A 144,179-nucleotide genomic window follows, 5' to 3' on the forward strand; every position below is an offset into this window, starting at 1 on the left:
GCTGCGTGCAAATGGGCCACGCCTCTGCGACTCCAGCTGTCAGTGCTGCGCCGGGGGCGTGAGAGCTAGGTATTGACTCCATTCATCCAACCCCTACCTAAATCCCCACGCTGTTAGACAACCCCGACTTTGCTGGGGTTTCACGTGCAGCAAGGCTGCGCAGAGGAGTCACCTTTCTCCCATCCTCATCCCAACCCAAGCGCCCCCAGCTCAGACAACGCCTCCACACTCCAGAGTGAGTGCTAAGGCTCCCCAGAACTGGCAGCAGGTGTCGGGGCGGGCGTCCGGCGTTTTGGAAGCACTCAGGTTGACCTCTTGCCTTCCACAAAAACCCTGTCTCTTCTCGGAGCCAGCTGTCCCTCGCCGCTGGAAACCGTGCCTCTTCGCAGGTCAGTCTGTCCGTGGCATCACCTTCCCGCGGCCTCTTCTGTTGGGTTCTTGCAGATCGGGGGTGGCGTGGGGTGCAGACGCAGGGGTGATAAGCACCTAGAGGGAACTGAGCTCCACTGCCTCGATGCTTGCCTTGCCGAATTGCAGGAACCGTTACCCGGCTGCTGGGGCACGGGGAAGCTGAGCCACAGAGAAGCGGAAACACGCCCCTTCCCTTTGCCTTTGGGGAGTGGGTTTGGGATGGGAAAGGACGTCTCCAGCTGCTTCTCCATTGAGGCAGCCCTGACCTAACTTACCACGACCTCCCTACCCAGCAGCGTATGGTGGTAGCCCGAGCAGGTAGAGGCATGGGACGCCGGCTCCTTTCTCCGCACACCTGAGCGTGACGCTTTTGCCCTTCTCCCTTCAGCATGACCACCAGGCTCAGCCTCGAAGATCCTCTGCTGCCCATCACGCTGTCCGCCCAGCAGACCACGCTCCTGCTGCTCTTCTCTGTGCTAGCCGCCGTGCACGTGGCCCAGTGGCTACTGAGGCAGCGGCGGCAGCAGCCAGGGTCCTCACCCCCGGGTCCCTTTGCGTGGCCACTGATCGGAAACGCCGCAGCAATGGGCCCTGCGCCGCACCTCTCATTCGCGCGCCTGGCGAAGCGCTATGGCGATGTCTTCCAAATCCACCTGGGCGGCTGCCCCGTGGTGGTGCTGAACGGCGAGCGCGCCATCCGCCAGGCCTTGATACATCAGGGCGCTGCCTTCGCCAGCCGCCCGTCCTTCGCCTCTTTCCGCGTGGTGTCAGGCGGGCGCAGCTTGGCTTTCGGCCAGTACTCCGAGCGCTGGAAGGCGCAGCGGCGCGCGGCACACCGCACTTTGCGCACCTTCCTTTCGCACCAGCTCCGCAGCCGCCGAGTCCTTGAGGGCCACGTGCTAGGTGAGGCGCGCGAGTTGGTGCAGCTACTGGTGCGCGGCAGCGCAGGAGGCGCCTTCCTGGATCCCCGGCCGCTGACCCTGGTGGCAGTGGCCAACGTCATGTGCGCCGCGTGCTTCGGCTGTCGCTACAGCCACGAGGACGCAGAGTTCCTCGAGCTGCTCAGTCACAACGAGGAGTTCGGGCGCACGGTGGGCGCAGGCAGCCTCGTAGACGTGCTACCCTGGCTGCAGTGCTTCCCTAACCCGATACGCACGGCTTTCCGAGAATTCGAGAAGCTCAACAGAAACTTCAGCAATTTTATCATGGACAAGTTCCTGAGGCACCAAGAAAGCTTTCGTCCAGGAGCCCACCCTCGCGACATGATGGACGCCTGCATCCTCTCGGTAGGAAAGGAAGCTGCCGAGAAGTCCGGCGACAGCAGTGCGCGGCTGGACATGGACTACGTGCCATCTACTGTCACCGACATCTTCGGCGCCAGCCAGGACACTCTCTCCACCGCGCTGCAGTGGCTGTTCATTCTTTTCATCAGGTAAAGCCGCCGGGAGGCGTCAGTCGGGCCTTCCTCCCCCCCTGTAAAGGGTGGGGTGGGACTGTGAAAGGCTGAGTTCGCGAGCAGCGCGCAGGGAGCTGTGGAAGTTTCGCTCCAGGAACCCACCTTTCCATTATGTAGTACGCCCGCAAACCGCAATTCAGGAAGGCGAGGTGAGGGAAGAGACACGTGCGCCCGCACACCCCACCCAGCCAGAGCCGGACTTCTCGGCATCTCTGATCTTGTGGTTGTCTCTTCCAGTGGGGACACACTTGTGAGAAACCCCTGGGTGGGGATTAGGGGGGGGGGGATGATTTACGTGCCCGCAGATCAGTCCACATCTCTTTTTCCCTGGCACAGGAGGAGCATAATTGGAACGATTCCGAAAGAACGGGTAATGCAGTAAATATGTTAAATAAGCACGGCAGCCCAATCGGCTCTGCCGGTCATCCGCGCAGATGGAGGCCTCCTGGTCCTGGCGCGAAAAGCCAGCGGCCCCTCCGCGCTTTAATCCTGAGCAAAGAGCGAGCTCAGAAGCCGGCCCAGAGGCCCTCAGACTGGGCCCCGGGAATGGTTAGCGTGCGTGGAAGTTTCAGGAGGGCGGCCAGAAACCAGGGCATTGTGCTGGATATTGTAAAACCATCGCTCTAGGAGTAAGAGAAGTGTCTTACGGGTAAAGACCTGGAGAAACAGTCACTTTTATGGAGCCCAGAACAGATCCAGACGGCCTCTCTGGCCCCTGGGCCTGGCGCGGTTGGTTAGCCGGTCCCCAGTGCCCACCTCGATTAAGGTCACAGATCTTAATGAAGCCAAGTCAAACAAGTTCCCAGTATCTCTTGTTGACGGATTTAACAATTACATAAATTCCACATAGGAAATACTCGTACTAAAAAATTAGCCACAGTTTATCTTAACTTCACATTTCACTGGAGGCTTGTATTTTGTCCAGCAGCCCTACCCTCGGGGCAAATGTGTTGCTCGTGGCAAATCTTGATTGCCTGGAGAGACCAGAAATCCTGGTTGTGACATTTCTTGGCGCACAAGTTAGCAGTGGGAAATGCAGGATCTGCTGGTACCTCCGATATTGAAAGACAAAGACAGCTTCTTAGAATCCAGGGCAAGACTGCAACCCTTAGGTACTATTGTGTGGCCACTTTCACACATTGAATCTTTTGTATATTTGAAATCGCTTCTCAGTATTATCACCACAGAAACACCTGTGGGGGAGGCAGAGAAAGCCAATAAAGAGAAGTCAGTAATAGGTCAGAAAGAAGACGTCCCCAGTAGGTCCTTCGCATCCCCGGATAAACGCGCCATCTTTTGAAACAGACTTTCTTTTTCGTGAGAAACAGATTGGGCAGAGAAAGGAAATAAAACAGTTTTGGGGTCACTTTCAACTCAGTACAGCTGATGAGTACGTTTTTTCTTCTTTTTGGTGAAAAGACAGTATGATCAGTTGGTACGTTATACTAACCATTTCTGGACAAGCATGTAAGTTTTATCAAAACACGTAAATTGCGTTTATGTACTGTCTGTGGCTACTGTCACACGACAGCACAAGGCAGAGGTGAATAACTGGGACAGAGAGCATTGTTCCACAACCTAAATATTAACTATTTGGCTCTTTATGAAAAAGCATGCAGATCCCTGAAGTAGGGCCGTAGCAAAGCAGTTTTTCAAATCACCCGTGATTTCCTCACATACACGCTTAACTTGGTTTCAGGGTTGCAATAATTATTTACTTTTTCTTTTTTTACTTTTGACATTTCCACTTATTATAATGGACATTTTCCCCATCTTTAAACCCTATTTTAGTAATTTAAAAAAGTTTATTTCATTTTATTACTAGATTACTAACATGTCCACTTGAGTAATTGTTGATGGTTACATAATATTTTGCCATAATAAGATTTCATTATATATAGCCATTGCTTGAGTTTTAATGTTGCTCACATTTTAAAAATTTCAGCCATTGTTGTGGTTATATATTTTTTTACTTGTTATTTTCCGAAAATACATTGCTAGGTATGGGTTACCAGGTTTAAAAAGACTGGGGAGGGGTTACCCTCATGGATCTTTCTTGGTAGTAAGATTTTGTTGTCCAAAAGAATTCTGCTAGTTCATGTTCCTAACAGTGAATGAGTATTATAACTGGCATCATAATCTCATGAACATTGGGGATTTGCTTTCACATTTAGAAGATGTGTTGCTTCACCTATCAGCATACCAATTATCCTTGTATAAATGAGAACGGGAGGGAGATGAGGGGGAAAAGGATCTGCTTTCAGAGCTGCCTTTTAACCTCTGTGGGCCCTGGGTGCCTTTGTCTTGGTAGATGCCTGACTCCGTAAAAAAGAAAAAATTAAAATTATATTATATGAGCACATTGGTATAAAGATAAATATATTAATATACTTAAAGTATTTTCTGTGATCTGAAAGTTCATTGTTTTTCTTCTGACGTAAAAAAAACAAAACGAAGACATTTTCACAGGCCTCTGAAAAGTATTTCGGGTCCTAAGCATTGTGCCTGCTTTCTCCAGTGGAGAGGTTGGCCTTGCTCCTTATCATACTTCTCCGGCTGATGAAACTTTGACAGTTTTTGACTTGGGAAAGAGAGCATTAGCCATGAGAGGCTTATGAAAGGAAATGTAACTGTTAATTGACCGATCTTGTAATTGAGTGAGAAATTAAGAAATTGCTTTGGATTTTGGGGGCGATGTGGAAATGTTAATTCAGTCACTGATGCGGATAAAGAAAGCGGGATGAAAGTAAATTGTAATGTGCTTTCCAAATGAAAGAAGAAGGAATGTTCCTCACTCATTTCCTCCCTCTTCGTTAAAAACTAAACAGGTACCCTGACGTGCAGGCTCGGGTGCAGGCAGAACTGGATCAAGTTGTGGGCAGAGACCGTCTGCCCTGCCTGGAGGACCAGCCCAGGCTGCCCTACGTCATGGCCTTTCTTTACGAAGCCATGCGCTTCTCCAGCTTCGTGCCGGTCACCATTCCTCACGCCACCACTGCCAACACGTCTCTTTTGGGCTACCACATTCCCAAGGACACAGTGGTTTTCGTTAACCAGTGGTCCGTGAATCATGACCCAGCAAAATGGCCTAACCCAGAGGACTTCGATCCCGCCCGGTTCCTGGACAAGGACGGCGTCATCAACAAGGACCTGACCAGCAGCGTGATGATTTTTTCCATGGGCAAACGGCGTTGTATCGGGGAAGAGCTTTCCAAGGCGCAGCTGTTTCTCTTCACTTCCATCCTGGCTCACCAGTGCAATTTCAAGGCCAATCCAGACGAGCCCGCAGAAATGGATTTTAGTTACGGTCTGTCCATTAAACCGAAGCCATTTAAAATCAATGTCACTCTCAGAGAGTCCATGGAGCTCCTCGACAGGGCTGTCCAAACTTTACAGGCTGAGGAAGGCTGCCAGTGAGAAGCCAGAAGCAAGCTGTAATTTTAGAAGTACTCAAGTTTTGGGGGGTGGGGACCAAAATTTTCCAGCTTCTCTGGGCCACTTTTTCAGCCTCTAAAATGAGCACAAATCAACCAAGTATTCTCAGATCAGCCCTGGGCTGTGCAGGATCTTGGGGAAGATTTTTTTTTTTTGAGTCAAAGAGTTAAAAGGCCCAAAGAATTTTTATACATACGTCGAATGCTGGTAATAATTTCTCAAGGGAGCATTCTTTAGGGATAAAACACATACGAGCCCACATGCAGAGCTACCTGATGAAGAGGTACTTCCAATACCAGGCCGTTGTGGGTGGGACCTGAGATTGATGTTGTGAACATCAATAGAAAACCGCATTAAGCAAAGTTTCAGAATATTGTTGAATATGTGAAGGCAAATAATTTCAGGGTAAGAGATGTGATTGAGAGCAAGAAGGAAAAGATATGGACCAGAAATTTCCTTCTCACCTTGTCAATACAGCAGCTTAGTTAGGCTGTGGTATCTGTGGATGGGTTTATTTTTTTTGCCTACTGATGTGCTTTCTTTTACTTTTGTTTGGGTGACTCATAATGTCATTTGCTGGAAAAGAAATCAATAGTAGTTGGTTTAGTGATTATAGTGCATTTCAGTGATTTATCATGAATTTTAAAATGTAAGTTGTTAAATTGTAAGACATCCAAAGTTGTACTGGTTGACAAAGTACAGAATTTCAATCATGAGAAATGCTGCTTCCCCCCAAAAAACAAGATTTACCAGCCCAGCTTTAAATTATGTGACTGCAATGCACTAATTTCAATGCTTTGCATAGGTTTTAAAAAAAAATCACCAAATAGAATTCAATATATGTACATATATAATTATTCATAAGCAATATGTATTAGTTATTTTATTATTAAATAGTATTGTTTTGAGTAAGAAAAGGTTGAATAATTTATGTCTTTTATGTCATAGCAAATTGAAAAGTACAACTAATTGAACTAATTTTGGCTCAAATACATGAAATGAGTTAGATTAAATCAACTACCCATTTTTGACGTGGAGACCAAGTTGAAGCAAAGCCTTGTCTCTCATCCAAAACTCAAATGACAATGGGAGAATCTAAAAACTGGGTCTGTAGGATGTCTTCCTTATTACTTTACAATATATTTACTAAAATGATAAATATATAGTTGACCTAGTTCCTATGTCATAACTCCAAACTCTTGGCATGCTTAAGTTTTAATTTAATTTTAAAGACATTGTGACTACCAAGCTCCAGCTGAAGTTACTGGAAACCTGACCATTAGCCATTGAAAGGCAGAGAAATGTCACCTGTGTTTCCTATGAATCTTGAACAATGCAACAAATTACTTGGATGTTCTCTTTATTAGGAAAGAAGAGGGGAAATTCCCATTATAACAGACCTATTTTTTTTTAAGTGGTTAAAAAAAAACAGCATTGCTGTCAGTGTTTTTGGAAAGTCAGAATCAGAAGGGGATCAGGGGAGGCTGTCAGGGGTGGGGACCGCTCGGTGCGGCACTGGAGCTGATCAGAGCAGCCAGCTGTGTAAGACGGCGACCCAGTGAGCCGTCGCTTCGGTGACTGTGAAAACATGAAGCTTGAACAAAGTGTGTATGTTTAGTTTATGGAAATAATCCAGAAACCTTAAAGAAAATGATGGACGATTGCAAGAGTACCAAGTGAAGTTTAAAGGCTTAATGTTCATTGCTTGTAAACGTCCGAAGGAAGTTGTTCAGTGGCCTAAGAGCTTACAGCTTGTTTAATGAAGCTTTTGGAATCCTATCAGAATTATCAAGGAAGGAGTGTACTGTGGCTGTGTGTCTGTCTGTGGGGGGCAAGGGGGGTTGGTAAGAGAAAAGAGTGAAAAAGTGAAAAGGATGAAAGATGGTTAAACATTTCCCCACTTATTCCAGGTTAATTTAAAATATGAGTATTTAGAAAAAAAAGATGTTTTGTGTGCCAATATTAAATCCCAAATAGACTTTAAAAATCCGCAATATTTTAGATCTATTTTGTAATTTGAAATATTTTCTTAGCAAAAATTTCACATGATTACAAAGTCTCCTAGCTGTACCCCTTGAATATGAAAAACTGTTTGTGCTAGTATTTTTAAAGGCACTGTAAAGTCAACTATAGAAGTAAGGCTTACCAATACATTTAATTTTTTTGGCACTGGCAATTCCAAAATATTATTACCTACTCCCCTCGCCCCTCTAGCAAGGCTGAGACAGCAACTTGGGGCTGCTTTAGCCTATTTATTCTAGGAGACGCGTAGCAGCAAAGTACCGTATTTTGCTGTGTATACTGCGCACCCACGTTTTTGTGCCCATTATATATGGGATTATTACACCCATGGTATGTAATTATTATACTCATGTATAGTACACATCCTTAATTTTCCGTAAAAAATTTGGACAATAACTCTGCATGATATACGGCAAAATATGCAATCATTTACCAATCTGGATGTCTCATTAACTCCATCTGATCCAGATGTGCTATAATCTGTTTTTAATGTAGTTTTTATGTATGTGGGCTTAATCTGGTTAATCCGGTGCTTTTGGCAATGAGAAAGCTGTGCATATATAGAAAAAATTCAGGTGGGCACTTGGAGGTTAGCTGGCTTATTTAATATGTTTATAGCCTAGTTAAAGGAAAGAAAGCAAAACCAAAAACAAATAAAAATAACCAAATTTGGAGGCTACAGTAACCATATTACTGGCTTACTCAGAAAACCTTATTTCTGCAGAGAAAGAATGCATTTGCTGGTCACCATTCTAGTCAGACTATCTACTCTAGGTGATTGCAATAAAGTATATCACTAATTAAATTCTTCCTTTATATATTAAAGCTTTGACTGTGTAAGAAAATTGCTTTTTCTTTCCAAAACAGAAAGATATCTCAGGTTTGTTTTGTGGGTTATCTAAAAGCCTTCATGTCTCAGAACTTAGCCTTTACCTGTGAAATGTTATTATAGCCTTAATATTTTCATATTAGATCTATATTAGATCAGATAGTTGCATAGCATTATACAGGGTCCAGCAGAAGTAACGCCATTGAGTGTGGTTGGTAGGGCATGTGAACGTCTCACATGAGATGAACGGCAATTCGAACATTTCACCTAAAATGTCATATGGTGTGCTTGAGTGTGATATTGTTATGTTGCAGAATTACATGCTTATGATTTTGTAATAAAAGATTTTTATGGCATAACAAGGGGCATTATTTGTGCCAGACCCTGTATATTAATTTGTGTGTGTTTTAGTTAGGACACTGATGTGTGCTAAAAGGTATACTTTATTAGATGTTCATAACTCAAGGGTAACTTCTTATTTAACCCTTTCTAATTTTTGTATTTTATCATGTATACTTTTAATACGTACATAGTGACTATAATGCATAATTGTACCTGAAATGGATTTTGGGGACACAGCATTAATATGTAGCTTTTCCCATTTGATATACCAAATTAAAAATTCTGTATCAGTAATTACCTATAAGAGGACACCATTACCAAAATAATAAAAACCACTTTCACATTCTCGTTGTGAAGTTTTACTTTATGTTGTAGCAAATATAGTCTAATGCATCTATTCATTTCAACTATTATTTTTAAGTGCCTGAATTAAAATGTGGCATTTTAGACATTTTATTTAGCCATTTTACATTTTAGGCATTTTTGCTTTTTTCTTTCTTTCTTTTTAAACAGGCTTTCAGTATTCAGTTTTGTACCAAATTCCTGACCGTGTACAGAACCAACTCAGATGTTAAATTTGAATAGCAAAAAACAACCACCAATGTCAAAATTAATGGGAATTGATTTTTAATTTTGAAAGCTTGAATAGATTGAGACTTTAAGACTTAGGCCTTATATTTCTGCTTCATCTAAATAACATAGAACACATTATTTTCCCCCTCAACAGCACACAGCACATCAATCTTTCCCTGGAGTATTTCATTAATTCATTTTCTTTTTTTTCACAGGAAAGCCTTTGCTTTTAATTTGGTTGATACATTCATTCATCCATTCATTTTTTAAGGTACATATATCTTAAGTACAATTAATGTCCAATAAAATAGAACGGATGAGAGTCTTCTATAATACATTGTATGGAACTATTTTTCTGCTGACTTTTACTGGTGAAAGCACTGACTTCCCAGGGTTCCTGCTGTGAACCCTCAGGCCTTCACGGGTCCCCCTCACAGATGGCAGCTTTGTGCAGGTCCAAGGGCCTTTATTTCTTCGAGACTTTAGCTCCCATTACTGTGAAAACAAGAAAAGAAATTGTCAAGCAGGGTTGGATTCTGCCCAATCAACGTGCTATAATAACAGACTGGGGCACTGGGTGGGAAATGATGCAGCTTGGGACATAGACAGGTGTGTTGCTGCAACCTCATCAAGGTCATTTCTGTAAACCTCAGAGCCAGTCAATCTTCCTGCACAAGGATTATAGAAGTTTTGCTGCTAATTACTCTCCCTTATTTTGACTTAGTGACTCACATACTCTGCTGTCCAGTTTTGACCTATGAGCTACAATTCTTAGAAAAGGGAAGGAAATTAATACATTCAGAAGCATTTGTTTTTAATGCAAAATATCAGGAAAAGCTATAGGCAAACAGCAGCCTATGCCTGTAGCTCCTCTATTCACTCATACAGGCTGTGGGAGCTTCATGAGCACTTTCGAATATGTGCCAGGTAAGAGAGGAAGAAATGGAACTAAAATACATTGAGCACTTATTTTGCATGTATCACCATGCTAATCACTCGAATGCATTATGACGCAACAATCCTGTGAGGGAGTTAGTAATGTAACATGCCTAAAGTATGCATTTCGAAGAGGCAATGGCTGGGTTTTCCTTAGAGATGAACTGACTCCAGCGCTTGTTTTCCTGCTACAAAGCTGGTCACTCCCCAACTTGCCTATGTTTGGGGGCATGGTCTATCGGTCTGTTTCAGTCCCTATGATCCTTGGAGTTTCACAATGTACCTCCTTTGTTCAGGGCGCATTCCATACCACGGTCAGAGAGTAAGTGCCAGAAAGATTCACAACACTCCTCTGTCCTGAAGAAAACATCATCAATTTGTTTCCTATGCAAAAAAAAAAAAAAAAGTCATGCTTTATTTTACAATCCCCTAACCTTTATCCTATAATCCATCTGGGCCAGGGATCCAAAGGCCTTCCATAGGTTTAGTTGCTTGTACAGTAGCCTGATGGGAGAAATCTCTCAGAGAGGCTGCTTCACACTGGATGCAGGCTCATGAGCGACCAATCAGAACCTCTCCTGCTCTCAGAGACCTTGAGTAGGATGAAAGCTGGGAGCACCTGCCAGAGAGAGACAGAACCAGGGCATGAATGAAACAAAGATGTTGACGAGAAGCCTGCCTTGGAAAACAGCATAACCGGAGCACCTGGAACTGGTTTTGGACCACTTGCGATCCCTTGTGGTGATGAGAGGGCAAATAAACTAACTAAATATTATACTAAATATGTAACAACACAGTATTGCACAAATTACCCAGTATTACAGCACAAACCTAACAACCGCTGAGACCCCTTCAGGTTGGCTAAGAGTCTCTCCACAACCCCAAAAAACCTTCCAGCCTCTTTTTACATAATTTTTAATTGTGTTATTTTATTTCTAAAAAATTAAAACAAATTCTATTTTGTTTCTGTCCTCTCTCTCAATTGTTTCTATCCCTCTCAATAATGCTTAATGTGTACTTTTTGTTTTTATATGTGTTCCAGCAAAATTTGTACTACTGTTTTGTATACACTTGTTTTTAATGTGTGCAAATGCTGTACATATCTCTGCTGCTTTGTGGCCCATGGCATTCATTGATCACATTTTCCCCAAACGCTCTGTTGGGAACAGGCACCCAGATGGCCTCCAGCATTATGCATCCCCAAATCATGCCACCAGGAGCTTCCTTGTACGTGTTACTCATCATCACTCCAAAGTGGAAACAACCTAAATGTCCTTCAACAGGAGATTGGCTAAACCACTGTGGTATTGTACAAGAAAATGATACTCAGCAATAGAAATAAATAAATAAATAAACGATTGATCCGTGCAACAACTGGGACAAATCTCAAGGGAATAATGTTGAGTAAAAGAAGCCAGCCTCAGACCCATGGGCCCAGTTACATGGATGGCAGTCTCTAACGAACAGAGCTAAAGTGATGCAGAACAGATCACTGGTTGCCAAGGGTGACGAGTGGAGGGAAGGTGTGACTCCAAAGCATGATGGAGTTTTTTGAGGGGTAGGGGTGGTTTCTTATTGTAGTGGTGGTTACTTGGATCTAGATGTGTGTTAAAATCCATAACGCTGTATCTTAAAATAGGTTTAAAAAGTTCTTCCTAAAGGAGAGTAGGTGCAAATGAGCTTACCTGAAGCCAGACTGAGGTGGGCAGATAGCAGAGCAGCTGCTGGCAGACACAGAGACACTGCATAAAGGAGGTCCAGCCCAGGTGTGTGAACCAGGGCCACGGCCTGTGCTGAGTCAGTGCAGGCTGAGGGAGAGGGTGGTGCCAGGTCCTAGGGACAGAACACCAGCTTTGGGGATGAACAACAGTAACTGTAGCCATGGGCTGGCCCCTGCCACTCAGGGAAGTTAAAATTCAATGCCATAAGTATTTATTGAACTCCTAGGTAGTGGCAAACACTGTTCTGGACACTGAGGATACAACAATGAATAAGACGGTCAGGCCCTGAACTCATAGAGCTGATATTTTAGTGGGGTGGGTGGAAAGAGAGAGAAAATAAAGGAATAAGATTTTAGTTCATTGTAAGTGTGCTGTAAAGACAATAAAACAGAGTGAGGAGTGTGTGTGTGTGTGTGTGTGTGTGTGTATTGGGGGAACTCCTCAGAGTGAGTGGTCAGGGAAGACTGTCTGAAGAAGGCGACACAAAGGGGTGGGATTAAGGACAAGCTGGTCACTAATGAGTCACAGCCTAGAGTCTGAAATACAATAATCTCAGCACGCCCAATGACAAATATTCTAGGCAGGCCCTTAATCAGTCTTGGCTTTTGGTTTTACCAAATGGCATTGGTATGGTCCAGACCATTTCCTGCCTTAGACTCCCGAGTTTATTCTGAATCATGTGCCCCTGGGAGCACCCAAACCATTCCTGAAGAATTAGGAGGGGGCAAGTCCTCCCTGTCCGGAAGTATGTTGGAGCTAATATACTAGACAATGATGTTCTGAAAGATACAAGTTAAAAGGGCCTACTGATTCTTAATTTTAGGTGCACCAAAGGATTTCAAGTTGATTCTTTGAAACGTATAACGGACCTTCTTCTGGAACATTTCATAGACTCCGCCCCTGGCCCTTGAACGGTCCTTTCATTATGTCCAATTGTATATGTTCTCCCCTTTAACAGGAACCTAATCAACAGAACAAGTGGACAAGCAAAATATAACCAAAGACACTGGAACAGAGAGCCGGCTGACAGTGATCATAGGGGGGAGGGGAGGGAATTTCAGGGAAAAGGGGGAAGGGTTTGCAGGAACAAGTATGGGGGACACATGGATGGAAACTAGGGGGGTTGGAAATGAGAGGGAGGTGGGGAGGGCTGGGGGGTGGGCTGGGATGGGAGTAAAAGGCAGAAAATTGTACTTGAACAACAATTAAAATAAAAATAAAAATAGTAAAAAGAAGACATAAAGAAAATAAGTCATAATAGTAACACCTTTAAAAAAGAAAAAAGAAAAGAAAGAAAAGAAAAGAAAGGATTTTCACCCTAATCTCAGTGTGCTTACTGAGCGGCCTTGAGTTCCTGTTTCCAGGGTCTGACATCCCAGGTGCGGTACTGCCCATCCAGAAATGCTTTCCTCGTTGTGCCTCGTTTCACTGTTTCACTACATTAATGACAGCTCTTGCTGTCATCTAGGCCTTGGAACACCAGGGCTCATGTCACACCCAGCTTAGAGAGGGCCACACAGTTCCACCCCTGCACTTACAGGAAGCCGCCGCTGCTGCCTTTAGTCTGGCAGGCTCCATACTGGCCCATCCGACATGTCCTCTGGTCTCTATTCCCCCAGCTCGCATTTCATTGGTGCCCTGCTTCGGGCCAGAGAGCATCTCGGTTCCCTACTCACCCTTCACGGCAATCACCATTTTAATTTAAGACTCTGCTTCTGGAGTTTCCACAGCCCTCAGGCAAGTCCAGTTGGCACTCTGCTTTCCTAGCGTCTGGCATTGACCTTGAGGAAAGGAGTGGGAAACACAGTCTAGACAAAGAGAGGGAGGAATAAGGTTGATTTTTTCACTGTTGTGTTTTCCACTGTGGTTTCCAGAAACCTATGGCAGTAAAAAGTAGAGTGAGCCTGCCTACCACTTAGTTTTAATTTCTAACTTTAAGAGATGGTTCTGGAAGCATCTGTCATGGCTTTGTTAACAAAATCAACAAAAGTGTCCTTCCTCAGTGCCCCACCAGGCCCCTTCTCTTTGTGACAACGTGTCCGTGAGTTTGGTTCATGATACAGACCTGCCACTTGCTTCTGCAAGTTCAGCACCTTTCTCCCTTTCTTCGCCCCTCCTCTCCCACCCACCTTGAGTCTGTGCTCCGATCCCACCTTGTTAATGAAGCCTATCTTGACTACTCTGGTTAATATTCGTCTGCCCGGCCCTGCCAGGTGCTCTCAACCCACCGTGTCTGACGTTACTTTTTCTGTTTTTTTTTTCTCTTTTTCATAGCACAAGTCTCCTGTTAATCTCACATAGATTTAAGCTTTTAATCTTGTTTATGGTTTGTTGTCTGTCTCTATCAGACCTAGCTCCCCAGAATGTAAATGCTACAGGGGTGGATATATTTCTGTTGGTTGAAAAGCAGAATATCTAATCATCCTGCTGGGCTTTCTACACAATACCCAACAACTGGTTTGCATTATATTTTCAATTCACATGGTTTGAATTCACTGCCCAAATAAATAACCCACTCACAAAAGAAATGAATTATTGTCCTATAGACCTATGCTATCCAATAAGGTAGTCATTAGTCACATGTGGCTATTTAAACTTAAAGTAAGTAAGGTGAAATAGAATGAAAAGGGCAGTTCTGTAGTCACACCAGCCATATTCCAGTGGCCACTGCTGAAGACATCACAGACATACACCACTTCCATCACAGCAGAAAATTCTATTGGCCTGGACAGTCCTGCTGTAGATGTATCAATTTGTCACCTTATTGGATTTTTATCTTAGTCCTGTTGGTGACTACTCTTTGCTATCTACTTTGAGTAAGGCGCTGTGATAAGAAATATGAGCCGTAGGGGGAGGATTCGGAGACCTTGCCTCTTTCAACAGGTGGATCTGAAGATACATATAATATGAAGTTATAAATCAAGAGTCTTGAGGTAGATATAAACTGCTGGAGAAATTCAAAGGAAGGAGAAATTCGTATTTTCCAATTCAAGTTAGGAAATCAGGAAGACTTCTTGGGAGAGTTGGGTCTGAACCAGAAAACTGCCCATTACCTCAGTTCTGAAGCAGAGAACCTGCAACACTTGATCACTAAAGGAGAGAATATGTGTAAAATAATAATCTGGTGGGACGGTGAACTCCAAACAAGAAGATTCAGAGTTGTGGTTCCCAGGGCTTCGGAGTTCTGATTTGACTTCTCTGCCCCAGGCTCACTCACCTCTTCCCCAAGCCCGTACAAGCTGACTCACGTTGACCTGGCCTCCATTCACAGTTGACGAACCCAACACTCCCAGTAGGAAATAAATGCAGATCAAAGAAACAAGGCATGTGAGGAACACAATTATATTTAAAGAAAAAAAATCCAAGAGCTAGTGTGGTTTTCTAGGACCACTAATACAAGTTAAATATTTCCTGAATATTTATTCTAATACTGTTCAGACAGCCTCAGTGAGCTCCACTGGCCACCAGGCATCTCAAAAGATGAATCTTCAGAGGTCCATGGGCCGTGGGCCAAATCTGACCATCCACCTACTTCTGGACAACTTGTGAGCTATGAAGATTTCTACAATTTTTTAATCATTGGCAAAATCGAAAGAAGAATAGTATTTCATGACACACGAACATTTTATGAAATACAAGTTTTAGTATCCATAAACAAAGTTATGTCGGAACACAAACACACTCACTTATTGTCTCCGACTGCTTTCCTGCCACAGTGGCAGAGTTGAGTAATTGTGACAGAGGCCGCGCAGCCTGCAAAGCCTGAAATATTTACCAACTCATCCTTTACAGAAAAGTGTGCCAACCTGGTCCACACCATCAGCTCCTCATGGCACCAACTAATAATAATGGAAACCTCCTCATGAGAGCTCCTTTGAGAACTTTAGGGTTAACAAAGCACTTCTACACGCATCGTTTCTACCTTGGCCTTGAACTGTCCTGGAGAGGTCCAGGGCCTTGGCAGACTGATGTTGCTTCACAGACAGACATGAACTCACAAAGCCAACACCCCAATTGAGGTCACTAGGGATAAGAAGCTGGTCAAAGGCGTTCTTCATGAAGGAGTTGTTCCAGGTTGCTTGAAAATGTAGGTGTTTTATCACAGGTAGAGGACACAGCAGTTAAATTCTGGCAAAATTCAGACCCATGCAGTGTAATAGCAGCACTAAAACAAAATTGAAAAAGAGATTGTGGCTTTAGGATATGAAATCTTTGTTCAATTACTTTCTTTTTCCCAAACTATTTGGTCTCTGTAATTTTATTACACTTGAGAGTGTACCACAGTTTCACAATTAGCACACATACTCTAAGGTTATGTAACAATTAAATAAACTAAATTCTTCCTCTTATATAGTCACAGAGGTCACTCTGAAATGTGTTTTTGAAGAATTCTCATATGTCTTACATGCAGAGCACAGTAAAATAAAGTATAATCAAGTCTAATACATTCAGATCAGTCAAGCCAGAATTTATTCAGTATCTATTTTATTTCTAAGCATTAAGTACTATTAGAAGTTGTTAGAAAATAAACCTGTTATAAAAATAAACACATTCCCTGATTCAGAGGTGTTCATTTTCTATTCCAGGAGACACACTCAAACACCCCATCCAACACAGGGTGATGGGTGGTATAAGAGAGCTATGTATGAAGTGCTGTGGGAATAAAGATTAGTAAATACCTCATTCTTCTAGGGAACACGGGGAGATTAGGGTTAGTAAAGGCTCCACAGAGGAGGTGCTACGCGAGCTGGGCCAGGAAAGATGTTTAGGGGTTGACCAGAGAGATGCAATGCTAAGGAAGGGAGATGAAAAGATCCTGAACAAGTCCCTGAAGCATGGAAGGTCATGGTCACCTGCCCTGTTCCCTGTGAGTCCCCAGGGCGAGGTACAGACAGTGCTGGCATCTCATATGTGCTCAGTGACTATCTGTTGAATGCATGGATATGATGTGCTTGGGGGTGGCGATAACCCAGGTGGGGTGGGAGAGTGTGTGTATGTATGTGTGTACGCTTAGGGACATGTTATTTGGGAACATTTTAGGGACTGTATGAGACTGGATTTTAATTTAATATTTTATGTGTCCATAGACAAATAAATGGCACCTCTTGGAGCCCCCAGAAAGAGCTTGTACTCTTCAGCAGCACTCCTGACGCTCTCTCCTGCTCTGGCACATACAGTAGACAACGTGTATGAGTTTCAAATTCCCATGAAACCCCCAAACTTTCCAGCGCATTTAAGATAATAGTACTGAGATACTCAACTCTTGATATGTCAGTAATGGCCACTTGTCTGTCATTGAATGTTTGGTCTTAAGTAAAACAGGCTGTGGATCTTTGGCAATTATATTTGTTTTTTGTTGTTGTTTAAATTTTTTTAATTGATTGTAGAGAAAGAGAGAGAAACATTGATTTGTTGTTTCACTTAGTTTTGCATTCACTGGTAGATTCTTATGCACTGACTGAGGATTGAACTTGCAACTTTGGTATATAGGACAATGCTCTAACCAACTGAGCTATCCAGCCAGGGCTGGCAATTGTATTTGGATGGCACTATTTTTTCTCTCACTCAGAAAAGCTTATCACAACTCAAGGAAAAGAAGTTATGTTACCATAGAGATAAACTTAAATCAACCACAGTCACTCTTGCTTATTTTTAAGTAACATTATTTGTACTAGTTGGTATTTTATTTTTAGGAACATAGTACTTTCAATCTCACAATGAATTAAGATATAACTGGGGTCAAGAATCACTGCTCTGAATGACCACAGAGCCCTGATGTTTGTAGATTGGGTGGTCATGGAGTCAGTGGCCGAGGGTCGGTTCCACATGGTGACTTTGCTGAGGCACAGATTTGAATCCCATGGACAGTGAGGCCAGAGCACGGGGGTGAATCCATCAGCTACCAAGGCCTTGCCCACTGCCCACACTCTCATGTCAAAGTAGCATGAGTGTTTTCTACTTGACTTCAGAGTCCCTGTGGGAACTGATTTTTAAAAAGTAGTTTGTAGAAAATAGCCCCAGCAAAAAACAGCAATTGCTGGTGTTGGCCATGAGAACAAAGAGAAGCAGTCCTATGAAGAATCATTAAGAGCATGAAGTTCACTCAACATTTTCACTTCCACCTCACTGCACTGTACAGAGGGAATTTAAAGTCCCATCACCATCCACAAATGCCTCCAGACAGAATATCGCGACTGAGTGTGAAGGGTTGACTGTATTCAACACTCCCCTCCAAATTTTGTTCTCACTGTGAATTTGCATGGCCCTGAAGAAAGGATTGGTAAATCAAAGATAAACATCAAACCAGACTCCATCTAATTGCATAAATTCCAGATTAATGAAGCCTGAGCTAACGAGGTATCATGGCCCTAGAGTAACTCTTAATCCCTGTCACCAGAGTTGGTGATGTCTCTCCCGAAGAGGCTCCCCCCTCAGCCCTGCCTCCCCCACCCCAGGAAGCAGCCCGCCTCACCAGGCCATGTCACAACTTGCTCTTCCCTCTCCACAACTCTGATTCTGGCACTTATAGATAATGTGCCCTACATAATGTGATAGTTTCCAGGTAATTTTTCCAGGTGGAAGGTTCACAGAAGCAAAGAATTACCCATGAGCCTTCTCTGTCTGCTGCTTCTCCTGTCTCATTTCCTTCTGATTCTTAGGCATTGACCATTCAGGAGTTGCCAAACTTGAGTTCTAAATGTCAGTTCATCACTTTTGTAGCCAGGAAGCTAGATTCAGAGTAAGAACTACTATTAAATTTAAAATTGTGATGTTTCTGTTAGAGCGTGAGAGGAAACCATAAATAAACACATGGGAATGATCACCCCAAGTTAAATAAGAACCCATTCCAATTTCTTAAACTCATGTCTTTCAAGTAGTGTCTTGTTTTTACAGAGTGCTTACCTTTTCAAGACCTTTTTATATTTATTGCCAAATTATCTGTTTACACAGATCCTACAGATAATAACATAAATCATAATTTAATAGAACACATGTTATTATACCAACTCAATAGGTGAGGAATGAGAGTAATCACTCGGAACCATATAGTGAAATGGTCTTTTGTTCTTACCTTAAGAAATGTACATGGAGTTCACAGAGAATCATGATTTTTCCTGATTCCAAGTTCTTAAGGAAGTGACCAGGAGTTCTATTAGAAATTAGGACATTGTAGTGTTATGGGAAAGATTTCACAATACAAGTCCAGGTGATTTTAAAAGTATATTTATTAAGGCTGGGGACAGTGAAACAAAAGAAGGACTTAGAGTAGAAGTAACAGGAGAGCGCTTAGGCAGTGCTTGGCTTGGGCTCCCTAGAAAAGTTACAGGAAAGGAGTGAGCCAAGGCAGGCTGCTGTTAGCTCACCAGAAAGTCAGAGTAAAGGGGCCTTGGAGACAGGATCAGGGGGTAAGCACTGGTCGAGCTGCCACTGTCCACTGCTCCCCTGGCTACAAGTCTCCTGGGGACATGGAGAGTTTAGGAGAACGTAAAAGGTTCATACCTGGGAAGGGGCGTGGACAGGCTCTGGAAAAAACCCGCCCTGAGTCTCTGTTCTGAGGGCTTTTTATCTTTTTTCTTTGGGTAAGAACCTTAGGGAAGGGTTTCAGCAGAATATTCATGAGCTTTCCAGGCTTTTTAAATATCCTGATGTGTTAAAATGAGCTTATGAGGGGGTTTGGGAATATACTTTGGTCTGCTATACTGTTTTATTTTTATCTTGGGTCTGCCTGGCTTTTAATGGGGTTTTGTTATTTCTTCCCCTGACTTTGTCTGTCCTTGGGTTTAGCCAGCACAAATGGCATTATTTGGCTCTCTGTTCTCTATTTCCCAGACCAGGGGGATTTAAGCTATGTATTCTTTGGTTAGGGAGGAGAGGTATAAACCATTTTCTCTTGAGTGTCCTTGGTTAGAGGAGATAAGGGCTTGTGATAAATGGTTTGGCCTTGTTTAATTTTCTTATCTGTTTCCCCATCCCACTTGCCTAGCTTTTTACTGTCCTATCACAGAAGGATATCCAGGCCAGCTCTTCTGCCCAACTGAAAACTAGATTGCATCTCGTCAGGCAGGGCACAGGCCTATGGACTTCTTAAGGTTCCACAAAAACAACTGAGATGTGAAGACAGTGTGATGGGCTGGTCACATGCTTGCTTTTTCAGGAACGGGAGAAGAGAATCAAAGAAACTGGTCCTGAATGTGGGGGTATAGGGAAGGAGATATATGGTCATGAAAGGTGTTTTTTCAAAGTAAGTGATGCTTAGGCATGTGCATATGCTGGCCACAGTGGTCCAATAGGGAGAGGAAAGGATGAGGCAGAACAAGGAGCCTATTGTAGGAGTCAAGTCCCTGAGAAGGAACTGGGGGCTGGGATGCATGCCACATGGGGATGCTGGGGCAGTATGGTGATTACCAGAGGAAAAGGAGAGTATGGCAAGAAGAAGGTTAAGGGGGGTGCAGGTAAACAGTGACGGCAGAAGTTTTGACTTTGGGTGGTGTTCACAATACAATATACAGATGATGTATCATAGAATTGTGCATTTGAAAACTGTATAATTTTATTACCCAGTGTGACTACAACAAATTTAAAAAAACATATAAAAAATAAGAGAAAATCTACTGGTGAGCTTTAAATGAATTGCAAGCCTGCCAACTCATAGCTTTATACTTCTCCCTGAATTTAAGACGCAAGTTTGGTGCTAATAAAGCCTGTCTTTCCCATCACCTGCATGGCTTGGTCAGGGTGTAGCCTAGATGTTGCTACAACTCGTTTCTTCTGCAGATTGGCCCCAGAGGAAGCAGCTTTCACTCAATAGGATTTATAGCAACCTGATGGTTCTATCATTTGTTAGAGTTTCTTTTCCAGATATCTTGACTCTAATTTTGAGTTATCAGCTTTCTTTTCACAGCTGGAGCTATTTCAGGCTTTCATAAATCAGCTCCGTGTCTTCTCAGTGGTTCATTCTATTTATTGCTAAATAGTACTCCATTGCATGGATATGCCAATTTTGTTTATTTTTTCTCCAGTTGACGGACATCTGGGTTGTTTTCACCATTGGGCTATTATAGATATTGCTGCTATGAACACTCACAAACAAGTCTTTGTGTGGACATATTTATACAAAACTATTTTTACTTAGGTATTTTACCTTTTCCAGTGCACTTTGTTTCTTCATGTGGATTTAAGTCTTCATCTGATGTCATTTCCTTTTTGTCTGGAAGATTTCTTTTAGGATTTCTTGTAAGAAAGCTCAACTGACAATGAATTCTCTCAGTATTTGTTTATCTAAATATGTCTTTATTTCATCTTCATGTTTGAAGGATAGTTTTACTGGATATAGATTTCTTGGTTGACAATTTTTCCATCTGAGACTTTGATTATGCCATCCTACTTCTTTCTAGCCTCTAATTTTTCATATGCAACGTCAGCTATTAATTGTTCCTTTGTATATAATGAGACCCTTCTCTTGCTGCTTTCAAGAGTTTTCTTTTTGTTTTTGGACCTTAACACTTTGACCATGATGTACTTAGGTGTGGATTTTTTTTTAATTTACCTTGAGCTTTTTAGGGGTAATATCAATGTTTTTTATTAAATTTTGAAAGTTTTTTTGCCATTATTCCTTCAAATATTTGTTCTGTCCCTTTCTCTATTGCTGATATTTCTGCTTAGTTAAAAAAAAACTATTATTCTTATTCTTATTTTTATTCTTAAGCCTGGTTCCCTTAGGTTTTTCCTTGTCACAGCATAGCTTAGTTGTCAGCCTAGGAATGATAGGTTAGAGGTTGTGCTTAAATACTTTGAGTCAGATAGTTTTATATCCTTTGCCAATGAATCTTTGTGTGGGTTGGAAAATGCACTCAAAGTTCAGATAGTTTATGAGTCCACCCCAGATGTTCACTTTTTTCAAGCTCTTTTGTGTTTTACATGTGCAATAGCTCATGTTCATCCAAGGATATATGAATAATCAAGGACATCTCTGGTCCCTTCTGAGTGGGTATGTAGCTATGAGCATGTGTGCAGCCTTTCAGACTCTCAGGATATATGGGAACTCACCAATTCTAGCTCATTTCCTGGATGATACTTTTACGTTTCTAGCTAATCTGTCTCCCTATTGCTTGCCTCAGTCAGGATCACAACTTCAGGCTAGCTGTGATGTTGGCTTTCCCTATTTGTTTCTCACCAAGTTTGCTACTGTTCATTGCCACACCCACTGGCATTGAGTTTTTCCATCCTTTGTTCCAATCAAGTCAGCAGCCCTGGCAAAGCAGCTACAAGCTTTCATTGCATGCCACACCCTAGTATAACTACCATACAAATTGAGTTAGGGGTAGGCAGTAATAAGAACAATTCCAGGCAAAAAAGCTACAGATTCCCACTGTTTTTAGCTAAGGCTCAGTGATTTTTCTTTAATTAATGCTCTCAATTTGTTATATGTCTTTGATCAATTTCCAGAGTCCCAAAACAATTGTTTGAAAATTTTTGTCTAGTTTTAGCCTTAATTTTGGAGAAAGAGTTTCCAACTTTCTTGTTCTACCGTTGCAGAAATCCTGCCTCTGAGAAACCTGTTGCCCTCCCTTTCTTAAAAATCAGGGCAGGTGAGAAGCAAAAGATCAAGCTCAAACACACATGGATAGAATTTGTGAATCTAGTAAGCACTGAATATATAATACACATAACAGCAGCCAGCACTTTCTATTTGTCAATCCTGTTGCTAAGAGTGTTAACGTATCATTCCTTCTCACCCTCATAAAAATACAGAACTTGGTTCAATTTGTGAAAAACCCTTACTAATTTCCTTCCCAAGGGATACAAATAAAAACACTGATCACAAATTTGATAACTTAAATGAAATGGACTAATTCCTTGAAAGATGCAAACTACCATAATTCACACAAGAAATAATCTGAATAAACCTGTATCTACTAAGGTATTGGAATAAGTAGTTAGTAACCTCCCAAAAAAGAAAACAACAGACTCAGATGGTTTATCTAAGGAATTCTACGAAACATTTATGGAAGAAATTATACTAATTTTCTATAGTCTCTTTTATAAACCAGAGAGGACAGTTCTTAACTCATTTTATAAGTCAGAATTAATTACTCTAACACCAAAGTCAGATGAAGAGAGTATAAGAAAGGAAAAGTACAGGCCCACACCACTCATGAACATAGATGCAAAAATTCTTAAAATATTAACAAGTCAAATAATAAACATATAAAAAGAACTACACACCATGAACAAGTGGGATTTATTCCAGGTTTGCAAGGCTGGCCTTACATCTATAAGTCAATTAATGTAATCCACCCACCAAGAGGCTAAAGGATAAAAATTAATGATCAAATTGATTTCACAAAATCCAACACCCATTCATAATTTAAAAAACACTCAGAAAAATAGAAATAGAGTGAATTTTCCTTAACTTGATAGAGAAGACTTACAAAGAGCCCATAGTTAACATTGTAGTTAATGGTAAGGAACTGGACACTTGCTTCCAAAGATCAGGAACAAGGCATACATGTTGCTTCTCAGCACTCTAATTCACATTGTACTAGAAGTCCTAGTTAATACAATGAAGTTTTTAAAAGGAAAATAAAGGTATATGAATTATGAAGATATAAATAAAACTGTCTTTGTTTGGAGATAAAGTAATAGTTTATGTAGCAAATCCCAAAGAATGAACAAAAACTTCTTAAATTATTAAACAAGTAGAGCAAGACCACAGGTTACAAAATTATCTTTTTAAGATTTTATTTCTTCATTTTTAGACAGAGGGGAGGAGAAGGAGAAAGAGAGGGAGAGAAATATCAGTGTGTGGTTGCCTCTCCATACTGGGGACCTGGCCCGCAACCCAGGATGTGCCCCGACTGGGAATCCAACTGGTGACCCTTTGGTTCACAGCATGCACTCAACCCACTGAGCCACAGCAGTCAGGGCATGGATACAAAATTAATTTTAAAAAATTGCTTGCTTATGTATCTATTATGAACAATGGAAATTAAAATGAAAAACTGTACCATTTATAATAATATGCAAGAAAGGAAGTAGCTAGTTATAAGTCTAACAAAATATGGACACAATTTATATGTGAAAAGCTGCAAAGTTTTGATAAAGGAAATCAAAGAATATCTAAATAAATAATGAGATATGTCATGAGTCAAAAGTCTCAATATATAAAGAAGTCAATTCTTCCCAACTTAAACTGTACAATTTAGTGTGGTTCTGATCAAAATCAAATTATTTTTTAGATTGTGAAAAACTGATCTAAAGCTTATGTGGGACTTCCGGGTCAAGGTGGCAGTGTAGGCAAACATCGCTCACCTCTTTGCACAAACACATCAAAATTACAACTAAAATATAGAACAACCATCACTCAGAACCATCCAAAATCGAGTTCAATTGAAGTCTGACAACTACAGACTTAAAGAAACCACATCCATCCAGATTGGTAGGAGGGGCACAGATGCAGAACAGGCTGGTCCCTCCCCCATGTGTGGTGGGTAAAAATTTGGGAGGGATATCTCAGGAGTGAGGAGTCCTAGCCTCACACAAGGCCCCACAGCCCAGGGTTCCAGTGCCCAGTAGATAAGTCCCTACAACTTCTGGCTGCAAAAACCAGCGGGCATTGAGTCAGTGGATGAAACTCCCAGAACTCCAAGCAGTTCCTCTTAAAGAACACACATGGACTCACCTATGCAGACTCACTCCCTCTAAGCTCTAGCACTGAGGTAGCAACTTGAAAGGTACCAGTGGTATACAGGGAGAAACTGAAGTGTCTGGCATCAAGGTGAGCAGAAGCCATTTTCCCTTTTCTAAACCCTCCCCTTACAGAGCCAGCAAATTGGTGCCATATCTGAGACTCTATGAACCTGGCTAACACTGTTTGACCTGCCTTGGAGACCTCCAGAAACTCTGCCCCACCCAACTTCTGTGCCCACCCAAGGTACTTTTCCATATGAATGGCTGGTCTTGGTTCTTGCTGCACAACTTTCTAAATCCTCTCAAATAAGCAACAGCTGGCCCCAGTGAGTCCCAGGCCCAGCACTAGCGGCAGACAGCCTAGATTCACAGCTTGGCTTTGCCTTGGAATCTCTAAGCCCAGCACAAGTAGCAGCCAACTCAGATTGCTTTATAGCTTAGGCAAGGTAACTCCAGGCAAAACACAGGTTGGGGCTGACCTTGGCCTGAGCCACCTGGGAAACCCCAGGGCCAGCAAAACCAGTGGACACCTACAGACCAGGTCAGAGCACCACCACCTGCCCCGGTACAGCTGATCCTCCACGCAGGTTGGAGGTTGGTGGTCAGTGGTCACAGACCATTCTTTGCACCTAACTGACTTGGGTAAATCTCTCCAATTGACCTGCCAACAGCAACCAAGTCTCAACTACATGAGGAGGGTGTACTCAGCTTACACGAAGGGTGCACATCCAGTACCCAGCTTGGGTGATAGAGGAGGCTGTGCCACTGGACTCTACAGGACACCTACTACATTAGGCCACACTACCAAGACATATAGTCATAGTAGCTCTACCTAATACATAGAAACAAACACAGGGGGCTGCTAAAATGAAGAGACAAAGAAATATGGCCCAAATGAAAGAACAGATCAAAACTCCAGAAAAAGAACTAAACAATCGGAGATAAAGAATCTATCATATGCAGAATTCAAAACACTGGTTAGAAGGATGCTCAGGGGACTTAGTGAGGATCTCAACAGCGTAAAAAATATATAGTAGGAAATGTATACACTAATTAAAATAAAAAACAATTTACAGGGTAACAACAGTAGAGTGGATGAAGCTGAGAATTACATCAATGATTTGGACTATAAGGAAACAAAAAACAACCAATTAGAACAATAGGTAGAAAAAAAACAAAAAAAATGAGGATAGTGTAAGCAGCTTTTGGGACAATTTGAAGCATTCCAACATTTGCCTTATAGGGGTGCCAGAAGGAGAAGAGAAAGAGCAAGAAATTGGAAATCTATTTGAAAAAAATGATGAGAGAAAACTCCCCTAATTTGGTGAAGGAAATAGACATGCAAGTCTAGGGACAGAGAGTCCCAAACAAGATGGATGCAAAGAGGCCCACTCCAAGACACATCATAATTAAAATGCCAAAGCTTAAAGATAAAGAGAGAATCTTAAAAGCAACAAGAGAAGTTAGTTACCTACAGGGGAGTTCCCGTAAGACTGTCAGCTGATTTCTCTAAAGAAACTTTTCAGGCTAGAAGGGATTGGCAAGAAATATTCAAAGTCATGAAAAGTGGGAACTTCAGCCATGATTTCTCTACCCAGAAAAGATATAATTTAGAATCTAAGGGAAGATAAAGAGCTTCTCAGACAAGAGAAAACTGAAGGAGTTCACCATCACCAAACCATTATTATATAAAATGTTAAAGGGACTTATTTAAGAAAAAGAAGATCAAAACTATGAACAATAAAATGACAAAAAATACAAATCTATCAGCAATTGATTCTAAAAAACAAACTAAACAAACATGAAGAACAGAGACAGAATCATGGGTAGAGAGAGCATTTTGATAGTTGCCAGATGGAAGGGAATCTGGGGGGAATGGGTGAAAAGGTGAGAGCATTAAGAAGTATAACTAGGTATTATAGAATAGCCATGGGGATGTAAAGTACAGTACAGGAAATGGGGTAGCCAGAGAAGTTATACGTGTGACCCATGGAACTGAACAATACTGAGGGGATGGCCTGAGGGTGTAGGGGGTGCTGAGTGGAGGGGCTGCAAAGGGAGAAAAATAAAGACAACTGTAATAGTATAATCAATAAAATATAATTTTTAAAACAAGCATAAAAAATAATAAAGTTTGTATGGGAAGACAAGAGACCCAGAATGGCCAATACAATATTGAGAAGAACAAAGCTGATGACTGACACCATTTGATTTCCAGACTAACTGTGAAGGTATCACGATAGCATGGCACTGAAGAAGATAGACACACAGCACAAAGGAGCAGCAGAGGGCATCTAGAAATAGAGGCAATGGAGAAAAAAACAGTTTTTTCAATAAATGGTGCTGGAACAATTGGATGCCCATATGCCAAAAAAAAAAAAAAGGAAAAGGAAAGAAATCTAGATATTGGTCCTACACTTTTTACAAAAATTGACTCAATATGCATTATGGACTATGTGAAACACAAAACTATTTAAACCTCTAAAAGAAAACCAAAGTGACTTTGTGTTTGATGATAAGTTTATAGATACAACAACAAAACATAATCAGTGAAAAAATTTGATAATTTGGACTTTACTGAAATTAAAAATTCTGCTCCGTGGAAGTCACTGTAAAGAAATTGAAGAGACAAACCACAGACCAAGAGGAAATATTTGCAAAACACCTATCTGATGAAGGACTTGTATTCATATTATAAAAATAACTCTGAAAACTCAACAATAAGAAGGCCAACAACCCAGAAAAAAAATGGGCAAAATATCTGAATAGATACCTCACCAAAAAAACATACACATGGCAAGAAGGCATGCAAAAAGATGTTCAACATCACATGTCATAGGGAATTACAAATTAAAACCAGGAGAAACCACTACCCACCAATTAGAGTGGCTAAAATGCAAAACACTGATAACCCCAAATGCTGGCGAGGATGTAGAGCAATGGGAACTCTCATTCATTGCTGGTGGGAATGCAAAATGGCACAGCCACTTTGGAAGACAGATTGGGAGTTTCTTACAAAACCAAGTTTACTTTTATCACATAATCCAGCAATCACACTCCTAGGTATTTGCCCAAATGAGCTAAAAACTTGTCTGTGTAAAAACCTGCTCACAAAACGTTTACAGCAGCTTTATTCAAAGTCCCTGAAGCGAAAAAACGCGTGTGAAGTGCTCTGTGCAAGGTCAAGAACACACGGCATGTAATGAATGCTGTTATTATTTTATTGTTATTATCCTCTGGGACTATATTTAGTCCAGTTTTCACTTTAAATCTTCTCATTTCATATAAGATCTTGGACAAATTACTTATTACCTCTAAGACTTTTTATTTTTTTAAACAGTAAAATAAGACTATTAACATTTCTTGCATTTTTGTAAAAATTAAATAAGATAGCACATAAAAATGCTTATTATGAAGCTTGGGGTATAATATGTAATCATAGGAGTTTTGCTAGCCCTGTGACTTGAGCCAGTCTGTTCATTGGTAAAATAAATGGGAATAATACCTTCCTCAGAATAGTAAAGCCTAAGATCAGAGAGACCTAGTGAGTTTAAATGAATTGTTCAAGGTCGCATGGATGGTTACGAATGGGCCAGGACTCAAGCTCAGATAAAGATTATAGGTGTTCAAAAAATGGTGACGATTAATTATAGCTACTCTCTCTCCCCCCATTCACCATCTCTTTACTCTCCCTCTCCCTCTCTCTCTCTCTCTCTCTCTCTCTCTCTCTCTCACACACACACACACACACACACACAGAGTCATTCATATATGGAGACAAAAATTCGATCCCTCCTGATCTTTCTAACAGCACTGGGCTTCAGAGCTGGCACTCCGTCCCCCCACCCCACATCGTCCTTCCCCCATCTTGAAACTGGGTTTTGCTGCTTGTCTCTTGGCGCCAGAAAGCAGAGTTCTTCCTCCTGCTCCGGACGTGATTCTGCAGTGCATCGGGCAGCCTCGCTGAGGAGGATGGCAGAGCCCGCAGAGGAGAGGAGGAGATGCTAAGAAGTGGGGGGAAGGGCAAGTAGGGGTTTCAGTGTGTTTTTTCACACACTGTGCTGGGCAACTTTATGCTCGTCGTGCTGTTTAATCTTCATAGCAAGGCCTGGTCCTCGGCATCCCGGGGTTGATGGTGGGATGGAGACGTCAGGGCTGTGGGAGGGCAGGGCCACTGCAGCATCTCACCCTGTTGTCCTGACCCCTCAGGGAACCCACGGTTCAGCCTCAGGTGCTGGGTGATTTTCTGGCAAGGGAGGGAGAGAGGTCTTCCCTTATTGTGCTCAAAAGTAATTCCTCTCTGAGTGGAGGCAGGGCCTTTTTGTTAGCAACAGGAGTGAACGGGAGGATGGCTGTTCTCATTGAAGTAGAAATCAGAGAGGAGCAGGGAGTGTAGGTGGGAGGGCTGATGTCCCTCGTGTGAAGGAAGCAGCGAGAAAACAGAGGGCCTGGGGAGTCAAGAAAAACCACCTCCACTCGTAGCCAATCAGTGGGCTTTGAAACCAGACAGGCCTGAGTCAGAATCACATTCTGTGACTTACCAGTTGTGTGACCTTAGGCAAATTACTTGGTGTCTCTGGGCAACAGTCACCTCGTCTGTAAAATGAACGCAGTGGAGAGACTGTTCCGTGATGTGACCCAGACCTGTGAGCTGGACCTGAGCCGGAGGGACAGACTGTGTCCCACAGCCGCCTTAGAGGCTGTCTGATCGAAATGGATGTTTTCCTGTGACATACAGGAACACCCCTGCCCTGCCCTGCACCCCACTGTGCACTGGTTGCTGGAGCAGATCGTGGTCATGACCTGGTCAAGCAGGTAAAGTAATTTCCCGCACCTGGTAGCGTGCCTGTGCTAGCACCTGTACCTGTCTCCCCTTTCACCCCATGTAATTGTTTGACTGCGCAAGATGTGCCTCTTATGTAAGCTTCTCTTCATGAACTCTGTTAGCTGCCAGACTGGGTGGGCAGCCTCTTCTTCCTCTTCCCTGCCCTGCGCTTACGGAGGCAGACTTATCAGTCTCGGGGCTCTCCTCGGGGTCTGCGTGTCCTTGACATGAGGACAATCCCAAATGACCAAAATCCTAGAGGACAATCCTAAAATGAACATCGTCCTTTGTAAGACAACCATATGAATTAAAATGAAGTCAGATAATATCTGAGTTTGTAACCATTGTTCAAAAAATATTATCTTCATCATCACTTATACAATTCCAATCAAAGATGGACACAGAGGAACTCCATGCCCTGCTTGACTTCCAGGGGGCACACCTCCATAGGACGGGAACCAGGTGGACTCCAGAACCAGGTCTCTGTCTCTGTCTGTCCACAGTGTACCTGCAGTACCAGCCATGTGGGCTAGTGAGAAGCACCCCGTGTGACCCAGACCCTGTTGGTTCTGATTCTAAAAGACTTTTACTGGGTGCCTGCAATGTGGCAGGTTTTATTCCAGATGCTGGGACACAGAGACTGAAGATGTATGGTTTCTGTTTGGCTGCCCTCCAGCTCAGGAAGACCGAAGGAGGATACGGACCATGCTGTGCCCTTTTCCCCCTCCACGCCTAGGCTCTCTCACGGAAGGCGCAGATGCTTCGGGGTGAGGGATGCAGACAGTGATAAGCAGCCCTGAATCTTGCAAGAGACAAATTTCCCAGAAAACGGCTTACACAACACCGGTATCAGTTTTCTCCTTGGCTTTTCCCCTATGTACAGAGATAACTGAACCAGTAACAGAGAACACAGCTCATCTAATTTTTGGAAAATACTGAAAACACCGCAAGGGAAGGAAGGGTAGCACGCTTTGTGCAAGGGACACTCACAGTGAGTGGTCAATCCCGCCTGGCCCAGATGCTCCTCGTGCCTGGAGATGGGCGCTGGCCTCCGTGGAGGGTCTGGAGACCAAGGCAGACATTCTCCCATGAAAAGTCCCCAAAATTCTTCCCTTGGGCTCGGGAAGTGTCTGTTGGCTAAAATGGAGCCAGACTGTGCCTTTCGATAGTCTAAATGGTGGGAAAAATGGACAAAGCAGAGAAGGGGATGAGGGAGAACAGAGGTGAGGAGAGGGAAGGAGGGTAGCAGAGTCCTGGATGTCAGACTTGCAAGTGAAGTCAACAACCACCAGGCCCTAGAGGCGCCTACAGGCTTATAAAACACAAACTGTGGCATTTTTATCTTTTTTTAAAATTCCCAGCCTGTCACCATCTCACTCTGAAAGGGCTGTGTGTGACTGCCAGTTCAGGGTCACCAGCTCTGTCACTCAGTGTGAGTTATTGGTGCCAAGGGACCCCGTGTTTCAGCTCCTGTGAAATGAGCCCAGCGGCCCAGCGGGGAGCATTCAAGGAGCCCAAGGGTGTGAAGCATGTGAAACAGTCTCGTCTACGAACAGTTCATGGGTTTCCTTCCTTGCATTTCTTCCAAGCTCTCCATAGCCAATGGGCCACTGGAAACACCAACAAAAAAATCTGAGTTCAAGAAAGTCTCCCCAGGGTTTTGCACTATGTTTCGGGACCCAGTTAAGTCACGAAAACCAGCACCGACTCCCCATCTGCGTGAGTGCAGTCTAGTGTGTGAAGGAATGAAACTCACGGCTTCGCTCCCACGACCTGTGCGAAGTTCCTTTGATGCCGCCGTGGGCTTCTTCAGGGGGTCTGATGTTCAGTGAGCTCATTGCCAAGCCTGTTTCTGCAGCAATTTATTCAACACCAGAATCTAGGGAATAGTCAACAAGCGCCCACCCAATTCTTATATGTGAGCAGCTTCAGTGGCTCTGCAGGGGTCTGCAGATAAAAAGCAATGTGGGACTCTTTAGGGAAGATATAAACAGCCAGGGAACTCTCCGTCTCTCAGGAGGGAAGCTGAGAGATTCTCCATTTCTATGTGCCAATTATTTTATGTACAGTATTTGATCTTCCTGCAAAATTCTTCACCGTAGGAATTTTTATTACCATTTTAAAGATGAGGAAATAAGGCTGGGAGAATGTAAGTCACTTGCCCAAGTTCATACACGTAGCAAGGGCCAGGTCTGGATTTGAACTCAGTTTGGAATCCAGTAGTTTTTTCTCTTCTGTATCATGTCACCTTTCCCTCCAAGCCAACGTTTCTGGGAAATAAATGAACTCCAGTGATAAAACAGCATATTTTCCCAGGATCTTTGCTCCTGCCCCCTCCCCCTCTTTCTCTGGAAATAGATAAGAAGGCCACCAGGACGCCTGAGGCAGCCTTGGTCATCCTTCACACAGCGGATGTAGGGCCTGGTTGCTTTCCCATCAGACTTCTGCTGAAGAAAACACCGTACCTGCCAGCTCAGTTCAGCATTTCTCTGGCTCCGTTTCCCCCACAGGAAGCTGAGAGGTTGTCTCTGTATGTGTTATCAGACCAGCTAAAGAGTTGCACATGTCAACAGGGAAGAAGAGAGCTTTGATGTGAGCCCCGCATCCAGGAACGCCCTCGCTGCTGCTGTGCTCTGGCCGGAGCTCTGCGTCTTTAATCAGGTTCTGCAAGACGCTTGGCTGCCAGCAGGATGGAGGCAGCTGAAGCAGGAGGGTGATCTCGCAGGGTAATCGCTCCTTCCCGGGGCCTGCATCGAAACAGGGCAGCAAGAAGACGCTGATGAATTCACCACTCTCACCCTTAACTTTCTTCTGGGGAGGGTATCTGGGTCCTTGCTGGGTCTACATGGTCCATGGACACCATGGATCCTCAGGCAACGAAAGGCGGTGACGGTGAGGTGCATGCATATTACAAGTGAGGCTCAATTTAAAGTGAATGACTACGTAAATTGTAGATTTTGCAAAGTCTACTCACACTTGTCACATCACATCCTTCTTATGTGGCCCTATGAGCTGGACACAGCAGGAGGAAGTGTCCCAACAACAGGTAGTTTGCTTGCTCAAGATCACACAGAGCCATGCCTCTGGGCTCTGGGTATGGTTGGCATGCGGGTGACGGGTGTTCCCAGATGACACAGCAGATCCCTCTGTGAGGAGAGCTCCGCGGTTCTCTGTCCTGGGCCCCACTTTATCTCTAAGTTGGGCCCATCAACAAGAGTCCCCTGGCTGTGTGCCCAACTGAGTTATTCTCTCTGTCCCTTTTCCTCTTTTTCTACTTGTCCTCTTTAATTCTTTTTTTTTAAAGATTTATTTATTTATTTATTTTTAGAGAGGGAAGGGAGGAAGAAAGAGAGAGAGAGAAACATCAATGTGCAGTTGATGCACATTGGAGGTCATGGCCTGCAACCCAGGCATGTACCCTGGCTGGGAATCAAACCTGCAACACTTTGGTTCGCAGCCCGAGCTCAATCCATTGAGCTACACCAGCCAGGGCTTGTCCTCTTTAATTCTGAGCTTGATTTCCTTCCTAGTTGGCATACCTTTCTCTGTTGTGGTATTCCAGGCTAAAGATTGTGCGGACCTTTACTGGGCTGTGTGTGGCTCTAGAGGCCGTGGTGCGCGCTTGGAACACAATGATTCGTGTAACACCGCTGGTGCCCTTTCCGAGGGTCTGTGGCCACCCTGGTGTGATGGGAGAGGGATCTCAGGACGCTGCCGCCTCCTGCTGGTGATACTAGATCTAAACCTGCTGCTTAATTTGACATATCCCATTGTTCTCACTCTTTTTCTTCCATTTTTGGAAGAAGGCTCATTTTTTGAATGATTCATTTCATATGCCACTTTTATCTATCATATTACATTGGTATGTGTATTTTGTGTATTTATGGCCTTTCTATTCAGTTTCACTGATCTTTCGTCTACTCAATCACAAATATTGCTTTAAATATTATAGACTTACTTTTTTTTTCAATATCTGGTAAGGATGGTTTCCCTTCCTTACTCCACTTTTTCAGAATTTCCACAAGAACTCTTGCTGTTTGTTTTTCTAGTGGAATCTTAGAACACAACAAGAATTTCATTGGTATTTTAATTGGAATTGCACTAAATTTATAGATTAAGGGATTTTTGATAACTTTAGAATGATGTCTTATCAAAATATAGTATGTCTCTCTATTTGTTCAAGCCCTTGGGTACTTAGATTTCTGCTTACCTATCAGGCGTGATTCTTAGGTTTATTCCAAGCCATTTGATTTTGTTATGTGGTTAGGATAAATGGGGTATTACCTTTTATTACATCTTCTAACTGGCGGTTGTTTGTATTGGTGATGGTTTTTTTTTCCTACACATTAGTTTTTTACTGCATTACGTCGGTAAATTCTCCTGTTCACAATAGTTTTGAAGTTAATTTTCTCAGGTTTTTCATGCATATAAGTTTATTTACCTATATATTGGGTTGGCCAAAAAGTTCCTTTGTTTTTTTCCCCTGTAAAATGGCTCTAGTAGTACTTAGTTGTCTTTAACGTCATTCGAAACAATTTTGTTAGATCGTATTGTGACAGTTGTCATATCAGCGTGCATTTAAAAAAAACTTATCAAAACTGGTGAATTTTTGTGTAGTCATTTAATATTGAAGATGGAGGAAAATATGCAAGATTTTTGGCATAGTATGCTTAATTACTTCAAGAAAGGTAAACATGCAAAAAAGGATTTGTGCATTGTAGGAAAAGGAGCTGTGACTGATTGAACGTGTCGAAAGTGGTTTGTGAAGTTTCGTGCTGGAGATTTCTCACTGGACGATGCTCCGTAGTTGGGTAGACCAGCTGAAGTTGATAGTGATCAAACTGAGGCATTAATTGAGAACACGAGACGTTATACCACATGGAAGATAGCCAACATACTCAAAATATCCAAATCAATAAAGTTACTGGTGAAAAGGAAAAATGTATTTTACTTTACAGATAACACTACATGGACTTTTTGGCTAACCCAATAAATAATGATATTTCTTATACTCCATTAATATATTACTTTCAAATATTATACTGTAATTTACTTGTCTTTTCTAGTTAGAGCTAGTATTTCCAGAACAATATTAAATAATGGTTTTGCGATAATGTCAGCCTCGTCTCGTGACTGACTTCAGTCCAATTGCTTCTAAATTCTGTGTCAGTAAGCATGATGGGCTCAGATACACATCTTCTATTATGTTAAGAAAGTGTCCCTTTAGTTCCACTCTGCTAAGAACTGCTTTTAATCAAGAAAGGAGGTAATCTTACCCTTAAAATGTTCTCTGTGTGTGTGTTTTATTATGAACAGTTTAGTAGAGTATCGATATGCATAATTTATAAATAAACAAATATTTTGGGAGAATGCCAATTAAAAAAAAACTGATTCAAGCATGCTATCAAAAAATTGGAGACCAATGTGGTTAGAAGATTGGAGGAAAATTACTTGAAGTATTAACCTTTACCATACACATTTTAATCTTTCTTTTTTTTAACGTAGAAGTCGCCTCAGGATCTTGAACACTGTAGGATCATCATTATGGATATTGGTTAACTTATCCGTTGATGGAAGATGGGTTAACTGAGGATCAGTTGTCGGAAGGCCTCAGTTCTCCTCAGAAGCAGTCTGATTTTTGTGGCCCTCTGAATGTCTTCCTCTACATCACCCAGTTCCAGTGAAGCAGCGATACCCTGGTCTCCCCCAGCCCCTCACCTCTCACCCCCCATCACGTAAGCTCCACAGCACAATAGAGGCGGGGAGACAGGGAGAGCGGGTGTGGTTGGGCCTGGTGTCTCTGGACCATGCCTTGCACAGGTAGAATGTGCTGGCTGAAAGAGGTGCTTTCTGGCAGAGGCAGCGTGGCAGCCCACACACCTGTGGGCAGAGCAGTCAAAGGGTGGGAAGGAGCCAGACTCACAAAGACCCTTTGCTTCAGCACAGCGGGACTTCCTGTGGGCCGCTGCCAGAGTCTTCCTGAGAGGAGAGTTCTGAAAAGTGAAGAAACACCAGTATTCTTTGTAGTCATAAAAAGGGGAAAGATAGCTGGAGGGATAAACATCTCAACCAACAAATTCTCTTTATGGGATGTCTGGCTTTCTGCAAATTTTACTGAACCAAGGCATGTGTTCTTTTCAAATTAATACATACAGTGCAACAACTCAAAACAATATGCTGATTTATTCCACGACGATAATTTCCAGGCTAACTGCGGTTTTGTTTTACATCTCCAACAAGACTAGGGAGTGCGTGTGTGTGTTGGGGGTGGGAGAGATCTCCAAAAGTCCTGGAGATGAAAAGTTTGGGTTCACATCCAGAATAAAATTCAGTCTCAGTCTCTCTCTTTCTCCATGTGTGTGTATGTGTAAAATTGCAAATTTAAGTCAACTTTTTTTGAGCATTACCGGAACACTGAAGCAAGATAAGATGCATTGTCTTTTCATCTATTTAGGGAAGGCATACATGTGCCTTAGAGTGGGAAACAACTCGAAGGAATACAGAATTGAATAAATTAGAAGCACAGACTGTGTTGTGGGAGGTCAGAGGACTCAGGGCTGGGTGCTGGGAAACAGGGCTTCCTGTGAGTGCGGAAGAGCAAGGGAGGGAGAGGCGCACACCGTTGATACCTCCTTTCTCCGTGTTTGATACCTGCTCAACTTTTGAGGCAGGGGATTTCAGAAAGTCTGTTTTGATGATCTGACCCTGGGGAAGGAGAGAAATTAGAACTTCTGTCAGCTATTCTCTCTACGGCTGCTGTTAAGGCAAAAAAGAAAAAGGAGACAACTGACCCGCAACTGACAAGGATGTTTGGGGCTGGAGGGTTATCGAATGTAGTGTCATCAGGCTGGTCAGAGCAGTTGAATCACAGAAGGAGTACCCAAGAGCTCAGGAAAAGAGGCTCAAATGGCTAATTAGGGAAGTGCAAATTAAAACCTGAAATGAGAGACTCAGACTGACCATGTCGAGTGTTGGCGAGGCTGTGGAACTGGGCGCTCATGCCTCTCTGAGGGGATGCAGCGTGGTTCAGCCACCTGAAAGGCAGCAGGGCAGTTTCCGGTGAGGCAACATACGCTTAACAAGCGACACAACCGCTCCATGCCTAGGTGTTTATTTCCCCTCTCCATGTCCTCAGGAAGATGTTCATACGAGCCTAATGCATGACAACTTCAAACTGTAAGCAATTCCCAAAAGGTGACATGATAAATAATTTGTGGTATATTCAAGTTGTGCAATGTTACAGAGCAACAAAATGAAATGAACTATTGACAAACCAAATGAGACCTAAATCTCACAGGTGTGCTCAGTGAAAGAATGTGCTCAGTGAAAGAATCCCATTTACATGGTATTCTAAATAAATAAATTAAACTACAGTGACAGAAAGCAGATCTGTGATTGCCTGCTACTGGGGAGCAGGGGGGAGACTGGGTGGGAAGGGATACAAGGGAACTTTCTGGGATTATGCATATATATTACATCTTGAATGTGGTAGAAGTTACACTGTGGCCTGAATTTGTCTGAACTCACCAACCTGTACACTTACATTTGATTAAATGTAACTTACATCTCAGTAAAGCTGATGCAAAAGAAGCCCGCACCCCTTCTAATGAACAGCCTCCAGGGTCTAGCAAACCAACGCGAGAGAACAGTCACTTCTGAGAGGACCCCTTGCTGGTGATGGACCAGTGAGCGGCTGGGGCCCAATCTGCTAAAACGCCGCGCCAGGACAGAGGCCGAGTCATGAGCTGTGAGACCTGTGCACAGCCCGCCTGGTCAGATGATTCTTCAGATCACTGGCTTCTCTCTTGAGCGAGGAACTCAAGTCAGGGTCCAGCTAACTGTGTTCAGCAGCATTCCTCACGGGCCTTGAGCCTCCCCGGAGGAGACCTCCTGCCGGGAAAGCACTTCCAGCCGCAGACCGACGTGGGAGGTCAAGAGAACGAGCAGCTTTTCCTTCCGCCGCCCCGCCCCGCCCCGCAAGTTGGCCTTTGTGTAGAGAAGCGGGGTGTTGGTAATACTAGCTGGGTTTAGGAAAATGCACACAAACTGCCCCCTCTCCCCCAGGTCTCTGTGGCCAGCTCCGTGAGCCGGGGGGAACAGTCCTGATTGGGGCATTTGAAGCTGTGCGATAGGTCATAATCTCAACCAAGTATGTTGTGAAACGGAAATTATAGTTATGGAACAGTGCAAATTCACATAATTACATCAAAATGAAAAGGGAAACAAAGGAGGACTCTGAGCAACCTCTTGAGGGGAAATGACCACAGCCAGATGGAAGAAAATTGTTCCCTAAGTAGAATAAGGCACCTTTCCAGGCGATTCCCATGAATTTATCTTATGTGGACACTAAGCTCCCTATCCACAGTCCATCTTAAATTACTGTTTTCCCTCCAATGAACCGTTTCCCCCTCTGTGGGAGACACTAGTATGTTCTTGGCGAAGTTAACAGTCACACAAGTCTTTCTTTGTTCTTAGACGTCTATCTTTTTTAGCTGCCTTAAGCACTTTTTTAGGTAAATGGCAACAAAGGAAAGAGTTCCCAAGGACGTTAAATCTTAAACGGTTTAAGACTGGCTGTACGGCTCCGACAGGTCTTCGCTTGCTGTGCTGGCCCTGGCCGCGAGTCAGCACAGCTGGGCCCAGTTCCGGTTCTCTCATTAACTAGGTATGTGACCTTGACCTCCAGCAAAACTAACCTTTTGTCCTCCACCGGCAAATGAGGATGGCACCACTTTCTTAATCTGCCTCAGCATGTAAAAGGCTTTCATGTCTCAGCATGTAAATATTAGATATGATAACATTTTTTTAAAGATTTTATTTATTTATTTTTAGAGAGGGAAGGGAGGGAGGGGAGAGAGAGAGAGAGAGAGAGAGAGAGAGAGAGAGAGAGGGAGAAACATCAATGTGCGGTTGCTGGGGGTTATGGCCTGCAACCTAGGAATGTACCCTGGCTGGGAATCGAACCTGGGACACTTTGGTTCCCAGCCCACGCTCAATCCACTGAGCTACGCCAGCCAGAGATATGATAACATTTTGAAAAATTAAAAGTTTAATATCAGCATAAAGCAGGGCTTATTTTTCAGTGAGAAGAAAACTTTGTAGATGTTACAAGCACAATGTACGTGTTTGTTGGAGGACCTGGACTCTCCAGCGATAAACGTGCTCCGTCATCTTTTCCTTTCCCGGTGAGCACAGGGGCTAAGAATTCCCTAAGACCCGCACTCACTCTTGCTGGGGTGTCGGGAAGAGTCCGCTGAGAGTGCTCCAAATAGTTTTAAATTTCACACTGGGGTATTGTAGGAGTTACTTTATTGCCAAAACAACAGGCTGGAAACTGAAGCCTAGAAATGGAGAAAAAATTAAAATTTCAGAGAAAAAAATGCAACTGGGTCATAGAAACACCACAAAGCCTGGTATGTGGTCTATGTTCTATTTCATGAAGGCTGTAGCAGTAACGAGAAAAAAAGAAACAGAAGAAATAGAACGTATGCATGTCTGTAACGGTTTCAGGGAGTAAGAGAGTATCACGAATTTGAAGCCTTAAGCGCTGGTCTTGGCATCGCCTCCGACTTACTGTCTCTTGTCTGGTTCCTGGTATATTGGGCCTCTCCATTTTCTGCCCCCGCCCCAACCGCCGCCCCCGCCCTTCCCCGCTGCTCTCTCCCTGGCACATCACATCGGAGGGGAGAAGTGACTCTCAGTTTTCTCTTTCAGGAAACTTGGGAATCTATGAAGTGAGTTTCTCTTTCTTGAGTGGGTTTACTCAGATGAACATGTCGATTGAGTATATGCGGCTGGACGGGAGACAGAAAGGGGCATAACAGATGGCCGCTGTCCTCCTCAGCTTGCTGAAGATCTGGAGGTGCCTGCTATTTTAGAGGGGAGAGAGGATGTCCAGTCATGTGCATCAGGAAGGTTTTGGGCAGAATTCCGTCACTTGAGCCAGGCCTGTAGTGGGGGGGGCGTCCACAAGTAGGTCCCGGGAAGGTGGAGGTGGGCCTATGCCACAGAAAAGCCCAAGCCAGAGGCAGACCACCAGGCAGGCCTGGAGCAACCACCACTCCGTCGGTTAGGAATGATACAGTGTGTGCGGATGTGTGTGTGTAAGGGCAAGGTGGAGACTACTCTGGAAAGACAGCCTGGGTAGGGGCGCAGGAGTGTCGGGTGTCTGGAAAGCCCTGCTGAAGACTTTGGCCTCTGGGCTGTGGTTAGTTGGAAGAAGATGGCAAGATACTGGTATTGTCTACTCTCCCTCGGGGACCTCACTTGCATGGGTGTGTGCCCATCCCCCTCCTGCTCCTTGCCCTCACCCCACACAAGAACATCCCCAGCCCCAGGAAGAGGCGTGGGGAGCTGCCCGGCTTGAGGGTCCCCCGTGCACCCTACGGTGGGTTCAGCAGGTGGCTTCTAACCTCCACCTCCACTGGCCCCAGTGACAGCTCAATCCTGGGGCCTGCATCAGGCTTCAGACCCTGACTGACTCCAAGGAGAAAGTATGAATAAGGCGTTGCCTGACTCCCTCCCTGCTCAAGGCTAAGACCTAGGCTTCAAGGCAGGGCAGGTGCCAAAGCTGGGCAGGGCTGGCCCAGCGGTGGCAGGGCCACAGGGGCCCGCTCAACGTGCTCAAAGGGCTGGAGAGTTCTCCAGAGTTTGGTCACTGCAGCATGACTAACGAGAACCATCAGGAATAAAAAATAAACATCGATCCATCATGCTAGAGGAAAGACCAACTTTCCTATCCTCTATGCTCACTAGAGAAAATGATGTTAAAAAAATTAAAGCTATATGACAAAATGAACAAAGAGTGTGTGGCAAAATGTAGGAAGAAAGCATCCTAGAAGTGTGCCACGTAATTAAAAAATAATATATTACTTTTCTAAATTTTGCAATATTTGTGGGATTTATCGGCTTTCATATTTTATAATTTGTTGTGATTTTTTTTCGTTCTAAATGGTTTCTTTCATACCTAATTTTGTAATTGAAATTTTTAATTTTTTTCTTTTTTACAAGATTTTATTTATTTAGAGAGAGAGTAAGGGAAGGAGAGAGATGGAGGGAAACCTTGATGTGTAAGAGAAACATCAATAGGCTGCCTCTCACACACCCCCACCCAGGGACCTGGCCCAAAACCCAGGCATGTGCCCTGACTGGGAATCAAGCCAGTGACCTTCTTCTTTGTGGGTTGATGTTCAACCAACTGAGCCACACCAGTCAGGGCTGTTCTTTTTCTTAACAATCCTCCAATTATTTAAGCTCGAGGACCCACAAATTTGGATTAGCCCTTGGATGATTCCATAATATCAGCTCAGTAAACATTGAATTAATTACAGCTGCTAAGTATGCTGAGTTTCTAGGAATGAAGAACACTAAGGAAATAAAATGCATTTCAAACAGAGACAAAATAAATGATCGAATTAGTAGCTGGATTGGAAAATCTTCAGGACTGGGACCTTTGAAAAATTAGGACAATGTTGGGCTCTGGACACTATCCCATGAAGGGACCAGTCTGCGTAAGTGGGAGTGGCTGTCCAGTTGGGCTCTGCTGGACACACAGTTATGTGGTATTGATAGTTTCTAATGCCCTGGCTAGTGTGGCTCAGTGGATTGAGCATCAGACTGAGAAGTAACAGGTCACCAGTTCAATTCCCAGTCAAGGCACATGCCTGGGTTGCGGGCCAGGTCCCCAGTGGGGGGGTGTACAAGAGGCAACCACACATTGATGTTTCTCCCCCTCTCTTTCTCCCTCCCTTCCCCTCTCTCTAAAAATAAATAAAATCTTTATTAAAAAAATAATAATTTCTAATGCCAATGCCATTTCCACTTGTAATTTCCAGCAGATTACTTTGTCAATCAGGTCTCCCAATTGTTAATTAGCTGGGATGTGCAAATATGAAGTATTCAAGAAGGCAGAAAGGTACAACTTAATTCTTCATATGCAAACTTATTTGGCAAAGCTTAAGAATAATGCTAAAAGCAAACAAAAATTGAGTACTAACTGAAGTCCAATCGAATAACTAATTTCATGGTACATTCACTCAACCTGCTTTATTTTGTAGAATGAATACATTTGAACATTACACAAACTTTAAAAAAGAAATTTAATATGTTTGAGTTTGCTCTATGTATATGAAGTAATGATTTATAGGACTGAACATATTGCAGGATTACAACTCCCCAGAGTTACAATTTCTGTCTTTTGAAATTCAAAACATGGACAAAACACATAAACGGATGATTTTCAAGATACTGGACAGCAAGAAAGGAAGGACAGTGACCCTGAGAGACAGGTCACAAACACGGTGAGCCCCACCGATGTCCCAGATTACTGCGCTGAGCGAGTTTCCAGGCCCTGGACAGAGAGGGGTCCTTGCAGGAGTCCCACAATCTCTTTGAATGGAGGAGACAAACTGATCGACACAATCCCTGTTAGTCTCCAAGCGAATTTTTTCAGTAGAAATTAAAAAAAAAAACCTGATTCTGAAATTTATGTGGAAACACAAACAAAACTAGTCTGACAAAGAACGAAGGTAGGGGAGTGACCCAGGCAAGTGCATAGAGCATCCTACCTGCGAGGACAAGACAAAACAGTATCCAAGCATGAGCTCCATCACTTTCGTAGTTATTTGTAATGTCAAAATAGTATCTATTGGCCTGGCCAGTGTGGCTCAGTTGGTTGGAGCATCATCCCATAGACTGATGAGCCACGAGTTCGATTCCCAGTCTGGACACACACCCAGGTTGCAGGTTCGATCCCTGGTCAGAGCATGTTAAGAGAAGGCTACCAATCGATGTTTCTTTCTCTCTCTCTGTCCCTTCCTCTCTTCTAAAAGCAATGAAAATATGTCCTTGGATGAGGATAAAATAATAATAATAATATTCTATTATTATTTTAATATGGTTAACTGTTTTCTTATTACAGTACAGTGTTTTGCTGTAATAAATAATGCTGTTATGAACATTTGTGGATAAATCTACTTTTTCTCTTTAGGATTATTTCTATGAAATAAAATTACAAGATTAAAAATACACATTTAAGGCTCTGGATACACTTTACTGAATGTTTGTGTCAAAATACCCTCCTACCAGCAGCGTATGAGAAAGTCCTGCTTCATGGCATCATTGCCAGCATTGAAGGTTCCTTGAAAGACAAAAAATCCTTGCTAATTTGAAGGTAAAACAGTATCTTCTCAATTTTACTCATGTTTCTGTGATTACTAGTTACAATATATTTCCCCCTTTGTTTTTCCTCTTTAACCAATGACTGGTTCATATCCTTTGCACATTTTTCTATTTTTCCTCCACGTTAATGAAATTATTTTGTTTTTAAAGTTTCCATCGAGGCCCTGGCTGGCATAGCTCACGGGCTGCGAACCAAAAGTGTCGCAGGTTCAATTCCCAGTCAGAGTACATGCCTGGGTTGTAGGCCATGACCCCCAGCAACCGCACATTGATGTTTCTCTCTCTCTCTCTTTCTCCCTCCCTTCCCTCTCGAAAAGTAAATAAATAAAGTCTTTAAAAAAAAGTTTCCATCGAAACAAATAAAACAGTCACTTGAGTTTATTTTATTGGATTGATTTAAGTATTTTATTTAAAGAAATATTCTGAAGAGTATGGTAGTTTATCGATAGGAAAAATATAAAGCATACATGTTTAAAGAACATTTTGTACTGACATTATAGGAAAAAGACTTCTCCAAATAGCATGATTAGTTTTGTAGGGCGGCTAGTGAATGCACTCTGCAGAAACGGGGTTTCACCTTCAAATCTGAGCACATTACCCATACAGGGAGAAAAGGATAACAAAAATCACAACTTTAATGAGTTTAAAATTTAGTAGCCCACATCTGATTCATTGACGAGTATGTTCTTTTATTTACCTCTTCAAGGTAGAGCTTATTTTTTTCACCTCATCCTCTGCATCTTTATCCTAGGAAGAAAACACAAATCGACAATGAAAACTCACACATTCATCCTGATACTCAAGGTACTTTGAAGTAGATTTTCTTGAGGAAAGACTTTTTTGAAAGACCAAAGAAACAGGGGATCTCTTAGGACGGGGTCGGGGGTGGATTCAGGTCTCTGAGAATGGGAGTCCCGTGGAGAGCTGTGTCCGGGCTTTCCCCCACCAGGTGCGGAGTGGTGGGAGACAGGAAGGAGAGTGTGTCAATGAAAACACTTTTTTTTCTTCTTCAACTGTGCGACGTGGGAGAAGTCCTGGCCCTAGCAGCTGGTTGTGAAGAAATCTGAGATTCCACTGTAAGGTCCAGACAGACAAATACGCATTTCAATTATTGACTTTATCAGGGGCTTTATACATAAGATTTAGTCCTATAATATGTTTTATAGGACTCTACATGTATTGTTTTTTTAAAAAAAAAACAACAGTGCGTAAGTTAGAAAGAGTGGCAATAAATTCAGGTGGTAGGGTATCTTATGCATTTTTGAAGTTATCAAACATTTACTGAGCACCTATCAGAAAGAACTTAAGGAATGTATTAAGTTTAAAATAAACATGAGAAAAAATGGACAAAATAGATATTTCAAGTAGCTGCTACCTAGATTTTTTTTTAAAAAAACTGTAAATTCTTTAATAGCTTTAATCATAAACATGAATACACTGACTCAATTGTAGTGTTAGATCAGCTAGAAATTTACCTTCTATCAAATCAGTATTTTTTTGAAGGTTGTGATAAAATGAAACAAATGAATCTAGGGTGTTACTACATTAGTTAAAAGAACTCATAAAAAGCCACGATTCGTGTTTATCTTTGTTACCCTAGGGTCAGCTCAGTGCCTGGCACCTAGAGGCCCTAACTGTCTGCTACATCAGTGGTTAGATGCTGGAACACAGGAACACTAGGAGACACACAAAGGCTAACCCTAACTCACAGGAGCATTCCCTAGGATATCTGAATCACTTACAAAGTGTGTCTTTTGTGTCCATGTTTCCATACACCCTTGCCATTCCAGACACGCACTTCAAAAGTAATATAATAATTAGAACACATTACGTGTTCTGCATTTCTTCAGTTACATTAAATGTTGTTTCCTGATTAAACAAAGTCTTTGTAAATATGCTTCAAGTTGCATAAAAATAGAAACTAGTCAACTGATGACTACTGAAACAGTAAAGGAGAAAGGTTCCACTTAGCAAGTTTCTGGATCTTTTCCATGGTATTGAAGACCACTACCAATGTACTAGATTTGTAATCAACAACACTGATTAGTCTACCAGAGAGAGGTTATCTCATTGCTTATGATGTCTTAATGAATTCTGATTCAACATTTCTAAGGATGTATCACAATTCTGTATCTTTACAGTATTTTCAGTAATATGTCATTTGGCAAAAGTGTAAATTATATGTTGAATTGTGTACTAAAGGGTTCCTGATAGAGTATTTTTTCCAGCCTGAGTGTTCTTATATAAACTCAAGATGAAGATGTTTTTACATGGACATGAGGCCCGAGAACTGCCAAGCATGAGAACTCTCAGGTCGACTGAGGCATGTGAAGACCTCCCTTTGGCCATGACACGGCGAGAGTTTCATGTGGTGAAAACCCTCCCATGTCCTGGAGTGACGCTCTGTGAGTGAAGGGCCCCCATGTCTATTTCACTGAACTGCTTCTCCAACATGAATTACCCCGTATTTCCAAGTGGCTTCCTCCACCTGGTAAGGACCTGCAGCTTTCCTCCCCGGCTCACCCGAAGTTTTCTGCGCACACCCAGGTGTGAGCTTTGGCTGAAGGCTGCAGGGCTCTCCCTGGGTGAACTACCTGTGCCTCTGGTGGTTCTAGATGAGGCTGAGGTTCTTCCTCATACATCATGGTCACACGGTTTCTCTCCAGTGGGCCCTGTGTCAAGATGGCTGGCGGGACAACATCACTAACAGCTATTTCCTACAGAGATGACATTCGTAGGGTTTCTCTGCAGGGCGAATGCGCTCACGCCACTTGAAGGATGAATTGTCACTGGAGGCACTTCTGCAGTGTTCCCCTCCTGTGTGGGCTCCCTGACACAAACAAGCAGTAGTTCCCTGGCTGAAGGGTTTCCCACAGTCGTTTGCTGTAGTATTCTCTGCAGCTTCAGTGAGCACATGCCGAGTCACTGATGAGCTGTGAGTATCTCTCCACTTCCAACCTATTCAAAGAACTCCTCTCCAGGGTGAAATCTCTGCTAGTGAGGAGGAAGTGGGAGGCCATTAAAGGTTTCCTATGTCCATGTATCGATTCATTTTCTACACATCGACTCGAAGATGATCATTCGGTGATCATCTCTAGTTAGAGTCTTTGCCACAGTGGTGGCATTCACCAGGTGTGTTTCTCTCCTGTGCAGCGTGTCAACTGCAGAGCTATCCGAGGACCTGTGAGGTCTTCATCAGGTTTCAAGCACTTCATATAGGGACAATATTTATGCAAGTGTCCTCTTGTAAGAACTCAGTTACGGTTTTGAGCTCAGGTTACGCCTTTCTTCCCCAGGATCAAACCATCGAAAACTTCCTGCTGAGATGGCACTCGTTCCCTGCCCTCAAGCTGAAATCCTGCCTTACGCGTCCGATTCACAGGGCAATTCCAACATGGAGGAACAGGTTCGCCCTCATGGATCTTACCACGACACTAGGTGGCTCCTTCCTACATGTCTTCTACGTGTAAGTCAGGTCTTGGTTTTTAAGACTTTCCTGCTCGGACTCTGGCCTTGGGGAAATCTTCGTTGCCCCACAGCTCTCCTCCTTGAACCAGCTAGGAAGCTTCCTCTGATTTTCAGAGCTTATACCCCTAGGATGTTGTCCAGCCTCACACGACATTGAGGTTGGTGCCCCCATGCTCTGCAGAGCTTCTCTCTCTGTCTCTCTCTCCAGCAAAAGGCCAGGAATCTGTATTTTTAATAAGCCTCTACTTCCAAGCAAATCTTAATGATGTGAACCCCAGGGTTAAAATTCTAATTTCCTTAGAATCTCAGGTTACACAGCAAAACCTCGGGAAGGCCCTCCCTAGCCCGGGCCCAGGCTGCAGTCCCAGGTGTAATCTCCTGCAGATGTCTGTGCTTTCGTTTCCACAACGCTCCCCACACTGTATTGCTATTAGGTGTTCAGTGCCTGCCTTCCCCACGAGAAAGTATTTGTTTCTTCCTCATTGTATCCCAAGCCACCAGCAGAAGGGATATCCCTGTGTTTGTGATACATAATTTAGATAGGCTGAAAGCAGGGTTAGGATTTCATCACTAAGGAGTTCCTAATGACAAGGAAGATTCTTAGTCTACTTAAAAGGTAGGAAACGTAGTCCATGACTTTAAACAACACGTAACCGCGAAGACAACTGTATCACTTGCTCATGTGAACAGGCATTCTTTACCTGTAGCATTCCCAGAGTCTACTTCTTCCCGTGCTTCCTTCTGGGACATTGTCTTTACTATCTGTCCTCTAAGAGTTCATCTTAGAAAAGCAGTTAGCACCACTTCAAAATACTACAAGTTTTAAATAGTTTTTTCTTTACCAGGTTAGCACGTCCCTCACTGTAAGTGTGTATGTGTGTGTGTCACACCATGCTTTGTGTATCTGAGCTTCCTCTGAGTACTCCAAGTCAGTAACTCAAATGCTTCCTCCAGGCAAGCAATTTAAGTGGGGGCTGGTGTAATCACGGTGTTATTTGGCAATTATCCTCACATTGCATTCGACACAGGAATCCTTTTTAATTTCAGAAAAGGAATGTTTCCTGGGACCCGAGCTCACCTTCCCAGGGTCGGGAAAACTCCACACGAATAACAGAATACTGCAGTTTCAAGTCCTGAGAATGGGAGCTGCTCACATACACGTGTCTCCCGCTAGTGCCCAAGGGCTGACACCCCCAACAGGCGGTGCAGCGTGATGTGCACCGTGACAGGGACAGATGCCAAGTTCACAAATAACCACAATGCCAGGAAGAGTTGCAAGTGCCACAGGAGAGGAGCAAACATGTTCTGCAAGCTCACGAGGGAGAGAAGAATAAATGGCTGTGTTTCCTTCGTTTTAGTTAGTGGCACTGCTAGATGCTTTGGAAATAAATAGACTGGTCAGCCAAATCACTAATGGAGTACAGATCAATCTGGAAAAATTTTATAGATATAGGGGTACTACGGATAACTCACCTCATCCTATTTTTTAATTTTAAGGAACTGAGATACTCCTGGCAGTACATTTACTACTTGGGGGACAAAAAAGAACTGCTAGGAATACAAATGGAAACATCACTGGGGAGTAAAAAGTAATGTGAGAAATTAATGCTATTTTGTGTATAACATAATATTTCCACAGTGTCCAGCTTTCTTAGTCACACTTATTACTAGTCCCGCTTATTATTGCTATTAGCACTATTATATTTGTATGGTATTAGTCTTTCGATTCTTCCCACCAGTACTTACTGAGTCCTAATTATATCCCAGACACTGAACTGGGCCTTGAAATAGAGTGGTGAATGAAACGCACCTGGTTACTACACAATCACACAAATAACTACTTAATCACAACTGTGCTAAATGGAGGAAAAGTACACGGTGCTTGCTTGCCCGGGAGTGTCAGAGCAGTCTCTCCTGAGGAAAGCGTGCTCAGGGCAAGGCCTGCAGGAGGAGGAGGATCGGAGCTGGTGAAGGGAGCAGCCCAGGCGGATGGGAGTGTTTCAGGAAGAGGGAACAGCATGTCCTGAGGGAAGAACATGTGCAGAGGAGGGGACATCACAGAGGACATCAGAAACTCCAGAGATCGGGAGGAGCTAGATCAGACCCTTGAAGGGCTTGTTAAAATTTTTGAACTTCATCCTAAAAGCAAAAGATTTTAAAGCAGGGAAGTGGTATGTTGAAGTTTCGGTTTAATCTGTTGCTTTGGCTGCTGTGGAAAACCAAGAATGACGGGGCCGGAGGCACAAGCTTTGAGGAGACCCATGGGAGGACCCGCGTGGTGTGCTGCGTGGGGTGGCAGCAGTCGGATGGCCCAAGGCATGTTTTAAAAGAGCAATTCCAAGAGTGTGGTGACGGGGTAGAGGTCTAGATTGAGTGGCTGAAGAGGAAGGAGGTGTCAAGGATGATTCCCAACTTTCCCAGGTGAGTAGATGGGGGAGCCATTTACTGAAAGGAGAAGATGGAGGAAGAGCAGATGCAAAGGCCTGATGACGAGAGAAGCTGGAGACGTCTGCAAGGCATTCACGTGGAGATGCCAAGTAAGGTACTAGAGAACCAGGCCTAGAGCTCAGGAGAGAGGTCTACAGACTGAAATTTGAGGGCCCCTGGCAGGTGGAAAGCATTTGAAGCCATGGAGGTAGGTTTGGAGGGCAGGGAGGAGGAAAGTGGAGAGACTTGGGTACCAAGGATCAAAACCTGATGCTGGTCAGTACCTGGCAGCTTGCAGCCCTCCTATGAGAGCTCTACATTTCACGCATAAACATTTGAATGTCAAACGAGGTATTGTACCTCATTATCATACTGTATGCTAATCTCACATTTCAGCAAGAATATGGACACTCAGTTTTAAATGACTGCATGCAATCCAAATGGACATCATTCAGAAGACAGTAGGGTCCCATCACCAACATGGAGCAAGCGACCAACAGGACAAAAATCTGTGTTTTGCTCAACAAATCACACAGCTTGTCTTCTGGAGAAGGAGTGTTGCTACTGAAACTGCTGTTTTTCACTATTAACCAATGGAACCAACTAAGGGATCCCAGTTAGAAGGACAATCAGCCGTGTGTGAAATCCCAAACGTATAAGCAGTCCCAGACCTGCAGCGGGAGCTGCTGAAGAGCCCAGTGGAGCCCGATTAGCCGTGTTTGAAACCACAGGCATCCCTGAACCCTGCAGTTCCCGGCAGGCCTCGCTTCTCTTCCTCCTTTCAGCCTAATTTCCCACGGCTGCCCCCAACACTCCGTCAACAAATCTTTGCTTTTCCACCTCTGGGCCTTTGTCCATGACAGACAATGTGCTTCCGCCCACACCTTCGCATGACATCTTTCCATCTCTGATGCCACCTGATGTCTTCCAGGTAACTGTAATTTCTCCCTTTTCAATATTCCCATAACCAGTTATTTGTATCTCCCCAGGCACTCATGCTTTCCACCCTGAGCTTAGTTATCTGAACATACGCTGTGTGTTCTCTTCTAGGCCGTAAGCACCCAGAGGGCAAGAGGCATGTCGTATATGTTTATGCCCCAGATCCCAGCAAATGCCCGAGCCTGCATCACTCCAGCAGAGAGGAAGAGGAGCGCTTATTTCTGAGGCATTTCTTTTCAGCTGTGATTCAGAGGATGATGATGTTTAGTGACTGATGTATTTCCTCTTGTTCTCACAATACAAGTGAATGGCTCACGAGAATGTGGACTGAGCTGTTAACACTGTGAAATTCTAAAACTCAGAGCACATCCAGAATTCTGAGTTAGTGAACCAAAGAGAAGGATCCATGCAATAGTTTCTTTTTCACCAATGGTAGGTGTTCCAGGACCAAGAAAACGTAAAGACACATTTTCAGTCTTCTGTGTGGCCTTGGATAGCGATACCCCGCTGTGAGCTGAGGACCGATGGTGGCAACTCCATGGACACTCCTCTGGTTGTAAGGCAGGCAGCCTGTTGAACTTGCTTGCTGTCCCTCCTCCTTCCTAGTGGGGCTCGTCCTGTGACCTGCTATCTAACGCCTCACGGGCATCAGGATGTTTTAACGTCTAGTGCATCGTGTGTGAGCATCTGAAAGATCCAAGTGGTCTCCAGGCGAAGCGTGACCAACAGCGATCTTTAGAACTTCACAGTACACGTGAGATCCAAGTCAAGATGCTTTGGTATGGGAGAGCGCTCCAGGTGTGTGTAAGGCACTGTTCACATGTGACACTGGAGTAGTGCTAGGGTAACAGTGGCCCCATTGGCACCGCCTGGGCTTACTTACCTCTCTGGTAACAGAGGGAAGCAGCATCGCCAGATCACAGAACTTCACGGCATCCTCTGTTTGCTTAAGGTCCATAGAACACTAGAAATGGGGCATAAACAACGTTAAAGGTAATCTCATTTTAGGTAATAGATTCAAAGTTATCTTAAAACAGCCATCTTCATTACCTTGGCAAGGAACATGTAATTGATCTTAGAAAAACCAGGGCACAGATCTTCAACCTGATTTTAAGGGAAAAGGGAACACAGAAAAACAGGGTGATATTAAAACAACAATACCCAGTGAAGAGGACATGTTTCAGTAAATCAAATATTAACCAAATTGACCTAAGAATTTAGGCTGCTTGTGTCACATCTGAGTCCTTTTTATCAAAGTATCCTTTGGATGCAAATACAGCTTTTAAGTTTGACCAATAAAATGAAATTATGACTATGGTCATAAAGCTTAAAAAGCAATGAGCTACTTTAAGGTTTGGGGGTTCTTTTGTATAACCGTCTCCTCACTTTCTCTTCTGTATCCTTTCTCTTTTTTCCTTTAGAGAACAACAACAGAAAAAAACTGGTGATACACTGCCACTCCCCCGCCCTCCCGCACCCAGACAGGTCTTGTACGTGTCACAACTCATTCAGGAAGTGAGGGCGGCGTGACTGCTCCCCCACGACTGCATCTCCCACCACGTTCACGTTTAATTTCTTTAACCTCAACATCTTTCGTATGAGTTGAATAACGTCTGAAGTCCACCACCTCCGGTACTGCTAAAGAAAAGGCAGATCCTTGACACAACCAGCCCAAGCAGGAGACCTGCTTGCAGAGTTGAAGCAGTGGGAGTTATGAGGGTACTTTACCCCTCATCTGCTAATCCCTACGTACCAGTTCCTTCTCTTTATCTCCAGTAAGTAAGAATTCTTTCGGGTGCCTGCTACAGAGGTCAGAGAGCTCTTCATAGACCCTAACACAGTCTTTGCCTGAGGCGGCTTTTGCGCTTATGAAGGCCTGCACAAGTAAGCTCCCAACCCAGCCCTGGTCTCCACCCCAGAGAGATGCAGAGCCCAAGAGAAGAGGAATACTTTTTAAAATTTATAAAAAATGTCTGTTTTACAAAATGCAAACATTCCAGACAGTTCCAATATTAAAAACTAAAAGTTTCTCTGTTCTAATTTTATTCTGAATTTCCATCTCATTCCCCAAGTGGTAATCACTACCAACAGTTTGACATGCATCCTGCATCCTACCACACCTTTACCAAGACTAGACTCCCCCCAAAAAAAGATAATTGGTTTAACAAAATAAAATGGGATCATTTTCTACATATTGGTCCAAAACACTTTTCCACAACATATTACAGACACATTTTCAAGTTAGCATACACAGATCTATTCCATTGTTTCTAAGAGCTGTATTTTACACTATACATAATTAAATTAAGCATTTTCTTAGACATTTATTTAGGCTTATTGTGCACATACTAATAAGGATGAGTGAACATACTTACTCCTACATGCTTGCGTACATGTGTGATTATGTCTGTAGGAGAGACTCCTAGAAGTTGAATTCTGAGTCAAAGCTACATTGTTTTAAAGATGGATATCATTGGAGGGAAACCCAAGACCCCGTGCTGAGGAGCACTCTGACAGCTTAAGCAAGTCTGTCTCTGGTAAAGCACAGCTACTCTCTGCAGAATCTGAAAAGGAGGGGTCTTGAAAGGGGAAGGGCATAATCTCTTGGGAGCCAGACTGGGTGTAACTCTTTAAGACCCAGCAGATAAACTGTGGATCTGGCCTCGAACCTGCAAGGCTGCCGACAGACTGGAAGAAGCTGCAGTTCAGTCCTAGCCAGAACTCTGAACGTCCTGCAGAGCCATCCATAGCGCCGACGGATTCTGGTTCTCCTGCTTCTCCTGTCTTGTCCAACTGTTTCCATTTCAGCTCTCTGAGTTTGCTAAGTGCATCTCTTGAGCTATTCTAGTAAGAGAAACCTATTGAACAATTGAACAAACCGAGCTTGGTTCAACTGTAAGTTCTTCCATGTTCAGTAACTGTACCGAGCTCTGTCCAAATTCTATCTGGATAACTTGTCCCAAAATATGTAAACAAGCAGCTTATTACTAATAATGATGAGTAAACATACTTATTCCTGTATGCTTGTATACATGTGTGATTATGTTTCTTTAATGTTGGCATTTTAATTCTGTATATATACCTTCACACTCTGTTTAATTTACCAGAGTGATTTTAAATCAGAACATCTCTTTTTTTCCTCTCATGGTTAAAAAAAAAAAAAAGCCCAAAGGAACACAGGCCTTCGCTGAACACCAAACAACTTAGTAGAATGTTCTAATTAAGTGGCAGTTTCCAGCTAGGCTCTTAGGATATTCTGCAGTGAAACACCTGGCGAAGGCTAGTGTGGTTGTTTGCTTGGTCTTGGCTGTCTGATTCCTTGGAGCCAGGAGCTATGTCGGTCATTTCTGAGTTCCCTACATTTGACACTCTGTTTGTTCCAGGTATGTCTTAATAAACATCGCTGAATAAATTACTTTTGCTTTAAAACATCTCATAACCTCAAGCAGCAGCCCCCCATCACATCAGCATGCAGAAGAAAGCTCTGCAGCTTGTGAAACCACTAAGGGAGGTCTGGGGATCACTGCAAACAGCGGGCAGATCAGGGTGGCCTGTCCCCCAGCCTTGTCACCTGTCATCTACCGCATACACCCATCCTCATGTTCACAGGAGCTTTATTCATAACAGCCCCATATGAAAAATAATGTAAACAACCATCAATAGATACATACATAAAAGAAATTGTGGTATATCCATATAATGGAATATTGCCCAAAACAGAAAGGAACTACAGATACTCCCAATAAAATAAATAAATATCAACATATTATGCTGAGCCAAAGAAGCCAGGTACACACAAAAGTACAACTGCTACAATTCCACTGATACAGATTTTCAGAACACATGAAACTAACCTACTGCGACAGAAAGCAGGTCAGTGGATGCTGTCACAGTTCCCATGTCAGCAAAAGGGCAGGGATAAGTCTCTCAGGAAATGAAAATATTCTATATTTTCAGAGTGGTAGTTACATGAGTATAAGTTATCATACTTCACTGAATTGTACAGTTACATGGGTGCATTTTATTATGTATAAACTATACTTTGATATAATCAGAAATTCTGAAATAATGAGTCTGCTTTATGGCCTGAGCTGACAGTTTGTTAAAGTTTTCCAGATGATTCCAATATATAATCAAAGTTGAGAACCAGTGCCTGAGGGAATAGTGCCAGGATGTTTGATGAGGTGGGAAGGACGCTATAGTTAGAAAGAAACGACAGGGGGCTCACAGATGGCTCTTGGTCGGAAGCCACCTCCCTGGGTGCTCGGAGGCTGTGGAGGACAAGATTCCATCTGTTAGAAGAGCTAAATAAGAGCAGCTAACATTCACTGGTTAGAGCACTTAGGGTGCTAGACCCCGGACCAAGAAAATCACATGTGTTATTCTGTGCACTCTTCACAGAGACCACATCAAGTAGGTATGGGTGAAGAATGTAAGATGAGGAGAAATACAGAAACAAGCCTTGGTGGTACAGACAGGGAAGGCTTGGGTTTCAAACCGGCCAATTCTAAAGCCAGTGCTCTTTATCTCTACAGGTCCGACTGATGGCTCTGGGGACACACTCGTGGCCCCTGTGAATGCTCTCTGGAGAGATGGAGTAAAGGGAGGGCAGGAGCCCTACATCTGGGATCCAACAACATGGCCTCCGGGGGGTGACTCTCCTAAGGTGTGTGGGATCCAAGGTGAGTCTGTTTCCTGCCCCTCCTCTCCACCTCCCCTGTTCCTTAGCCCCCCCACTGCCTCAGCCCTCAGCACTCTGAGCTCCTCAGCACCCTCAGCTGCTGCAGTAAATACGGGGTGGAGCAGTCCTGATGGCCGTCATTCTCTTAACACAGACCATGGAACACATTTTTGGTCAGAAGTTAAGTCGTGACTGCATGGTGAGGTCCCCAAGATGGTCTGCCAAGGTGTTCACATTTTAATGAAGTAAAAATTCTGCTTTTTGCAGGTGCTGGGCACTCTCTAAGCAACTCACTTGTACTAAGTTACTTAATCTTCACAACAAAACTGAGGCAGGTACTATTATCTTCATGTTATTGATTAAATTGAGACAGAGAGGTTAAGTTACCTGCCTGATGTTAATCAGCTAGTGAGTGGTGGAACTGGAAATTAACCAGGTGGTCTGGTTCCAGAGTTTGCATACTCACCTCTACATTAGTGGGCCTCTTACGACTTTTGATTTCATTTGTATATCAAAGGTACATTAGCACCTTAAGAACTTTTGTACAGTGTCCCGACAACCTGAACCCCAATTATAAATTAGAAAAAAAGAGTTAAGTTCCAATGACACTTCTTCTAAACTTACGTAAATCATTTACCTGAAACATATCATGATCTTACAAAATTTAAAATGGGAGAACCCCTTCTCAGTGGTAGAGCAAAGGGGGAAGAAATGGGGATGACGCAGCCTTAGGCGTCACTCGTATCTCTGATTTACCATGGTGTGCCCCTGGGAAAAATTAAGTTCCTAGTCCTGATTCCCTCTTTATGAGGGAATCACTTTTGACACTCAAAAAATGTAGAGACAACACATACCTTAACAAACAAAAAAGATCATGTTAAATGAAAAATAAAAAACATGTGGCCCTAGTACTTTTATTCTCAGCACTCTTTTCCACTGGGCTTATGCTTAATCTTGGGACACTTTAAACATTTTTTCTTTTTAACCCTCACCCGAGGATATGTTTATTGATTTTAGAGAGAGAGGAAGGTGGGGGGAATAGAGAGAGAGTAAGAGAGAGAGAGAGAGAAACATTAATGTGAGGGAGATACATTGGTCAGTTGCCTCCATACGCGCCCCAACCGGGATCAAACCCACAACCTAGGTATGTGCCCTGACCTGGAATCAAACCTGCAAACTTTTGGTGTACGGGATGATGCTCCAACCAACCGAATCACCTGGCCAGGGTGTCAGAAGACTTACTTTTTCCCAAACATTCTAGTCAGCCACCAGCCACCGTTCAGAGGTGGAAAGTGCAATGAAACCTGTTTCTCATTTGAGACTCTGTGACCTCTAAATTCCCTCTCAGTTTTACAGAATCGATCCTTAAAATACCACAAAAAACAATTAGCATGTACAAGAAGTTGGACAATACAGGTCAAAGTTTGATTTTGTCTATATTGTTACAAATCTGAAATTGTAGGTGGGGGAAAAATACCTTAGTATCTATAAAATTCTGTAATTGGTTCCAGACAAAGGTGAAGGGATTAACACAACAGGAAGCTGGTTGTATGGGTGGGTACACTGCACACTTACATGTGTGCACACACACATTTCCGCTCAGAGTTTTGTTAGCATAGCAATCATACATTTTAAGACACAAATGAAAATACTGATTTGTTCTAATGCCCCTAAAATGTTTCACAGAACTGCCTGCAACTTATGGAATGGCTTTTAAAATAACTCTTCCTTTTAGTATCTTTTAGTTCTTTAACATTAAACTGTTCGTATATTAGGCTAATCAGGAGTATCTGGGACCAAGTCTCATAGTCAGAGCATAAATTCTTTTAAACAAATTCACATGGCCCAGAGAGTCGCTCTTGGATTTAGTAGTAAGGCCTGTTGTACCTGAAACCCAGGGCATACTAGTTGTTGTAAGAAGTACTTTAGATTCAAAACATAACTCACATTATGAGAGGCTCAAAACAGAACCAGGATTCAAACCATTAGAGATCTACATGTGGAGGAGAGGAGAATTTCCTTGGCAATGGTAGGAAGGACAGGTGCAGACAGTAGCTGGTTTGACACTCAAAAAATGTAGAGACAACACATACCTTAAGGAAATTTTGTAAAGCTTCTTGTACAGTTGAGGACGGTATTTTTCCAAATAGAGTAGCAGCCATTTTTTTCTCAATCCAGGTCAGTTTTGAGACCTGCAAATACAGAGCAACATCACTTTTAGAAAGCTGGCATCTTCTGAATGAATAATCTCTCCCCAGTTACATGTTTGTGTATGTATCTATGTCTACATAAGCATATAAAACATGTAACTTACATATCCATAAATAATGTATAAGAGAGATGCCAGCCTTATGGTACGAATATTTTACATTCCTTTTTTATAATTCTAACAAACTACAAACTCTGAACGCATTGGTTACAAAACCAATGTGAAGCACTCCTAAGAAGATATGTGTTCGATGACGGAAAGGGGGTGGGGGTGAGGAATAATGCTGACCTTGTCTGTTCATCTGACTGGCGATTCTCAGATGACTGCAAAATATCTCTTGGCGCGAGTGTACGAGTTGCAGGCCCTGCCTTCCCTCTCTTCCTGCCCACTCCAGCTGCCTGCCCGCCCCAGAGCGCGGCTCTTCAGAAATTTAAACAGAATGAGGATTCTCAACCGAGAGGGAGTGTGGAGTGAGGGCCAAGTGTACCTACTTACAATCTAGGAGGAAAGCTCTTTTTTGTTTTCTTTAAAATGTTTTTCATTTTCTCCAAATATGAATATTAGATGTTTATCATAAAAGATTCAGAAATGAATAGTTAAAAGGGCGCTGATGCTCTTCCGGACCCCATCAAACGTCTTCCTTCCCAATTCCACCTTCTAGGTTCCTGGGCAGCCACTGACCTCGATTCAAAAACACTGTTCCTTTGCTTTTGCACACAGTGTTACGGATGGCTACATTTATTTTTTGCTTTAAAAAAAACACCAACTTTACCAAAATGTTGTGTTATTTCCTTTGCTGAGGTTTTTTTACTTATTTTTAAAATAATTTTTTATATTTCAATTACAGTTGACATACAATATTATATTATTGATGGTTTAAGCTGCACAACTTTTTCACTTACATATTATAGTTTTGAGATCTTATCCTGGCTCAGTATAACTGAAGTTCAGTCACTTAAGGAACTGTGAAATACTCCATCATTTAAACATACATTGACAAATTTTCCTCCACTCTTTTGTCAATAGACATTTGGGTCGTTTCTATTTGTTTGCTCTTAGGAACAAGGCTGCGAGAGGCATTCTTTCACATGCCTTTCAAAGCACATTTGCAAGAGGTTCTCTAGGGTAGGCACCAGTGCGGGTCATGTGGTAGGCAAGTGGTCAAATTTAGAAGATACCACCCCATCGTTTCCAAGCTGGCTGTGCCAGTGTACGCACCTATTGCAGTACAAGAATTCCTGTTGCTCTACAGCCTTGCAACATCTCACGCCGTATTTTTAAATTTTATCAGATGAGTGAGAAAGTAAAAACGGCATGTCATTTTGTGGTTTTAATTATTATTTCTCATTATTTCTAATGTCGATTTTTTTTTTTTTAGATCTGGCTGGTGTGGCTCAGTGGATTGAGCACGGGCCTATGAATAGAAAGGTTCGATTCCCAGTCAGGGCACATGCCTGGGTTGTGGGCCAGGTCAACTGGATGATGTATCTCTTGCCCATCGACATTTCTCTCCTCTTCCTCCCTTCCCATCTCTCTAAAAATAAATAAATAAAATCTTTAAAAAAAAGATTTGTTTAAGTTGCTTGGTCTTTTAGGTTCTAATTGAACTGTATTATGATCAGAAAAATTGTATGGTAGCAATTCTTTAAAATTTATTAAGACTTGCTTCATGACCTCATATATGGTCAATTTCATAAACATTCTGTGTATGCTTGAAAATGTGTATCCTCCACTAGTTAGGTACATATTTTCATACATGTGTCTTAGATCAAAGTTATTAAATGTGAGGCTCCAATGTTTACAAACTTAAGACACTTTTTTTTCTTCTTGTTCCATTCATTACCCAAAGAGGTGGGTGAAAGTTGACCACTGCGCAGTGTCCTTGCCTTCCAGGTGTTTTTATCTCTCCTCCATGTTTCCCATCCCTTTGTTCCTCTGTGCTGCATCCCAGGTAACTTTTTCAGATTTATTTTAAAGTTTGCTCATTCCCTCTCTAAGGGTACCTATCTACTGCTATAATTTTCTATTGAGTTTTCTTTTAATGCCAAATAATATACTTCTCTATATCAAAAATTGTTTCATCTTTTCCAACTGTACCTGGTAATTTTTATAGTCTTACGCTCCTCATCCATTCCTCTTGCCCCCGCCCAATTCCTCTTATTAAACACACACACACACACACACACACACATACACACACACACACAGATAGGTAGCTATTTAATGTCCTGTGTTCTGTTTCCAAAAATCTAAAGTCCTTTTAGATCTATTCTGTTTTTTGTTGTTGCTTTTGTTGATCGTCTTTCCTGATGGCTTATTTCTTGTGTATTCTATGGTTCTTGATAGTGCTGGGCCACTCTGCGAGAGTTTCATAAAGTGAAGCTACATTCCTCCAGGGAGGACTAACATCAGCTTCTGCCATTTGTCTACGGCATGAAGATCTGGTTCCATTTTGCATTAAGATTTCCTTCTTGGGTTTTGAAGCCTAAACAAATAATATACATGTAATAATATACATGGAATGAGACTGGGTCAATGGTTTTCAAAGCTTAGCCGAGTCTCCAACCTCAGGAAGACTTAGATTCTTAAAAGTGGCATAATAAAAACTGCTTATAAGAGATTGTTTGAGATAGTTATAATTATTAGAGCTGTTAGAAGGAGTATTTGAGATAAGGAATGTGAACCATGAAATGCACATCTGATACGTAGCAGGGGTTCAATAAAAGCAAGCTTCCCACTTCATCTTTAATTCTCTTCAAGCCTCATTCTAAAAGTTTCCTTTTTTGCTTACCCCAATTTTCTCATCTACAAATAGTATTTCTCCTCATGGTAGTTTTTTTCATGCATCTCTTAAGACCTATTTTCATATTCTGTTAATTTTCCATAAACTAATGTCATTCAAGACACTTGGTCTTAGACTTACCAGCCACCATTATTTCTATATATCTCAGGGCCCTTTCTAAATTACATTTCTTGAAGACAAGGACAGTGTTTTATTTATCTTCTGGCCAGTGAGCCCATAATTTATACTCAGTCAACTCTGAATGAGAAAAGTCCTTGCACAGAACACAGAGCACTGCACCAGGACAGGCTACCTGTGCACTGGTGGCAGACGCCCCCCTGAGAGAGCACAAAGGGCGAGAGACAGTGCAACTGCTCCACAGGGAAATGGAAAGGCAGTAAAGGGAGAAAACACACATACTTATATAAATCTTCCATTATATGTAATAAAATATGTGTTATAAAATATAAATATATAAACTCATAAAATATGTCTTTTTACTCTGTTTCCATATAGTAGGTGCTAGGTAAAACAATAAAAGAATAAGTAAGTCACTGAAAATATGTCATGCGATCAGAGTGTATTCAAATGAGATTTATAGATAAAAGCAATCAACTTACAGTGTAACAGTATCTTCCCTTGAGGTAATACAAAAAGGGTTCTTCAGGTAATAATTGGATTGCTTTATCTAGATGTTCCTGAAAGAAAACCCCAAAGAAGTATCATCTCCCAAGATTTGGAGGAAGTGGTGAATGGAACCACACCCAGTAAACTCAAAGGAGCTTTACAGTGTTGTCCATCCTCCTCCTCAGTCCCTATCTCTGACAATTAATACGATTCATTATTATCAGTTAATTCGTTATAAAAATGATTGCTCAGAACAAGAATCGGAACTGTGACTATGATTTGATAAGGCTACGGGTAATTTAAAGCCAAAATGTCACTATAAAAACAGAAAACACTCAGTTGCATTATTGTCTGCCCATGACACACAAATATCACACAATTAGGGTGTAATGGAGGAAAAAACAGCAGAACTAGATGGCAGAGGGATCTATCCCACAGATGCTGTCAAATAGTTACAGGGAGGTGGGAAACAACTCTATCACTGTAATTATTGGCCCTGGGGGGTTCTTTACTGAGCTATCACAACTACAGGCATAATATAAATGATATGTATTACATTACTTATTTCATTCACCTGTCATGGTAAATATAAGCCCTAGATTAAATTCTACTCCTCCTGTGAGTCAATATGTAGAAAATATTAACTAATTAGTCCTGGTCATGTTTACAGTATTGGTGAGTTCATGACCAATAGGCTAATCCTCTATCTTTGAAAATATTATACTCATCTACCAGATGACTTCTTTCAGAATCTAGAATAATAATAATCTTTAATCACCCCAAGAGTTTGATTCCTTTTGGCATAGTACTATTTGAAGAATGCCATTTCATTTAAATAAAAAAGATAAATTCCTAGAGATTAATTTGTTGAATAATTTGATTTAGACCTATTAATGGAACATATGGCTACATTACAGCATTTGTAATATCAAGGAATACCTTGAATTGATGTCCATAGTTGATTTTGTTTTGTAAACCCTCAAACTCAGATACATAGCCACACAAAACCGCGTACCTGAAAGAGATACAAACAATGGAATTTGTGTGAACTTTTAATCAAATACCACCAAACATAACAGTTAAAAAATGTCTCCGAAGCATTCTTTAATATTTAACAAAAGTATTCATGTAGATGCAAAGGCCCCCAAAATAATAAATATTTGACATTAATGTGAAGCCAGCTTCCTCATCTATAACTGGGGATGCTAACACCATCTATCTCGTATGTATGCTGTGAGGGTAAATACCTAAAACACGTGATTACTTAGAATATGGCCTGGTATGCAGTGAGTTTCAAGAAATGCAGGCTGCTACTATCATCATCACCAACAATAAAGTCACAGAGAGGATCTCAGAAAAAATCTAATCATATAAATATTAAGTTGAAAAATATATTGTATCAGCCCTGGCTGGTGTGGCTCAGTGGACTGAGCACCAGACTGCGAAGCAAGAGGTCGCCCCTTTGATTCCTAGTCAGGGCACACGCCTGGGTTGTAGGCCAGGTCCCCAGTAGGTGGGCATGAGAGGCAACCACACATTGATGCTTCCCTCCCTTTCTCTCTCTCTTCCCCTCTCTCAAAAAATAAATAAAACCTTTTAAAAAAAGAAAAATGTATCAACAAATCCTTGCTTCTTCAATAAAAATAAAATTCTCATGGCCTCCTTTAATGTCATTTCAAAACAAAAATAAATATCATGACTAAAAACTAAATAGAGTCAAAGATAATTTGAGAATATGCTTTTCCAAGAAATTCCCCGTGTCCTTCAATCCTTCCGTGGAAACCTGTATTATTAGAATAGAGAAACCAATGGATTATTTACTTTTTTCCATTGGGAATACAAAGTTTACATAAATTATAAATAATTTATAATCAATCAATGATTATTTACTGATTATAAATTGGGTGTGATATTTGTTCAGTAATTTGCTTACTCTAAAAATTGGGGATATATTACTTTTCACATTCAGAGTGTTTCTGTCTGTTCAAAAGTCTTTGGAGTATTTATTTTAGAGTGTTTCTGTCTGAGGCAAAATATTCATTTACTAAAGTATTTCAAAAGTAGGTGTTCACTTTTACTTGCACTGTCATAACTGAACTGAAAAAGGTGACTCTGAGTGGTATTTATCTTTGTTGTTTCTGTGGGTAAGCATAACTTTTGAGTATAAATATGAAGCAAACAATTTTCTCCTTTTGGAATACTAAGACCATTTCTGGATGAAAAAGATCACATAATTCACATAACATGCACAACCAATGAAATGGCTGCTTTTCAATGACAACTTTTTGATCTCTTGAATTTTCAGTTTCTACACAATCAAAGGAACCTATGACAGCGGAAGCAAGAGTGATGGCTAAACCAACCTATTAAAAGTAATGGGAGAACTTAACCAGATAAGGAGGTACTACTCCTTGCAAATTGTAAAATCAGACGGCACTTCACGTACATCTCTGCAGCCACGAGAGAATTTAAGGAAAGATTACAGGAAAAAGACTCTCGAGCTCACTCATGACAACTGCTATTGTCGCCTCCAGCCTCCTCATGTTTTTTGACATGCTCTCTGTCATTCTGTTCTGTCATTCCTCTCAAAGAGTTCCAGAACATGGAGCAAAATCCCACAGGACTGCATCTCCAAACTCCCTGTTTTTGCCATGGGTGTCATAACCTATTTGTACTTAATACCTTAGGCTACTTTCAAAAAATAAACTTTTATTTTAAAATAGCTTGTGATTTACAAGAGAGCTGCAAAGCTAGTACAGAGTTCCCATACACCCATATCTGGTTTTCTCTACTTTTTACATCTTACTTCACTATAGTGTATTTATCAACACTGCACCAATATTGACATATTAATATTGATATGTCATTTTTACAATGAATCAACATTAATAAATTATTAACTAAATTCTACTTTACTCAAATTTCTATTTTTTACCTAATGTCCTTAAACTTTGACATTGTTTCTCCATCACTCCTTCTATATTTACCCCCAGTAACACCATGTTCAGTATCTTTTTTAAAATTTATTTTTATCGTATTTTTTCAATACCATTTATCTCCCTTCTACCTCCCTCCCCCCTGCAATCACCACACTGTTGTTCATGCCCACGAGTCCTTTTTCCTTTTTGCTCAACCTCTCCATCCCCCAACCTCCCCACCCCCTGAGCTGTCATCCTGCTCTCTGAGCCTGTCTCCATTTTGCGTGTTGGTTCAGTTTATTCATTAGATTCCACATATGAGTAAAATTGTATGGTTTTTGTCCTTCTCTGACGAGCTTATTTCACTTAGCATAATGTTCTCTAGGTCCATCCACACTGTCTCAGAGGGTAAAATTTTCTTCTTTTTTTATGGCCGAGTAGTATTCCATTGTGTAAATGTCCCATAGTTGTTTTATCTGCTCATCTACTGATGGACACTTGGGCTGCTTCGTATGTGAAATTCTTTGGGGTTACTACTGTCATCCATCATACTCCCTGTTCATTGTAATTTGTGTTATTTTGAAACTTTTATAAGCACACCTTCCATATCTTCACCCATGGACAAAATGACTAAAACATAGACCTGGAACTCTAGAACCATCTCCAGACCGACAATGTTGTTGTCCGTAGTTATTTTGTCGAATAAGTGAGGCCCCAACCCTCCTGTCAGCATGGACAGCCCAGAAGTTTCCATGCATTTCTACATCTTGTTCACAAGGGTTTAAGGAGTGGACCTGCCTTAATGCCTTCTAGCAAAGAAATAAATAAATAAATAAGATCATGTCACATCTTTAGAAAAGTCTATGTTGCATCTACTTGAATGTCCTTATCCACAGATTCACAGAACAACCTGACTATCAACGCTGGAATCAAAGAGAAAGGTTCTACATTCACTGGTGTACAGTGGTGGGATCATTCTTCTGTTTCTGAACATGAGATCGATGCATGCTGTTCTAGGCTTTTACAGTGTTCTCACCACCTTTTCTCTGAGTTACTCCGAGAAAGAAAAACACCGTGACTCATGAATATCATCATAAGAAACAGGTACAGTTTTCCCTTATACAACCTGTCACTAGAGTCCTGTTTTTCAGAATCCTTTTGAAGTCTGGTTTTTTAAACTCTAAAGCAGTATTTATCTCCCTACTTACCATAAGTGCGAAGTTCACCTGCACACTTGTCCCCGAAGGATCATCACTCCTCTTCTACCTGTGTCTCTGGGTGTGTGCTGTGTTTTTTTCTAGTATTCATCTTTAAAATGGTAATTTAAAGTTTCATTTCCTAAACTCTTATGCTGATGGGAACTCCAAAGGAAGTTAGTTCACAATATGGTGTATTACCTCCATCTAGAGGTCATTCTAACCACACGCATTTTGACAAAAATTCTTTAGTGGCATTGATGTGGAACAATAATCCACAAACATTCTTGTTTCAAAAACTACTAGAACAACTCCACTAGCTTCTCTGCGGCACTTCTGACCAAGCATGAATGCCATCTATACTGTGAGAAAGCAGAGGAAGAACAATGGAAGAGAATCCTGAGTATTTAAGAATATAAGGTCTGCCTTATTTTTCCACTTATTGCATGAACACTGGTTACTAATCTACATATCACACCACACACACACACACACACACACTGCCTTGCTTACCCTATCTATAAAATGAGAAGAAGCTGTTCTGCGAATCACATGCTATGAGGCATATGGACATAATTTGTGCACAGTAGAGCACAAAATATGTAAGACATTATTTATAATTAAGGTCAGGCCACTTTGGCTAACAAACTGCAAATTCATTGGTGGTTTTAGTCTCTTGATTCCAGAACAGAAAGCTCATGTAGCCTTAAAGTTACATGAAGATGAAAAACAAATCTTTAAAATAATGCTGTTTTTCAACTATTCCCTTGATGTTAATCTTTTACAATAATTATGCCTAAAGACTGCATCTTTTATTTCAGAAGGAAGGCTCGTAAACCATCACATAACCCTGTAAACGGTGGGCCAGCTGGCAAACACGTTAGACTTTGGGGGCAGACAGTCTCTGCTGCAACCATCCCACTCATGGCTGGGCACAAGTGCAGGGTGGGGCTGTGCTCCAATAAAACTTCACTTACAACAGAAGGTAGCTGGCTTTGGTCTGCAGGCCACAGTTTGTCGTCTATGCTGAGTGAATAAGAAAATGTCTTAACAGACTAACAGAGATTCCAGCAGAATACAACCCTTTCACTACATTTTATTTTAATAATGGAATTGGTAAACCTAAATTTTACCTATTGCTTCTCAAGTTTTAATTTCTTTTTTTATCACCCTAAGCCTCTACTATTTATATGAACATGAACTCTTGTATTCAGTAAATACATTATATACATTTCAAGAATTTAGACAAAACTGACATTAGAATTTGTTACATTTTAATCAGCTGATTAGATTTTAATATTTTTTACTATTATAAAATCTGATATTGAATAAGAAATATGTGGAACACAATTGGATCATTACTATGGGTATATGTTGATAAGATTTAACTTCGGGGTTAAATCCTGTGGTTATAAAAATAACAAATTGTTCACAACAAAAAGTGTAAAAAATCCTGACGAACAAAGGAGAAGCAGCCAGGTTAATGCGCAAGAGACTGCGCAACCTGCTCAGAGAGGGTTCAGCTCCATCTGTCCTCAGAAGACGGATGTCATGGTACTTACGAAGGCCTCAAAGAAGAGTCAACATTTTCCCCTATGACAATTTGGAAGCTCACACTGATAATTGCCCTCAAATTGAGAATGAACATCAAATGTACATTTTTAATGTGATTCTTCTTGGATGCAGATGCAGTAAGGGCAACAGGAGAGGAGAGCAGAGGAAAAGCAGCCCAGAAGGGGGAGAAGAAGGAGGAGGAAGAGAAAGAGGAGGAACAGCTTAGTGAAGAAAAGAACTGGGGTGTTCCTCTGTATCTAAATCCAGCTAACCAGCTCCTAAACACCTCCGTCATGGAAGGAGATGAAGAGAGTGTGGCTAGATCAGTAAAAATTCATTGCTATTACTATTAAAAGTAGAAGAACATTAAGTACCAAATGCATACATGTTAATTTATTAATATTATTATACAAATTAGATAAGAAAGGTATAATTAGCTATAGAAATAATAGCCAAGAAACTTATATATTGGGGACATCATTATGAAGATATGTACCAGGATGTTGACTGCAAAATTACCTTTCTGCTAGAGTTCTGGCAGAGGTACCAAGGGCACAGGACAACACCGATCTATTAGGTACTCCAATTCCTAAAGCAAGACACTCTACTATGCATGCGTGACATGCTAAGAAAATGATTCACAGGTACTCCCAGGCTTAGCCCTTCACCTCTCTCCAGGCTGTCTAAGAGAAGGCAAAGAATTCACTGCGGGCGAGAGAGACGTGGAGTGAGAGTTCTATGAAGAGAAGTGGTAGGTACGGTGGGTTCCACCTCTCACCTTCTTATGGGAGAGGGCAGCGGGTAGGCTTACATCTCTTATTAGGGCAAGTGAAGGCAGCTTCAAAAGATCTCTTATTTTGCATGCATCCCTTGGAGTTTAGGGGATATAAAAGAATGATGCCTTCTGCCCAGGGAAGTTTTGAGATGAAAGTGTGGGTGGAGCTCCCCCTGCTCGGTGGCAGAGTCAAGAAGGAGGTCTACTTTGGGAAAACTGGGTACATTTCCAGAGTTGGTGGGGCAAAAATGGATTTCCTGTGGGATAGACATCGACCTGTGGAAAGGGACACATTTTGAGAGAGATTTTGCCTCAGAGTGCCCCAGAAGAATAAAATAATCTCGAAGAAGAACAGATTTCTGGAAACCTAGGTCTGAGAGAAGGCTCAAATTAATTTATTACTATATCTTCCTAGTACCTAAAGTACTTGTATTGCTAGGGAGGGAAAAAAAAAACCTAGGAAACTAAAAAATGTTGCAAAAATCCAACTACAAGTAAAAGGAATATTGATTAAAAATATTTTCTTCTTGTTTGTGCTTTATAATTCTATACATATGAAGAATTCAAAATAAAACATACTCGAGGATAAATGTTTTTTGCTCCAAGGATATTCACGTACACCCATCCCACTAATGAAACATCCTTTGTCTGAGCTTTCTTATATTATAAACGGCTTTTCTTTACCCTGCAGAATTCGTACACCTTTACTCATCAAGGTATGAGATATGGCTGATGTGCATTTATTCTGTGAAGCATTCTTTCTACATTTGAATTAGAATCACAGAATCATTTTACTATTTGTTTTCAAATAAAATGTTATATTAAGTTAGTTTTAATTAGAATTCGTCAAATTCAAAGCCACTGAACTTGATAGATTCACTTATGAGTCAATGTTCAATGAAAGTTTACCTTAAATATACTTAAAATATACATATTAAAAAATACATGAAAATAAATAGAACAAGAACCATTAGTGTTATTTACTAGATATATTTTTCAGTGAATGTGACAGGTTAAATGGTCAATAATATTTTTAAATTTCATTGTAATTTATAGAGGCATATTAGAATTTTAAAAGACTGCATAAGTTCTATGTACTTACCACAGATGACAATGTCCATTCATGGGTGCTCTAGTTATAGCTTTCTCACCTAATGTCTTTCCTGAAAGATAAACGTACTTATACTTAGTTCCTCGATGTGAGTTGGTAATGGGTAGATTATTGATTTAGATGAGTGGTTTCCAAAGTATGGTCCCAAGATCACTTGGAAGCTTGTTAGAAAGCAAATTTTTGGCCACATAGGAGACTTCGTTGATCACAAATTCTGAGACTCAGCAATGTGTTCTAACAAGTCACCTGTGATTTTGATGTATGCTTAAGTTTGAGACCCACCAGACTAAGCGATTTAACCAAGTGCAAGAAAAGTCATTCAATTATTATTTAAAAGCATTAACAGAAATTGTTTTGTAACTGACTTAACTAACATTTGTTGAGTGCCTTCTAAGTGCCATGTTATGTGTGCTTCTGGAAGCAAAAAGTCAAATAAGACACAGTTCTTGAGTTTCAAGGGCTCACAGTAGGCATATAAACAAGCCTGTAAACAAACAAATTACATGCAAAAAAATAAAAGCAAGGTGAAAAAAAAAAAAGCACAGCAGAGAACAGAGTAAGTAACTCCGCTAAACGAGCAAGGGAAGGCAGCCCGGAGAAGTCTGCACCGTGTCATTCACAGTAAAAAACAGGCTCAGTACGTAAATAAGTCTCCCAGATCGTTTTAATTAGTTTAGAATAACTCTTAATAATGTAATAATTACTTTGAATAGAGGTTTGTTTATTGACTTGAAAAATCCAAACGCTTGCAGCAAACCTGTACCACATTCTGAAAAGTTTTCTCAAAAATGGCCTATTTTATTTTATACCATCTCCTTTTTCCCAGCTCCTTTTTTTTTTTTTTTGCCTTGGAAAGAATATCCAAGGACTCACAAAATGCCCCTCTAAATAATGCCCCTCTAAATAAAAAAAAAACATAATGTTTATAAATCTTTATAAGAGTTATTCTCCTATTTGTTAATTTGTTAAGGTGGTAATTTAGAGTTCTAGCCAGTAAGAGAAGTACTTTGTGCAGAAAGCTCCATAAACTGGAAAAAAATTAAACAGTAAGGTATTTTAATAATAACTGATATTGCATTGTGGACATATATTGAGATAGTTTGTAATTCATAAATAAATAATTGTAAAGCATAAATACTTTTTAATGTGCAAACAATACAACCAAATCAACATTGTAGCTATGTTGCCAAGTGAACACAAACAGCTTTCAGTACACTACCACAAGCCTACAATGCGGGAGAGAATAGAAAAGGAGGCTGGGTAATACACAGTCCGGTTTCACAGCCTCATTTATGCAGCTGAGGGCTGGAAGGAAAGACATTCCACTTACAGAATTGTATTTGGTGACCTATTTGAGGCATTTGTCTCGATCATTTAATTCTGGAAATTATAACAATGTTCCTTTAGATATAAGACTCACATTTTATATCTAATACAGGTTATGATCAATCACAGCACTTCAAAAGATGTACTACATAATGGCATACCCCAATTTGAGTTTTATGAAAGACTTCTGCATTCTCCAGGAACCAAATCTTCCCTCGGATAACAATTTCAAGATGCTACCGTGAGAAAGAACACTCAGCACTCTTCCTCCCTCATACCGAGTTCCAATGGCCCTCAATGGCTGATCTCAGCTCCAATGTATTTCCTTTGCCAGCACCAAGCACTTATGACCTGTCCACTGAGTGACAATTGGCCGTCTCCGTATTGTTCTACACAGTAAGTTCCTTCGAGTCCCACTGTCTTGGTCATAGTTACATCTCTCCTCCCCTCCCTCCTCTCCTTCCCTTCACCCTTCATTCTACCATTGCTCCTGGACTCAGTAATTTTAAATAAATATTTCTCAAATGCATAAGAAAAGCAACTTTTAAAATTTATTTTGAATATCTAAATGAACACCTCTGAGGCTTTACTGCTTTTTCTTTGACACAATAAACTTTTCTCTTATTTTGGGTATATCCTACTTTAATCTATACTCCACTCCTGTCCCTAAAATTCCTCCAGCCTATTTCTCCTTCCATTTTTACCAGCTCATATATTAACTCAATTAAACTCCCACTCCATTTGGAAACAGACCCCAAGTAATTTTATCTACGTGACACCATCACCTCTATAGGGAAGACTGCCCTGCGCCAACGTCCGCCCGTGCTGCCATATCCTCCTGTTACACACTCTCTGCACACAGGCCTCCTTCTTTACTAGCAACGTTTTCCAGTTTGTTTCTTTATGTGTACGATTATTTGAATAATACTGCCTCTCCCACAAAGCCATAAGGTCCTCTATAGGCAGAGAACATGCCTATTTTGCTATAATATTTCTACCTTGAAATACAGAAGGAGACCTAATGCCTTGGGTAGGATTTATTCCAGAAATGTGAGGTTAGTGCAACATTCACAAATCAATAAAAGTGATTCACCACATAATAAAATGAAGGATAAAAACCACATGATTATATGAATGATGCAGAGAAAGTATTGGATAAAAACCCAGCACCCATTTATGATAAAAACTCTCAGCAAAGTGGGAATAGAGGGGACATACCTAAACATAATAAAGGCCATATCTGACAAACCCACTGCCAGCAGCATACTCAAAGGGGCAAAAACTACAAGCGTTCCCCTTAAGATTGGGAACAAGGCAGGGATGTCTGCTTTCAGTTCTCTTACTCAACATAGTACTTGAAGTCCTAACCATAGCGATCAGACAAGAAGAAAAAATAAAAGGCATCCAAATTGGAAAGGAAAAAGTAAAACTATCCTTATTTTCAGATAACATGATATTCTACATAGAAAACCCCCAAAATTCCATCAAAAAACTACTAGAATCCAGTGAATGAATTTAGCAAAGTAGCAGGACACAAAATTAATATCGAGAAATCAGTTGCATTTAGTATATGACAGCAATGAACTAACAGAAAGTAAGAAAACAACCCCATTCACAATTGCTTCAAGAAGAATAAAATACCTAGGAATAAACCTAACCAAGGATGTGAAAGACCTATACAGAAAATTATAAGAAACTGAAGAGAGTGACTCGGGCGGTCCGCTGCGGAGGCACATTTTCTGCAAGGGCAGGGCACCAAGCGGAGGGAACGGGTTTTCACGGACAAGCTGAATTGACATTCAAGAGCAAGGCCCCTGGCTTCAAGTTCAAGATGGCAGAGTAGGAAGACCCTGAGCTCACCTCCTCTCATTGACACCAAAACAGCAACATATAGAACGGCTATCTCTGAGACCACCTGGAGACTCGCAGAAAGGTTTTCTATAACTACAGACAAAGTAAAAGCCATATTGAAAAGGGTAGGAGGGGTAGAGACTAAGCCTAGTCAGCACCTACCCTACTCCCTACTCCTGATGCAGTGACTCACAAGTGGGAGGGTTATGACAACCTCGGAGGTCGCCCCTAGAGAGCAAAGGGTCTGAACCCTAAACTGGTTGACCTGAACCAGGAAGTGGAGCCCTCATAACAGCTGTCTTTGAAAACCAGCGAGGCTCACATCTGGGAGAGTTAACGGGCTGTAGGAAGCCCAGGTTGCGCTCCTTCCCTGTTCTGGCGCAGAGGGAGCAGTTTAAAAAGCAGCTAGGTCATACGTGAAGGTGATTCATTGACTAATTTTAGGGTGTGTACTGGAGGGACAGGGATCTGCTGGAACTTGCTCATGCCACAGGTGCCGGTGGGTACCATTTTTCCCCTTCCTCTAACCTGGCTGGTCTGACACTGTCCATTAACCTTGCTAACACTGTTTGCCCCACCCTGGCATTTCCCTGAGGGTCCACCCAGGGTAGTACCCCTCCAGAGCACTTCCTGGCCTGCCACACACCGTGGGCAGCCTCACTCAGCACCAGCACACAGCAGTGTGTCTGCAGCAGCAGGGGAGGGCTTTGCAGCCAGCCACATCAAAGCCTTGCCCTGCATTCCAGTGAGTCTGCAACAGTTGTGGCCAGGCCTCACAGCCAGCAGGCCAGATAGCAGCAGCCTTGCCTGCTAGTGTATCCACAGAAGTGGCCCAGCCACAACAGGAGGCTATATTAGTGCCCTCTGTAGACCACCTGGCTCTGGTAACAAGGGGGACATTGAAATTAGGGCCCCGTGGGAAAATAAGGCCACTTTTTCAAGACCAAGAGATTTCTCTTAACTACCTAATACAATACATAAAAACAAACAGGCAAAATGAAGATAGAAAAGAATACGTTCCAAATAAAAAAAAAGGACAAAACCCCAGAAGAACTACATGCAACTGAGGTCAGCTGTCTACTAGATGAAGAGTTCAAAGTAACAGTCATAAAGACGCTCTTTCAACTGTGCAGACAAATGAATGAACTCAGTGAGAACTTTAGCAACTTGAACAAAGACCTACAAATTCTAGGAAAGGACCTAACAGAAGTGAGGAAAGGGACAATTGAAATGAAAAAATCATTGCAGGAAATCAACATCAATCTGAAAATCAACATCAAATCTGATGACACAGAAGAATGGGTCAGCAACCAGGAAAACAGGATAGTGGAAGTCACCCAGCTGGAAGATCAAAAAGAAAAAAGAATTAAAAAGAACGAAGATAGCATAAGAGACCTATGGGACACCATCAAGCATACTAACATTCAAGTCATAGGGGTCCCAGAAGGAGAAGAGAGAGAGAAAGGGACAGAAAACCTATTTGAGGAAATAATGGCTGAAAACTTTTCTAACTTGGCAAAGGAAACAGACATCCAAGTCCAGGAAGCATGGAGAGTCCCAAACAAAATGAACCCAAAGAGACACACACCAAGACACATTATAATTAAGTTGTTGAAAGTTAAAGATAAAGAGAGAATCTTAAAAGCAGCAAGAGAAAAACAACTAGTTACATACAAGGGTATTCCCATAAGACTGTCAGCTGACTTTTCAACAGAAACTTTGCAGGCCAGGAGGGAGTGGCATGATATATTCAACATGATGAGAGAAAAAAACCTACAACCAAGAATACTCTACCCAGCAAGGTTATCATTCAGAATAGAAGGAGAGGTCAAGATTTTCTCAGACAAGCAACAGTTAAAGGAGTACATCACCACTAAACCAGCATTACAAGAAATGTTAAAGGGGATTCTTTAAGTAGAAAAGGCCAAAAAGATGAAAAAATATGTACTGGTAAAGTCAAACAAATAGTAAAGATAGTAGACCAACCACTTATAATGTAGTATGGAAACAATTAAAATGGCAATAAGGACATAGCTATCAATAATTACTTCAATTGAAGTTGACTAAATGCTCCATTGAATAAACAGGATGACTGAATAGTTTAAAAGAAAGGGGGGGGGGTTATACATATCCTGCCTACATTGCCTCCATGAGACTCCTGATTGAAAGTCACACAGAGACTGGAAATAAATAAATGGAAAAGATACCTCATGTAAATGGAAATAAAAAAAAAAATAGAGAAGCTGGGATAGCAATACTTACATCAGACAAAAAGACTTTAAATCAGAGGCTATATAACAAGAGACAAAGAAGGACCCAGCAATTGTTTTCTTCAGGTAAGCCCCCAGAAGTGGAACAATTCAAAAAGCTGCATGCATCTCTGTTTACTGCAGCATTATTTAAAGTAGCCAAGTTATTGAAGCAGCTCCGGTGTTCATCACCAGATAAATGGGTAAAGGAGTGGATGTGTGTGCACGTGCACACAATGTACCAGGATGTGGCACCACCAGAAAAGAAGCGGATCTTGCCATTTGCAACAACACGGACTGACCAAGAGTGTATAATGCTAAGGAAATTAAGTCAGAGAAAGACAAATACTGTATCATTTCACTTAGGGGTGGAATCTAAAAAACTTAACAAACAGGACGAACTGACCCATAGATATAGAAAAACTGATCATTGCCAGAGGGATGGGTGGTGGGGGTATGGGGAGAAAGGCTAAGGGGAGTAGGAGGTAGAAACTTGTAAATAAGCCATGGGGGTGCAAAGTACAACATAAGGATTATTAATATTAGTATCACAATAACTTTGTACGGTGACGGATGGATAGTGGATCTTCTGTGGTGATCACTTTGTAAGATATATAAATGTTAAATCTCACTATGTTCTGCAGCTGAAAGTAATACAGTATTGTACATCAACTGTAATTCAGAAGAGCTTTACATTTCAGAATAAAAATTAGACATAAAAAAAAGAAACTGAAGAAAGAAATGGAAGAAGATACAAATAAATGGAAGCACATACAGTGTTCATGGACAGAAAGAACTGACATCATTAAAATTTCCATGCTACCCAAAGCAATCTATAGATTCAACACAATTCCTATCAAGATTCTAATGACATATTTCACAGACCTAGACAAATATTTCAAAAATTTATATGGAACCACAAATGGCCCCACATAGCAACAACAATCCTGAGAAAGAAGGACAAAGTTGGAGGAATCACACTTCCTAATATCAAACTATACTATAAAACCATAGTAATCAAACCAGCATGGCACTGGCATAAAAACAGACACACAAATCAATGGAACAGAATAGAGAGCCCAGAAATAAACATACACATTTACAGTCAATTAATATTTGACAGAGGAAACAAGCACATACAATGGGCTAAAGATAGTTTATTCAGTAAATGGTGCTGGGGAAATTGGACAGATATGTGCAGAAAAATGAAACTAGACCACCTTCTTATACCACACACAAGAATGAATCCAAAGTGGATTAAAGACTTAAATGTTAGACCCAAAACCATAAAAATCCTAGAAGGAAACATAGGCAGTAAAATCTCAGATACTGCTTGTAATAATATTTTACCTGCTATATCTCCCCAGGCAAGGGAAACAAAAGAAAAAATAAACAAAAATTATATCAAACTAAAAAGTTTTTGCACAGCAAAGCAAACCATGAACAAACTGAAAGGACAACCCATGGAATGGGAGGACATATTTGCCAACACATCTGATAAGGGGTTAATATCCAAAATTTATAAAGAACTTACAAAACTCAATACAAAAAAACTCTAACAATCGAATTAAAATATGGGCAAAGGACATGAACAGACACTTCTCCAAAGAGGACATCCAGATGGCCAATAGACAAAAGATGCTCAATGTCATTAACCATCAGAGAAATGCAAATTAAAACCACAATGAGATATCACCTCACATCTGTCAGAATGGCTATCATCAATAAATCAACAAACAACAAGTGCTGGTGAGGATATGGTGGGAATGCAGGTTGGTGCAGCCACTGTGGAAAGCAGTATAGAGATACTTCAAAAAAATTAAAAATGGATCTGCCTTTTTGACTCGGCAATCTCACTTCTGGTAACATATCTGAAGAAACCCAAAACACTAATTTGAAAGAACATAAGCACCCGTATGTTCATTGCAGTGTTATTTACAATCAACAAGATATGGAAGCAGCCCAAGTGCACATCAGTAGATGAGGGATAAAATAATGATGGGACATTTACACAAAGCAATACTATATGGCTGTAAAAAAGAAGAAAAATTTTACCCTTTGCAACAGCATGGATGGACCTAGAGAACATTATGCTAAGTGAGATAAGTCAGAGAATAACAAATATCATATGATTTCCCTCATATGTGGAATCTAATGAACAAACTGAACTAACAAGCAAAATAGAGAGACTCATAGATAGAGAGCAGGACGACAGCTGCGGGGGTGGGGTGCTGGGGGTCAGAGGGTGGAGGGACCGAGCAAAAAGGATAAAGGACTCATGGGCATGGATAACAGGGTGGTAGCTGCCAGGGTGTGGTCGGTATAAGGGGGCTAAATGGTAATGGAAAAAATACAATAAGTTTTTAAATGTATTTAATATGATGAATCTTAGAACAATTTATATTGATATACTTTGATTTTCTTAGTAGATATAAAAAATCAGTTTGTTCTCTTTGGTTACATTTTTATTTACCTTCAGGTTAATAAATCTCTTCTCTAGAATTCCATTTTGTCTGTGGCCTGCAAGATGACTTGCTGTGGAAAAACTGCCCCACAAACTGATGATGGATTTGTGAAGAACAAGAGGATCCCTCTCATCCACTCCCCACTGAGAGAATCACAGTGCAGAGGTCAACTGGCAAGGAAATCTACCTCGGAAGAAATGTAATTACAGAAGTTTGGAAATACTTCCTTCTTGGAAATAAAAAGGACAGAAAAAGAGACTGGGAGGAAATCTGAAGTATCATCATCTTCCTGCTGTTTCTTCCTCATGTTATCTTAGACAAGGAAAGCTTGCAAAAGAGAGGACGTTGGAATTAAAGAAGAATTAAAGAAGTTTTTAGTCAGATCATGACCCTGAAGCTCACAGAAATGGTGGCAGTGAAGGGACTTCTTGCAAGAAAGAGTTTTGCTGTCCAGTGAGAGTCAAGGTGAAGTATGTATGTACAAACAGCTTGACATTCTGGCTGTTTCTTTTGTTGTTTTTATCATGGAAAATTTCAAAAATAAGCAGAAGAGTACAGAGGACAGTATCATAAACAACCAGGCACTTATTACTCAGCTAAAACAATTATCAACTCAAGGTTAATCTTGTTTTATCAAGATAAATGTTGAAAAAAACTAATTAAAGTCTGAGTAGTTATTTTTTTTGTGGCACCTGGAGTCCTACCTTATAGGAAGTGGGTGGGAAGGTTATTTTAATTGTGGTGAAAGACTATTTTTGAGGATAAGTGTCGTCTGCCTATTATTGCTTCTCGAACATTAGCGCTTCATGTCTCATCTTTCTGTGGCTTTATTATATAAACGTTAAAAGCTAAATTTGAGTTTTCCAGTTGCTCCCTCTAATATATTCAAACATTCTTAAAGAACATATACTTAGTTCTAAAAAACCTTTCTGTGTTTAGACTATGTGTATTTTTCAGTAGCAGGATATACTAGAATGGATTAAACATATTGGTTTTAGCTAAGATAATTTAGCATTAATTAAAATCATTAATCATTAATCATTAGTGTTTTATTGTAGGCAATAATTGCCACTTGCGGACAACCAAACTTTACAAAATACTTACCAATGTTAGCATAATGTTTCTTTTCTTGTGTGTTTGTAGATATTTCATACATGTCTCCATAAGCACGAGCAAACCGCCAAATAAACTCTATTTCATCTCTGAACTGGAAAGACAGAATTGCACATCAGACTAGCTCAGCACCTTGACCAAACCGAAAATGTTTCCCACTGCAACTTGAACAGATTAGGTAGGCAAGCTGGTGTTTACAGATGACTGAATTTATTCCTGTGCATGTAACATTTTAAATTACAATATTCATGGCTACAAAAATAACTTAATATAGTGTTACACTTGGAACTTAAAACCAATTAATACTATTCAGACATTAGCCCCACACCTATGTAGAAGACAGAATTGCCAGATGCCAGAATCCACACACTCCACTCTCCCTGGATTGTAGTATCCTCTTCTTATTTATTCTCTAAGTTATCTACTATCAATGCAAAGTTTCAATGAGCATTTCAGATAATATCCGTAAGTTATTACAGATCACAAATACTCAAAAGAGCAGTTGTTTTTTTTTTACCTAAATTACTTAAATATAATTCTAGAGATTAAAAAACTTCTAGATAGTGTGTTTAGAGTTGCTAAATCCTCAAAGGTTACATTTGTTTATGGGAAAGAGATTTATTCCTCCTTGGGATATTGTAAACTCTTATTTTTGATGTTGGTGTTGGTGGTGGTGGTGGTGGTATTGGTGTTGGTGGTGATGGTGATGGTGATGATATTGGTGTTGATGTTGGTAGTGATGGTGGTGATGGTGTTGGTGGTGGTGATTGTGACAATGGCAGGAATGGGCTTCCCCAATTCATCCCAACGTTAAACACTGAAGAATAGAAGTAGATTAAAATACTTACATGAATAACTATTATGTTAATAACTATAAGTCAGAAAACTTAAAATGTAACTTTTCTTTCACCCCAAGAGTAGCAGTGTGTCTTATTATTTATCTTTTATAAAATATTTATTAAATATAACAAATTAATAAAAATCAAAGTACCTTGAATTTTGCCATGCATAATGTGTACCCACGTTTTTGTGCACATTATACATGGGATTATACGCCCATTACTATACCCATGGTATGTAATCATAATACCCATGCAGGTATAATAAGCATCCTTATTTTTCCCTCAAAAAGTTGAGCAAACAGTGTGTATTATACACAGCAAAATACAGTAAATCTGAATACTAATATCTCTAATTCCCATTTTATCATCTTAGAGCCTAATAAACTCTCATAAATATATAATACAATTTTTAGTCATATCACAGAAACACTTTGCATCAGTCATTTAGCTCCTGTAAACTGACACAACTCCTACAGTTATAATATGAATAGGATAGATTTAATAAAAAATCAAAACTATACATGCATGTTATTATCATATCTCTCTTACCTTTTCTTTGTGGTCGCAAAGTAATTCAAAACTCTCCATCTTGCTGAACTCGTTCATGCGTAAATGATCCGCCTTCTGCAGAAGGACATCCAAGTTTAGTTCCTCAGTGTGTGTGTTCAGTGCTTGGAGGACTGGGAAACTCTGTTCTTCTGTGTCAGTGTTAGCTGTAATATACCTAAAATCACAGAAATAATCATCAACTCTCTTGAAAGGTATAGGATAGTAGCCAGAGTGGTCCTTTAAAAATCATTCCACTCTTAGGCTGAAACCCTCTCACTCAGAGAAAAAGCTCACGTCCTCGCCACAGTCCACGAGGCCCTGAGCGATTTGTCTCCCAGCCCACACCGCCTCTCCGGCTCCCTCCACTCTTCTCACTCGCTCAGCTCCACACTGGCGGCCCAGCTGCACCTTAAACATGCTAGTCACACTGCTACCTCAGGGCCTTCCCTCGCTCTTCCCTCTGATGGAATGCGCTTCCCTCATATCCTCACCTCCTTGGAGTCTCAGCTCCAACGTCATCATCTCCATGCAGCCCACCCAGACCACTCTGTCGGATACTGCAACCTCCACCCTGCAACCCACCCATTCCCTTCACCGCCAGTCTCCCTTATCACACTTGGCATTTCTTTCTTGCAGTAAGTATCATCTTCTACTCTACTATATAACTTACCAGTATACTTCATGTGCTATTCTTTTTTTTGGTATCACCCCATTAGACTGCATGCTCCCTGACAACAGGGTTCTTAGTTTTCTCAAGTGATGTATCAGGTGCCTAGAACAGCACTGGACACCCAGTGGGAATGCACTGAACACTCCTGAATGCTCAGCAGGCTCTCAAATACAATTGTGCATACATACATATGTATAGTTCCAGATGATGTTCTAATGCTTAGTTTTTAAAAATTCACACTACCTTCCACATTTTCCTTTTTTTTATTCAAAACTTGTCCTGTTCTAAAAAGATTTTAAGGAGGTATGTAAGGATGTATAACATATCAGAGAACTAATTAGAAGCAGTGAGAAAAGATAAAAACAAGGCCAAATGTGAGTGAGGTAAATAAAAAAAATACACATACTTTAAATAGCTATATCCTTACTACAAGGGACACAAATCTTCCAATAGCCAATTTGTATTCACAGTCCCCGGAAAATACTAACAATGATGCAAATGAAACAAGTTTTTGAGAGAAGTGCAACTGTATCCAATACAAAATAAATTTATTTCAAAGCCCTTATAAAGAAGACACTATATGAAATGATATTCAACTTCTTCAACAATGTTATTAATGGAAACTTCATTCTTCCAGTTGCCCAGTCAAAACACTTAGAATCATCCTTGGCTCTTCTTTTTCTCTCCTAGGCAATATCCAGTCTGTCAGAAATTCCTCTGGGTTCTATACTCAAAGTCGATCCACAAGACAGCCACTTTATCACCACCTCTGCCCACTACTGCCCTGGTCTGAGCCACCATCCTCTCACCTGGATTACTGTAATCACATCTCCCTGCTGCAGTCCTTGAGCCTTACAGTTTATTCTCCACATAGTAGCCAGAATGGTCTTCGAAAAACCTGATTCAAATTATGCCACCCTGTGCTCAAAACCTCTAATGTTGGGGTGTCCAGATCAGAATGAAAATCTGAGTCCTTGTAGTGGTCCACAAGGCCCTACACGATTTAACCCAGTGCCCTTACCTCGTCCACTGCTCCCCTCCCTGCCTGCAGCGCTCCAGGCACTCTGGCTTTTTCAAGAGTCCTTGAACACATTGGTCACAGTCAACAGCTTTGTATTTGCTGTCCCTTCTACTGGGTCTGTTCTTCCCTGTATAACCACGTAGTTCAATTCCCTGCCTGTTTCACATACTTTTTCAAATGTAATATAACTCTGTTTTACTGAAGATGATATAATTATTTACATAGACAACATTTAAAAGTCTGAAAGTTATAACACCAGCAGGAGAGCTTAGCAAGTTGGCTACATGTAAGATTGACATATAAAAGTCAGTTTCATTTTTCTATATTATGAGCAAAAAACCTAAAAAGCATAATTAAATATTTAATTTATAATGATCTCAGAGAATATCAAACACCTAGGAATAAATTTAATATAAAATATGGAAAAATTCAATGGAGAACATTATAAAAGATGCATTAAAAGATGTTTATAAAGGGACCTATTATGCATGAGAAAAATATCATGTCCATAGTTAGAAACACCCAATATTATAAATACATAAATTCTCTCCAAATTAATCTACAGATTCAATGTAATCCCTATTTCATGAAACTAACAGGAATCTTCATGAAATGTAATGAGATGACTCTAAAAGTGATATGGAAAGGTAAAGAGCCTAGAATAGTCAGAGTTATGGTGAAGGAAGAGAACAGGGGAAGAAGATTTATCTCCCAGAAATGAGGACCAATTACAGAGCTACAATAATTAAAGTCAGTGTGTACTGGTACAAGAATAAGTGGGTGAGAGCCCTGGCTCAGTGGATTGAGCGCGGGCTGCAAACCAAAGTGTCCCAGGTTCGATTCCCAGCCAGGGTACATTCCTGGGTTGCAGGCCATAACCCCCCAGCAACCGCACATTGATATTTCTCTCTCTCTTTCTCTCTCCCTCCTTTCCCTCTCTAAAATAAATAAATAAAATCTTAAAAAAAAAAAAAGCCATGAGAATATGTCCTCCTGTAAGGATTAAAAAAAAAAAAAGAATAAGTGGGTGAGTGATGGAATAGAGCAGAGCCAGAAACAAATTGATTCATATGAAGAGGAACCCCCCAAAAAACCGGAATTATCTTCCGGAGGGCGGCCCCTTGTAGTACCGGCTTCCCCCACTAGGTGACTGTGCTGTACCAGTGCACCAGCAGTGTTGTGAGAGGCTGTGTTCAGCTTCAGCGAATATTTTTTGAAGACTTTTTCTGCCCATTTCCTGATGGGTGATTTTATGAGCGCACCTGCCCACATTGTGCTGAGTGTTGAGCAGTTTTTAACCCCAAACTGCCTGACCCTGATGCTCCACCCTCCCTATTCACCTGATCTTGCTCCTGAGTGACTTTTTCTGTTTCCCCACATGAAAAAAAAGTCTTCAAGGGGAAACATTCTGCTAATGTGGGAGAGGTGAAACAAAAAATGGCAGAAGCACTAAAAGGCACCAAAATCAATGAGTTCAAAAACTGTCTTGAGCTGTGGAAAAAAAACATCTTGCTAGGTGTATTGAATCAAATGGAGAGTACTTTGAAGGTGACTGAAGTTTAAACATGTAAGAATAAATACACGATTCTTTACAAATAAATCCCATTTTTGGGTACCCCCACATATATGGAAATGTGGAACGTAACAGAGATGGTATGTCAGATCTCACGTCAGTATGGACTGAGCTGAAAAAAGTGGCTGTCTCTACAAAAACAAAATGAAATTGGGTCTCTACCTTTTAATATTTAAAAATAACTCTAGATGGTATAAAGAATTAAAAGTGTTTTTAAACTCTAAGTAGAGAATATAGGTGATTACCTTTCATTCTTTGGGGTAAAATATTTCTTAACTAAGTAAAAAAGCATTAAATATAAAGAATTATTAATTATAGATGAGTAATCAATTTGGCTATATTAAAATGAAAAACTGCTGCTAATTAATAGATACTTTCAAAAATACAAAAACTATTTAAAAGCCAGAAACAGGTATTTTGTAACACACATCACTGCAGAACATTAATAATAAGAATACATAAATATCTCCCAAATTCAGTAACAAAAACACATTAAACTCCATAGAAATATGCTCAAAAATATAATAAATAGGCTTTCCCAAGTGAGTAAATACATGTGGCCAAGAAAAGATGTCAAACCTTCACTGGTGATGAGAAATGCAAATAACAACCACAAAGAGCCACCGTTTTACCTTTTCATTTACAAACTTAAAAAGTCTGAAAACACCAAATGTTGGAGAGGAAATTCATCCACAGGGCTCAATGTGCATGTGAATTGGTAAAACCAATTAGGAAGGCACTTCAGCATCATCTTTCTATATTGAACCTCCACAGACCAGGTCCCCTACATAGGTACCAAAGGAGAGCTGTGTGCGGAGAGCAACAACAGCACTTTCACAGGAGCAAACGCAGGGTAATAACCTGCATGCCCAACAGGCGAGTGGATGAGTATCAAGCAACAGTCGAAATGAGAGAAATGCGGTGATGTGCACATGCAAAATACAGAGGAGTCTTAACACACTTATATTAAGTGGAAAAAGAAGCTCCTAAAATTCTATACAGTATGATCCCCCATCTATAAAAACAATGAAAGTTAAATGTTTTTTAAGGAATACACACATGCAATAAAATTATACAAAAAACAATGCCAGGAATGAACATTACAGATTCAGAACTATGGGCTGGCAGGGGATCAAATGGTTTCATGAGGATTATTGTTTAGGTCCTATCTTTGATTTTAGGAGGAGGCTTCATGGATACTTATTACATTATCTACAACTAAGCAAAGAAATGGGTAAAAGTGACACATGCATGAACCAATCATCAGGGTCTGCATGAGCTAAAGAGAATTTTTAATTCAATTTTATGCACCAGAGATATAATAAAAAGTTATAATAAAAAGAAAGTAATGACATGAATATCAGACATAATATTCTTTGGGGGGGAAAAGCAATTTAAAGACAGACATAAAATAATACTTCTATGCATCTAAAAACACAAGCTTCAAATATATAAGAAGCACAAATTAAAAGATATACAAAGAGAAATTAAATCCACTAATTAGAATAGGAGATATTTAACATAAAATTCTAAGTAATGGATAAAATATATGAAAAAAAATAGTAAGGATACAATATAAACACCAAAATTAACAAGCTCGGATCTAACCAACACATACAGAACTAGACATGGAGCATCTAGAGAACACTTTCTTCTCTAGCACGTACGGAATATTTAGGGAAGCTGCCATGTGCTCAAGGTCAGAGAGCAGGTCACAGAAGATAATAATCTGCCCTGTAGACTGTGTTCTCTATTCCCAATACAACTAAACTAGAAATCACCACTAAAAAGTAGTGGACAAAAAATAAACATTTAAAAATAATTTTAAAAATACACTTCTAACTGTATGCTTACCAGAATAGCTAAAATGAAAAAGACAAAATCCTAAGGGTGGGGGAGGATGTGGGGAAAATGGAGCTCTCACCTATGGCTGATGGGAGTGTAAGTAGGTATATGTGCTTTGGAAATATGTGTGGCAATGCAGCTGAAAGCTGGATATGTGTATTCTATGGATCTAGCAATTTCACTTCTAGGAATATACCTAATAGAAATGTGTACCTATGTGGCCCTGGCTGGTGTAGCTCAGTAGATTGAGCGTGGGCTGCGAACCAAAGGGTCACCAGTTCGATTCCCAGTCAGGGCACATGCCTGGGTTGCAAGCCAGGTCCCCAGTAGGGGCCACGTGAGAGGCAACCATACACCGATGTTTCTGTCTCTCTTTCTCCCTCCCTTCCCCTCTATCTAAAAATAAATAAATAAAATCTTTAAAAAAAGAAAGAAATGTGTACCTATGTTTATCCAGTCATAATATTCCACAACAGGAAACTATCAAATGACTATTAAAAATAGAAAGTTTAAATACTGTGGTATATTTACACAATAGAGGAATACTTAGTAATGAGAATGAGCAAGCTACAACTATACACAACAAAATGGATCAATATCCCAAAATAATGTCAACTGAGAAAAGCTAGACACAAAAGAGTACATACCATATTATTTCATTTATATGAAGTAAAAAAATGTAAGTTTAACTAATTTATACATTTAGAAATCAAGTAAACACAAAGGAGTGCACTAAGGGAGGAAATGAAAGGAAAAAGCTATGTAAGACACATAGAAGAGTTATAACAAATGGCAATAGTAAGTCCTTCCCTATTAGTAATTACTTTAAAAGTAAGTGAATTAAGTCCCCCAATCAAAAGATACGGGTTGGTAGAATGGATAAAAAAGTCAGAATCAACTATATGTTGTCTATAAGAGACTCATTTTAGAACTAAGGACAGATAACTGGTTCAAAGTAAAAAGATAAAAAGATATTTCATGTAAATAATAACTAGAAGAAAACAGAGCTGACTATACTAACATCAGAGAAAATGAACTTTACTTAAAAACTTACAAGAGACAAAGAAGGACATTATTTAATTATAAAAGACTCAATTTGTCAAGAATATGTAACAATAATAAACATATTCACTAAACATTAGAGTCCCTAAATATATGAAGCAAACATTGACAAATGAAGGGAGAAATAGACAGCTATGTAATACTATTAGAGACTTCAATACCTCACTTGCAAAAATGGATAGAATAACCAGATAGATCAACAGGACAGAACTGAATATAACTAGTGACCAATTCGACCTAACAGACATATCCAGAACACTCCACTCAACAACAGTAGAGTACACATTCTTCTCAAGTGCACGTGTAGTATTCTCCAGGGTAGATATGTTATGCCACAACACAAGCCTTAATGATTTTTAAAAGATCAAAATCTTACAAAGTATCTCTTCTAATTTCAGTGAAATGAAATTAGAAATCAACAACAGAAGGAAAACTGGAAAATCCACAAATATGTAAAATTTAAACAACACAATCTTAAATATCCAATGGGTCAAAGAAGAAATCACAAAGGAAATTAGAAAATATTTTGAGTCAAAGAAGACAAATACACTCTATATTAAACGTTAGGAGATACGGCAAAAGTAGTGCAAAAGAGAAAATTTGTGGCTGTAAATGCATCTGTTAAAAAGAAAGGTCTCAAATCACAACCTAAATTCACACCTGGAGAACCAGGGGGAAAAAGTGAATTAAACCCAAAGTTAGCAGAAGTAAGGAAATAGTAAAGAATAGAACAGATATAAACACAATAGAGAATAAAAAAAATAGAGAAAATTAACAAAACCAAAAGTTGGTTTTTCCAAAAGATGAACAAAATTGACAAACGTTTAGTTAAAGAAAAAATGAGGGTGGAATGAAATAACTGAACTCAGAAATGAGAGACCATCACTATCAACTTTACAGAAATAAAAAGGATAATGAGAGTGCTATGAAGGATAGTATACCAACAAACTGGATAACCTAGATGAAATGGATGAATTCCTAAAAATACACAACCTACCCAGTCTGAATCAGGAAGAAACAGAAAATCTGAATGATTTATAACAAGTAAGGAGATGGAATCAGTAATTAAAAACCTCCTACTGCAAGGAAAAGACCAGGACCACATAACTTCACTGCTGAATTCCACAAACATTTAAAGAATAATTAAAATGAGTATGCCCTGGCTCATGTGGCTCAGTGTATTGAGCACTGTTCTGTGAACCAAAGGGTCGCCGGTTCGATTGCAGGCCAGGTCCCTAGTAGGGGGTGTGCAAAAGGCAACCACACATTGATGTTTCTCGCCCTCCCTTCCCCTCTGTCTAAAAATAAATAAATAAATTCTTTTAACAAAAAAATAAATAAAATGAGTATTACTCAAACTCCTCCAAGAGTTAAAGAGAAAGAACATTCCTTAACTCATTCTACCAGGCCATTACCCTGACACCAAAGCCAAACAAATACACTTTAAAAAAAATTGAACAGTATTTTTGATAAATATTGATGCAAAAATCCTTAATAAAACATTAGCAAAAAAGATTTGAAAGCATACTGAAATGTTTATATGCTATGACTAAATAGGATTTATTCTGGGAATGCAAGGATTAGTCAATATATGAAAATCAATCAGTGTAATGCACCACAATAATAGAATCAAGGGGGGAAAACAATAATAATTTCAGCTGGTATAGAAAAAAGCTTTAGATAGAAATCAACACGCTTTCATGATGAAAATACAGGACAAACTAGGAATAGAATAAAACTACCTCAACATGACAACAACCATATATGAAAAGCCCACAGTTAACATCATACTCAATAGCAAAAGACTGAAAATTTTTCCTCTAAAATCAGGAACGAGACAAAAGTGCCTGTTTTTGCCACTTCTATTCAACACAATCCAGCCACAGCAAGAAATAAAGGGCATCTAAATTGAAAAGGAAGAGGTAAAATGAACTTTTAACAGATGATATGACCTTGTTTGTAGAAAACCCTAAAGATTTCACAAAAAATTAAGGATTAATAACATCAGCAAAGTTACAGGATACAAAATAACTTCCAAAAATCAGTTGTTTCTATATGTTAATAATGAGTAATCTGAAAAGGAAATAAAGAAAATGACTCTTATATGCCACCAAAAAGAATAAAATATAGAGAAATAAACTTAACCAAGGAGGTGAAAGATTTGTATGCTGAAAGCTACAACACATAGATGAATGAAATTAAAGAAGACAGAAATGGAAATTTCATGTCATAGGTTTGAAGAAGACTTAATATTGTCAAGATGGCAATATTACCCAAAGTGATCTATAAATTCAGTACAATCCTCAAAATCTCAACAATGTCTTTCATAAAGATAGAAAAATCTATCCTAAAATTCATATGGAAGATCCTAAGTAGCCAAAACAATCTTGAAAAAGAACAACAAAGTTAGAGGTTTCACACTTCCTGATTGAAGAACTTCTTACAAAGCTATACTAATGAAAACAGTGTGTACTGGCATGAAATCAGACATATACATCAGTAGAATAGAATAGAAAGCCTAGAAGTAAACCCTGAGGTATATGGTAAAATGGATTTTGACAAAACTATTTAAGGGAAAAAAAAGACAGTCTCCAACAAATAGTACTGGTAGGGGGCAGGGAGGAATGAGAAAACAGAAAAATAACATCTTAGCCCAATGACAAATTTAGGGGATATTTTATTATGATCAATAATTGAAAATAATGCAAATTTCTTTCCTCTAAAAAGACTAATTACATTCTGCCCTGGCTGGTATTGCTCAGTGGATTGAGTGCCAGCCTGCAAACCAAAGGGTTGCTGGTTCGATTCCCAGTCAGGGCACATGCCTGGGTTGCAGGCCAGGTCCCCAGTAGGGGGCACACAAGAGGCAACCACACACTGATATTTCTCTCCATCTCTTTCTCCCTCCCTTCCCCTCTGTCTAAAAATAAATTTAAAACTCTTTTAAAAAAAGATTAATTACATTCTAACTTAAGTATTTTTAACTGCCTATATGCATTGTCCACTCATTAGTTTTTCTGATAAGTATATTTATAAACATTGTATAACATAACAGAAAAAATTTGAAAACATATTCACTCTTAAAAATAAAAATTTTAGAGATACTTTTTAAAATAAAATTTTATTTAAAAGTATAAAATAAAAATTTTGGAAAAAACCTGAAAATATTAACTTTAAAAAATAAAAATAACTTATATATACATTTTTATCTCTGATTTTAGAGTTCTGTGAATTCCTAGACACATGCATACACGTGTATTAAAAACAGTTTTCAGACTCATAGATGGAGTGCAGGATGACAGCTAGTGGAGTCGTGTGAGGGCATGGAGGGATTGAGCAAAGAGGAAAAAGGACTCATGGATGTGCAGAACAGTGGTGGTTGCTCAGGGCAGAGGGGTAGAAGGGGACATGAAGATAGTGTAAAAAAATACAATAAAGATTAAATTTTTAAAAAACAAAAAAATACTATTGAAAATAAAAATTTAAAAATAGAATGAGAAGAAATACACTCAAATATGATTAAAAGTATCATTTTCTCTGGGAGAAAAAAAAGTAGTTAACACATAGAGCAAATGAGTGGATTGAGTACTGGCCTATGAAAAGAAAGGTTGCCAGTTTGATTCCCAGTCAGGGCCAGGTCCTCAGTTGGGGACGTGCAAGAGGCAACTGATCAATGTTTCTCTACACATTGTTGTTTCTCCCCCTCTCCTTCTCCCGCCTTTCCCCTCTCTCTAAAAATAAATAAATAAAATCATTAAAAAGGTAAGTAAAACATGGCCCAAATGGAAGAACAGAACAAAACTCAATAAGAAGAACTAAACTAAATGGAGACTAGATGCAGAGTTCAAAACACTGGTTATAAAGGTGCTCAATGAACTCTAGGGAAGAGCAGATGAACTCAGAGAACGTCAACAGCATAAAAAGGACATGGAAACCATAAAAATGAACCAGTCAGAAATGAAGGATACACTAATTGGAATGAAGAACAATTTACAGGGAATCAACAGTAGAGTGGATGAAACTGAGGATCAAATCAGTGACTTGGAACATAAAGAAACAAAAACAGCCAATCAGAACAGCAAGAAGAAAAAACAATCCAAAAAATGAGGACAGTGTAAGGAGCCTCTAGGACAACTTCAAGCATTCCAAAATTTGCATCATGGGGGTGCTGGAAGGAGAAGACAGACAAAAAGAAATTGGAACCTATATGAGAGAAAACTTCCCTAACTTGGTGGAAACAGACATACAAGTGCAGGAAGCACAGAAAGTTCCAAACAAGGTGAACCCAAAGAGACCCACACCAAGACCATTGTAATTAAAATGCCACAAAAGTTAGACAAAGAGAATCTTAAGAAAAAAGCAGCTAGTTACCTACAAGGGAGCTCCTGTAAGACCATCAGCTGATTGCTCAACAGAAACTTTGCAGGCTAGAAGCGACTGATAAAAAATATTCAAAGTCATGAAAACCTAGATTACTCTATCCAGCAAAGCTATCATTTAGAATTGAAGGGCAGATAAAGAGCTTCCTAGACAAGAAAAAGCTACAGGGGTTCATCATCACCAAACTATTATTATAGGAAATGTTAAAATGAATTATTTAAGAACAGTATGAACAAACAAATGGTGATAAATACAGATCTGTCAACAATTAAATCTAAAAAAACAAACTAAGCAAAGAAGTAGGACTGAAACAGAGTCAGATACAGAGAACATTTTGATGGTTGCCAGATGAGAGGGGGGTTGGGGGATGGGTAAGAAAGGTGAAGGGATTAAGAAGTACAACTCGGTAGTTGCAGAATAGCCATGGGGATGTAAAGTACAGCACAGGAAGTAGCACAGCCAAACAACACATGTGCACGACCTGCAGACATGGGCAACGGTGTGGGGACTGCCTGAGGGAGTGGCAGGTGCCGGGGGGAGGAGGGCAAAGGGGGAAAAACCGGGACAACTGTAATAGCAAAATCAATAAAATATAATTTTTAAAAAGTATTTAATTAAAATATCTGGTTTTAATACAGCCTACATAATTCCATGACAGTGTTTTAGGGTTTGATCCTCGTATTAGTAAAAACATTATCTGCCAGTGGAATGTGTGGCATGAGAAATACAGCTAACGAGGCTCATACAAATGAAAATTTCTCAGTTGATACATAGAGCAACATACAGGGAGAAGCAAAGCAGGTTTGCAGTTGTGAGGATGTAGAACAGTTTATTCTTGTGTTATTATTTATTATTGTATTATTTTCCATATGAACAACTGTAAACCTACTTTTGCTCCATCCTGTAGATCAGATAGGAATACTACCTCTGAGGGTTAGACTAGGATAAAAGGTGTCAAACTGTAAAAGAATGCATTACGTTTAGAGGGCCTGCATAGCAAAGCTTGATGTTATTTTCAGACCACAGATGTATTATTATGAGTCACTCAGAAATTTGGGACTAGTCAATCTGCAAGCAGGAAATCTGTGAAAAGTCTGAAACACATGAATAAACTGACTTCCATATTCCAATAATGTTAATGAACTATTTTTCAAAAACACAGAAGCTAAAATTCCATTTAGACTGCAATATAGAAATCTTTTTCAAAAAATGCTTGGAAAGGGAGAAGACGTCTACCAGAGAACTGGGCAGTGATTTGTCCAGGCCACTGCGTGTGCCTGCTGGGAAAACCTCTGACGCGAGCTGCCCTTCTGAGACAGACTTAAATCTGAGGTGACCTTATTTTAGAATTTCAAAAGGTGAAGATTCGTCTTCATTTTCAGACAAGTTAGCAATATTTTCACCCTGAAAGGAATTTGAGATAGCTTCACTTAAAAATGGGATAAAGCTTTTAGTAAGCTTATAAAACAAAGAAAAGCCAAACGTTATAGGGAACAGAAGTTACACTTGGAAAGGAATGCTGTTAAATCACAGCTGGAGAGTGGTCTGTACTGTGAGTTTGAGAACCAGAATGAAGAGAATCTTTCCTTAATTGGCTTCTTTCTTGAATATCAGTGGCAAATTCACTTTCTTGGTAAGAACAGGACATGTGAGCTGGGAGAGAAAGGGAGGTTGCTGTGCTTTGTTCATAGTTGTTTCTAGCAACCGAGGTCCGACTGGCTGAGGAATTAACTTGTGTTTCAAAATTCATAAAACATTTAATGTTACTGTCATGAGAACAAGAGCTTACACCTTTTTCAGTATCAGTAATATTTAACTTTTGATAAAGTATTTCAGTTTCACTTGGATTAAATATGTTGCCACAACTTGGTTGAAGATCAAAAGACATAGCACTTTCATAACAGGAAATTATACTTAATTTAGGGGCGGAGGAAGGTCTTCGGGATTTAAAGTGAAAATGTTCTGAGGGAGATTTTAAATCACCAAAGTTGCTTTTTTCTTGAGAATCAAAGTTAACTCTACTCTGTTGACTCTGAAGGGAAGTGCTGCTTTTCTGCAGCTTAACCAACAACGAAGGTCTTCTCCCACAGAAGGACAGACGGCTGGGTGTGTTCCATGGAGAAGATAAACTGACTCTACGGAGCTTAGGATGGCTTGTTTCACGGTCAAGAAGAGGTACAGCTGCTTGAGTGACGGAAGAGGCTCTGTGGTGCAGGGGTCCTGAAGGAACTTGATCCACAGGACAATCTGGTTGGAAGCCCTGGTCCTCCTTCCAGCAGCTGGAGTGAGAAAAGTGTCAAACGAGGGGGAAAAACAGTGTCAAATGAGGGAGCAGTGGAGAAAATCTACCAAGCCTCCACTTTATCAATATGGAAAAGACAGAAGGACCCAAAAGAATGCCTAAGTCTAAATATAAGATAGTCTCTTATTACATACACATACCTGCCAAGTCTGTGAACCCTTGGGAAGGTAAGTGGGAAGACTCGGGGAAGCGGACGGGAAGAGAGGTCAGGTGAAGTGTGTGAGAGGGCACCAGAACTAAAGCACACCCTGAAGGAAAAGGCAAAACTTGCTGTTTTAAAAGTAATAAGCCATACTATTGCTTCGAGACTAGTAAACTACTCCATTTAAAGGAATTAGGTAGAAAGTTTATACCCTGTGGACTCACACATTTTAAAATATTAACCGTATGAAACAGAACCTCTCTGAAGAGTATTTCAGGCTATCCAGGTATTCGAGATGTTCAGTTATTGTGGGAAACTAAAGGAAGCATTAAAGCTTGGTTTATAAATGTTATCAATGCCCTTTACATGTGGAACATACAGATAATTCTTTTTTTCTTTTTAAAAGCTTACCTTAAACATTTCCCCATATTTTAATCAAAAATAAATCTTTCCCTTCCTTTCTAAGCCATCACCGTTAGGCCATAAAATGCCCTGTGTAGGTGGAACCGGTCAGAAGACTGAATGTTTGGGTTGCACGTGGAGTGAACATGGCAATAACACAGAATGTGATGATGGAGACTCTAGAATCTAACGACCTCAGTTTAGAATAGAACTGTCCTGTAGCTCACCTTCCCGAAAAGCTCCGGGCATGTGACTGTGGCCTGTGTGTTCTAAATTCATGATGTTTAAGGAGTCAGCCCACCAACCAAGGGACGAGACGGCAGCAAAACGAAGGCCCTCACACAGATGACGTCTGCCCAGTCCTTGAGTTGGGACCGTCTCTTTGACTAGCCCAGCCACCCCTACACCGCTGGCCTACTAACTCGTTCTTCTTTCACTTGAACACACTTTCCCTCCAATTTTTAAGCCCTCCGGTAATATGGAAAAGGGACTGTTACAAAGTTTGATCCAAAGATATATTGAGAAGGTAAAAAAGCCTAAACAGCAAATGTTATTACTCCCTGAATGAAGTGGGCTTTCTCCACCTTGGCAGTAGGGTGTCCCATGGGACTGCGTGACCCCCGTGCGCAACCTACAGAGATCTGCTGGGCCTCTGTTTATAACCCCTTGAAACAACTTCTACCTATTTAAAGGCAAGATTAGCAAAATTATTAGAAAAAAAATACTGGCCTCTCCTTTTCCAAACCCACACGAAGCACCGTCTGTCTACATAATAGGTGCATGTGAATAGCCATTTTTATTTGAGAGGGAAATAAACACCCTCTCAAATATATTTTTTTACTTCTTAATATCGGGAATACCCTCCTACCACTCGCTCTTTTTTGTTCCATTCCTAACAACCTTCTTCGGGAAACCCTTGAACAAACTCCTTTTCTGAGATCTAAAGCTCTCTAATTCTCACCGTACGACTGTCGGTTTGTAATCTTATTTTACCCTACATCTGATTTTACTACAAGCCAGTAAACTAATCTGTTACTGTTGCCTGGATACTGAAGACACACTGTTCTTGGGTTAGAGACCAAGGACTTTATTACCCACAGCAAATGCAGCAGTGTGAGCACAGGCTTAGTTGTGCTGGTTCTCCTTGTCCCACAGGGCAATGCAGAGGGCCCAGAAACACTGTGTGCAGTGAGTTGTGTCACAAAGAAAGGAACACCGAGCTTAGGGAATCCATCACTTTTAAAGCAAGCAGTAAGTAAATCTGCTAAACCTGCTGATGGTCTTGAAGAAAAACATTCTCTCATTCCTCAAGGTTTCTCACCACAACCCTGAGAAATGGCCAGGACAAAGGATGGTCATGTAGACTTTATACTTGCACAAAAATTAACTCAAAATGGATCACAGACCTACATATAAAGGCAAAACTGTAAAATTCCTAGAAGATAACATTGGAGAAAACCTAGATCAAGCTGAGTATGGCAATGACTTTTTAGAAGCAACACCAAAGGCACAATTCATGAAAGAAATAATAGATAAGCTTCTGCTTCGTGAAAGACAAGGTCAAGAGAATGAAAAGCCACAGACTGGGAGAAAATATTTATAGAACAAATATCTGAAAATGGACTCATCCAAAATATACAAAGAACCCTTAAAACTCAACAATAAGAAAATGAACAGCCCAGTTTAAAAATGAGCCAAAGACTTTAATAGACACCTCACCAGAGAAGATCCACAGACGACCAATAGGCACATGAAAAGATGCTCCACATCATATGTCATCAGAGAAATGCAAATTAAAACAAGGGTGGTCAAAATCCAGAACACTGACAGCACTGAAGTGCTGGTGGGGATGTGGAGCAACGGGAGCGCTCACTCACTGTTGGTGGGAATGCAAACGGGTTCACCTTGGAGGGGAAGACAGGCGCTTTGGAGGACAGTTGAGAGGTTTCTTACAAAACTAAACATACTCTTACCATACAATCCAGCAATCATGCTCCTTGGTATTTACCCAAATGAGACGAGAATTTATGTCCACTTAAAAATCTGCACATGAATGCTTATAGCAGCTGTCTTCATTTTTGCCAAAATGTGGAAGCAACCATGATGTCCTTCAGTACGTGAATACATAAACTGTGGTCCGTCCAGACAATGGAATATGACTCAGCACTAAAAGGAAATGAACTGTTAAGCCATAAAAAGATATGGAGGAAACTTAAATGCATAATACGAAGTGAAGGAAGTCAATCGGAAAAGGTTACATGTGGTATGATTCCAACTATGGGACATTCTGACAAAGGGGAAACTATGGAGCAGCACAAAGATCAGTTGTTGCTAGGAGGTGGGGGGAGGGAGGGAGGAATAGACAGAGCGCAGAGGATTTTTCGGGCAGTGAAAATACTCTGTGTGAATCCACAATGGTGGATTCATGTCATTAAACAATTGTCCAAATCCGTAGAATAAACACCACCAAGAGTGGACCATAATGTACACTATGGACTTTGAACAATTATGATGTGTCAATGTATGTTCATTGATTGTAACATACTAGTCTGGTACTGGATAATGGGGAGGCTCTGCATGTGCGGGGTTAGAGACGATATGGGAAATCTCTGTACCTTCTCTTCAATTTTTCTGTGAATCTAAAACTGCTCTAAAAAATAGTCTCTTTTTTTTTTTTTTACTTTTACTACTATTTATTTTATGCTGAATTTAATCCCAGGCCTTAAGCTTTTGTTTCTTTAGTTTCTTCTGGGCTACCTTTTTCTTCTGTGCAACTTCCTCTTCTGAGTTAGGAACAACCTGCTCTTTTGCAGTAAGGACCATCTCAGTGTGGAGGGAGAGCTCAGGGATGGGTTAATCTGCCCTTGAACTCTGTAAATTCTACACGGCATCTGCATCTCGGCATCTGCATCTCGGGAGCTTCGTTCCCCTGGATGTGCTCAATGACCAGAGAATCTACATCTAAGCTCTTAAGACCAGCATTACTCTCTGCGTTTTTAAGTACGCGCAGCAAAAACTCAGCACTCTTTTTGGGCCACCAACTGTGTGCCCAACCACACTGTTGGGCCAGGGCACACCTGCCAACTCCACCACTGTAATGACGGAACGGGACACATTGTTTCTTTAAAGCGACATCTTTCAGGTACTTGGTGGCTTTTCAAATATGCACACTCTTCATGGCCTGGGAAGTTTCACGAATGTTCTTAAAATAAACATGAAGATTTGAACCCCTTGATTTGCGTGATTTTGTCTGGTTTTCTGGGTCAAGTGAGTAGCAAACCACTTTCAGAGGTCACCTCTGGTCGCTTTTGGGAAGAGGAAGAACAGAATCTCCTTGGAAAATTCATGAGAACTGGATCTAAGGTCTCAATTTTTCATAAAAGTCAAGAAAGAAAGTGCTCAGGGCCTTTTCCTGGGACACGTAGCACGGTGTGTAAGATGCCCAGGAGTTGGGGGCGGGGGGGTGTAAGATGCCCAGAGCTCGGCTCTCACTACAGCCATCCATAACTGTTTTCCCCGTGTGGTGACACAGTGGTCGGTTGTTCCTAAGCCACACTAAGCTCCACGAGTACCTCTTCCAAAAGGACATCTTTTGCATAATCAAAACAGTAGGTTATGTAATGCACAGAAAGTTTCTATAAGAAACTGCTCTTTCCAGAATGGGGCCAGCTTGCTGTTGAACAGTCCCCGCTCTGGAAGGAGCATGCGCCCCCTGAGCTACCCCAAAGGAAACACAGTCATGAGCAGATCCCAATGCTGACAAGTGTTTCTGCCCAAAGGAGGCAGTAAACGAGGTCTGATCATTCCACTCTTGCACCCTGGAAGTAAATCTATGATTATCAATTTTTTAAAAAAAGTGTTTGGGTGTATGTACCTGGGGGATGGGGAGGAAGAATCCAGATCTGCCTAGACATTTGAAAGGAAATCACATACCAGTATGGGTAATATGACATTGTTTAATATTTTTCTGGATAGAGTATTTATCTAAATCTCTATCCCCAAATTTGCCCTCATTGCTTACTTTGAATAAAACTGTAATTAGATGTAGCCCCTCCACCCAAATTATTAACCCCTCATAATGGCGTGCATCTGAAACTTCTCCTTCAATCCACCCCCAACTCTTACTCTGCCCATTCCGTGACCCCAAGCACCTTCCACATTCATGTGCTGTGGTCGCCTGAACCTTCTTAGTCTCACCTCAGCCACTCTGTCCCCACCAAGACCAATCCTCCACGGGGACAGATCTCACTATGCCCCATGGACATCTTGTTTCCTTGTAACCGTAACTGACGCTAATTAAAACTACAATTTCATCATGATACGTCTTTTTGTCTTCTGGAACAAAGCTTCTCAAACTTTAGGGTACATCAGGGGCACCAGGAGAACATGTTAAAATGCGGTTTCCTGGGCACTGCTCCCAGAGGTGTGATTTACTAGATCTGGGGTGAATCTGAGAATGTACATTTCCATTAAGCTCTCGCACTAGATGGGATATTGATGCTTCTGTCCCACAGACCACTCTTTGAGTAGCTCTGTCTAGAACATCTGGATAATGAATAAACCCCTCAGAGTAAAAGTTAAAAGGGCCTTTCAGGATACCTCACAGAAGCCTCCTACCTGAGCTGGGGTCCAGGAAGGACACCAAATGATATTAGGACTGAGTACCCCTTCTCTTGGTTCCTAGATGATGAGTCCCCAAGGAATCTAGATTATACCTGGGGAGCAGGAGGAAGGGGGAAGAGGGGAGAACCCTGAATTTGACTGAGTCTTTAACACAAGAAGACTAGCTCTAAATGCAAACTGACTGAGTTAATTTTGATTGACAAATTCAGGTTTTCCCATATTATCCAAAACAGAGCTAGTGAACTGAATTCAGTTATAGAGGAACGTACATTTACATCTTTAGCTGATCTGAGTGTAGTGAATGTAAATTGTGTAATCCATGACACTAATTATAGGTATTTGTATAAACAGCTTACCACATATACCCAATTGTGCAAAGTAACAGCAATGTTCATCACTAAATTAGTACCCAGTTAACTTTTATTTTTTTTTTCATTACAATATTAAACTCTATCCATACAGATTCACTGTTGGTAGTTTGCTACTCAGATAGCACAGTTATCTTTACGTGACTTGAAAGGTAGAAATGGTACTTCTTGGGGATCACCGAACAATTTGATAAGCTATCTCTAGACTTTCCCTATCCACTATTAGCTTCTTTTGAAAGAAAGGTTAATTAATTCATTTGATGGTCATTTCTAAATGCTGTCTAGTAAACAGAAAGAAACAGTACACGATCAAAGGTTTAAACTGATCCAGTACCAGACTGCAAGTACTTTTAAATACAACAGAAAACAAAAAAGCATGCAGTTTAGGCCAACGAGTACAGATGTGTTCCAGCAACACTAGACGTGAGCACAGAGCAATGAAAGCACAGGGTCCCTGCCCTGAGAGTATCAGGCTCTGTCACAGTCACTAGTGCCCCTTTACTCACTTGCCTATTTTGCTCTTCAAAAACACTAGACAGGCACGATTTCTTTATTCACAAATCATTTTGTTTTCCCTCTAAGAGAACATTATGTATGTTCTTGGTTTTAGAATTCAATGGATTACCCCATGCAAGGATGAAACCGAATCACTTGTACCTTCCCAAATCTTTTTAGGTCTGCACTGCCTGGTCTAGTAGCCACTAGCCCCATCAGGCTATTTAAACTTAATTACAATTAGACAAAATTTAAAAATCAGTTCCCCAGTTAAACTAGCTACACTTCAAGTGGCTGCTACATTGCGCAGCACAACTTCAGACCACATCCGTCATCACACAAGTTTCTATTGGACTGCACTTATTGGGACGTTCTTACAGAACAAGCTGCACAGCGGCCGCACATGAGAAAGGGTGACAAACTCTGGCAAACAAGTACTGTCTTCTTCAACATGCACACGATGCCACCTAGCACTAGTAAGTTACTTATATTCTCTTTGTCAGTGCAGTCTATACTAGCTTAAAGATTGACCTCTACTGAATATGGCTTTAACTGTAATATGAGCCAAAATAACCACTTTTTTATGTCTTCTCTAGCAGAATACAGGGGTTGGCAAAAGTAGGTTTACAGCGGTGAGTATATGAAATGGAGATTATTCTTATATTATTCATTTATTATTATATTATGTATTATTACTGACCTACTTTTGCCCACCCCTGTATATGACTGGGAATGCATAATAAAAGTACCTAAATAATAGCAATAACAAAATAATCAACTCAATATGGGCAACATCTTAAAGAAGCTTACCCTCCTTCACTTTCCGCTTCCTCTGAACTATTACTGGTTCCCGAACTTTGAGCTGTGGCAAGCCTTCTTTTCCTAGCTCTGTGCTGAGGACTAATCCTGTGAGCAGCTGTCTTCCTTCCAAGTTCACCGTGTACATATTCCTCCAGCTTTGGAATGGTTTCTTTAAGAATTCTGATTTCCTCTTTGAGTTCTTCCATATTTGTCAGTAACTCGTTTAACTTCTCCAATATCTGAAGTTGCCTTCCTTGAAAGATCGCTGCTGTTCCTTGGCCATTATGCATTTCATCTTGCAAAGTCGCTGAACCAAACGCATTACCCAGAGAAAGAAATTTAGGTAAATTCATTGCTGTCCTGGGATTGCGAACCTTACGGTACCACAGAAGAAGCAAGCTGATTCCAGTAGTTCCCACCATGATGCCAAGTATCAGTTCTTTGTTTGTGGAATGAGGCATTCTTGGGTTTTGTTTCTAAAATTAAAAAGCATAAATGTAAATAAGTGTTTCTGTCTTTGCCCAAAACAAAAATATTAGAGCTTTGTCAATCAACGAAAGCCAAGTCTACATATATACACACACAAAACAACTTGATAAATCATGAATCATAAACTAACATATATTACTTTTATAATATATGTAGCCAGGTGGAAATATTTACTTTAAGGATATTACTTAAGTCATTATAAAGTACCAACTTTAACTCAGAGTTTGTATCCTACATGACTAACTTCATATTTACTCTGTACTATACCTTTTTAAAGGTGTGATAAATAAACATAAAAGCATCATTGTAAATTTCTGAAAAAACTATTTAAAACTTCAGCCCTGGCTGGTGTGGCTCAGTGGACTGAGTGCCGGCCTCAGAACCAAAGGGTTGCAGGTTAGATTCCAGTCAGGGCACATGCCTGGGTTGTAGGTCAGGTCCCCAGTAGGGGGCGCATGAGAGACAACTACACACTGATGTTTCTCTCCCTTTTTTTCTCCCTCCCTTCCCCTCTCTCAAAAAATAAATAAAATATTTAAAAAAAATTCAAATTATGCTTAACTGTGTCTGAACTTTTTATTTGTATACAAGTAACTAGTAGTCTTACCTACTCTTTAATAAAGGCTATAAAGAAGCTCTCTCTTAGCACATTTTTATTTATATTTAGAGTGATAAACAACATTTTAATACCCCAGGGCTCTGAGATACAAAATACATTAGAGAGCTTCGGCAAGTCTGTGACCCAGCCCCCACCCGTGTTTTCCAACGTGGAAAGCAGAAATGCTAACAGATGTGCAGCCTTCATCTGCTTTCTTCCCACGACCCGAATTCTTCTGCTCCTAACGTTTCTATTTCTGCCTAAGGTCTTAATGTTTTCCTTTCCTTCAAATTTTCACTTTAAAAGAAAGTAACAAAATGTCATTTCTTTGACTCTTTTTCTCCTTCTGAAATTTCACCTTTTTGCATTCAAGGCCCAAACTCTGGCCCACCTTATAAGGCCTACAATATACCCTCAGGTACTTTGACTAAATACACCTAATCTTTCTTTAGTATATCCCATCCTCACCAGTTTGATTGTTTATCTCTGTTCTTAAAGCAAGGAGGCCATTAAAGAAAAGCAATAATAATATAAAGCCCCATCTCCTTCTGAGACTTTAAAATGGCAATAAGCATTTAGAACTATGATGAACTTAAGTAATTACAATAAAATACAGTAAGTTTTTTTTTTTACAGACTGAGGTTCACAAAATTGATTCCCCATCAATTTCCTCTATTTTATAAAAAGATAAACACCTGCATTAAATTTTGTTAGCAACCTGGGAGAAATGGTACACACAATGGTGAACCATTAAAGAATATTAATTTGTAAAAATTTTGGTTTGTTTTTCCTGACATTTTCTCAAGGAGATTATTATAGCACTACCACCTATGATCCCCAAGCAAAAGGAAAGAAAGGAGGTAAATTCTTTAATCTCCCCAGGTTTACAATTGGAGGCGACATCTGGACTATAGCACAGGAAGGGGAAAACCAAACAGAGCCTGCTGGTCTCGCTGAGTTGAACAGAGATCAGAGTTCAGAAAAACTGAAGCACCTACAACTTGTATGGCACAGGACTGAAGATGGAGGTACGCAGACAAATAGCTCCAGAAAGATGTATAGGAGTTGCCTTGAATCTTGAATTGAATACCACTCAGCACATGCAATTTCCAGGGAACTAGCTATAAGTTTAACCATTCCTAAAGATTACACAGAATTAAGAAGTGTTCAAATTCCCACCAGCCAGACTGCACAGTGCTTATGAAATACAAGAGGCTTTCCGCAGGGAACTCAGAAAGGTAATGCAATGCCTTGGTAACCCTTGGTAAGGAGGCTAAATGAACCCTAGAGTTAAGGCTACTTAGACTTGCCCTAAAAGAGCTTTAAAATGATCTTCTGAAGGAGCAAACTTATTCACAAACTTATTTCTTATTACTTATTCACAAGTAATTTAACTGCCTTCAAGAGAAAGAGAAAGCCCAATAGTTTTTAAAGAAATAAGAAAAAAATCCAGAACTCAACAACACGAAAGTCATGAATATTGATCACCAATCAGAAATTACTAGACATGCATACTCTGGTTTCTCTTCAGATTGTATAAATCTTCCGCCTTTTACTAGTAATTTCTAGACATGCAAAAAAGCAGAAAAATATTAAAACTACTATTACAAATATGTTTACTATTTCATATAAATATTCAAAATATGAAGATAGAAGGCATTGAGCAGAACCAAACAGAGCTTCTAAAGATAAAAAATAAAATACCAGAAATAAGATTTTACTGAATGAGATTAATAGCAGAAGAAAATAACACATTGGAAAAGTCAAAGAACCAGAAGACACAGCAATAGAAGCCATCTGCTATAGGCTAAATGTCTGTGTCCCCCCCAAAACTCATGTTGAAATCCTAATTTGCAAGGTGATGGAATTAGGAGGTGGGGCCTTTCAGAGGGAAAGCTCTCATGAATGGCATTAGGGACATTATAAAAGGCACCCAGAGAGATCCTGTGTCTGTTCCACCATGTGAGGTTATAGCAGGTGCTATTTATGAATCAGGAAGTGGGCCTCCGCAAGACACTGAATCTGCCTGTGCTTTCATCTTGGATTTCTTAGCCTCCCGAACTGTGAGAAATACCTTTCTGTTGTTTATAAGCCACCTAGCCTATGGTATTTTGTTACAGCAGTCCAAGAGACTAAGACACTGTCCAAAATGAAGCTCACAGATTCAAAACAAAACAAAACAAAACCCAAGCAGAGCCTATGGGGCAGTATCGAGCAGTTCCAAATATTTTTAATTAAAGTTACAGGAAAGGGAGAGGTGAGATTTGAAGGGAAAATGGCTAAAGACTTTCCAAACTGTACAAAACCTATAAACCCAGAGATCCAAGAAGGTCAACAACATAATCCAAGCAGAATAAGTAAAGAAAACCAAAGCAAGGCACAGCATTATTAAGATGCTGAAAACAAGTGATAAAGAAAAAATCTTAAAAGTAGACAGTGGGGGGAAAAAGATTTATTATGTATAGACAAAAAAAAAGATTATAGCAACCTTTGTCTCAGAGACTCACCTCAGAAACTGTTCAAGGAAGAAACAATGGCAGGACATCTTTAAAGTCCTAAAAGGAACTATCGATTTACATTTCTATACCTAGTGAAATATTTTTCAATAATGAGGATAAAGTACTTTCTCAGACAAAGAAAAGTTAAGAGAATTCATTGTCAGCAGACACGCACCATAAGAAATGCTAACAGAGGTTCTTCAAACAGAAGGAAAAGGCTAACAGACAGAAACTTGGGCACTGGCCAGAGGCTCAGTTCATTAGCTCATTGTCCAGATCCACCAAGGCCACAGGTTCCGTCTCCAGTCGGGGCACAAACAAGAAGCAGCGAACAAATGCATAAATGAGTGGAACAACAAATCGATGTTTCTCTCTCTCAAAATCAATTTAAAAAGACTATGTGGGGAGAATGGTACCAAATGATGGAGATATAACAATAATTCTGTCAGCCAATGGAAAAGACCCAATTTTTTTTTAAAGAAAGGTAAATTAATGAAGTAAAACAAAGATGAGAGAATGGCTGCAACAGTGAACTTGAGAAGGCAAAGGTGATGAATGGTCTACAGTGTACAAGTGTGGAGGTTGACCTTTGATGGAAACAAACTGTTCACTCAACAGTAATGAAAGACAAGGCAGACCATGTGAGCTGACTCAGGAAGGTGGGGAGATAGGATAGTGGGATCTTATGAAAGTTCTCTTTTATTGCTTAATTGTTCCAGATGAAACAGGAAACAAACAGCTGAGAGGATGGGGGGAAGGAATATTAGAAATACACAAATTCTGAATGCAATTGTAGGTCCAAATTTGTCTTCCCTTGATTTATATCCTATGATCCCACATACTCAAGCAAAGCATTATTGCTTCTTATGGCCAACTACTGTAAATGTGATGTTTCCAGTGAGGCCCTATGAAAAAGTGAGAATAAGAAGCAAGAATTGCTTCTATGTCTAAGAAGTCTGCCTAAAAGAATGTCTCTCTTTGGGCCCTGGCTGGTGTGGCTCAGGGGCTAGAGTGCCAGCCTGTGAACCAAAGGGTCACCGATTCAATTATTCCCAGTTGGGGCACATGCCTGGGTTGGGGATCAGGTCCCCAGTGTGGGCTCCATGAGGGGCAACCACATATTGATGTTTCTCTACCTCTCTTTCTTCTTCCCCTCCCCTCTCTCTAAAAATAAATAAATAAAATCTTTTTTAAAAAAATATCTTTCTTTAGATTCCTAATATATTAGACCATATGCATCGAATATAGGGAGTATCCTATTCAGATACCCTAGTTCATTACAGGTCTAAGTGTAAAAGAAAAGGACAACTGATTTTAAAATAATCATGTTAGAAATTGCCACAGATATTGGTCAATATTATATCTAAGAGTGTTAAGAAACTCTTCTGAAGCCAAGGGTTTCAGTAGAAAGTCCATGTGCTTAAATCTACCTTACCTGACCTCAGGGGCCAGTTTAGGCCTAATTTTTTTAAGCAAAAAGTATTTTTACCTTATTGGTATAACTGTGAACTGAAAGTCTAATCATCTATCCACTCCCATCCCATCCAGGAGACTTGTCAGCAGTAGATTCAAATCAATTTGTAATTTCAGCTAAAGCTGTAGGTCATTATTACTAGTTGTTAAATGTTATTTCCAGAAAATAATCATATCACAAAACTAAATTATGTTAAAAGACTATTCCAAAAAGGCAATAGTACAAGAAAAAGCCACCATATGCCCCTGACTTACATATGCATACATCTAATAATCATGCATCAAGCTTGATTATCTTGGCTCTTTTTGGGGGAGTAACAAGACTGATGCAGGATGTTCATATGCTGATGTAGAAGTCTATGAAAATAAATATTTCTATTCTAAATGCTTTCTTGGCTCACCCCTGCTGGGCCTTCCTTGAACTTTACATTAAATAACATAGTGTAGCTTAAATTTCTTTTCATTTAATAATTAAATAAATGAAAATCAAAATACACCTAGGAAGATCTTATCCCTGAGATGGTAGCAGGTTTAAACAGGTGGAAAAGAGTATCAAATTGTTTGACCTCCTTAGGAATTATGTGGACCATCCCCACACTGTCTCTTGGAGGCAGGTCCTTTCATCGTCTCTGTTTTGCAGATAAGTAAACTGAGGCATGTCAGGTTATTCACTGAGGGGTCATCCAAGAAGGAAGTGGGAACTGTCACCCTTGATAAGTACCGAATGCACTGCTGCATGATGAGGATTCAGGGCACAACAGCAAGGTCATGAAGGAGAATGCTGACTGTGCAAGGGATGTTCAGAGCTGAGTTATGACTTTGGAACTATGAAAATCAAATGGAAAAATCTAGAATCAATAGAGGAGGTATTGGTTAATAACCAACAGATGCTAATAGCTACAATTAGAGACTAATAACCACAACTAGAAACTAGTAGCTAAAGCTATGTTTAAGTTTCATATCATGTATAGAATGTGCTTCTAAGCAAATAATTTGAAAAATGCCACTCAAAAATACTAACGCAGAAAATTTGTAAGTCAGAACATTGCTTGCCTGCAGTATACTTTCAAAGGTTTTATTACATCACTTACATAACTTTTATATGTTTAATTATTAAATTAGTAGTATACACTTGCACTTTAGAATAAAAACACAGTACTTTTTAAAAAATCTATTGACTAGATAATCAGATGCTAAGTATTATTCCTGTTACAAGTTTCAGTTTGTAAGGTGCTAGTAATAACAATGGAAAATGACAGGCATTTTAATATAAATTTTTGGCATCTAAAATGAATGTGTAATTAATTAAAGGTTATTTGGAGATGAGAATCAAGAATTCTACTGGAATCATCAAAATGTTAATTCAAAAGAAATTTCTACACTGAAATTTCTTCATAGAATATCATGAAGCATTAATTTCAGGAAACTAATTTTTATGGTCTAGTTTAAATTAACTTTTTAATAAAAATTATGCTTTACTAAGTTAATTATAAAGTTTTCAGCAATATCCAGCATATATTCACTTACTTCATCAGCAGATTCTTAGGAAGCAATACATAAAATATGTAACTGGTAAAGTGAGGGGATGTATGAAGAATTTTGCAACAGGGGTAAAGAAACATTATGAGTTATAGTTAAGTCTGAGGTTTAAGTTTCCCTAGGAGTCGTTGAGACCTGGAATTAGTGATCACATTCCCCACAGAGACCTGTATAATCTGATAACTTTTAAGTGAATTCCAACACTCATATTTCATCAGATTTTCATAATTTGCCTTATTTCATAATTTTTAAATCGAGGACTCACTGATACTTGGCTTATTTGCAAATGTCTGTCACACTGAATCGGCCCTACGTTTTGTGCAAAAGTAGAAAATCCAAGTTTGTTTGGTACACAACAAAAACGTTTGTTGGCTGCCGAAAGTTAATACTCAGGGAGCGGAGGTGCGAGGCGACCCAAGTGTCCCCGGCAGAAACTCAAACTCATAGGGGCTCGCAGGGCCCCGCGGGGCCGAGTCGGCGACCCGCTCACTCCCCCCGCGGGGTTGTAGCTTCCGAAGGGTCCCCATTGCCCCCGGGAAAGCAAGCAGGCGGCAGTCAAACCCGGTCCGCGAGACCCGGAAGCGCATGCCCGCCACCGGAAGTGCTGCCTCAGCCTTCTGCCCAGCCCGGGTCGCGTCCGGTCTGGGCCAGACGAGCCGCCCACTGCCCACTTCTGTTCTCACCTGTGCTCGCCGCGCCGGCTTCTCCGCGGTCGGAGACCGAGGGTCTGGTACCGGGAACCTGCAGGGAGGACGGTGGGAGAGAAGCGGCCAGCGGACGGTAGTCCTGCAGCCCGTAGGTCCTGAGGTCCGGCGCCTCGGCCGCCGCGTCCTGCCCCAGATAGTGGAGGCGCCGGGGGAGGAGCCCGCGGCCCCTCGCCCTTCGGGTTCCGCCTCTAAGCGCCGGGTGTTAACTCACCTGGGGCGGGCGCCCCGCGCTCCTTATACCGGGGGGGAATTACTGCTCTCGGTCTGGCCCCTCGGGTCGCACCGGACATTGTAGCCCGGATGCTGCTTCCTCCTCTGGAAGCTCGTCCCCCCGCCCCCCCCACCCCGCGGCACCCTGGCTCAGGGCCACCCACGGTCGGCCCCCGGGGAGACTTGGCGCCCGCTTTCCCCCTCCCTGCGCGATCCTTCCCATCGCTGCCGCTCCCCAAACCCATCCTCTCCCCTAGTGTTACCCTTTTGTGCCCCTCCCTAGGCACAACCCCTGCGTGACCCAGACAAACGCTGGTGTCTTCAACTAATTAGTGATGGCCACAGCCACGTTTTCCTAACTTCATTTTAACTCGTGTCCTAATAATAAGCACTACCAATTCGCCGCCCCCCCCCCCATTCTAAGTTGTCGGTCAGGTGAAAACCACCATCTTCTCAGAGGCTTAGCACTTGAGATTTGAGCTTCACTTTATGTGGTTTGTATAATGAAAATGAAATTCTGCCAAATAAACTTTTAACAACTTGCACACTCATGCTCTTCTGTATATCCCTCACTTTGAGCTTTAAATTCAGGCTTGCAGAGAACTTAGTCTTGATTACTAAATTCCTCACCAACGTACTGAATGGGATTGAAAATGGGTACATGATTCCCAGTCAGGGCACATGCCTGGGTTGCAGGCCACGGCCCCCAGCAAAGGCCCATTGATGTTTCTCTCTCTCTCTTCCTCCCTCCCTTCCCTCTCTAAAAATAAGTAAAACCTTAAAAAAAAAAGAAAGAAAATGGGTACACTCCTCTATCAAAAAACCAAGAGCTTCTTCAGTAAAAAAAAAATCATAAGGCTAATTTTACAGTCTATAAAAACCTTATTGATGGGAATTCTATAGAATTTTTAAAACTATATGGGTTTTTGAGCTTTGAGCTGCTGCATTCAAGAATAAGTAAGCCTAGCCATAGTCATTTTATTAAAACTAAGTTATATTTTGGAAGACACAGACCTTAACCTCTAAGATTTGAAACTAGTAAATCCCTTTTAAGAACCACTCTCCAATGCTATTATTGTATTATGGTTTGCAAAGATATTATAATGCTAAAATTTGCCTTAATTAGAATACAATATAATGTACATCTGTCATGCATGATGATAATAGTTTCAAAAAACAAAACAGGATTTTGTTACAAAAGAAACTTTGCTGTTTCTCCAATACTTAAAAGAAGCTTAAAGCACCTTCAGATTTAAGCTTTTCCAGAAGGAGCCCACTGAATTCTTCACTGCAGCATCCCCAGCACACAGCACAGAAATCTTCGATATAAATGTGGGGTGTGGGCTGAAAACGGCCTTACTGACTCTGCTCCAAGAGGAAAGTGGTAGCTGGTGAGCTGTTACTAACTAGTTCTTGAAGTTCAGGAAGTAGGACAAAATAGCTGGACTCTTCTGTATCCCTGTGTAACCCCAGTTCCCCTGCCTGCTCTCCAGTACCTTTGATTCTGTTCTTTGATCAGTAAAATTACCTGAAAGAAACTCAGGTAATGGTAGCCATTGATCTTCAGTGAAGTTAAAGCTAAGTAGCAAAGAGGGGAGTTACCTTTACAGGCACTTGTAGGGATTATGTAAAAAAGAAGAAATGACCCCCCCCCCCACCTTTAGTAGGAGTGTAGTCTTAAAAGAACTTCTGAAGGGAAAAACAAACCCACTAGGAATCTCAAAGTGGCTGTGTGTCATACACTGAATGTGCTCCCCGCCAATTCATGTTTAAACCCTAATTCCCAATGTGATGGTATTTGGGAGTGGGGCCTTTGGGAAAATCGGTCATGAGATTGGAGCCTGCGAGCATGGTGTTAATGTAATGCCTTTATAAGAAAAGTCAGGGACCAGCACTCCCTCTCTCCAATACCATGTGAGGGTATAATAAGCCAGCTGTCTGCAACCCAGAGGAGGATCCTCACCAGAACCCAACCATAATTTCACTATGATCTGAGATTTCCAGCATCTAGAGTTGTGAGAAACAAATGTTATTGGAGCTGCCCAGTTGGTAATTTGTTACAGCAGCCCAAAATAAGGCACTGTAATTCATCAAAACCAGCACAGCATTCACGATCATCAGGCAGCAGCGGCCTACGGGCTCTTCACAATTTGTCGCCCCCTACCGCTGTAGTGTTCCCCTACCACTCCAGGCATCATCCTGTATGGCAGCTATAGCCAAACTACTTAAAATCTTTCTATAGGCCACCCATTTTCTAGTTTCTGTGTCCTTTACAGGCTGCTCTCTGCGCCTGAGTACCCTCCTCTTGGCCACCTGTCAAACCCATCCAGTCCAGTCTGCTTTTCTTGAGAAGCTACTCTACACATTCTCCTCTTCCCCAGAAGAAGCACTCATTCACACCCAATCAAAACCTCTGTGGATATAAAACTCCCCTCTGAGGTCTTTCAGCACGCCGCTGTCACGTACACCGTATTGCTACCGCTTAGATAGCGACTGTTGTGTCCACGAGATGACGAACATCTCAAAGCAGGGATGTGTTTATCTTCGTAACTCCAGTGTCTGGCACTGCACATACTTCCGTTAAATATTTGAAAACATTTCTGTGAAAGTAATATGTACACTCAAGAGAAAAGCATTAAGAAATTTGCAGTCCTTGCCCTGACCGGTGTGGCTCAGTTGGTTGGGTGTCACACTGCAGGGAGAAAAGTCGCTGGTTTGATTCCTGGTCAGGGCACATGTCTGGGTTGTGGGTTCATTCCCCAATCAGGGTGTGTACTATGTTTCTTATGTTAATGCTTCTCTCCCTTCCTTCCCCTCTTTCTAAAAATAAGATATTTTAAAAAATTGCAGTCCTTTATATAATAATAATAATATGAGTGTCAAGGGTTCGGGAGTTTTGTTTGTTTTATTTCTTGGATTTTATCCAAGTGGTTTTATTTCCAGGAAGCAATTAAATGACAAGTTAGTTTTAGCTCTATGGCAATTACCAAAATACTCTATGGTTAATTATTCTTATAGTTTCTTGTTATGTAATTGTTTGCAGATCCTTGTATCACTTATGAACTTAGTCAATAGACCATTAAAAGAAATTGAACTGTTTAACTTCCGAGATCAGTGAGATCAGGTGCGTTCAGTGTGGTTTGGACATAAACAGAAATTATTTTAAAGGTGAGAACACATTAAGAGAACGAGACAGAGAGCGAGGGGAGATAGGTCCAAGTCCTCCTGTTCGGACAAAGGGCAGGGGTGGAAGAGGGAGCCAGCCAGGCCCTACTGAAGCTCCAAGTTCCCCTGTGAACTGGACAGACAGCAAACAATAGCAGCTACAGCAAAAACCATGCCTGAGTTTTATGGTCAGTTCCTCCTGCATTCTTTACATGAATTATCTTATCTTCCCACCAATCCACTGAGGTAAAGAAGAAGCATTACAGGCATGGAAACAGAGGCTTAGACGAAGAAACTTGTCTCTGGCTACCCAATCAGTTTTAGAAACCCTCTGAACCACTCCCTGGGGGCCAGCTTTTACTGTCTGTGACGGCATGTTTGAAGGGGACCCTTCATAGCACCTTTCATAAGCACCTCCCAGCTTCTCACGGAGCAGTTCATCTTTCACTGCTCCTCTTGCTGGAGGGACGGAATCCGCAGACCCAAGCCCTTAACCATGGAGGGCTTTTCTGTGGCGTTTACCATTATCTCTAAACCACAAGCTGTATAATTGTTGTGGGTCTACCATATTCAGATTAGGCTAGGAATACAGTCTAGGGGAAAGAGGAAAAGGAATACTATGTCTAAAACATTAAAAAAAAATTCCCCCTAGGACAATTACCCAGCAAATTTCTGAAAAATAACTATGACTAAATTGGACCTTGCACGGCAAAAATGCTTTCTTTGAAAAAGGCATGAGGATAAGTTTATTAAATATTTCCATAAGACTAAGTGAATAGTGTAATAAGTTATTAATCACTTAAATATAAGAAAATAGTTGACCCAATATGCCTGTACTGAATAAATCAGAAACAGTATATAGCAATATATGCAAGAAAGAAAAGTTAGCAACAATATTTATATAATGTTACTTAGCAGTTCAATGTTGAATCAATTCATTAAAAAGTCGTAACTACTACATTAAAATACAGAATTCTTATTAGAAACTTTCTGTTTTGTTGGAGAAATTAAGTTTTTGATAAGTGAAGAAACATTTTCAGAAAGGCTTATGTCTTGCCTAGTTGATACTAACCTCGTTCAATGATTATCGGCAGTTTTTTCGTGACACGTCAGGGTAGGAATAGTTCAGAGCTTGCTTGTTCAAAGTGCAACCTTGGATCCACACTAAAGGAAAGCAAGAGATTCAAAGCAAAGAGTAGTTTTGCCCCTCCCTTCTGCATTCTTTCTTCATCTCGAGAGAGAATGTTCAAGGATATCCTTGACCATATACATGTCAGCTTCACAAGTTAAGGTCAGTTTCATGGTTTGTGACAGAGTAAAAATAAGTTGAATGTTCATCAGCTGGACAAAATGTTTTTACAATATGTGAACTATTAAATGCGTGAAGTTTGTAAAAGAACCACCCATTCAGCCAAAGGGCTCTTTGACTTTTTCATCGAGGGCAAAACAACTTTTCCAACGCTCCTTAAAAAAAAGACAATTCTCATAGTAGTGACATTTACTCTGCCAGCAATGGACACCTCCCATTTCTCAAACAGAAGGGCGTCAAGAGGAACTTTTCCTCTGGATGGAATGACTGGCCAGCCACTCATGGTGCACAAAGCACTGAAGGGGTGTCTGTATTTGATTAATGAAAGACTCGTAACAAACTACTTAAATAATTTAGATATCACATACTGAACGGCAGTAAGATTTTACAGAGTGACAGAAGCTTACATGGTTTTCACTGAATATTTCATTGTGAGGCTACGACTTTAGACGCAAAGGCACTTCCATCATTTTCCTGTACTAAATGTTTGTGATTATGCAGCTCTGACCATGGTTAGGGACCAGTATTTCCCCACGTTTTTAAGATGTGGAATCTGTAAATATCTTTCACTAAAATAATATACTGTAGCTTAGGTGATGGCTTCAAAATCATCCATCATCTAAATGAAAATGGAAATTTCAGTTCGATCCACGTAATTTAAAATACTTTGGAACCACGAATTATTCTTCCTATAACCACGCCTCCCCTCTCCTGTTTACTAACTGATCTCACACTCTTCACTACCAAGCACTGTAAAAGTTTTCACTTGCAGACTTCACTTTCTGACTTCCCTCTCTTTATTAGTCCACTGCAGAAGCCACCAAAACCCCACAGAAACTGCTTTACCCAAGGAGGACAAAGGTCTCCTAATTGCCCCAAAGGAGTGGCTTTTGATCTCTGTAGGACAGTTTCTCAACCTCAGCACTACTGACTTCTGGACTAGAGAGTTTTTTGTTGGAGGGAGAGTTCTCCATCATAGATCTTCAGCAGCAGCCCTGGCCTCCACCCACTAGTCATTGGCAGATTTATAAATTAACATGTAACTTACTAGAATCCTAGCCCTTAGTTAACAGGAAATAGCAAAGTCAAACACAAGTACCTTTTCCTAGAGAATTACTGTAAATAATGCTTGGGTAGGCTTGTTAAGCAATGCCCCAACATTGAAAGAATATGCTGTAAATTCTTAAGTCCTGTGTTTTGAATAATTTTTCTGAAAAACGTGGGCCATGTCTCATTCATTTTTCTACCCTCAATATTGATATTCCATAATCTATATCTTAAATGAATGAGGAAATTAATGGATAAATTAAAATATCTAGATATCTGAAATCTTCCATTTTCAACCAGAAGGTTTGGCAAGTTTGCACATATGCCTATGTGATTGCTTTTTAAATTTTTTAATTAAATTTAACTAATGCAAGAAAGGTAGCTTATAGGGGAGAAAGCACCATGGGTTACGGAATTCATTGTAGGGAGGCTGAGAATGGAAAAGTGAAGTTTCCAGAATTCACTGGAAACCTTTGACTCCACCTTGGAGACCTAAATTTAACCTAAAGCCAGCCCTGTTTCTCAAACTACTTTTCTCATCAGAATGTTACTATCTACTGTTTGGATTTTTTTCTAAATATATACGTACTTTAAAGTGTTTTAGTGTCACCGGTTTCTGCTTTGCAAGGCCCACTAAATCTTTTAAGTAGCATTTGTAATTAAGATGGCAAACTGAACTGAGATCTTTACGTGAATATAAATCTGCTAGGCTCATTGCTGGTTATGTAGATTCTCAGACCACCAAACCCGTGAGGTTCTGAGTTCTGAGATGGGGTCCAGAAATTTGCATCTCAAAACATTATCCTGAATGGATGTTGCATGGACCACCCTTTGAGAAACAATGCGTGGAGCGATGTAGGTGACGATCTACTGCCGAACTTGTAAAGTAAAATGAGATCAGGAAGCTTTATTTTAGAAGAACTACTGCAGAATCTGTTCTTTATCCATTTTTGGTCTATTATGCAAAAAGAGGTTCCATGACCATGTTGAAAAAAAAAAAATGAAATTCCGTTTCTGGAAATTGGGCATTTCGTTAGGGATTCTCCTTCCAATTTCTCCGCCAAAGAGAGAGAGCCATCAGAACATGGTTCCCTCTCTCCCAACGTTAGAGGAAACTGCCCTGCTTGTTCAGCCTCTTCCAACAGAGGTATTCCCCACTCTGGGGCCTGTTTGGCAGCTCTCAGCGCCCACATGTTCTGGAAAGACTTCATGGCCTGAAATGAGGCGGTCCTCATGTGAGCAGCACCTGCTCTTCGGTAGTTGGCTAACATGTTTATTGTCATCATCTAGATTAATTCATTGTGTCACAATTGTCTCTGCTTGCCAAATCACTTCTCTTCCACAAGTTAATTCTGAGATTGTGACTATCCAGTGGACGCAACTGAATATATGATGAAACAAGTATGAGAATGCTTTTGCCTCCTTTATCAGACACATAACACTCTGCATTCAGGGGGGCACTTTGGAGTATTCAAAAATAATTCATGTGTTTGTGTTTAATTGTCACCCCAACCTCTGGAATGTATTTTCATTTCCATTTTGCAGATGAGGAAACAGCCTCCTAGAGAGGAAGTGTGATGTATCCAGGTCGCTCAGTAAATAGAAACTCAGTGCGCTTCATTCGCAATTGAGAGCTTCTTCTTGATTTTCTAGATCAACTAGTTAAGAGGGCACGTTTCTGCTGCCCGTTGCCTGAGCAGGGATAGCAAGTATCAGCTCAGGCAGGGAGTGCAGAGGAAGGCAAGATGCGTGTGTCACATGTCACTGAGACCACACTGACTCCTGGCAACCTGGGAGTGAGTGATGCCCACGATGTCCTGTCCGTAACAGCCCTGCTCAGCTCCTGTAGAGCCCCGTCTGTGCCTTCTTTTACGGAGCCAATCCGTCTCGTATTTGGTCTTCCTGTTTTTTTGCTGCCTCCTATTTTTTCCAACACTATTGTCTTTTCGAAAGAAGCGTGCCTTCTCATGATGTGCCCGAAAGAGGGCACCTTCACCTTTGTCATTTTTGCCTCCAGTGATGTTTCAGGCTTAATTTGCACTATGACCCACTTGTTTATGTTACTGGTGGTCGGGGTATCTGTAGAGGTGTCCTCCAACATCATAACTCAAATGGATCAATTTTTTCTCGTATGAGCCTTCTTTATTGTTCAATGTTCATATCTGTACAAAGTAAATTGAGAGTATGAGAGTATGAATGATCCTAACCTTGGTCTCTAATGACACATCTTTGTTCTTGATGATCTTTCCTAATTCTTGCATTGCTGTCCTTCTGAGTTTCAAGGTAAAATAGTGCTAAAGAGTTTTTAATGCACAAAATTAAAAGTTCACTTTAAGGGTTTTTTTGTGCATTATTTATTTAGTAGGAGAAAAACTTAAACAATATTAAAGAATAAAAATGCTATACTTCTTAAAAATCTTTGCCTGAGGATATATTTATTGATTTTTGAGAGAGAGAATGGGAGGGAGAGAAAAAGAAAAACATAAATGTGAAAGAGAAACATCTATTGGTTGCCTCCTATATACTCCCTGACTAGGGATTGAAGCTGCAACTCAGGTATGTGCCCCGACCAGGGATAGAACCAGAACTTTTGGGTGTAGGGAATGACACTCCAACCAAATGAACCACCTGGCCAGTGCTCTACCCTTTCTTAATAAATGGCTAACAGCAGACTAGTTGACTGTAGTGATGCCAAGTTTTTTTATGAAACATCTTAAAAAATGATAAAAACCTGTTCATTGTCTTTATCTAGCATTGATTTCAAGTTACCTTCAGATTATTTTGACTCCACTGCTTTTCTGTAAAACAGTTTATTTATACCTTTGCGACAAGGTTCAGAGGTACGTTTGTAAGTTCATAGACTTAGAAAGGCATCATGGAAGTCACTTAGATTTTCACATACCTTCAGATGACATCTCAGTGAGTATGTCTGGGGTTCTACAAATAAAGTTAGAGGCTTTATGCAAGGTGGGGGTGTGTGCTTGTGACCTTTATCAGCACAGCTTGGAGGAAAATCTGTCACAGTTGTACCCAGATAGAGCAATCATTTATACTTTCAAGTGTAAGTTTGGAATAACTGACAAGGAAAATTTAAGTCTGCAGGTTCAAAATACTCGAGGAATTGGAAATTTACTTCTTGAAGTATTGCTTCAGTTTCTAACAACTATCCTCAGAAAAAGAGAAGAGCCTCTGGAAGTGTATCTCAGGAATATAAGAATGATAACGCTTGGTAGCCTGTGAACTCTGCAATAACCAGCAAAGACAAGGAAAGCCCACATCCGTTGCAGAAGTTGCTGAGGAACCATTCTCAAGATTCCAACTGAAAGGGAAAATGACTCCTAATGCCATTTGTTTTTTTCCTGAACACTATGGTTTTAGGCACTTATTAGACTGACCTTCTGAGTCATCAGCACAATCACTAAAGGACATCGCACAAGGGAATAACTCAGTAAGAGCTGTGGCAGGATGTGGAAAAGGGTAAAGAACGAAAACCTAGGTGGAGGGGGTCACGAAACATAGTACAGAGGCTATGCACCATCTACATCCATGTTCACAATATCTAAATGTCCAGGATAATAAGTAAGTCTTTGATCTGATCTGTCCTGTGACTCCATATGAGAATAACTCAGGCCCAGAGTTCCTGTCTCACGAGAGTAACTCTAGCTGGTGACTGACTTCAGGGAACAGGAGGCTGATCAGCAGCCTGAGCTAGCTCACACTCCTGCTGCCATGCGTTTGCACTTTGAGGAGTAATGCCTGTACAAGAAAGGAGAATGTGCTCCAGCAACATATTATGTTGCCAGAAACATCATTAACAGGGGCCTGAGTAATACGAGGGGTCACTCAACACTGGCTCTAAAAATTTGTCAGATTGGCCAGGAGCGTGCCTGAGATTCTTGTGGCAAAGAACAGGGTTTATGTAGTGCGTGGAGCAGAGGACTGCGCAGGCACTTGCACAGGAAGGATATCAGTGGGGAGAGGGCAGAGATGGACCGAGGCTATAGACTTGCCGAATTGCCTGCTGCCTAGATGGTGGGGCTGACTCCAGGTCTCAGGAGTCATTGATGGGTTCCTCTCAGCCTCGAAAGACTTCTGGGAAGAAGCCCGGCACTTGACTAGACCAGCTCCATCTTCCGTGAGAGAAATTTGATATGAACTTCTGGATCCACACATGTCACAAGGGCAATGTCGGATCTACCTGTAGGCCTTCTGAGTCACTGTTTGACTTTTCTCCTCTTCAATCCACTTCTTCCTCTCAAGCTCCAGGAAGAAATTACTGATGCCTGAACTGCCTTTATGTAAGAATTTTCAATCTATACTTATAAATAAATGGGTTAAACTGTAAATGTCCAAGAGAAATAATAAGTTAATGATATATTCACACTTGAGTGAAACCACCCAGTTAAACTCAGTTAATAAGCGTACATGGGTGGATGAATGCCTAAGCTTTTTGTTTGTTTTACTAATTTATAAAATCTTGGTTTCAAAGCTGAGTTGCACTCAGAACACATTTTTATTCACTTCCCGCTGAGAAGTCTGTGGTAGGTCTGATGATAGGATGAGACACAGTATGAATTTCCTTGTATGGAGATAGGGTAAACCTTGAGTGAAGATGGGGTTACCCCTCCCCAGTTTTATAAGAAAAAGCAAGTGATTCTGGGCTTCAGACTCCTTGAACCTGGAGGTCCCTCAATCCATGTGTGCTACAATGACGACACACTTCGAATGCTCCTTCTTGTGTGTTAGCAAAACGAAGAAACGGCGCAGAGGGCTGAGTGGTCCCAGGGCATGTGGAGGGTCAACATGCTGACCCCAAACTGAAGTGTCAGTCACTCTTTGAGTAGCAGTTTAGTTTCAGCAAAATTGCATCAATTATCATTAAATTAATATTGTTACCTAGAGTTATATGGGTATTAATTATATTTCTGTTTTTTCCTGTACTGTTATAAAGGGACATCAAACATAAGGATTTTATATACTTATTTTATGTTTGTACCTACTTAAGAAGCTCTATAATAGAAATAAGTCAACCTAGGGATTCCGCTTCATTTTCTTTAAAATAGGTTCATATGTCACTAAAGTATGAGAAACTCTGATGAAAGCATTACATATTAGGAGTATGGAGCCATTCTATTATTTGATACTAAGAAAAAGCCTTGATATTATCAAAGCTAAAGTAGATTTAACTATAAGGCATGCTGACAACAGCCTTAACTTTGGGGGGGTGGGTTAAAAATATCTTATAAAGGTCCATTCTAACATCCTTCAATAAAAGAAAATATTGCTAGTATAGCAGATAAGCCTTTCAGTCACAAGATCAAATATGCAGAAATGCTACATTCTTTATGAATCTGTGACTGAATTTGGTGATTGAACCCTTAGTCCTGATTAGCAAGCAATGTAATGGAAATGAATTACTTCCAGAGTTTAAATATGTGCCCTTCCCCACACTGCTGTCACGGCTGCTGCCTCCCATCACTTTCTCTCTTTTGCCCTAAGGGTGACCTAAACTCTTGATGAGGCTCCTGCATCATCCTGGCACCCCACCAGTGTGGCCATGCTCTGTTCCCATTCTCTTCCCTTGACCACCACCCCCACCCCACTCCACGCCCGCCTTTGGCTCCAGCTGCTGGTGGCTGTAGTCATTTCCATGACCTCTAGTTTCAAGGTTGAGGATTTTGTTTCTTTTGTGGCCCAACTATCAGCTTTCTCTGGTCCCTGGCTTTCTGGCCATTTCTGCTTCCCCTCCCTCCCCTTCCTTCTCTTGCCTGCTTTCCTTCCCTGGGGGAAGTAGCAGAACTTTTGGAGACAAAGTGGCCTTTTCATAAAAATAATGGTGACACAATTAAGCACAACTACCTAAAAAGAGACTTCCTAACCATGATCTATTGCAAAATCCTTAATTTCCTTTTGCACAGTTGCATAAAAACAGATTATGATAGAGGAAAGAAAATAAGAAATCAGCCTTGCTCCCTGCAATGCAATTACTGCTCTGGGAAACCAGGGAGAATCTGACCCTCTCTTCTCAGATAAGGGAACAAAGTCTGAGATAAGATAATGTTGCCTTGGGGGAAGGAAAAAGTTTGCTTTCAGTGATTTTCTCCCCAGGGAGCCTGGCTGCCCAGCCTGCACAGCATTGAGCCAATCAAATGAAGCACTGCAGAAGACTAAGCACCACCAGGCCCTGAGTGCCGTGGGAACTGCGCATGGAAACTCAAGTTTCAAAAAAAGCCCAAGCCAACAACAAAGAGGAGGTTTAAAAAAAGAAAAAGAAAAAGAAACTAAAGTTTCTTGTTTTTACAACACAGGGCAAGAAAAAGCTCACTGATATCATTTCACCTACACATCCTTTTGGAAGTTCAGATTTAAGTTAAGAAGAAGTTTCACATGGATGTAAATGTCGGAATTTTCCTGGGGAAGGTGCGGGGGGGGGGGGGGTGTTTGTTTTCAGCTGTCTGGATGGAAGAAAGCAGGGAGGGAGACCTGGGTTGCTGTCTGGAGCTCTGAATTTGACTTACTTCATGGCCTCTAGCAAGCCACCTTACAGGATCTTTGTCACAGATGAGTCCAGGACCTCACCTTGAAGCTGAATCGGGGAATGAAGCAGATGCACACCCTGTCTGCACTTCTGGACGGTGCTGCAGACAGAGCGGCTGTGCTGTCCTTGGGCACCGGCGAGCCTGATGGTGGCCTCTCCTTTGCCAATGGGGAGCGCAGAGAGAGGAACATAGCCAGTGAGCGCATGGTGGGCCCATAACTCAGGTCTTATGGTTACCGTGAAGTTTGTATGGTCACCGTAAACGTGTGTGGGTTCATTTGAGCCCAAACTGACGACAATGGCAGGGGAGCCAGACCTCAGATGGTCCAGAAAATAATAATGTGCAGCTTATTTTATGCATCTGAGATTAAAGAAGGATTGTGAGGAAGATTACGTGGAGGTGGGAGAACTCGAGGCAAGATTGGATTACAGGCTGGCTAAGGTTGCATGCTCTCTTGAGGGTGGTCAAGCTTTTGGAGGAGGGGTTCGAAAGGGTGGTCACATGTTAGAGGGAGGCGTCTGAAAGGGGGCATTTCAAGGGTGTGTTAACCTAAATACACAGAAACAATGAACGGGGTTTACTGAAGGCCAAGATAAGCCTTTTACTAAAGAAGTTATGAGTCTGAGGAGTGACTCCCCACCACAACCTGCCCACTCAGGAATTTGTGATCAGACCACCCTGTGAGGTTGCTCTCCATAGAACCCCCTTTCCATGCACAACAGGCTGCTACTGACCAAAAAGACTAGACGCGTGAGGGCAGGAGGAAGGAAACGCTGAGGGAACAGGGCAGGCTGTAGGGCAGGAGCAGAGGTCTGCTGGGGGTGCTGACCTGTGTGCGCAGGGCTCACAGCGGAGCAGTATCAAGTACCTATGTTTGCTTGGTTATTTTGTTTTTTTGTTTGTTTTCCTGGGGTACTCTGAGGAATTTTTTGAGGGATTCAACCCTACATTAGGAGCACGTTTAACTAGTGTTCTCTGAACCAGGTGCCTCAGTCCCCAGACTCTGAGGGACAGTGAATGGGCGTGAGCAGGACAACATCTCATTCCTGACAGGCTGGAAGGGGAAATGGGAGGAAGCCCAAGGAGGAGAGGGGGAGAGCCAGCGGGAGAGCAGATGACAGGAGAGGAGGTTCACTGTCCTCGAATGACAGGGAGGGCAGTGCGAGCCCTGGGCCGGAGGGTGAGATCCCAGCTGACGGGGCAGAGCCGCGGTGGAGTGTGGAAGAGACGGTCAGAATGGAGTCAGACTGGAGCATTGTCCGGGGGACCTGGCCGCTTCGAAAGGAGCCTTTGGGCAGTGATTCCACCCCTGAGATAGAGCCCTTTGAGTCCTGAAAGGTCTGGAATTCATAATAAATAATAACAAGTAGTATTTATTAAGTACTTCCATGAGTATGAAGTGATAAGCATTTTATGCTCTGTCTCATTTGATAATCCCAACAAACTTTAAGTTGAATATTATTATCCTCATTTTACAAATGGGGACATTGAGGTTTAGAGATGTTCAGATAACATTCCAAGATCACTCAGCTTATAAGCAAGCAGAGATTCCAATTTGATCCTTATTCTAAACTTATATTTTTAGTCATTACACTTTCCTGCCTTCCACTGGGTGGGCTGTGGCCTCCTGCGGAGGGAGCAGGGCCTCATTCTCTCTCCAAAGGTCAGTGGCCAATCATTCAATAACAGGGTCTAAATTCATGGGGTCTCATGGGGTCTGTGCTAGGACCGAGATGGGGCGAGGTGAGTGTGGACTCTACACACTTGGAATCTGCTCTTGGGGTCTGGTGTAGGTTCGGCCTTTGATTTTTCAGAGTGAATTTGTCCATTCCAAGCTCAATGTCATGAATCAGAAACTCTGACCCCTTGAGGAGGAGGGCGGTGGCTGGGAAGCAGCAGGCACTGAGCACCTCCAAGGCGGCCTTAGACTATGCGCCTGCCTCAGGCTGCATTTCTCTGCAGCTCTGGCTCCTTACCCTCTCAACAGCCACGGTCTTGTGGAAGTCAGAGGGCAGGGTAGGGTCATGTGGCCTGGTCAGGCCGCAGAGTTTGTTCAGGCAGAAAAGGAGACCAGGTAATGGAGGGCAGGTGTGTGCGGGTTTTGGGTCCAGGTGGGCAGTAGGATCCGGAGTCAGGGCATCTCTGTGGGCAGGCACCCAGCAGCAGGAGGGCCTGGAGCACAAAGAAGGAGACTACAGGTCCAGGAGTTCATTCACCACTGTCAGGAGGAGCACTCAGGCAAGTTAGTCAGGCTAGAGCACTGAGGACTTGAAACAGAAATACAGGACAAGCTAGTGGTTTCTAGGTGCTGTGTTTGGCAGCTAGCCCCACTGTGCAAGTTCTCAGCGCTGCCACCAAACCAGACAGACCACTTATACTGGGACAGAATCTGCTCCCTTGCTCATCTTACGGCCGTACTCCGCTCAGGTTGAGTGGAAAGCTGACCACGAGAGGGCAGCAGGGAGCCACTGATGCGTCAGGGAGGATTACTGCAGAGGACTGGGTGCTGGGGACTGGCCCGAGATACCTAGGTAGAAAATTACCTGGGCAAAATGACACCCATTCCTCATGGCTACCCTGGACATTCCGATTCTGGAGCCTGGTGGGGGGGGAGGGGAGGGGCTGGCAGTCTGTGGTTTTCATACACAGCCCGCACGGTTCTGAGGCAGCAGCTCCACACAGCTGGCTTTGGGGAACTGTTCCCCCAATGTATTCAGAAGCTTGGACTCAGCTCCCTTAATCCAGGACAACAAACACAATGTTTAGGAGAACGGAGTCTGTTAAAATGTTTCATTGAGAAAACAGATCACATAACAATGAGTAGTTCAAGCACATTTTTGTCAAAGAAGATAATAAAGACGGGCAAACCCCTCTGAGGCTAAAGAACAGAACGCTGCCAGCACTTTGGAAGCACCCCCCACACCCCCGTTCCCCTCTCATCTCGTGTTCCCTCCTCCGCAGAGGTGACCGCAGTTCTGAGGTTTGTGAGAACTGCCCCCTTCCTTCTCTTTAGAGCTTAACACCTCTGTTTTTATCCCTAAATAAAATATTATTTGACTTGAGCTGATTTTGAATGTTTAGGGTTTGTTTGTTTGTTTGTTTTGTTAGTTAACAGTATGTTTGTGACCCAAATCCATGTGCACTCACGTGTCTGTAGTTCATCACCTCGTATGAACACCACCTTGGCCATGCTCACCTGGGTTTGTCTCCTCTCTTGTGCACATTTGGGGAGCTTCTAGGTTTGTTTGCTCCTCTTAGGGACAATGTTTCTGTGGACATTCTTGCACATGGAGAATTTTGCACGAGTTTTTCCAGGGCACATATATCTAGGAGTAGATTGCTGGGTTTCAGTTCAGGCACAATAAACACTAAAAAAGACTCGTAAATTTGATCACATCAAAACCAAGAACTTTTTTTAAAAAATAAAAAGGCAGGCCACATACGGGGACAAGATATTTGTAACATGTATACTTGATAAAGGACTAATATCCAGAGTATATGAAGAACCATGAATCAATAAGAAAAAGGCAGACAACTTAGTAGAAAAAATGGGCAAAAACTACATGTACTTCAAAAACAACCAAATCCAGTAGACCACTAAAAATATGAAAAGATACACAACCTCATGAGTTATCAGGAAAATGCAGATGAAAGCCACAAGGAGATATCAGCACATAGCCTAGTTTGGTCAAAATGTAAGAATTAGTCAATATCAAGTGTCATTCAGGTCATGGGACAAGAGCGACTTCCACTCACTGCAAAGTTCATGACATGATCACATTGAGAAACGCTGACACTTCCTAACCAATCTCCTCAAGGCTCTGGTGTCAGAGGACGGGTTCAAGGATGCAATGGATTCCGAGAAGCCGAGTGTCCAGCACTGACAAGGGCTGATGAACTGGGGGTTGTGGGGGGTCTCCAGGAGCTCTGGCCTCAGTGCAGCTGTTACCACTGTGGGTTCCCGCCAAGCATCTGATGGGTTTGCAGGGCCTGCAGCCTGGAGGAAGAGCTGCATGCTGGGCAGAGGAGAGTGAGGACGCTATAGAGCACCGTATCTCATCACAAAGACCCTCAGAGAGAAACGGCTCCTGCTCCATTCCGGCCTCCTAAATCTAGTCCAAGTTCTTTTGGCCAACTCTAACCAGGACATACAGGAAAGGGGATTCTGGGAAATGTAGTTTCCATCTCTATTGGTTTCCTATTACTATGGTAACAAATCACCACAGGCTTAAGACAACACAAATTTGTCAGCTTATGGTTCTGGAGGTCAGAAGTATAAAATGGATTTCGCTTGGCTAGAATTGAAGTGTGGGCAGTCCTGAACTCCCTCTGAAGACTGGGGAGATACAGCACAGGTTTGGGGGGCTGTGATTCAGCCCCCCACCATGACACAGTCCAGCCACCTTGCCCCCCACATGCGAGCTTTTCTCACTGGATGTTTTTCAAGTTTACTCACTGAGGTTCTCACAGAGTGTATGGCCCTCTCCTTTCAGGGGAGAGTGTTGCTGGTACTTTACTGATTCTCTGGCTCATAAGAACTTTCTGGACTTCCTTTCTCTCTCACACCTGCTACTGTCTCCTGTTTCAGCACACCCATCCATATTCTGGGGTTGTGGGAATTCCTTTTCAACCAGCTTTGTTAAAGATGTCCTCTGTGTTTTTCTTTTATCATCCTAGTAGCTATGTCTGTTTCTTTTTTTTATGATTTGGAGAGATTAAGCAAAACTATACTGCCACCAAATTCTTACTCTCTGGATGATCTGCGTACTTTCCATGGTTTCGAAACAGTGAATAGAACGGCATTTCTAAATATTGAAGTTAGAAAGTAGTTACTATGATAATGATTAATGAAGGTTTTCAAAAGACCTTTTCTGGGAATGGATTTCCTACACAATCTCTTCCCTAACTGCCCCCTATAAATAGGATTCAGCACTGAATTTCCAAGTGGAGTGGTGTTTTATCCTACTAGAAACAAGACCGGAAACCAGGACAACATGGCCAGGATAACCCTTCATTGTGGCCAGAAATGAAATTGCAAAGGTGTAGGGTCAGGATATCTTGTCAGTTGAAGTATCAGTTACAAACACCTGTTTTAAAGATTCTCAAAGTAATTCGATTTCTTAGTGTCATATAGGTGGTTTCACTGTATCCCAAATGAGATTTTAGACTGTGAGCCACACACAGTGAAGGAAAATCCCTTGGGTCACTTAGTACCTGAAAGCTTCTGTTTCAACCACCCACCCACACCACCACCACCACCACTGCCGCCGCCGCACCATTTGAAGTGTTTGGTCTAGGACACGACTATCTTTCTGGTTATACTTTTCAAATATCTATCCATGTACCCCTTATGGAGAACCCAAATCTCTAACAGAAAACACGCTTCAAACAAAACTTACTTCTCACACTTGGGCAACCACAGGCCACCTGCAGGACCTTCAAAACCCAGATTTTCAGAAACAGAATTCAGAGCATAGGAAGAATCACGGTGTCTGGGGTTGAGGAGGACCGAAAAGATGCCTGGTATGACCCCACAATTCAAAAACTAGGAAACCGAGCAATGTGTACTGGCTCAGATATTAAAAACGTCTTACAGTGATTATGGAGCCCAGGTTTCACTTGAGACCGCCCTGCCTTTTGGGGATTTTGGGAACCCTCTCATGGAACCAGGCTGGGCTCCTGCCTTCACAGATGTTTGTGTTTTGCTTCCCCTCAACCTGGAAATTCAGGCCCTTTGAGGTCTCTGTGACTGGTCATGTCAAGCATTTCTAGAAGTTAGTCGTGTCACAGAGCTGTTGTAGGTGATCAGGTGATGCCAACTTCTGCCATCTCCCGTACCCTCCCTTCTCCCTCTTCTCTCCCCAACTTCCTGGCTCCACCCCGGCCTTCCGCAAGGAGCGGAGGCGCAGACGTCCCATCTCCTTGCCCTGTACGCCCTTTCCTCCCAAGGCTGTGGCACCAGCACCCCCGACACACACCCTCCCCCTGCTTCCCAGAGACAACCCTGCTCTGTGCGGCCCTGCTGAGTGTTTTCCTAACAAGGATGGAAGTCCTGGGAAAAAGAATTCACCTGAAATAATGAAAACATCTTCGTCTCTTTACACATACGGCAGACAAAAAGATCACAAAGTCATGCAAAGTTATTTAGTCTCTTTCTCCACAGAGAAAAATTCATGCAGTAGAAACCAGACAGGTGAGGATGAGAGGATGTGTACAGCCTGCTCCTCAGTGCTCCTTCTGTGTGACCCCCTAAGGCTCAGGGGGGCCAGCAAACAAGGCTCACCTGGATTTTATGCCTCTCCTGACGTTACAGAGTAGGTTGCCCTTCTTTCTTCTGCATTCTTCTCAATCCTGGGAAATTCTTCTTCCTTCTCGCTTATGGGTGCACATCCAAAAAGTAAGCTTCTCACTGCTGGGTTTTGTATTTGTTTCTCTTGCCGTTGAAAGGGCAACATTGCAATGAATAGTACTCATCTGATATTTCCTGCGTAGAGGAATCGGGTCAGTTCCTATGGCAAAAATAAGATGGATTCTCCTATTTTTCTTTAAGAGGCTCATGTGTATATGTGTTGTTTTACTGACAAGGCCATGAGCTCCCAGGATATATTTCTTTTCAACCTCCACCTAATCTAACACGCTGCCACCTCCTCGCTTCAGGAATGTACATCGCTGAGCTCCTTCCTACTAAGTCATACAAAAGAGGGCACTGTCTTTATTCAGAGGACTTAAGTAAGAACATGATGTAACAGGAGATACTGGATTTACAGTCTGAGGGCCTGACTCCCAAGGGGTACAGGAAGGTTATTGAACTTCTTTGAGTTTCTTCGTAAACTGAGTCAAATTAATTACTTCCCAGCATGGCGTTGTAGTTGTTTCTGGTAAACTTCTGGGCAGACTGCAAATCACTTTACGATATTGACATATTAAGCCAGGGTTCAGCCATCAATACAAGCACTAAATAAGATGTGAAAAGCAGGAAAAGGAATCCAGGAAGTTCTCTCGAGTCTTCAGGGGCATTTCGGTGGATGTGAGCCTCCGATCCCTTCCTCCGGCTCAGTGTTTCATACAAAACTTTCCTGCATCTTCAACAATGGCCTTCAGTTTGTGATGGATGCATTGGCCGTGGCCCGAGTTAACTTAACAAATCCAAGCAAGCCGCTTAAGCTCCACCCTTACGGAGGAAGGTCCCACTGAGCCACACACTATTTGGAACTGCTCTGTCTGCCTCTCCTCGGCTGCAGGATCCGAGCCTGTCCTTACGGATTGCTCCTTTTCCTTCTCTCCAGGCCTTTCCTGAGCAATGCGCACATGCATACAGACTGAGATGTGACTGGGACAGCCAGGCTGAGTGATTCCCGTGTAAACAAATCTTTATCTCCCTGATATAACCCAATCCTTCAAGGGGGGGTCTCCCCAATTTTGTTTTGTTTTGTTTTGTGGACTCAGGGAGGCTGGATTGCTACATATGGTAGGAGCCTGATTAGGGTGAGGACACTAGTAATTTATCAAGGCCATAGGGCTGGATTGGATCTGGAAAATCCCTGCTGAGTCAGACATTAGCTCTCCAGTTGCCGGATCCTGGGGAGACCCAAGGGGAACAGGCAGGGGCAGAAACAGTCCGGACAGTGTGGGTAGGGAGGAGGAGGTTGGAGGGGAGTCCTTAGGGGAAGTGGGCCAGTAACTGTTTACTGTATTTCAATAGATTAATACCTGCAGTGGTTTTACGGGAACACACAAGCTGAATACCAGCCCAGAGATGGAGATGTCTGGCTTCATAGATGAGGAACTTGAATAATTGGGCCAAGGTCACCCTTTACCAGGAATGGCCTCTTTGCTGTATTCTCTCCAGCAACTGTCCTCAATTATCTGGCCTTCAAATTGCCAGGCCAGAAGAGCCACCTGGTTTCTATGGCAACCATAAAACGGATCCTATAATGGGACAAGCCCTTATTTCTTCAATTAAAGTCTTGTTACTGCTTCCTTGAATTTGATTTTCTTACACTTTGTTCTGTTCCTTCACCAGTAATTCATATCAACAAAAATCTTCATTAAGCAGCTACCGTGTAGAAGGGGCTTGGTTCCACAGGAGCTACAGACAACCAGAGAGCCCCTGGCTTTAAGGAGGCCGCAGGCAGAAGTGGGCACAGGTGCTGCCTGAGGGAGTCCAGGACTTCTTGAAGATGAGCTGAGAGCGAGTAGTGTCCCTTCAGGATCCCACACAGCAGGAAGCGCTCCCACTGACAGGGAGGCGGACAGATGGAGCCGGGTAAAGAATGCTCGTCCCGGAAGAGACAGTCTGGGGACGGGCAGGTCAAATTAGATGACCCCAGAGAACTCAGCGTGGAGAACAGAAACAAATGGTGGCAGTCAGCTAAGGCGGTAGTTTTCCAGCTTTGCTAGGAAGCAAACCTGATGCCAAAGCTCAGCATATAAAAGGGATTAAAGCAGAACTGTGAGGTAGGGGTGGGATGGGACGGGGACCTCCTCCGTGGAAGGGTAATGCTCCAGCTTGGGAACCACTGGTGAAAAGAAGGCCCTCGGCGGCTGCAGGTCTTGGCTGGATACCTCCTGCACGAGACCTCCTTCCCTACGGGGATCCCCATTCCCCGACCCCCTCAGGGAAGGCCTCAGACTCCTCAGACCCTGAGGGATTAACTCGGGTTAGAGCCGAACTTCAGGAGACTGAATTAAACACCAAAATGTCAACTACATTCCCAATGAGGAAAATGGGCTGGACTACTTAGGTATTTTCCCTGTAGTTAAGCTGCATGGCAACTAAATCATAATCAGAAACCATTTTAATTACTTTAGCATAAGAAATCGTGGCCACGTGTCTGGAAATAGTCAAAGTCTGTACCATCAACATTCTCTTTCCACATAGCCTTATAGACATGGCAGGACATTATCAGAAGGAACAAGTACAAGGGGGAATTAAGGAAACCAAATCTTTAACTGCCAGGCTGAAATATCCTGACAGTTCTCTCATCGAATCCAGTGGACTCCAGACCTTATTGACTGTCTACCCCAATCAGCAAAAACTGCTGAAGCCCACATCCCCAGTATATGTTATTCATGAGTTGTGGAACCTTTTACTGATACCTTCAATATTAAACATGTAATAAACTTTAATTTAAAAGTAGAAGTTCTAGTGTTTTCTTCCCTTATTACAATAGAATATGTAAATAATGTTTAAAGTTAAAAATACGTTTATTGATCTTAGAGAGAGAGGAGAGGAGAGAGAGAGAAACGTCAGTGTCAGAGAGAAACATCGGCTGGTTGCCTCCCGTATGCGCCCCAACCGGGGATCTAACCCGTAACCTTTGGGTGTGCGAGACGATGCTCCAACCAATGGAGCCACATCAGCCAGGGCTTAAATAACCTTTTAATGAAAGACATAGATTCCATACCCATGGATTTCCTATATGTAATTCTTGTCTCAATAGAAAAATTCAAAACATTCTGCCAAATGCCCAAGTGTTCCGTGCACTTTTCCCCGGTGTGCTGCATGAAGATGATCACCTTCCTCACCTGTGACTACGGTCATCCAACATGTGGAAGCTGCGCTTCCGAGCTCTTAACGTTTTTGTGTGTGGTTGCCCTTTGACCTTACCGATCACTGAAGAGCACGCTGCCTTCCTTCCTTATATGAAGTGTTATGATATTTTAATGTATTGAAGACATCAAACAAATAAGCAAGTGTGACTGTCCAGTTCACATCCACAAAAGCTGGGGCTAAATTGGTTTCTTAACATGAAAAAACACTATGAGCTCATTTCATAGTTCAGACATTCTTGACTGGGTAGAACTTTTTCCCTCAACAGCGATTATGCCTCATCCAGAAGCAGCTGTTGCCCTGACCAGTGTAGCTCAGTGGGTTGGGTGTCATCCGGCAAACTGAGGAGTCGCCAGTTTGATTCCTGGTCAGGGCACATGCCTGGGTTGTGGGTTCAGTCCCCGGTTCAGGGTGTGTGAGAGGCAATCGGTCAATGTTTCTCTCACACATCAGTGTTTCTCTCCCTTTCCCTCTCTCTAAAAATAAATAAATAAAATATTTAAAAAAGAAACAACTGTTAGTATGGATTAGCACCCATATTAATACATACATAATAGATTGATCTGAATTGAACATAACGGCCTTGATGACATTCAGTTTTTATTATGTCATTAAGCACACTGTGGTAGGTAAGGCAGCTTTTTAAAGGTTTTTAATAAGACTTCCTTGATGAAAAAGCAGTGAGTTGGTTCACATCGGTGACTCAAGCTTCTTCACACCAAAGGGGGTATGAGGAAGTGTGCTGTCCAAGCGGCTCAGGGAGCACCTTTCCCCCTGGCCGGTGCTCACTTCCTGGGTCTCAAGAGACAGACTCGTCTCTCACCTCTTTTTTATTTCCTGTATGAATCTTGTTCACCCCACGTGGATTTTCGTATGTCAGAAAAGGAAGGAAATAAAAGAATTTGGAACAACTGTATGAATTAAGCCTGGTTTTTAAGCTTAGTGTTCTGATACGAAGTCCTATTTCAAGTAACTAAAGTTATTATTCAAAATATTTTTCCCCACTTGCATTCCCACTGCAACCATGTTCACCCTTGAGACAGATGATGCCTCAGGCTGCATGCAGAGAGGGGCCTGTGCTCCCCAAATGAAAAGAGAAAGCACATGGACATTTTTAGGCTTGTCTTTATAGAGCTATATCAGTGGGCTTCCGGAGGCGGCTCTGCAGTGCGTTCCACAAACTGCGGTTTGGCTGCCCCGTGTTTCAGCAGCTAGTCATGACTGCTGCAGCGTGGCTCTCTAAGGACTCCGTCTGGGCCCTCTGTCATGATTAGTGTTTCCCGCATAATGCTCCAGCTACAGTAGTTCCTTGCCTTGCTCTTTAATCTCTATCCGGCCCAAGCCACCGGGGAGGCTCTCACCCACCGCAGGAAATCTCCAATTCATGAATGGTCTGTGTTCAGAATGTCTGAGAGTGCAGCATGTGAAACCCAGAACTCATTTTTCTGTGGAGAGAATGTTCTAAGTGTTTGTCGGGTCTCCGAGTCAACCCACAAAGGCCCATTCAACCCACAGCAGAGGTCATGAATTTCCCCTTTGCTCCTTTCATAGATCACGGAATTATAGCATGTCAGAGCTGAAACAGAATTTAGAATGCTGTGTAACAGAGTTGTTTTCCACTGCATTCCATCACCAATGCCTCATATTCCATCTACATTAGATAGAAAGTAGGGTCCTGTGGTCTAGTCTGGAAACCCAGGTGCCCTAACAAATTGGTAAATCCAATAGTCATACAGCTGGGAATGGTCTTGCCACAGAGAACTTCACCTTGGCTACTTTTCTTTATATCCTCCGAGGCACACAGCAAGGACCAGGTCTTTGTCATTCATGTCCCTACATCTGTGTAACAGGTGTGGCCAATACTTCTGCACCTTAAATCAGTACGATCATGGGAACCATCCTCAGGAAAACCCAAGGGCTGAGGAGTGGGAGCAGAGGTGGGAAGGAGCACCTCTTGGCCTTTCTTGGGCCAGGCATACTTCCACAGTAGGGGGCCCTTCTCTTTCCTGCCCTCTTCGTCTGAGACTCTTATCCCCACTGCCGTCCCCATATCCTCATGGCGCACCCCCTCACTTCGCCAGCTCTCTGCTCGGGAATCACCACTCAGCGAGGCCCTCAGTGACTGTTCTGTCTAAACCAGCTCCTCCCGGCCCTCTGGCCTCCTGCCCCTGCTTTGCATTTTTCATCTGATTACTCGTCAGTTGAGTAAGTAATCAGATGAAACTGCCTGCCATCCCATCCCCTACGCCCATATAAGCTTCGTGAGGGCAGGATTTTCTCTCTTTGTTTCACTGCCTCACACCAGTGCCTAAAACACCACCTACCCAGCACACAGTAGAAGCTCAGGAAATACATTTTTAAGTGAAAGAATGAAACTGAGTAAGCACTGGCTAGACGCTCTTCATGTTATTTCACTTAATACTTAAAATGCTTCTGTGCAGTTGGTTTTTACTCTTTTTATTCTTTTTACTTGTAACAGATGCGTGCCAAAACACCCTTAGTTGCTTTGCAATGGTTTATCTTAAAATTTTTGTTAAATTTATTGGGGTGACATTGGCTAATAAAATTATATAGGTCTCAAGTGTATAATTCTATAACACATCATCTGTGTATTGTATTGTGTGTTCATCACCCAAAGTTGAGTCTCCTTCCATCACCATTTATCCCCCTTCACCCTCTTGGACCACTCCCCACCTCCCAAAGCATCCCTAGTTTTAAAACCAACTTTAGGAATACAATTTTGTGGTTATACATGTATTTTATCCATTTACAATTATTGATATTTTTGAACCTCAGTAAAATCCTCTCAACATTCCCTACAGAAGAAATTTGAATTAAAAGAATTTCTTTTTAGATCTAATTAAAAAGGGGAAAGAATGGCACTCTACAGTGGTTTATCTGCAAGAAAATACGCTGAGGGCAATTTTTAGCCAACCTGATTCAAGTCAGTAAATCTCAGATAAATACTATATGCCGGAGTGCAGAGAATGAAGGTCCCTGTCCTCAAAGACCCTCCAGAGGCATCACCTCTTCACGGTGGGAGAAATATGTTCCCATTTATGTATTTAGCAAACATGAGTTCTGCCCTTGAGAAATTCTATTCCAGGAAGAAAGGCACTTTGTAAAAAAGCTTCGATGACAGAGCGAGGTAACAGCAACAGAGAGATCTGTAGAAAATGTAGTGAGGACTCATGGACGTGCAGCTTTGTCATTCTTTCATCCCTGGTTATGGTCAAGGTTACATATCCAAGTAAGAGTCTTCCTGAAATTGCTTTCTTAAACAGGCGTGTATAAGACAGTCAGGCAAACTCGGCACCGCCCCCGCCACGTGCATCAGCACACAAAGGACTCGGCTCACATCAGTAAATGAGAGGCGGATTCTCACCGAAGGCCCCAGAGTGAACACCCTCGGAAGCTGACGGGAATGATAGTAACTTTGGAACCAGGTGTAAATTGGATTCAAACCTGGCTCACACTGAGCTGTGCAATCCTGGGCACAGTACCTGATCTTTCAGAGTCTCTCCACCTCTCACGACTGCTGTAAAGAAAGCTGCCAGCACAGACCGACACGTAGCATGTGCTCAGTAAGTGTCATGTAACAATGGCCACGCTGTCCTGCTAGTTTTGGGTAGACTTTACATGTATCATTTAGTCAACAAAATAACCCTATAATTATTTGTATTTTACAGATAAAAAGACCGAAGGTAGGAGAAGTCCCACATCTACTGAGTGGTTTAGCCGGGACTCACCGTGTTTTTATCCTCATCCAAAGCTAGTCAGTCCTCTTAACCATTACATGAATAGTTACATTTTAATTTCACCTGACTTTGTAAGTGGCTTGAGGAAGTCATAATCATAATCTAAAATCAAAATGGGAAGACGACTCTATATCAGTTAAGTCCTAGAATTATAAAATTGTCTTTGCCTCCTTCAGCCCTGATTTGCACTAACAAATTGTTGCCACCCTTCATAATTTTATTTCTTGACAGTAGATGGCACTGGTGATTGTCAAATGAGACAAAGACGCCGATGTGCCACTCAGCTCCCACTGCTTTCCTTTGCCATGAAAAAAAAAACTGATGAAAAAATAAAGATTTTTATTCTAATGAAAGATTGGAATTAAAAATATGGACTTGCCATGCAAATGAGCTGCATGTACAGGATGAACAAAAGTAGGTTTACAGTGGTACAATAAATAATACAATAATTAATAAATAATACAAGAATAAACTGTGTTTCATGCACTCACAACTGTAAACCTACTTTTGTCAAACACTGTATATATGAGGCCTGTCTGGAAAAAGTCCAGCCATTGTTAATATAATGAGAATGGTTTTCACAGCATCAATGTAACCTGGCAGCCAAGGAGAGGGGACTGGAATGCACATGTGTGAACAGTGATGACTTCACTGTACTAGTCAGTGGGGGCAGTAGACCCCACTGAGTGAGCATGTGTATAGTGTGGCTGTCTGGCACATTCAAAATGAGTGACTGAGTAGAGCAACAAATCTGCATCAAATTTTGCCTTAAGCTAGAACATTCCTCTGCGGAAACTATTTGGATGACTCAGAAGGCCGAAGCTGTAGGCAACTGGTGACTGGCAGCTTCATCACCACCACGCACCAGCTCATGCGTCATGTCAGGTGCAGTTTTTTAGAAAAACATCAAATCACCCAGGAGACTCAGCCCCACTACAACCCAGACTTGGTGCCCTGTGGCTTCTGGCTTTTCCCAAAACTAAAGTCACCTTTGAAAGGGAAGAGATTTCAGACTGTTGATGAAATTCAGGAGAATATGATGGAGCAGCTGACGGCGATTGGGAGAACTGTGTGAGGTCCCAAGGTGCCTACTTTGAAGGGGACTGAGGCATCATTATCCTGTGTAAAATGTTTCTTGTATCTTGTATCTTCTTCAATAAATGTCTCTAGTTTTCATATTACATGACCGGATACCTTCTAAAGAGACCTTGTATACTTATGGAATAGTTTCTGTGGACGAATGTTCAAGCCTAATGCAAAATTTGATGCAGATTACATCGATGTCTCACAAACGGTTCTCGTTAGGTTAACAATGGCTAGACTTCTTCCGGACAGACCTCCTATGATCCATCTGTGTTTAATTTGGATTTTTAGGGGAAATCTCCTGGGCTATTTGCAAATTTTTATTAGAACAAAATATGGTAAAATTTCACTATCCAGACAAACACTAAATTTAGAGTTCTTTTACAGACAGCTTTATTTTCTGCACCATAATTTGAAGAAGAGATGAATATTAAGATAATGATGAGTTTAGTTATGTAATCTAAATAGAATCTTCCAAAGTTCTGCAGATAATACAGAGGAATATGATGAAAACAAAATAAATTAATTATATGACCCTTGGTCAAGTTACTTAAATGTCTTAGGTTATAAGTTTCCTCATCTGTAGTACTGAAATATTTCCTGCCTAATTCCCAGGACAGTTGCATGGGTCAAATACAGTAATGTAGTATAAACACCTTGAGAATTATAATGCCCTATATCCAAATAAGGTTTTATTTATTTTTTCCATGACTCAACCCATGGGTACAATTCATAATACAATGAAAACTGAAATTCAGAATAAAAGACTTGAGTGTTCAATTTCCTCATTTGTCCATGAGTAATTTAATAATAACATTTGGTGTACTAAATTCATGAAAGTGAAGGGACTAAGGTATTTTCAGCCATAAAAGGCATATTTAGCTTATCATTCAGCTACCCAGAAAGTTGAATAAAAGAACACTTGAATCCAAAGCACGTAAGTTAGCTGAGGTAGCTTCTACATCCCTTCCTGACCCGTCCTCTGCAGTAGCGCGCGTGCCCAGGGGCAGAGGCAGCCGGGGTGCGTGTCTGTGGGGCACAGACCAGCAGACTGGGTAGACAAGCTGCAGAGATGGCCATAATCCTCAAGAAGCCTGCTTGGAATTTCTCCCTGGGCTTTCACAAAAAGCACAGACATTCCCTGTATTCTTTTTTTTTAAAGAACTTTATTGAAATATGCCTGACATAAAAAAAAAATAGACACTAATGGAAAGAAGGAATTCCCACGGCCGGCTATCGGGTACTCAGCATCTTTAATGACGTCAGTGCAAATCAAAACCAGAAGGAGATCCCACTTGATGCCTGTCAGGATGGGTGTCATCAGGGAGAATGCCAGGGAAGGCCACCCGTGGTGCACCATGGCGTGGGGGGGGGGGGAGGAGGGGTGTAAACTCACGCAGCCACTGCGGGAAACAGTATGGAGGCTCCTCAAAAAACTAAAAACAGAATCATACCATATGATCCTCCGCTCTTCTTTTAAAAAGGATTCACAAACATTGCAGACGAAGGTAGGTATTGTCATTTCTGCTTTAGGGCCCGGGTGTCTCATGGCAACAGTTGCCAGGCCTCAAGCTGCCCCTCCAAGAGAAGAACGCACCCTCCACACCAGCCAGGGATTGACAGGGGGCACAGGTTCAGCTTCTCAGTTCCTGCCAGGAATCAATGACCCATGTCCATGATCCACTATTTGAACTTGGTTTTGAGCACCTAAAGCATACTATATGGTGTAACTGTGACTTGCCCACTGGCTTCTAAAAGTACAGTGCTCAGATTCCCACCCCTGCCTCTTCCCTCCCACTTTTACAGATTCTTTCACTTCTGCAGGAAAATCCCTGCCTAGCCTTCGTCAGGGCCACCACCATAGGCCCTCAGGAACCTTATCCCATGTGTGATTATAGAGCTCTCTGTGTGATTGTTTTTAATTTCTTCCTCTATCTCTAAGTTCAGGGGGGAATGAGAAGCAAGTCTGTTTGTCCTCCTGCTGTGTGCATATGCTGGCACAGGGCCTAGCACATAGTAGATGCTCAGCAAAGAGCTGCCCAATCAGTGAGAGAATGATTAGCTTCAATTGTCCCCAGAAGGACAGGCAAGCATCTAAGGGTTAAGCCAGCCCAACCACTAAGCACCCAGAATGACTGCCTTTCTGTTACTTCTTGGGCCCTTCCAGAGGACAGACTTGTGGAGGGGAAAGCAGGGTTTCCAGTTGAGAGAGGCTGGGTCTGTGGGCCTGCAGCCCCCTCCTTCTCTGAGCTCTCCACAGTCTTCCTCCTATACCAGCCCCCACAAGTGCACCTGGGGTACCTCTTCCTCCTCTTTCCTTCACTGCTTCCTGTTGGGAACCGCCCTGACTGGTATCAGAAAACTGAGACCCCCGCCTAGGCTAGGCTAAGGGAACGCCCTTGGAACCGTGAGCCGGCAAGGAGATAAAAGCTTATCTCCCTGGCAGTAATGCTGTTTCTGCTGCCGAACCCCAAAAAGCTTGGTCGGGTTAGCCAAAGACGGGTAAGATTCCCCACGGGGGAACAACCCAAGCCAGGCACGATCACTTTTGGGAGGCCCCCCCCCCAAAAGAAGGACTTGGGGGGCTGCAGCAAAAGGGGGGTGATGGACCCTCACTCCTCGGCTTTGACAAAGTCTGAGTTCTCAGCGTCCGGAAGAAAATCTCCTTATCTCTCGGTGGCTTTAGTTCCCGCGCTCCACCTAAGCCTGAAACAATGACGGGGAAGTACAGCCCGGTACTGGGAAGTGCGGATTTCCCGGGGTGATCAGGCCTAAGAAAGAACATGTAAATTACTGTGAAACCTTCTTTGTTCAAGAATGCTCTCAGTTGAATGAGGAGGGTCTTAGGAGGAAGCTAGTTTGTTCCTCAGCCTTACAGCTCTTTGACCCCCAACTCAATAGACCGGCAGAGTTCTTTGTTTTATATATTCCTTACTTCCCCTAATGAGTATTGTACGTTACCTGAGTTATTATGCAAAATGAGCCTAATAAAAGCAGGTATGGACGGTGGATCAGTGCGCTCCCCACTAGGGGGGGTGGCCATTCTGTCCCTACTTCCCCACAGAAACTGGTTTGTCTCTGTGTATGTGTGTTTTTTCTCGCGTATTGTCGAGCCATCCACAGTGTGCCGTGGTCACTGCTAGCCGGTGACCCACGCGCAACAGCTGGCGCCCAACGTGGGGCACGATTCGGGACCACAGAGGTGGGACCCCGTTCGAGACCACTTGGAACCAGCGGCTACGAGCCGTCGCTGTGGACAACGCATCAACTTCGGGTGGATTTGCGTGCTAACAGCCCAGGTAAGGGCCAACGACCCCGAACTCTTTCTCGGGCTTGTCGTGGGATGCGTTGAATTTTCAGGGAAGTAGGTCTTTCTTTTCTAGGTCGTTTCTCTCTTCGCAACTGCCTATAATTGGGTAAATAGTAATTTAATTCTCAAGTTTGAAAAAACAAACGATTTGCCTTGAAAAAAGTAATCAGGTGATTTATTTTGGCCAATTAAAAGTAAATAAAAGTAAGCTTTTTCTTTAAAAAAAAAGAAGGGAGGTAAACATAGGTTGTAACTTATCTAAAGGGCAGAAATCTTTTCTGCGTATATTACAACAAGTTCTTAAAGAAGCAAAGTATAAGGAAGTATAAGAAAGTATAACAAAGTATAAGAAAGAAAAGCATTTGGTGCAGCTTTTGCAATCTATAAGAAAATGTTGTCCTTCATTTCCTGATAGAGGGACGTTAGACATTGATGTTTTGGGAAAAAGTGGGTGAAAGGTTGAAATCTTTGCAAAACAGTGGTATATCTATTGGTGCACACACCTTTGTAACCTGGAGGCTTGTCAGGGATTCTCTCGAGTTCATTTGGGCAAAGAAAACAGAGCTAGATGATGATGAATCTGATTCTGACAGTGAAACGGTGTGCAAATTGAGTGAGCAGATCACGGAGGCCCCACCTTCACACCCCCACAGAGAAGGATGGATTTTGCTCTGTATCTGCTCTGAAAAGGAAATTGAGGATTCCAGGGAAGGTTGAAACTTCACACTCTAGGAATGTAAATGGGAAACTGTAAAGATAAATGGAAAAGTAAATGTTTTAGGAAAGAAGTTATGTGATGTTAGTTAATAATTGAAGGTATAAGGCATGGAAATGCAATCTTGGTGAATATCAGAAGTAGTATGAAAGAAAGATTAGAAGGTTTGTGAATGTTTCAGAAAGTCTGTGGAAGTAAATGTTTTAAGAAAGAATTATGTGGTGTGTGTTAGTGATGGAAGGTCTAAGGCATGGAGATACAATCTTGGTGGATATCAGAAAGTGTATGAAAAAGAATAGAGAGTTTGTGAATGTTGCAGAAGGTCTGTGGAAGTGAAAGTTTTAAGAAGCCTGGTAGATAGCAGAAGGAAAAGGATTTTCCTTCACACTTTATATTTTTCTCCCTACCTGATCCCTCCAGAATTTGGCATTCTAAAGGAGTGAATGATGACATAAGGTCTCTTTGCATAAATCTAACAAGATCAGTCGTTAATAGTGGTTATGATTTAATTGTGCCTTCCAACTCTTTCCAAATCTGTTATCTCCAGAATATGACCAAAAAATGAATGAATCCAAATGGCATTATAGCATTTAACAATGCACTGCTCTCCTTATGAGTCCGACAGTTTGTTAACACCTGGTTGCACTTATGGTTTAATCAATGCTACTTTAGAATTAGTCCAACAGGCTCAAATAGATCAGGAGATCCTGACCCGCCTTTCTGCAGTTGAATCAGCACTGGACTGGATTGGCGAACGCCAGGGACGCTCTCGTGATTCGTCAACACCTAACCTGTGACCCTGGTTTCTCCAGACTGTGTGTCACACCGCTACAGTGGAATTCCAGCCAACATACTTGGACTGATATACAACATCGCTTGAGGGGAGCTTTCTCCACTAACTTAAAAGGACAAATTGATAAATTGCAGTTGGAGTTACATCATCAGCTGCAGGACATTCAACGTTTAACCAAACAGGACATTTTTCGAGCCCTTAATGAAAATATTAATTGGCTGAATCCTAAAACATGGTTTGATGGAATTAATTTGAGAATTTGGGTTTTTGGAGCTGCTGGTTGTTTACTGATTGTGATATTGATTTGTGTACTTCGGTGTATTTGCAAATTGTTTTCCCAGGGTCGTATCAGAGACCAGCAGGTAGCCACCTTTATGGAACCCTTAGCAGTCCTAACTGAAAACAAGGGAGAAGGTATGAGAAACCACTCTGGCAGGCGTAAAATTAAAACTCAACACCCACGTAAGAAAGTAGGTGATGAGTCGGTGCGCAGAACTGCACCTGTTAAGAAATCCTCTCGTAAGAAGTCAGGCTTGCATTATGCTCAAACTGCCTTGTAATTTGCCTTTCCTGATATCTATGTAATTTCTCTCAAAGATTGAAATGTAATCAGACCTATTACTTTTGTTTTTTCCCTTAATATGTTTTCTTGCACTGAATTTAGAAATTTAGGTATTCACCACCCATAGAATTTAGTTTCTGCTTTATATTTCTATTATTGCCTTATGATGTATGTAGATGTTGCTTTTCTTCTGATTTGCATTCGAAAACAGCAAAAGTAGGTTTCACAGGCTTAACGACCACAATTGATTTTAAAAAAACTAAAAAAGGGGGATATGTTGGGAACCGCCCTGACTGGTATCAGAAAACTGAGACCCCCGCCTAGGCTAGGCTAAGGGAACGCCCTTGGAACCGTGAGCCGGCAAGGAGATAAAAGCTTATCTCCCTGGCAGTAATGCTGTTTCTGCTGCCGAACCCCAAAAAGCTTGGTCGGTTAGCCAAAGACGGGTAAGATTCCCCACGGGGGAACAACCCAAGCCAGGCACGATCACTTTTGGGAGGCCCCCCCAAAGAAGGACTTGGGGGGCTGCAGCAAAAGGGGGGTGATGGACCCTCACTCCTCGGCTTTGACAAAGTCTGAGTTCTCAGCGTCCGGAAGAAAATCTCCTTATCTCTCGGTGGCTTTAGTTCCCGCGCTCCACCTAAGCCTGAAACAATGACGGGGAAGTACAGCCCGGTACTGGGAAGTGCGGATTTCCCGGGGTGATCAGGCCTAAGAAAGAACATGTAAATTACTGTGAAACCTTCTTTGTTCAAGAATGCTCTCAGTTGAATGAGGAGGGTCTTAGGAGGAAGCTAGTTTGTTCCTCAGCCTTACAGCTCTTTGACCCCCCAACTCAATAGACCGGCAGAGTTCTTTGTTTTATATATTCCTTACTTCCCCTAATGAGTATTGTACGTTACCTGAGTTATTATGCAAAATGAGCCTAATAAAAGCAGGTATGGACGGTGGATCAGTGTGCTCCCCACTAGGGGGGGTGGCCATTCTGTCCCTACTTCCCCACAGAAACTGGTTTGTCTCTGTGTATGTGTGTTTTTTCTCGCGTATTGTCGAGCCATCCACAGTGTGCCGTGGTCACTGCTAGCCGGTGACCCACGCGCAACAGCTTCCTGTGGGCATGGGGCCCCCACGAAGCTTGATCCTAAATAAAAGTCTGTTCTAACAAGAAGCAAATAATGTTCCTCCCCCGGTAGAGGTGTTTCCTGTTTAAGGAAGTTACAAAGGGTGCTTTTCAGAGAGGAAGGGGGTGGGCATGTGCGTGGCCACGCTGCTCTCGTGCCCCGTGTGGAGTGAGGTGCGTTCTGGAGCCTGGGGCCTCTTCTCTCAGAGGAGGTGTACGTGGAGGCTGGAATTGCAGTGGCCCAGCCTCTCTGAGCCTCAATCCCTTTACCTGGGAGACACAGCATCCTCTGGAAGGATGGGAACAGCTGGCTTGGTTGCCCTGATGCAGCTCTGGGTGAGTTATGGGGTGAGCAGGTGCATTGTACGACTGCAAGGTCAGTTGCGTCGGCCACAGCATTATTGTCCTGGAGCAGGAGTCCGGGCCACAGGGCTCATGCATCCATGGGACACAGGTGCCCTGGCTAGCTGGTTGCCTCTATTCTCCACACCCCTTGCCCAACCTCCTTCCTTCCTGCTTCCCCCTTCCCCTGCTAGAGTACAGGCATCATGGTAAAGAAAACTCTGGTGTGGTTTGCTCCCCATCTCCCGGCCCTGGACTGCTGAGCTTTGCTGGTCTTTGCAGGGCTGAGGACAGTAGGAGCCCTTTGGGGGCCTATCCCGATATTGATCTTGAAATCTCTGGTCTTATACAGCTGCCATAACTTCTCTTAACCATGTGGGAAATGTTACATTGTTAGATAGACTCCAACTGACTGTCTTTAGAAAATACAAGTTCTTCTGTCATTTTGCTCTTTTGGGCTTTTTGGTGTGTTTTTTTTTTTTTTTTTTTTGGTGGGGGGGTCTTTCAAATAAGGTTAATTGTTTTCAGACACACTGTTGTTCCATATTGAAGGTTGTGTTCTTTAATTTGGTTTCTTTATGCAGGAAATAGACATTGTTTAATTGAACCACTGGGAAAACATTTTTCCCTTTCATTTTTAAAGTAATGTATTTAATGTTTGAAATACCAAACATACTGAAGCCATTAGGAGCTAAATTACTCAACTGTTTTTCAAATAAACTGCTCAGGAGCTTTGATCGTGTTGGGCAACAGCAAAATGAGGCCGAGGGCGCTCCTGCGCGGAGGCGTGCGCGGGTGCGGCACAGGCGCGCTGTGCTGAGCCCGGTGGGGGGCAGCCCGCACCGGAGAAGCCCTGAAAGGAACATTCAGGCTACTTCCTGAGCCCACCTTTCAATGTCTGGAACGAAGAGCCCTTCTACCATTTTGGATGACTGCTTTTCTTTAGTTTGCTCGGTTAACCAAATTCTGTTCATTTTTGCCACATCAATTCATTCAAAAACAAAGTCTTGTAGAAAAGCACTCTGATAACCTCAAAGCTCCACCAGACACACGGTGCTGCGAAAGCAAAGTGTAACGCACCCGTCGCTGCTCGCCCCTCGTAGTCCCTCTGCCCCTGTGCCCCGCAGGGTCCCCTGCTGGCCCTGGCTGCCCGGTGGCCCTCTAGACACCCTCCGTCCCGAGACCCCAGCCTGGGTAGTGCCTTGATCCCTCAACCCCTCCGCATCTCCCTGCTCCTCATCCCTCTCAAGGAATAGGAGGCCTGTTTCTGAGCCTCTCAAGGTCCCGGGATGTCTGGGACTACCGCGGCGAATCAAGTCCAATCCGGAGATAATGACCAGACACACATTCATCTGTAGGGAACACTGACCGTGACAATCACAGTCCTGTGGCAGGAGGGTGGGAAGACACCACATGTGAGGCACCCACAAAGCAATGTGTACGAACCCCTCCCCCACCTCTCGGGCGCCACAAAGTCCCCAAGTCCATGATTAAAGACGAAAGCCGCCCAAACATAATCTCCCAGTGGGATGCAGCTGGGGTTTTATTATTCTCGTATCTCCAATCACGAGAATCAGGGCTTTAGTGCCATTTGAATCCTGATAATAACTACTCTCTTAGTCTTTAGAAGAAACTGTACTTCTCCTTAAGTTTGTGAAATTTATTAGTGGTCTTTATTGGAAAGCAATGGCTTTGCTTCTGTTTTTAAATTTATTTTTAATTACAGTTGAGATACAGTATTATGTTAGTTGCAGTTGTACAGTGATTAGACATTTACATAACTTCCGAAGTGATGCCCCAATAAGGCTAGTATCCTGATACCATGCATTGTTATTACCATATTATTGACTATATTCCCTGTGCTGTACTTTACACTTCCGTGACTGTCCTGTAACTACCAATTTGTACTTCATTTCTTCACCTTTTTCACCCAGCCCCCAAACTCATCATCTGGCAACCATCAGTCTGTTCTCTGTATCTATGAGTTTGTTTCTCTTTAATCTAGCAAAGTGAGTAAGTTTTGTTAATCACTACTCTCTCTCCTTTATAATCTCTGAAAAACAAAAAAAGCAAAACAAAGATGTACTGGCCCCTGATTAGTTAAAGGCAGTAAGACTCCTTCACATCCAGACCTGGGCTGTGTTTGGGGAAGTTAAAGACATCAGGGTGGCACAGACCAGGTCAAGGACAGATGCTCTGAAAGGACGTCTCCATGGACTTCCGAGATGGACATCCACCGCAGGTTCCTGATTTCAGATGTAAAACCTCCACCCTGGAGTCCCCACCTCTAAGTAGCTGTCTAGGTCCCAGGATGTCCTGAGGAAAAGAGCAACCACCTGTCCTGAAATTTGAAGACATTTCTAAGGATGTTGTTTTAGCTAAAAATCTGTGTGCCTTCAAGCCATGTGGCTCTTCCAAAATAGATGTTAAAAATCATAATAAGGAAATAGAACCTCAGAAGTATGATGAAAACAGTCATTCTCTAATTCTAAAATCTGCAGCTGCTGGCTCAAGTATTTTCACATCATTGAAACCATTGTGTGTACAGAGCAGAAGTGCAGATGATGATAACAGATTCCCTTCATCTAAGTCACACATTCAGATATTACAAGTCAGATGTTAGTTCTGACACTACTACCAACGTATGCGACCTTGGAAGGGTCACACTTTCTTATATATCACACGTAAACAAGGCCTCAGCTTTCTATTCATGAATTTATGTATTTGGGATTTCCTAAAGAGGTTTAAGAAATCGTATGTAGCCTGGCTGGTGTGGCCCAGTAGGTTGAGTGCCGGCCTGCAAAGTGAAATGCTGCCAGTTCGATTCCCAGTCAGGGCTCACGCCTGGGTTGTGGGCCAGGTCCCCAGTTGGAGTTGGAGGCATGTGAGTGGCAACCAATCAATTCTTCTCTCACACATCAATGTTTCTCTCCCTCTCTTTCTCACTCCCTTCCCCTCTCTGTAATAATAAATAAAATCTTTTTAAAAAATCATATGTATTTATGTTAATGAATCCGTTTTATTGCAAAACTAAAATTTTATAAAATCAGAAAATAGCCCTTCACTCCTGAATTCATTCAACACAGGTGTGCCATCTGCTCCTCTGTGGTCCTGGATGGACCTGGGTCTCAGGGGAGAGGCCTTCACAGGTTACCTTTTAGGTGCTTTCCTTCCTGCCTGCTCATCTATTCCTGAACGGAGTACACCCAGGTGATGTCCTACGAACATCCTAGCACCAGTGGATGCAGCAGCATCCAGGCCGAGGAGTGGTGGCAGTTCCGGTCCAGCCGCCCCAGCCAGCCCCAGCCAGCCCCACAGACCTGCCTTGAGACACGGCCCACCAGGGATGGAGCGGGATGCCTGAGGCTCCTGATTCTGCCTCTTCCACAGCCTGGACCTCCTTCCTGAGAGCAGAGAAGGGTCTATGCTAAGGGAAGTGTAGCCCTACATCAAGGGCGCCAAAGGCCCAGCGAGGAAAAGTGCACAAAAACAGGGTGTTATCATTATTTTCCTATTGTAAGATGAAACTAAGGCTTCAAGAGAAAAGGTGCCTGGCCCAAAGTCACACAAAGCCAAGACTGACCCAGGAACCCGGAAGGGGAGAGAGGAAAGGGAAGAGAGATGGCAGGAAAAGGGAAGGAAGAGAAACGCAGGACTCTGGAGCTCAGGCTGGAATCTGCAGGAGTGGGCCGATGCCCAAGCCCCTCTGTCTGGCCTTCCTCTGCCTCCAGGACTGGAGGTTGGGCTGCCAGGGACCCACCTACCTTCTCCCTGGCCAGGCCAGTACTCCAGCTGCTGTGCACGCTTGCCCTCTGGTGGCAATATCTGAGAACGCTTCCCCACGGTACCCCTCCCCTCCACCCTCCACTACCCTGGCAGTTTTAAAAATATATATATTTACTTACTTACTTTTTAGAGAGAGACGAAGGGAGCGAGAAAGAGGACGAGAAACATCAATGCAAGAGAAACACAGGGATCAGTTGTCTCTTGCACACCACCCAACCGGGGACCAAACCTGCAACCTAGGCATGTGCCCTGGCTGGGAATCAAATGGGTGACCTTTCACTTTGCTGGACGATGCCCAACCAACTGAGCCACACCTGTCAGGGGACCCCCTCTCCTTCCCACATTTGTCATGGAACCTGTGGGCATTAAGTCAGTTAGGCACCTACTGTGCACCAGGGGCTGAGTTGAAGATCAGAAACGAAGGAAAATGACCCTGTTTCTGAGTGTGCTGTTTAGGGGTGGGACAGAGGAGGACACAGACCACGACCATGTAATGAGGTAGGGGCTTGGCTGGGGGAGCTCAGGTGTCACATAGCAGGGCTGGTTTAAAGCAGGGCAGCCCCAAATCAGGGGTGCGAAGGGCCCAAGGGTGTTCTCCCACACAGGCCCATCCAAGTCTACAAACAGCCTCGGAGCAGAGGGAACGTCAGGTGTGCAGCTGTGTCTGCTGTGGAGCCTTGGGGCCATGGGGTGAGAGGACAGATAGGATCCCTCTCCTCACGGTCTTCATCCAGCCTCACCTGGACAGGCTGAGGGAAGAGATGGGTGAGGACTTAGGCTCTGGAGCCAGGCTGCCTGGGGCCTTCTGACACTGGGAGACCTGGGCACTTCCTCTCTGGGGGCTCCAGGCTCCCCACCGGTGAGACGGTAATGAGAGGTCTAACACTCAGGTCCGAGGGTTGCCGTGAGCATTAAAGACCCTGGCACAGGAAAAGCATGTGGTAAGTGCTATTTATGCCGCCCTTCTTCCTTTTGAAGTGTCACCTCTCACTCCCACGGCAGACACTTCCACATGAGGGCAGAGGCACCTTGTCACCCAAGGACACTGAGCTGTGGCTGTGCTGAGCCTGGAACCCGAGAGCCTGAGAGTGGGCACAGGCTTGGGCACTCCAAGGACAGCGCTGCAGCCTGGATTCCCAGCCCCCTCGTGTGTGTCCCTGAGGCCCTGAACTCTCTCCTCAGTGAAGACTTTGCTCAGGGCCCTCCCACAGGACCCTCGGGGCTGCTGCAGTCTGGTTTCAGAGTTGCATCATCCAGTTTTTGCCTAAAGCATTGGCTATGGGCAATAGATCTACCGAATTTGTCTCTCTGGAAGCTGAAGAGCTCTCAACCCCCACTACTCCGAGCATGGTTCTTGAACCAGCAGGATCGATATCACTGGGGAGCTGACTGGCAGTGCAGACCCTCAGGCCCCACCCCAGATCCATGGCACCACAACCTGCACTTCAACGGGAGCCCAGGGCATTCGTGGCCATTGCAGTTTGAGAGGCAATAGTGTCTTCAACAACTGGACTAAGGTGGCAAATGAATGGCAGGTGGTGCACATGCTCACCCAGCCTTCCCCGTTCTGGGATCCAGGAATTCTGGGACTGCTGGTCGAGGTCAGAGCCTCCTGGCTCCTGTGGTCAGTCAGGCCTATACGATCCCAGCCACGCTGAGCAGCTAGTGCTCGGAGGGATGTGCAAAAATCCCTGGGGTATGTGAATCCCCTCCCCATGGGCCAGGATTTGCCTTGATCCTCTGGCTCAGGGCAAGCTCCGGGAGTGGGCCCTGACTCCCCTAGATGTGGGGCCAGAGCCAGGGCTGGGAGCAGGCGCCCTGTCCAGGCAGCCCCAGTGTGGGACGAGCTCAGATGGAGCCTTGCAGAGTTGGGGAGGAGGTGACACGGGGACTGGTGATTTCAGGGCCGGCTCAGTGGGTGGAGGATGGGTGAGGACAGCACCCTCTGCTTCTCCCAGCGCTCACCTCCACACAGCCAGGGCTGGGAAAGCCTGTGAGCAGAGCCCAGGGCTGCAGGGGCCCCGCGGGCACTTCAGGAACTGACTGGAAAGGGAGGGCATCACCCACTCCCCACAGTCAGGGGGCAGCCAGGAGACAGGCTGCAGAGACCCACCAGCTGTTCACTGGGCAGGAGGCAGGAGGGCCAGGGCTGGGCTGTGGGGGCCCGGGAAGAGTTGGGGGGAGCAGCCTGGTTTGGGCACAAGGCTGCCTGGAGCCCCTTCCTTAAAGCCCTGGATATCCTGATGTGGCAGGTCCTGGGTCTCCCTGGGTCAGCCACACTCCTGTTCCCACAGCCCTCCTGTCCCTGTCGGCCTGTCAGCATTCACTGAGTGGCTGAGGGACCCAACAACTTGGTCAGGGCCCCCAGCCAGCAGAGGAGCCTCAAGTACTCAGTGCT

The 144,179-nt window shown here is 42.0% G+C and overlaps 2 protein-coding genes across 6 annotated transcripts in view; one reads left to right on the forward strand and one right to left on the reverse strand.

Moving 5' to 3' along the window:
- Window positions 1-8,840, forward strand: part of LOC123811584 (cytochrome P450 1B1) — a 10,706-nt gene extending 1,866 nt beyond the window's left edge. Inside the window, exons 1-3 of one of the 2 annotated variants that reach the window (XM_045827856.1) lie at window positions 1-389; window positions 705-1,843; window positions 4,696-8,840. The exon at window positions 1-389 is cut by the window's left edge and continues 1,866 nt beyond it. In XM_045827856.1, coding sequence (XP_045683812.1) covers window positions 801-1,843; window positions 4,696-5,284 — 1,632 coding nt within the window. In that variant the 5' untranslated portion in view covers window positions 1-389; window positions 705-800 and the 3' untranslated portion in view covers window positions 5,285-8,840. The remainder of the gene's footprint in view (window positions 390-704; window positions 1,844-4,695) is intronic. The other variant, XM_045827855.1, reaches the window with a different exon arrangement.
- Window positions 8,841-42,796: 33,956 nt separating this feature from the next.
- Window positions 42,797-105,225, reverse strand: RMDN2 (regulator of microtubule dynamics 2). 4 transcript variants are annotated; one of them, XM_045827841.1, is made up of 11 exons: window positions 104,701-105,225; window positions 97,195-97,661; window positions 77,502-77,676; window positions 76,102-76,204; window positions 67,098-67,158; window positions 60,492-60,567; window positions 59,546-59,623; window positions 56,028-56,126; window positions 50,304-50,357; window positions 50,137-50,217; window positions 42,797-43,166 (listed from the first exon to the last, which is right to left on the reverse strand). In XM_045827841.1, the coding sequence occupies exons 2-11, from the start codon at window positions 97,644-97,646 to the stop codon at window positions 43,113-43,115; spliced, it is 1,233 nt and encodes a 410-aa protein (XP_045683797.1). In that variant the 5' UTR covers window positions 97,647-97,661; window positions 104,701-105,225; the 3' UTR covers window positions 42,797-43,112. The 4 variants fall into 4 exon arrangements, with proteins under 4 accessions (XP_045683797.1, XP_045683796.1, XP_045683798.1 ...); XM_045827840.1 differs by having other exon boundaries at window positions 104,466-105,224; XM_045827842.1 differs by lacking the exon at window positions 59,546-59,623 and having other exon boundaries at window positions 104,466-105,225.
- Window positions 105,226-144,179: the final 38,954 nt, after the last annotated feature.

The sequence above is a fragment of the Phyllostomus hastatus genome, unplaced genomic scaffold (genome assembly GCF_019186645.2).
Source record: "Phyllostomus hastatus isolate PE091 unplaced genomic scaffold, TTU_PhHast_1.1 phas_scaffold_78, whole genome shotgun sequence".
In the NCBI taxonomy this organism is placed as follows: Eukaryota; Metazoa; Chordata; class Mammalia; order Chiroptera; family Phyllostomidae; genus Phyllostomus; species Phyllostomus hastatus.

What these genes read in the sequence shown, in the direction of transcription:
- RMDN2 (XM_045827841.1), bottom strand. Translation starts at nt 97,646, where the DNA reads ATGCCTCATTCCACAAACAAAGAACTGATACTTGGCATCATGGTGGGA. An exon ending in GAAACATTATGCTAACATTG is followed by an intron (nt 67,159 to 76,101) that starts GTAAGTATTTTG and finishes TTTATCTTTCAG; the next exon opens with GAAAGACATTAGGTGAGAAA. An exon ending in ACTATGGACATCAATTCAAG is followed by an intron (nt 59,624 to 60,491) that starts GTATTCCTTGAT and finishes GTTTTCTTTCAG; the next exon opens with GAACATCTAGATAAAGCAAT.